At 39.6% G+C, this 143,346-nt stretch overlaps 12 protein-coding genes and 1 non-coding gene across 14 annotated transcripts; 4 read left to right on the forward strand and 9 right to left on the reverse strand.

The window, feature by feature from the left end:
* Positions 1–531: 531 nt before the first annotated feature.
* LOC117785974 (SRSF protein kinase 1-like) lies at positions 532–2,351 on the reverse strand. Its single transcript, XM_034624275.1, has 3 exons — positions 2,033–2,351; positions 1,691–1,978; positions 532–1,635 (listed from the first exon to the last, which is right to left on the reverse strand). The coding sequence occupies exons 1-3, from the start codon at positions 2,349–2,351 to the stop codon at positions 686–688; spliced, it is 1,557 nt and encodes a 518-aa protein (XP_034480166.1). The 3' UTR covers positions 532–685.
* A 14,334-nt stretch (positions 2,352–16,685) lies between these two features.
* On the reverse strand, positions 16,686–19,150 carry LOC117785930. Its single transcript, XM_034624206.1, has one exon. It carries the CDS (start codon positions 19,139–19,141, stop codon positions 18,638–18,640), a length of 504 nt encoding a protein of 167 aa, XP_034480097.1. The 5' UTR covers positions 19,142–19,150; the 3' UTR covers positions 16,686–18,637.
* LOC117785929 (SRSF protein kinase 1-like) lies at positions 18,167–25,006 on the reverse strand. The gene is made up of 4 exons (XM_034624205.1): positions 24,735–25,006; positions 23,247–23,921; positions 21,138–21,977; positions 18,167–20,091 (listed from the first exon to the last, which is right to left on the reverse strand). The coding sequence occupies exons 2-4, from the start codon at positions 23,806–23,808 to the stop codon at positions 19,148–19,150; spliced, it is 2,346 nt and encodes a 781-aa protein (XP_034480096.1). The 5' UTR covers positions 23,809–23,921; positions 24,735–25,006; the 3' UTR covers positions 18,167–19,147.
* Positions 25,007–25,144: 138 nt separating this feature from the next.
* On the forward strand, positions 25,145–29,580 carry LOC117784830 (DNA replication factor Cdt1). The gene is made up of 3 exons (XM_034622660.1): positions 25,145–25,664; positions 25,920–26,560; positions 27,832–29,580. Exons 1-3 carry the CDS (start codon positions 25,584–25,586, stop codon positions 29,246–29,248), a joined length of 2,139 nt encoding a protein of 712 aa, XP_034478551.1. The 5' UTR covers positions 25,145–25,583; the 3' UTR covers positions 29,249–29,580.
* Positions 29,581–29,835: 255 nt separating this feature from the next.
* On the forward strand, positions 29,836–38,487 carry LOC117784364 (mismatch repair endonuclease PMS2). The gene is made up of 8 exons (XM_034622086.1): positions 29,836–30,032; positions 30,102–30,261; positions 30,318–30,461; positions 30,518–31,086; positions 31,147–31,762; positions 31,817–32,521; positions 32,579–32,832; positions 38,332–38,487. The coding sequence occupies exons 1-8, from the start codon at positions 29,925–29,927 to the stop codon at positions 38,425–38,427; spliced, it is 2,652 nt and encodes an 883-aa protein (XP_034477977.1). The 5' UTR covers positions 29,836–29,924; the 3' UTR covers positions 38,428–38,487.
* On the reverse strand, positions 36,292–38,223 carry LOC117784365 (solute carrier family 2, facilitated glucose transporter member 3). Of its 2 annotated transcripts, XM_034622089.1 has the most exons (6): positions 38,101–38,223; positions 37,933–38,046; positions 37,110–37,868; positions 36,841–37,053; positions 36,685–36,787; positions 36,292–36,627 (listed from the first exon to the last, which is right to left on the reverse strand). In XM_034622089.1, the coding sequence occupies exons 1-6, from the start codon at positions 38,191–38,193 to the stop codon at positions 36,368–36,370; spliced, it is 1,542 nt and encodes a 513-aa protein (XP_034477980.1). In that variant the 5' UTR covers positions 38,194–38,223; the 3' UTR covers positions 36,292–36,367. The 2 variants fall into 2 exon arrangements, with proteins under 2 accessions (XP_034477980.1, XP_034477978.1); XM_034622087.1 differs by having other exon boundaries at positions 37,933–38,223.
* An 816-nt stretch (positions 38,488–39,303) lies between the features above and the next one.
* Positions 39,304–40,891, reverse strand: LOC117785297 (glutamate-rich WD repeat-containing protein 1). The gene has a single exon (XM_034623239.1). The coding sequence runs from the start codon at positions 40,796–40,798 to the stop codon at positions 39,395–39,397; it is 1,404 nt and encodes a 467-aa protein (XP_034479130.1). The 5' UTR covers positions 40,799–40,891; the 3' UTR covers positions 39,304–39,394.
* A 395-nt stretch (positions 40,892–41,286) lies between these two features.
* Positions 41,287–41,727, forward strand: LOC117784580. Its single transcript, XM_034622344.1, has 2 exons — positions 41,287–41,443; positions 41,544–41,727. Exons 1-2 carry the CDS (start codon positions 41,382–41,384, stop codon positions 41,638–41,640), a joined length of 159 nt encoding a protein of 52 aa, XP_034478235.1. The 5' UTR covers positions 41,287–41,381; the 3' UTR covers positions 41,641–41,727.
* Positions 41,672–44,064, reverse strand: LOC117784579 (mitochondrial intermediate peptidase). Its single transcript, XM_034622343.1, has 3 exons — positions 43,842–44,064; positions 43,233–43,762; positions 41,672–43,179 (listed from the first exon to the last, which is right to left on the reverse strand). The coding sequence occupies exons 1-3, from the start codon at positions 43,980–43,982 to the stop codon at positions 41,745–41,747; spliced, it is 2,106 nt and encodes a 701-aa protein (XP_034478234.1). The 5' UTR covers positions 43,983–44,064; the 3' UTR covers positions 41,672–41,744.
* Positions 44,065–44,578: 514 nt separating this feature from the next.
* Positions 44,579–45,650, reverse strand: LOC117785975 (salivary plasminogen activator beta-like). Its single transcript, XM_034624276.1, has 3 exons — positions 45,382–45,650; positions 45,111–45,329; positions 44,579–44,735 (listed from the first exon to the last, which is right to left on the reverse strand). The coding sequence occupies exons 1-3, from the start codon at positions 45,648–45,650 to the stop codon at positions 44,579–44,581; spliced, it is 645 nt and encodes a 214-aa protein (XP_034480167.1).
* LOC117785976 lies at positions 45,226–76,376 on the reverse strand. The gene is made up of 14 exons (XM_034624277.1): positions 76,310–76,376; positions 51,465–51,724; positions 51,086–51,193; positions 49,869–49,966; positions 48,795–49,085; positions 48,495–48,731; positions 48,277–48,405; positions 47,849–47,978; positions 47,660–47,782; positions 47,529–47,618; positions 47,323–47,446; positions 46,253–46,563; positions 45,382–46,189; positions 45,226–45,329 (listed from the first exon to the last, which is right to left on the reverse strand). Exons 1-13 carry the CDS (start codon positions 76,374–76,376, stop codon positions 46,034–46,036), a joined length of 2,124 nt encoding a protein of 707 aa, XP_034480168.1. The 3' UTR covers positions 45,226–45,329; positions 45,382–46,033.
* On the reverse strand, positions 46,802–46,874 carry Trnak-cuu. Its single transcript has one exon. It is a non-coding gene; the product is annotated as a tRNA-Lys (tRNA).
* Positions 76,377–100,115: 23,739 nt separating the features above from the next.
* On the forward strand, positions 100,116–104,089 carry LOC117784305 (extracellular serine/threonine protein kinase four-jointed). The gene has a single exon (XM_034622003.1). It carries the CDS (start codon positions 101,617–101,619, stop codon positions 103,516–103,518), a length of 1,902 nt encoding a protein of 633 aa, XP_034477894.1. The 5' UTR covers positions 100,116–101,616; the 3' UTR covers positions 103,519–104,089.
* Positions 104,090–143,346: the final 39,257 nt, after the last annotated feature.

Consider the following 143,346-nt stretch of genomic DNA (forward strand, 5'->3'; position numbering starts at 1 on the left):
AAAATGTTTAAAATTATCAGATTACTGCATACACTGAGCTCCTTTGGCTGGTCTCTCAACGTATATAAGTTGTTTTTTTTATATATAAACACAACTGTTAACAGCTCTAGAATAATTAATAAAAAAAGCTAAATATAAGAATAAAAAGTATAAATAAATATTATACTCTTTAAGTACTTTTTAAAATATTTGAATATAATAAGCTAAATATAAGAATAAAAAGTATAAGTAAATATTATAGTCTTTTAGTACTTTTTAAAATATTTTAAGGGTATCTGAAATAATTAATAAATATAAGAAACAAAAAGTATAAGTAAATATTATACTCTTTTAGTACTTTTTAAAATACATAAAGGATATCTGAAATTCGTGAGCATTAATTAAAATTGGGTTAATTTATATGACGTGCCCATCTCCAACTAATGCCACACACCCACACACACCCACATTCTCTGCGTGTTTGTGTGTAGTTATTGTTCCTGCGGCAGTGAATTTTCGATTAGCCAGAGATAAGGCAACAATAACCGTATCCTTTGTTACAAATTCATTAAATTACACACAGAAGCGAATCAGAACTAAAGCCATAAGCTCTGCCTCGACTATAATTGGGTTTTCATTAGACATTGTATGCTTTTTGTTTTAGCTCATTTACATTAAATGCTGTGTTGTGTGGATTTCCATGATTTTAGTTAAGCCAAGGATGCTGAAGACACTCGGCAGCTTTCGGGCGATTGTCCGGATCCAGTTCCAGCATGTATTCGAGAAATGAAGCAAACGGCTGTGCATCGTCCAAAGACCAGGAGTAGCGATTCAGTAGCATATTCAATATGTTATTGGAATATATATTGTTCAGGTTGCGCAGCTGTCCGAACTCATCAAACATACTTGAAGATTTTCTGCCCCTCAATATTATATGATGCGGTAAGGGACCCAAATGTTCAATTATGGCAGCTAAGTGAAGCATATCCCGAATAACATAATTTTCATGTTTCACCTCAAACAGATAGTCTCCTGTGGCCAGTTCATAGATCACGCAAGCGGCGCTCCAGATGTCCGCGGAGGTGTCATAGCCAGCGTCCAGAATAGCCTCCAGGGAACGATAGGGAGGCGTTTGTATTTCCCAACTAATATGCCTGTGCTCATAACACGCATTCCCCAAGTCGGCAATTTTAATGCGCACATTATCAATAGAGTCCTTGCCATTTAAATACAATACATTCTCCGGCTTGATGTCCGTGTGAATTATTTTACAGCCGTGCAGATAGTCTAGGCCCTCCAGTAATTGTCGTGAAATGTTCTTGACTATCGCCAGAGGTAGACTATGATGTGCTGAGTCTTCGATGAGATCCAACACGGTTCCATCCATTGCCTCCAATACAGCGCAGGATACTGTACCATCGGAAAATCGAAGATTAAAATCTTCAAATATCTGAATAATCCTTTCCCGTCTTGGATCTGTGGGATGACAGTTATGTGCTGCGCGTAACATTTGAACTTCGTTGGCAACCATATCCACATCGTCTTCTTGTTCTTTGGGTATCTTAATAACAACATCCCGCTTCACTTGCAAATCCCAGCAAAGTAACACTTTTGCCATTAAGCCATTACAGAGTAGATTCAGCACAAAATAACGTTCTGAAAGTTTGTTTTTAAAGTATAGAATCTTATTATCTGTATCTTTTTAACCTACCCTGTAGCAATTCACCCAGATTGGTATTGAAGTTTCGCAGACATTCAGATAATCTTGAATGCATCTCAGACTCATTAGGTTTTTCTATTGCATTTACATTAACAATGCTTACTTCCTGCTGATCCATTAACTTATCGTTTCTTGGATCGGTGGAATTACAATCATCTCTTTTGTGCTCTTTTGGAGACTTATTAAGAACACTCCGCTTTACTTCCAAATCCCAAGAGAGCTTCTCTTTCTCTTTCACCATTTGGCCATTGTTTTCGGAAGCCAGCACATAACACCGTTCTGAAATTGATTATTAAACTACAGAATCTTACTAGAGATGATTATTTAACTTACTCAGAGTTAATTCACCCAAGTTGGTTTTGAAATTTTGAATACTTTTATCAATCACCAAAGTCCGTTCAGAACGGTTAACGTTCTCTAAACCAATTACAGGAACATTGCGATTTTCCTGCTGAATCACTAAACTTTCATTCAGGTTGGTTCTCGAATTTTGGAAGCAATCATTTGGTACCAAATTTGTCTCAGAAGAGTGAGGTTTTTCGATTACTTTAATAGTAACCTCACGTTTTTCCTGCAGATCCCAGCACAGCCAATAAATGTCGTTTTCCAAGTTCTTCAGCACGAAATATCTATCTGTAAATAAGCAAAACATATCGTCAATTTACTACAACACTGTCATAACACAAAAAACGGCAGAGTAGAAAAATATTTCTGCATCATCAGCTTAAAATTCATCTATTTTGAGTTATGTCTGTCTTGTATGTAACTTCATATTTTTAACACTTTGTACAAGTTTTTTGTTACCTTTTATCAGGTGACCGAGGGGCACTTCAGGAAGCACCCAGCAAACCTCAACTACATTCAACCACTTGAAGCTTTCCTTTTCATTTTTAAGTTTAGTATAAATCATATGTTTATGATTTTTTGATTTACTTTTATTTTTCATATTTTCTTATTTCACGCGTGCTTAAGTTTTCAATACAGAGTTGTATTCTGGTTGTATTTGAGTGTTGATAAACGCACAATAAGCCTCAATAAGTTTATAAGCACTAACGCGCATTGTCAAACGGATAGATTCGAAAAGTTGTGCAATTAGTTATCCACAGATGTTGCAAGCAGCCAAAAGTCAAACTAATTGCAACACATGCAACAACTTGACATTGCCACATTGCCACTACTCAAAAGTTAAATCATGATGAATGTGGAAAACACATTGTTCTTTGCCACATCCTTGTCTGTTCCCATTGTGTCTTCTATCTTGTTACTGCAACTGTCTCCGTGCGGCACGTGCCGTCATCTGCACAACACTTATCAAAAGGTATGAGTTCATTATACCCTTACATTGGATAACCCTAAACCAACCTATGAAACATTACAATCCGTTATATAAAAATAAGAAATATAAGCTTTTGGCAAAACTTAAAGCAAGGTTTCTCAATACTATCTTACAGTGTTGCAAAGCCATAAATTGATTTTTTTCTTTAATCCGTTATCAATATTATCGATAAAGACATTGAATGCAATCACAAAACTCAAGGATCCATAACCAAAAGTACATCAGAGATTTAATTTTAATTATATAATCAATTTTTAATTTATATATCCTCTATTTTGCTTTTCATTTCTTAATGTTTTCATATTATATAGAGCAATATAACTTCGGTATTGCGTAGAGAAATGCTTCCTGCTTTTCGTGCTCTTCAATCCCTTGCAAAGTACGCAGCAGAGGGAGAGAGTGTAAGTAATGTGTTGAAAATCCCGCTTAATGAACTGAAAATAGAAATACACGAGTACAAAATGCTCGAGAAATGTTGTATGCAGCATGTGGCAGGTTCAAGGTTAAAGTTGACTTAAGTAGTCTTTTTCAACTCAAATTGAATGCTGGAATGGTAAGAATTACGGATGCCGGGAGTATAAAGTTTCAAAAGCATGCCAGGCGAAAAGAAAATGGGGAAAAACAAAGGCATAAAACACGCGAATGCGTGTCTAAAGCAAAACTGAAAATGGCGCCCAAAACTTAAATGAAAGCACGTCAAAAGAAAGTACGTGGACTCTGGGGACTTGGGCCGGGTCAACAACAGTGGCAGCTTAAATCGAAACTTTTAGATTTAAAGTGCTCTAGAATGTGGCAAAAGAGAATAATCCAAGCTTTAATTGAATGGTTTCATAAAACATACATATATTGCATATGAAATGGTAGTAAATGAATTTAAATTTGAACACATTTTGTTTAACAGACTGATTCATTGGGATATTCATAAGCTGGCAATTTGCATGCTGATGAAACTGTGTCCTAATTATATTTGCAACAATTGTTGTTGCCCCACTAATCAATTCGGGACGACAACAGCAACCCAACAATACGTATATACATACATAAGTAGACATACAAATTCGTATGCAATATTCAGTTCACATTCATTTGCGATACATGCAGATTGACGCATTTCGATGCCAACTCATTTACAGTGGAGTCTGACTGAAAGGGACGTTAGTTTGGAAAAGCGGGATTGCTCCATCTCTCTGTTATCCATGGTATTCGATCAGTATTCTTTTTTAAAATCTCATCTCTTCTATTTGTCAGTTTGACAGTTGATTGCGATATTCGATTGTGTGCTTACCTTCACTTTTGGCATTTGATATTTTTGGAACTTTGGAGGCCAATTAAGTGAATTATTCAACAGACAACAGTCGATACGAAGTCATAATGCCACTCGTTCAACACTCTGGCGTAATCCCTAAATTGTCTAAGCTGCATTGCAGCTCACAGTTAAGCCCATAACCCCAAGAACTTTATCCTCTACTCTATCTTACGCCAGCCTCTAGCTCAGCACTCAACTGTCGAATTCGCTGCGAAGGCGAGTCGGGCATACATGACTAAGAGTTGCTCTGTTAACTGTTGATTATAAAGTAAGAAAGCTCATTCATTTGTGTGAATATGTAGGCCTTGCCTTTGTATGTAATTTTTCTAGGGTATCAGTATAAATGCTGCAAAGTCACGTTCTTCGTTTTGTTAAACATTTCGATACCATTCACGTTTCATCAAAATTGAATATGCTTATTTATTTATGCGACTGTTTTAATATGCAGCACAGCCATTTCAATGGAATTGAATAGCGCAAACAGATAGCTGGAAGAGGAGGACTCCGAATACAGGATCGTTGACAGACAGACCGGATTACATAAACATTATGCATACGACAGTGGCAAAGCATGTTAAGTTGTTGGTTCAATTAACAAATAACCAGATAGTAAAATGGGCTCGTTGTCAAACTGTTTCGTGTTTCATATCATTACCAGCTTATTTCCTAAATATGACACATAATCATATTTCTGGTAATGTTTCCTGTTTCAAAATCGCTTGAATTGCACCAAACGGAATTACAATATGCCAAACTATTAGAGAGTGCATATGAATGAAATAGTTTAAAGTATTGGACAATGAGAGTGGAATGGATTGGTAAGAATTAGAATAGAAATCGATCGGTAAATTTTTGAGGAAGTTATGAGAGATCAAAGTTTTTGAAAAAATATCAAAGGGTAGGTATAGAAAATTAAAATCGAAAAAATATCAAATTTTCTAGATGGTACGAATTTAAATGCAGAATTAATTTAGAGACCAAACCATGATCAAAATGACATTCCGCTTGAGAATCGGTTAATTTTTGATGAAGTTATGAGAGATCAAAGTTTTTGAAAAAATGTCAAGGGGTAGGTATGGAAAATTGGATGTTAGATGGCTTAGAATCGAAAAAATATCAAATTTTCTAGATGATAAAAATTTAAATGCAGAATAATTTTAGAGGCCAAACCATGATCAAAATGACATTCCGCTTGAGAATCGGTTAATTTTTGATGAAGTTATGAGAGATCAAAGTTTTTTAAAAAATGTCAAGGGGTAGGTATGGAAAATTGGATGTTAGATGGCTTAGAATCGAAAAAATATCAAATTTTCTAGATGATAAAAATTTAAATGCAGAATAATTTTAGAGACTAAACCATGATCAAAATTGCATTCCGCTTGAAAATTGGTAAATTTTTGATGAAGTTATGAGAGATCAAAGTTTTTGAAAAAATGTCAAGGGGTAGGTATGGAAATTTGGATGTTAGATGGCTTGGAATCATAAAAATATCAAATTTTCTATATAATAAAAATTTAAATGCAGAGTTAATTAAGAGACCAAATCATGATCAAAATGACATTCCGCTTGAAAATTGGTAAATTTTTGATGAAGTTATGAGAGATTAAAGTTTTTGAAAAAATGTCAAGGGGTAGGTATGGAAAATTGGATGTTAGATAACTTAGAATCATAAAAATATCAAATTTTCTATATAAGAAAAATTTAAATGCAGAGTTAATTAAGAGACCAAATCATGATCAAAATGACATTCCGCTTGAAAATCGGTTAATTTTTGATGAAGTTATGAAAGATCAAAGTTTTTGAAAAAATGTCAAGGGATAAGTACAGGGTGTATTAAAGGAATTAAAAAAATTGAATAGGAGCTTACAAAAATAACAAAATTTAAGAAAGATATTACATTTCGTTAATTATATTTTCTAGCTTTTCAAAATGATAAATATAAAAAAATTCTTTACAGATTGAGTTCAAACTCAAGACAACCTAAAATAAATCTAAGTAGGTGTCCAGAGCGGAATTCTGGCGAATGTAAACTCTGGAATGCGCTTTTTAACCACGTTTCGTGTTTGGTGAGTTACATATTAACAATACAAACACACTTGATATGTATGTCTGTGTGCTGTACTTGCTGTTGTACATGTGTTACCTGTACAGGTAGCTTGAGCTACATATAGTGTATATGGCAATACATTTTATCTATTCGGGTAGTTACGTCACGCTATATATCGCCTTTGTAGCTGCAGTTGAAATGTAAATCGAACCACCATTCGGCAAGGACAAGCGTCAGTACAGCCAGGAGCAGTACCAAATAGAGAGAGAGAGCGATAGAGATAGAAAGAGAGGGAGATAAAGAGAGATGGCTGACAGCAATCAAGTGGAAAGCTTACAGCGTGTACATTTTAGAATGGGTTGTTTTGGGAATGGTTTGGTTTGGGTAGGATGGGTTGGTTTGGTTTGGGCTTGGTTTGGTTATATTTAATTCATTGACGCTCTACTTCAACGTCATTGCTCCCCCGACTTTTCCGTATCCCCCGCAGAGCATACTATCTACTTCCTAGACATGGCACGGCAACGACAACGACAACAACGACAACGGCAACGACAACGTCGAGCTGTCTACAAAGTTAACTTGGGCTTCGACTTGGTCTTGGGTTGGCTTGAGGTTCTTGCAAATGTCTTGGAATATTACATATTTACATTTTTGATGGCTTCTTCGCAACGCTGCGGTTGGCAAATGTTTTTTATTTTTTACTTCTCATTTTTTTTTTTTTTTTGGTGTATTCCATGTCTCTGCTTCTTTGCAGTTGAATTGAGTGTTGGGGGTTGAAACGCGGGGGGTGCGAAGTGCGGGCATTTCCGGCAGCACTTTGCTATCTCAATTAGTCGGCTGACAGGACAGAGAACGGAAATTGTTGCTATTTGCATGGTAAATAGAAAAGAGTCAACTTAATTGCCGCTGCTTTCAGGCAGCGAGGTGCCGACAAAGTTGCAAGGTTGCAAGAGAAACAAGGGTGCAACAAGTGCAGAACAAAAACACAATCAAAATGAAAGGAAAGGAAAGGAGAGGAAAGGAAAGAAAAGCATTGTCATCTTGCCGGCACGAAAAGTGCAACTTGCTGGGCAAAAGAGCTATAATCGTGCCAGGAGCATTTGAAAATTTTACCATAAATCCACTTGACTTGTATAGAAAATATATGTGTGTAAAAGCACATACAAAGCACGCGACACACAAACAAAAAGCAAACCCCTTCACAGCTCCCCTTCACTCTAAAGGAGGTTGGAATTGAGGCTTTCCTCGAGTTGAGCTGAGCTTCGTTTGGCACAATGGGAATCGATTGAGCACAGCAAAAGGAATTTATAATGGTGCAATGACTTATGGCGTAGTTGCTGCAGTGCAAATAAAATCTAATAAAATTTTATGACACTCACACAATCACACTCACAAACACACACACATACATACTATACACACACTTATATTAAAGCCAGCTAAAGTAAAAGCCTCTGCACATTTGTCAAATAATCGGCATACATACAACATGCGATTTGGTAGGGTTGCCAGGGTCTAAGTTAGGGATTGTCGTCGAAAGCCGTAGATATGGTAACATATGCTAAGTAATTTAATGTTGTATAAATCACTTGAAATCTGAATAACAATGTGAAATTCAAGCATTCACTCAAAGGCTGGCATTTCCTGCCTGGCAACAGGTGAGAAAAAGGGCTACAAATGTCAGACAAAGATGCTTGAAAATAAACTGAAATGGTGCGAAGTGCTTGTGAAAGTATAATACTTTATGCACATTTGAAATTGACAATTTAATTTGACAGAGTTACAATCATGGATGCCATCTGAAAACATAACAAAAATTTGCAGAAAAAACAAGCGAGCTAATACATACATGTATACATTTGACCAAATAATGTACCATTTTTGGTACCCTTTGGATCCCCCTTTATAATTTGTATCTTTGTTTGGCGAATTAATTTTGCTCATTTGGTAAATTTAAATTTATTTAAAAAATTTTATGATTTTTTTTATACTTAACCCTGTATACTTTTTCGATTGCTTTGGACTTCCATGACTTTATCCATGACAGGTTTCCTTATGGAATATAAAATTACTCATTGCTTAGCTTCTAAATTAATTCAGCATTTAATTATTGTTTATTATTTATATTTAAAGTTTTACAAAATAATCTGTGATTATTTTCATACTTACCTTTTCATATATTTGCTACCTTTTTTCAAGTTAATGATACGTAATCATTGTCCAAAATGTATTGATTATTTATATTTAAATTTGGAAAATTTTAACTTTTTTTCGTAATATATATGCAATGCTGATACTAAATACATATATTCTTTAACAACAACAACAAGCGAGTCTGTGTTTTGTTCGCAGAAAATATCATTTTATTTTAGCAAATATTTCTTGCAATTTGCTTTATCCTCCAGAGTATCGAATGACTTTCTTCACTTAAAAGTTTAACAAAAACTTTGCAAAAATTCGTGTACTTAACAAGTTTATTTTAATACGAACGGTATCTGTTGTTGATTTTATTTTGCACTTTGCTCTGCTCAGTGAGCGATTTCAATTATTTATGACCTTGTTCGTATCAATTTTCAAGCCAATTTTAGCCATAAACAGAGCCTAGCAGAGCCGCCACTTTGCCGCCGCTGCAGTAATAAATAATTGGAAAAACTTGCTAAAACCCACACAACCTGGCTAGTACTTATATAGAGTTACATTTATGGCTATAATTGTCAGGTGTAACTGCTCAGTTCCGGCAATTTCCGGCCATTGCGGCCTTATTTACCAACAAAAAAAAAGTGGCCATAAAAGCTGTTAGCAGACAAAATACAATAAATAAAAGAATATATATGTAACGTTACTGATACCCCTGCAAAGCGTGAAAAAAACACGCTTCTTCCATTAAGAGCTTAAACTATCAATTCAGCAAAGCAGCTCAAAAAGTTTTCCAAAAGATTTAAAAATTTAAAGTCTGAACAATAAATTGAATTAAAAACCGCCGAAATAAACACAAATAAGATTTCTAGGGGCTGCGAGATAAGAGGAGAACTTCTCCCCAATTAGCTAGAATTGACAAAGTTGATGGAACTCAAGGCTTGAATTTAGTTTGCGTGTTTTTAAGTGCGCAACGTCGGCTGTAAGAATATTTTAAGGACATTTTGTTTGATTAGCTTAATTAGACAAGTTTTTCCGCCCACTCCTTGGGGCAGTAATTAGACATCAGTTCGACATGCGTTCCCAGATCTTTCAATGCATACCAAAAGGATACTTCGTCCACACAGACTACGTGACCATCTGAATGGAGCACTCCGTCTGTATATAGAGCGATGCCATGCAAATTGAAAATGTCAAATGCAAACAGTCAATTTGGCAGACAGACAGACATTGAGAGGGTGGGAAGGGGGGGATGGGGGGATGGGCAGACAGATAGACAGTTGAACTGGCAGATGGTTGTCAAACATACAAAACCCACTCGCAGAGCACAAAACACACAGACAGACGACGCATTGAACCGTTGTGTGTTGAGCTATCTACATATAAACTACAGTTTGAAGGTCACTCGGGGATTAGGCACACGTAGCAAAGTGCAGGAGATAAACAGAAATCAAGGACACGTCTGTGTTGCAAGTATCGCTCTCTCTATCAACCTCTCCCACTCAGTCTCTCTCTATCTCTCTCCGTACTCTCTATCTTTCTCTATCTGTCAGTCTGTGCATTGAGTGTGTGGGCGTTTGTTATGTGTGTGGGTGTGTGGGTGTCATTTAAAACTTCTAACTGTAAATAATGTGCAAGTATAAACAGTCATACACATACATGTATAGTGTGTATTATGTATGTATGTTTAAATGGGTTACATATTTCGAAACTTCATGCAATTAAAAGGCAATTTTCCATTTCCGGATAGAGGTTGTGTGACTGAGGGCGATTACTTTAAAAACTAAATGCGTATGCTCTCATTGTTGCTCAGCTACGAAATATCCTATACAGTCCAAAAAAAACCTCAAACTCGAGTTCCTTTATGTAAAGCTTAATTTCGTTAAGGTCGAATAGTTAAGTTAATTTCTAACTGAGAGATATTTTTGAATTTAAATTTGCTTTCTATACATTCTAAGCTAAAATATTTCTCAGTAAGCTTACTGTAAATTTTAATTCAATATATATATTCTTTATAAAAAAAAAATAAATAAAATAAAATAAAAATATAAAGTAAGCTTACTGAGATCTGAAGTAGACATTGGAAATATATTCCGCAGTTTAACTTTAATATTAAATTTTGCAGCTCAAACTTCTCGATTTCAAACTTTGATAAGTCGCAGGAAATCTTCTCTTAGTATTACTTTTGCAGGTTTCAATTTCTCGGTCTTAAATTTCCTTATGTCCAAGATCTTTAAGTCGAATCTTATATTAAACAAAGATTTTCTAAAACAGAATTTGAATTTTTAGTACAAAAATAATAATAATCACTGGAAAAATCAATAGAAATTTTAAGTTATTAAAAAAAAAAAAAATTTAATTAAAAATGAAAATGAAAATGAAAGATATACCTTTTAAATGTATATTTTACCAATATTTGCTTTAATTTGTTAACATTTTCTGAAACAAGATTTGAATTTTTAGTACAAAAATAATAATAATCACTGGAAAAATCCACAGAAATTTTAAGTTATTAAAAAAACAAGAAAATTTTCATTAAAAATTAAAATGAAAGATATACCTTTTAAATGTATATTTTACCCACAATTGATTTAATTTGTTAACATTTAAATATATGTTATAATCATACACTATTATACATTATGCTACAGGGTATAAGCATTCTTTATGCACAGCTCCCTGTGGCCATTTTATTTGTTTAGGACCATGCCCTTGCTTAGCTTTCGGAGCTGCCGTCGCGTGGCCTCTTTGTGGTCGCTTTCAAGTGTAAATGTTGAGTTCTGGGCTTGGGCTTGGGCTTATGCTTGTGTTTAGAATTGGTTGTGGGTTTCGTGGGTTCGGTTATGGGTTTATGGGTTTACTTTTGGGTTTGGCTGCAAATTAAAGCTAGTTGAACGTTTCAATTTGTACACAAAAAGCAGTCAAGTGCAATGTGTTTTTGACAGTTTTTGAGTGTTGTTAGCTAACACTGGTGTTCAGTTCAGTCAATAACACTGCTGTGGCATTAATCTAATCAAGTGGAGCTGGTCAGTTCTCGACGTTTATTTGCTTTTCATAGCTACAAATTCAATTGAGAGTAAATTTTATTATGCGACTTTCGATTTGATTCGATGTTGTTGTTGCTGCTGCTCTACAATTATTACACGCCGTATAAATATATATATATATATATATATATTGCGCAATTTACGATGGCACATTTCCTAAGGGATTGTCATAAAAAGTAATAAATATGGATCACCACTCATTCATATGTGTGTGTCCCTCTGTGCATGTGTTTCTTTGGTTTTCTTTTCGATTGAGTTTTCCTTTTTGTGTCCTGTGCTTTGCTCTGTTTGTATGTGTATTGCAAATACGAGAGTATTTCATCTTTTTCGCATTGCTCGCATACCTTTTATCCGCTTTTGTCTTTCTCAAAGTGGAATTTCTATGGCATTTCATTGTTTGCCCTGCCCTCACTTTTCCACCTTTTTACCAATTGCCGATGAGCTTTATTTAAGTTTCCAGTTTATTAGAACACGCTCGGGGAAATTCCAGCAAAAACACAATCACATACACATAGCAAAAGTGTTAAAGTTAAACATTGCGGCTGCTTTGGGCAATAGCCAACAACAAGAACAGCAACAGCAACAACAACAATTGAGTGAAAACATGGGGCATACATTTTAATTAAGTTGGTTTTTCATATTTAATATTTACATAGATGGTGTTAAGCAACAAAACTTTGTCCCTCTTGCCATCTTTTTGTGTGTCCCTATTCAAAGTTAAAGTACTGAATAAAGTTTCAGCTACTTGAAAATTGTTTGTTTTGCTTTGCTTTAGTCTCAGAGAGGGGCCTACTTACTTGGCATTAAAATAACACCAAAGTCGCAACAACTTTAGACCTTGTTTCAAAACGAAAACAACTTGGCCAACTTAAGAGAGCCACTCTCTTTTGGCCCATATTTCGGAGTGGCCCCAGACCAGCTGAGCTGACTCCGAAAGCGCATTCAAAAATCCTTGTTAGCCCACAAGTGGTTGACAAGTAGCAGAGAGAAAGGGGGAGAGATAAAGAGAGAGAGAGAGAGAGGGACAGAGATATATATATATATAGAGGGAGAAAAAGAACTGCAACTGCAGTTAACAAACATATTTGAATAGAAAACTGGCAAAGCATACCAAAAGTTTTGTTGCGTTCTCGACATAACAAAAATGCAATTCAGTTTGGTTTTCACAAACACATGTAAAAATTTAGCTCTGGTGCTGACGAACTTTTCAATTAAAAACACTCAACATTTTTAAGTTAATTTACAGCTTCAAAAGGATGCAAACACTTGTAGATATTAAAGAAAAACCCAAAAACGTTATGAAAAATTGTTAAATGCGCCCTTGTTGAATGCTTAACTTCCGATACCCTGCTGTCACAACAGTGAATTTTTACCCTGTAGTCAAAAAAATATTAGCAAGTTCTTTTTGAGTTTTAGAGTTGTTTAGAGTTTTGAATAGTTTAATACACAAGTTGAAAAAGGTTATAAATATGTACATTTTGCTGAGGGTTTTTCGAAAATAATAGAAAATAGATAATTCCGAACGGCACCAAATAGAATGACTATTTAATGCCCTGCATTTCAAAAAAGATTATGGAAAGCTTATAGTGGAAGTTTTAAATTGAAGTTTTCGCTTAATGGTATTCAAAAATAGTTTCCCATTAAAGTTTTTTAAGCTGCTTTCTAAAATACTCTGAAATATATGCTACAAATATTTAAGACAAATTTTTTCTAACATTTTAAGTTATAAATTTCTCATTTGCCAAGACCTGAGAAATTTTCCTAAGAAATAATTGTCTTATCAATGTTTGGCCCCTGAATTGATTTAAATTAAATAAGTGATGTCTGTGCTGCTTTGAGCTACTCAATCTTAAAAATCTGCTTTCCAGCTGCTCCAAACAGAAGGACAGCAATTCACAACCCTTTTTAAAAATCATGATAAAAGAGGTGAAAGGTCAAGGCTCGCATGCATAATTAGTATTAAGCGGCGAGTGTAATAATTTATTTTGCTACAATCAAAGGCAATCCCTAATTAATTTGCAATTTCAATATGCTTTTAATAAGTCTAAAAACTTCTCAAGTTTTAGAAAACTTGTGCATTAAGATGAGCTCCAAACGAACTCAACTTGGCGAAAAGGTGAAAGCGAAAAGGAAATCGAAAGTAAAAGGGAAAATGGAAAATGAAAGCATCGCGAATAGATTAAGTTAAATGATTAAAATGCCGACATGCACTCTGGCAACGGATGTGCGGTTGACAAAAGCTAACAAATACACTCAAATCCAGACGCCGAGAAATAGAGACAGAGTGAGAGAGAGAGAGGGAGAGAGAGAGAGGGAGAGAGAGAGAGAGATAAGATAAGATTGTCTAATGGCAACAACAAGAATGACGGAGGCTGAGACAAAGGCTGAAACCGCTTTTGTTTATCTACTTTAAACTAACATCAGGCACTTTTGCTATCTAATCCTGGGCAACCCGACAGCTACTTAATGTCATCAGTGGCACTCGCTGGCATTTTGAGCGTTGACAAGGACACGATGACAAGGACTACAACTAGGACGAGCTTTAAAGTGCACAACACTGTGAAGTGTTCCCCTCTCTCTCTCTCTCTCTCTCTATCTATCTTTTTGTCTGCCTGTCTGACGATTGGTTGGGCTTTGACCCTAACTTACGGGTCGGGCTCAACGTTTAACGTGCTGTCGTTTCACTCTCAGCTCAGACTGCAAATTGAATAATCGTTTGCGCTTGGTCGCATTTAAAAGGACCTCTTAAAAGTTTCATTGTGTGTTGTGCTTGGAACACACAACAAATGTGAGTAATATCGATCATTTCCTCTAGACGAAAGGACAGACAGACAGACAGACAGACGGACGGACAGACGGACAGACAGACGGACAGACGGACAGTCAGACGAAGCTGGACACACTTTCCTCACTTTAGTCTACTCTATCACATGCAACTTTTCACCCAGTTTGTCTGTTTCCCAAACATTTCTTTTGGAGCATGCAAAAAAAAACTTGGTCCTTTTATGAGTTTGTAAGTTTCTTTTCTTCTTGTTGTCATTTGTTAGACATTTATAAGCAAATCCGGGTCTTGTTAGCATACGTTCAAGCTGTTTCGTATTTGTTGTTAAACTTTTAGGCAAATCAAAATGAATGAATGAGCTCAAGGAACCGAATTCAACTGAAAAAGCTTTCAAAGTATTAACAAGTTCATAAATTTCAGGACCTCTGGCCAAGAAATTTTAAATTGATTCAACAACCATTTTAAATTTGTTGAAGCAGCCAAACGAACTGGACTTAGATACAGTTAACTCAAGTGGAATAAATAAAGAAAGAGTCAAAGGAACAGAGAATACTGAAAGGTAAGGTTGTTTTTTGTCTCATTTAATTAATTTTCACTTTTAATTGAACCTTAATGAACTCTAGTAAAGTGTAGAAATGTAAAAAATTAAATATTCTTTAATTTCACTTTTCACTTTTAATTGAACCTTAATGAACTCTAGTAAAGTATAGAATATAAAAAATTAACTTTCTACTTTCAAGTATAGATAGATCGAGTATCTCAAACTGAATCAGACCTACAGATAATACTTGATAAACATTCTCGAAATATATTCCTATCCGATTACCTGCTGTGCTGTTTTTCTTTTAGAAACTTTTCTGTTTGCAATACGACCACTTGGCATTTGGCCAAGTTATTCACGCGTCAATTTCCTTTGCGTTTGTCTTGGCCAAGTGCACCTTCAGTTGTTGACATTAGAGCCACGAACCGAATGACACGTTTGTTTAACTTTTGTTCGATTCTCATTTAGAGTTCTTGGTACTGAGCATATAGAGACTAGTTTGCGTATCCTGTTAAGTCAGGAAAATTCCAGCCAAGTGTAGCCAGCAGAAAACCACAACAAATTAATCTTTGCGGAAAGCGAGGTTGGAAATTTCTGTAATAGAATGTAGAGAATCCTTTAAGAAAAATCAGTTAAATAACATATACATATATTAAAACAACTCTGATTATTTATTTTTCTCAAACAATTATTTAACATTCAAAATATAAAATTTAAAATATTACATTTTGCATTAAGAAAAATGTACAGATTTTAATTAAAATATTATAAAAAATTAAATTAAATTCTAAACGATAGAAAAGGAAAATACTCTTTAATACATAATAATTTTTGAAACTGCCCTCGCACTTGATGAGACAGGACATTTATACACGGCAAGGGGACATAAAATTCAATTTCCAGTTTAGCCATATCCAAACAGACGTGATATATTCCAAGGGTGATTCCGAAAACTTCATGTACCGTGTCGAAGGTCGTCTTCCGACTCTTCCCCTTCGCACACCTTAAAGTACAGGGCAGACATGTGGCCAAGGTCCGGCGTAGAGCAAATGTCCTGAGCCCATTTTCAATTTTGAGCTGGCAACATCTCAACTTGGCTGCTTTTGTGATTTTTATGTGGTCATAAATTCCCGACACGAGCATCTCATCGTATCTCCACCAGCTTCCGGGGGCCAATATGTAATTGCATACAATTCGCAACGAGAATGGGTTACAAATGAATGCCAATGTGTCTCGTCTCAACAGTCGTCCGTGGCGACGGAAATGCAACACATGATGTAAAAGAAATGGAAAATTTATATGCTACACGTTGAATAAGACATACAATACGAGTACCACATTCGTATTCACATTGAAGGCAATAAAAGATATATTTGTCGTTTTTCCAATTTGTGTAATTTTTTTTGTTGTTGTTTATTTATGCATTTTTTGTTTTGCTTGTTTGTTTATTTGTTTATAACTACATCAATAAATTATGTATCGTATAATTCATACTTCATATACTCTTTGAAAGGAAATTGGATATTATTGGAATTGTGGTTCTCTGATAGATTATCATTGTGTTGCATAGTTTCATTAAACATTTTTTTAATTTGTTGCATTTTGGAATTGTTTTTTTTTTTTTTTTGAGGAGGGGGAACAACACTTGAAGCTCTAAACACAAGTCAACTTTTCTAGGGTTAATTTGTAAAGCTATAAAGTTGTTATACATCGTCATATAATATAATAGCCCCATTTTCTGATATCTACGTAATCCATTTGATAATTAGTTGCTTCAAAGAGTATTCTATATTTTTTTATTTTCTTGTTGTCTGTTGTTAACTTCGGCCAGCCGAAGACAGGAGGAGAACTTGTGTGCTCGTTACAGTTTAAGGTAAGAATTGAACTTTGTCCTCAATGTGACATCATAATTCCATAGGGTTCTAAGTGTCTGTTTGTGTGTGTGTGAGTATGAGAGTTTGTGTGTGTGTGGTTGCTTTCAATCAACTTTATTTGCTTTCAGTGTTCTCTTTATAAGTATTAATCGTGAATGTCTATGCTTGATATCGTTTAATCGTTTAGCTAATGCTTTTGTTTTTGTTTTATTATTGGACACATGCAATGCATTTTTCAGTTAAGTATATTATCTTATAGGTTTGGGTGTGTTGTAAATTGCATTTGTATTTGGTTGTGTGTGTGAGGAGTGTGTTTAGGAGGTGCAGAGAATCGAATTAATAAGGCCACTTATCATAGTAAATGTTCAATAATGCACACAAACATACACACAACAACGACGTATGTAAGCGTAGCGTACTTTTATATTATAATATTTATTATTCTTGTTTTTTGTATTGTATTGTTTATAATGCCATCAATAACTGCACACAATAACTGTTAACCTGCCGCTTAACTTAGCCTTAACTTAAGTGGCCTTTTTCATCTGGATTGGGTGCCATTTAACGGATAAGAGTGTGTGTGGTGTGTGTGCGAGTGTGTGTGGTGTGTGTGCGAGTGTGTGTGGTGTGTGTCTTGGTTGTTGGTGTTGCCTTTGCATCTGCTACTAATTAAATACAAATATTACTACCACAATTGTAATTTTATAGCATTTATCGCTTGCTTTCTCTGCATTTCTTAATATTGTTTATTTATTAATATTGAACAATAAGTGACAATATTTCATAGATTTTCTTTCATTTTCGTTTAGCTGTTTGCACAATATTCGTGATATTAGTTTTAGTAATTACTATGGTTGTTGTTGTTGTTGTTATTGTTACTAAAACGAAGGGATAAACTAATTAACTACTCTCATTATTGTTATGTTCAGCTCAAGAATACATTTTCGACAAATTTGTATTCATATATTTATGTTCGTATGCTAAAAACCATTGGGTCACAGTACCATATAGATATATATATATATATCTGTATATGTATGTCATACGATATTTAACTATATACGCTAGTTGCTAAGTATGTTTATGTTTATGTAAGCTGCATGTATCTCGCCACTTGATAATAAATGTACAATAACAAATTCTATTATGAACTGGCTGTTCGATTTATATATGACGCTTGATCGATTGGTTGATTAACTGAATGATCGGCTGATAACATAAGCATATTTCTCTTGGAGATCGTTTAAAACAAATTTAATAAGCCGTACAATTTTTTTTTTTTTTGCCCTATTTACAGAGTCAAAACTGGTGTTTGTGTTTGTGGGTTTAAAAAAACAGCAACCAAATTGAATAATATTATTAATAAAAAAAATGCCAATAATAATAATAATAATCGTACAAGTGTAGAGCATAAGCTAGTTAAGACATTTTAATGCTTATAATTCCAAATTGTATTTAGGAGAATTGTCTAATCGGTGTAAAACACAGGAAATAAATTAACTTGGATTTAACAACTAAATCAGATCTCGCATAAACATTTTTAGATTAACATTGTAGATGTGTTTGTGTGTGTGTGTATAAATGGGAATATGTGTGTGTGTGTGTGGGTGTGTGTTTGGGCCTATGCAAAGCAGAGCAGAGCAAATCGTTTTGCAGTTAATGATTACTAAAGTGAAAATTGTTGTTGCGTATATTGCCACGTGTCCGCCAACGGATACAACTGAGAAGCGCAACACGCGCCGTACGTAACAGCACTTGGCCGTAGGCACAGCAAGCGCAGATGCGACGTAAGCGTTCCGCCAATGTGCGCCGCCGGCAGCGACGTGGACGCCAACGGGGCAAATCTTGCCGTCGACGGCGAAGCTGACGTCACTTCCGGCGTTGGAAAACCCGTCGCAATGCCTTGCGCCAAAAGAATCGCTGCGATTTGGGCTTGCAGTAATGCGGCTCATCCAAGGCAACGGCAAGTCCCAATTCCTGTACATCATCAACCTCTTCATGTTGTGTATAGTATTTCTTAGCATCCGGGTCACTTGTGCGGTCTTCTCGTCGTCTCGTTGGCGTTGCGGGCGCTGTACGTGCACTGGACATTGGGTTGACAGCAACAGCATGTGGCTGTGGCGTGGGCGGTGCTGAGGCAGTGGCCACGTATGGGGCAACCAAATAGGGACGTGCGCGCAGCGCTGCCATAGCTGACGCCGATGTGGATGCAATGGATGAAATGGAGGCCAATGTGGCCACTGATGCCGTTGATTGCATATAATCAGATGATGCTGCTGCTCCTACTCCTGCTCCTTCTGTTAATCCTACTACTGCTGCTGCTGCTTCTGCTCCTGCTGGCTGGCTGGCTTGCAGCCAACAACCAGGCGGCATCGTATCTTATCTAAGCCACGGATGCTGCAGACACTGTGCAGCGGTGGCTCGCTTGGCCGGATCAAATTCCAGCATCGGTTTCAAGAACGCTGCAAACGCTTCTGCATCGCGTTTCGACCATTCGTACTTCTCCATCAACACATCCATTAAGCCCCAGGGCTTCAGCCCGGTTATGTTGCGCAGTTCTCCATTCAAATAGAACGTCTGCTGTGCATACGTGCCACGGAACACAATTTGACGTGGTATCGGTCCAAGCAGTTCGATAATGTGAGCTATGTGATCCTCATCCCGCGTATATGTATCACCTGAATGCGGCTCAAACAGATAATCGCCTGTGGCCAGCTCAAAGACCATGCATGCGGTGCTCCAAATGTCCGCGGAAGTATCATAGCCAGCGCCCAGTATAACCTCCAGCGAGCGATATTGACGCGTCTGGATGTCCTCGGTGAAATGGCGATCCACCCAACATGCGTTGCCCAGATCGGCAATCTTCACCTGGACATTGCATGTCTCCAGCGCTGGATCTCGCTTATTGGGTCGATGCTTGGCCATTGGCGGCGGCGGTGGTGGCGGCAGTAATGGCTCCGAGTATGGACCACCGTTGGTTGAATTGCCCGACGAGGATCGCTCAGCGGAGATGTTTGAGATTTTCGAAGTGCTATTCGAGTTTTGCTTCGCATTGGAGTTGTTGTTGTTCTGTTGTTGCTTATCCTGTTTGGGACGCGGTGGCTTCTTGCTGCCGGCGGAACCATTTGATTGTCCTTTAAGCGTGCTCGTTGAGTTGCTGGTGTTGCTGTGACTGTTGCTGTTGCTGTTGCTGCCATTGGTGTTCGTGTTGGAGCTCTTCAATGCCGCACTGCTGCTATCTCCGCTGCTCGAGTTTTCCACCTGCTGTTCCTGCTGCTGGTGATCTTCCTGCTGCGACTGAGATTGCTGCTGATTGGATTTGTCTAATGGAAAAGATTTTTATTTAATATTGTTAAATACGACTGTTATCTTAAGCACATTGAAGATTTGATACCCTTGCAGCGATTTGTTTACAATTTTCAACTTATCGTTCCCATAACTCAGGTTTTAGCCAAATTTAGTAAAGATTTATAAGACAATTCCAAATAAAAATTCTATAAGATTGACTGCGATTCATTCTGCATTTAAATTTAATTAATTTAATAATATCCTTACATCGTAATTAGTATAAAAAGAAATATTTGGACTTGTAAAGTTGCTAGATCAGAGGTTTGAGCAACTTCAAACTGTCATAACTTTGGCAAAAATGTACCGATTTTCAAGCGGAATGTCATTTTCATCATTATTTGGCAATTAAATTGATTCTGCATTTAAATTTTTAACATCTAGAAAATTTGATATTTTTTCGATTCTAAGCCATCTATTATCCAATTTTCCATACCTACCCCTTGACATTTTTTCAAAAACTTTGATCTCTCATAACTTCATCAAAAATTAACCGGTTTTCAAGTGGAATGTCATTTTGTTCATGATTTGGTCTCTAAATTGATTCTGCATTTAAATTTGTATCATCTAAAACATTTGATATTTTTTCGATTCTAAGCCATCTATTATCCAATTTTCCATACCTTGACATTTTTTTAAAAACTTTGATCTCTCATAACTTCATCAAAAATTAACCAATTTTTAAGTGGAATGTCATTTTGTTCATGATTTGATCTCTTAATTAATTCTGCATTTAAATTTGTATCATCTAGAAAATTTGATATTTTTTCGATTCTAAGCCATCTATTATCCAATTTTCCATACCTACCCCTTGGCATTTTTTCAAAAACTTTGATCTCTCATAACTTCATCAAAAATTAACCGATTTTCAAGCGTAATGTCATTTTGATCATGATTTGACCTCTTAATTCATTCTGCACTTAAATTTAATTCATATATACATGAAAACTTTATAGAAAGTGTAACAAAATTATAATTCTCTCTGCAAGGGTATAGAATAGTTATATTGTCGTCTGTCACTTACTCTTGTTCTTCTTTTTCTTCTTCTTCTTGGCCTTCTCAGTGCCCTCAACAGCAGTTGCAGGTTGGCTAGCATCAACAGCATTCGTATCATTAGCAACATCGGGCAGTTGTTGTGGCTTTTTTTTAGGCTGCTGTGGCTCCTCCTTGGACTGCTCCTCTGTGGGCTGCTGTGGCTGATCCTCGCCACCAGTTTGCTCCAAATAATCATGCTGCTTCTTAAACAGTTCCATGCGCTTTTTGGCCTTGCGCTTCAACTTCTTCTTCTTGTTGCGGCTCATTTTACCGGTGATGATGGGTTCGCGATATTTCTTGGGCGCACGACTGACCAGAGATGGATACATCTTGGAGTTCATGCAGTACAGTTGGGTGGCCTCAACGGCCAGGGAACGGACATGCGGTTCATCCACACACAATAGCACATTCTCTGGCTTGATGTCTGTGTGAATGATTTTACAGCAGCTGTGCAGATAGTCGAGACCCTCAAGAATCTGGCGTGTAATGCTCTTGACATTCTCTAGAGGAATGCCACGATAATTGGACTTGCGGATGAGCTTCAATAGATTATCGCCAAGCACCTCAAAGACCATGCAAATGTGTATGCCATTAACACCCGTGATTTTAAAGTCATCATACATTTGAACAGTTTTCTGGCGACGTGGATTCAACGGATCCGTTTCACGTACTGTTCTGAGTATCTTGATTTCATCCTTGGCCGTTTCAGCGAAATGTTGTGCTGACTTCACAATCTTGATGGCCACATAACGCTTCTCCTGCAGATCCCAGCAGAGCCACACAGTCGAAAAGTGTCCCCAGCCCAATTTGCGGATGACATGATAACGACCTGTCAATACAAAAGTCATTTATTATCAAACAATCGTATAGTCAAAAGAGTTAAAAGTTAAAGGTCAAAATGTGCACCATCATCCAGAAATAAGAAATCACAAATGTTTGCCTTTGATGGCAATAAATCCATTTAAAATAGCTTTCAGCAACTGTCGCCCTCAACCACGACGCTGGACTCTGGGCAAGTAACTGACACGATGAGCTCTTGGGGAAATATTCAATTAAACGCGACGACTGTGACTGCAATGTCAGCTGGTCATTCTCACAGCAAATTGCCATTGTGCAATTAGTTTAGTATACAAATACATACATATACTAGTCTAGGTTAGTTAATAAGCAAATAGCAGTTTGCAATGTCTGTTCGACTATTATCATGGGGCTTTTCCTTATCACAGCAAAAGGTTAGCGGCATTTCCTTTGATTAAATACCCAAAATGAACACTTTATGCACATCATTTGGTACAACAAAAGCATTTGCCACCCACCTCCAGCTGTGGGCTTTGCAGGCAGGTGGGGATCGCCATGAGGTGGATGCCATGTCGCCACCAGCAACCACAAACCAGCCAAATCCGTTACTGCCCCTCCCCTCCTTCTACCATTACCACATAAACAACCCTTGCGCGCAGGAAAATCCAACACGGACACATAATTCTGTATCTATGTGGCATGTGGCAGAAGGGGGCGTTCCACATTGACAACCTGTTGTTGTGTTGTGTTGTTGTGTGCCCCACAAAGCCAACAACCGAACAAAATCATGTCCACAAACATTTTCGGGGTCGATTGCAAAAGGGAATGCGCCGGGGTTTGTTTCCTGCAACACGAAATGGATCTTGTTGTGCCCCAAAAGCAATTACACAATGTCAGATGAATAATCAAAGCTCTGAATTGATTTCGATGCAGCGAACTTGAAATGTTCTAACGAAAACAATCTATAACAGATTATATTATTATTATTTATACAGTATGTCAAATAATTCTTTCGACAAAATACAATATAAACACATTTGTTATTTATTTAAAAAAAAAATAGATCAATTCTAACCTATTATAAAATAAGGCATTTTCGATCTGGTTTTAATAAAAGTCCTTATGTATAAAACTCTTTGTCTTGACTGACTGAATCTTGTAAAAAATGATAAGCCCACTTTATACCTTTAAAAGGGTATACAATAAACAAATGGCGTGCTGAAAATCGGTTCTGTTTTTTTCCCTGCCTAGTGTGGTATGAGGTGCAAACAGGTGACATCGCCATGGCATTGATACTTACCCTGAAACAAGTCACCAATATTGACCGGATGATATCCACCCTTGCAGTAATCCTCCTTGAGTTCCTGCTCCTCATTCTCGCTGTTCATTTCCGATTCATCCGATTCGTTGGATGAACTGCGTGGAGGCTGTTGATTGTAAATGTTGTTCTTCATCTTTGACTGCGATTGCGATTGGGATTGGGCATCGGATGTATTGCCCGAACCGCTGGATGTCGATGCAGTGGCATTACTCAAGGATCCAGCTACTTTAGAGTTTCCGGCTGCATCCCCAGCGCTGCTGGCGTGCAATTGGAGCTTGTTGGTGCCCTCTATATGGCTATTATTAGCAATTTCTGGTGCTGCTGGCATCGTGCAGTTGTCACCGATTCTATGTTGTTGTTGTTGTTGTTGCTGCGCTTGTTGTTGCGGCTGCTGCTGCTGCTGCGGTTGTTGTTGCTGCTGATTCTCTTGGACGGGAGCAGCAGCTCCATTTTGCTTGCCGCGTTTCTTGTTGTTCTTATGACGCTTCTTCTTTGCCTGAATCGCTAGAACGCGGCGGTTGACGTCAGCTTTTGAATTCATGTTGCTGCTGCTGCGATTACTATTCGCTTATTTTGTTAATCGCTTATTTTTTATAGTATTCTTTTGTTGCTTGCCTCGCTTTCGCCTCCGCTAATTTTCACCAAGTGTAACAGCTGTTAAAGAAACAACAACAAAAAATATTCTCAAATCTCAATAAGGTAATGCACAAAAAAACGTTTACGTTTGTATTGAATGTATTCTATTGTTGTTGTTGCTATTCTATCGCTTTTGCTGTTATTCTTCTTCGTATTTCTTTTGCTGTTGTTGTTGTTAGTATGCGCACGCCTTGTCTATGCTGGGGCTTCGTCAACCTCAACCCCTCTCGCACTCTCGTCTACCTGCCTCGGGCTCCCACTTGTTCCAATTGGCACTGCAGCTGCTGCTGTCACTTTCCTTTGAATTGCTGTTTCAAATATCCGAGCGATTATAACTTAAAAACTTTTAGCAAAACGTGCACACAACTCGCTGGTCGATTAATCACAGAAAATTGGCTTTTTTATTCGCAGAAAATCTCAAACAAATGTTGGGCGAGCAAAAATATGCCAAATGGGACTGCCAACTTAAACGTTTTTGTTGTATTGCAAATACCACTAAACACATGAGTATTGTAATTAATGGCTTAAGCTTTTCATATTTAAAATAAACTAATATCACACTGCAATTGAAAACATTGTCTAATAAGTTAGTATTTTGGAAAAAGTGTGCAAATATGATGTCTAACTGAAACCAAGTTGGCAGCAATTGTCGCCAGTTTTATCTTTGCGTGTGCTCACTCACACACTCTCTCTCAGACACACACATTTGCACACGCAACCCTATTGCTTGCTCGCTTACACAGTGGCAGTAGCACACATTTGATTTCGCACATTTTAAGCGGTCCTTGTTTACTAACTAACTGACGAGTTTCATTTATTAAGTCAACTTACATGACTTTTAACGATTCAGCATGCTAATCCAAAGACATTTCGTCGCGGAAACGTATGGACATAGAGCCAAAACGTTGCTGCGCACCTAAGATTCGCGAGTGGAAAAATCTACTGCCCAAAATGCAACACTGCAGACCAGAGTTGATAATCGTTATTGCAGATCCTTAATCAGCTGATTTGCACGACATTATAGATACTCGTTTCACAATTTGCGGATCAAAAACTTAAATGAGAAACCCTACTTAACTCAACGAAAAATATATATTTAAGTAATTTCCATGGCACACTGATAAGGAATGCAACAGAATCGATATTTAACAAATCGAGGTATCGATGCTTTGTCTACTGTCTGATATTTGATATCGTGATATCGTTGCTGATTGTCGGGAGTAAAACAGCTGTTTGTGCATATTATGTGTAAATATCGTCGAAGTATTGCTTATTAAATCGTGTAAAGTGTTATTATTATATTAAGTGTCCATAATATATGATTGATGAGTTGTCGTTTTCATTACCAAACTGTGCTAAAATTCTACTACGGAAAATGCTACCCAACCGAACAGTGCTAGTAAACGTCAAAGTGCTCGACAGCTGATCAACGTCACTTTGCAACACACACGAGCAATGGAAATGGCGCGAAAGTAATTTGGCGCGTCGATGAACATTTGGAGGGAAACTGCAACGTCGTGGCCCAGTTGTAATTTGAGCAGTGACAGTGGCTAGACGTATATGTATGAAATAATAAGAAAAAACTGAGATCATATACAGCCATTAACCAGACGTGCCGCAGAGTGAATTTTGTTAAGCAATACAAACTGATAAGCATAGCATTTAATTCAAATTGCAATCATGGCCCAGCCATCGGTAGCTGCATTTTTTAGCAATCGTAAACGCGCCGCTGTAGATGATGCCACCACAATTAAGACCAGGGTAAGTCTGCATAACCATGTGGGTGTTGGATTAATATGTGATAATGTGCTTAAAACGTGTCCCAAGTGAAAAAGATATTCACAAGTCTAAGTGCAACAACATTTTACAGATACTTTTGTATCTGCGTGTGTGAATGTGTGCAAGCGTGCGTGCTTGTGTGTGTGTGTGTGAAGTGGCATGCAGCGTCCTGCGGCCATTTTCTATTGACAAAAAGGAAATAGAAATTAAATTCCTTTAATTTGCTTGTACTTGCAGCGTCTTGCCGAACCCACTGAGGTTGCTGCCCCACAAAACATAGCGCTCCCAGGCGCAGCCACCGATCAGGATGTGGACATTGATGCCCTTAAGGGTGGCATACGCACCCGTTCGGGACGCACCGTCAAGCTTATTGGCGTACAGCCAGCCACACCGTCTCAGGATACCAAAAAGAAGCCCAGCGTCAAGCAACCCAAGCTCGTACAGTTCATACGCAAGGGTACACTATCGCCCCGGAAGCAAGCACCAATTAATGCTATTACTGCGGGCGACGATGCACAGGCCATCAATGAGCAGACGCCCAAGGGGCACATTACATTTGCCGCCCAGCAAAATGCGGTGAATGTGCAACGTGGAATGCGCACGCCAACCAAACAAATCTTCAAGGATGCCTCGCCCCTTAAGCACACGGAGATGGCCAAGCGTGGCCTGACCTTTGATGAGGTCAAGACCAAGATATCGCGCAGTGCCAAGATGCAGGAACTGAAGGCTGTGCTCGCCCGCAAAGCGAAATTGGAACAGGAACGCAAGGCGCAGGAGGAGCGCAATCGTCGTCTACGTGAAGCGGGTCCATCTCCGGTCAAGGCAAAGACCGTGCAGCTGAAGGAGTTCGATACCATTGAGCTGGAGGTGCTGACTAGGTAAGATACGTTATAATTGCCATGAGTTAGTTGCGCCTGCCACAATAATTTTGGCCTAGAAACGTAATTGTCAACAAAAAACCGGGTAACATCATTAACAGACCCAACTTTTTTTTATGCAGTTGCTATCGAGGTCGTTTTGGGGCTGGGAATGTTCTCTCTCTCACTCTCTCTCTGTCTAACTATCTCTACCTATCTCTCTCGCTCTCTTTCTGTTGCTGAGACGATATTCGGCAATTGTGGTCGCTCTGAAGTTTTTATTATTATTATTATTTAAGCGACCAATTGCTGAAATTGCATTTCTTTGGCCAAGTTGCTGTTGTTGTTATTGTTATGGTGGTGGTTGTTGTTGTTGCAGCGTGACGTTGTGATCTATGAAACGTAAAACGCGCGCTGGGTCAGTCCATGTATGTACTTGAATTTATGCTGCAGTTGCTCATACACCATACCCATGTTGTTGTTGTTGTTGTGTGTGCAGCTATGTGTGTGTGTGTGTGTGTGTGTAGCTATGTTTACCCTTCGCTTCACAAACGTTACATTCTTGCCTGACCTTTCTCATACTCTCGGGGGTTGTTCTGTATCTTTATCTGTACATGTATCTGTATCTGTATCTGCATTTAACTAGTTTGCCTGCATGGGAATGTTTGACTCTTGAACTCAGGTAGCATTTGGTTGCCTGTAACGGTTTTTCGCATTTTGAGGGTTGTTAGATCCTTAAAATGAAATCCAACTGCCATGGCATTTTTATTATATTTATTAACAGTGGTTCGAGTTTTCTGATAGGAATTTGAGTGCATCTGGGCTATTTTGGGGGTTGTGTCTAGACTTGTTTCTTTAAGTTTAGCTGATCTTAAGAAATATGTATAATATTTATTTATTAAGGGATAGAACTCAAATTAAATTGAATTTAGTGAGTAAAATGTTAGATAGTACAGCTTTGAAATTTAAAAAAAATTATAAATTTGACTATTTAAAAAAAAAGGTTAGATTACAATTGAAATAATTTTCCACAAGTAGAATAATATAATGAAAATTATAATATAATAGTAGTAATATATTATAAAAAATATATTTTAAATAAATTTCAAAAGAGACTATAAATTTGACTATTAAAATTAAAAACTATATTACAATTTAATACATTTTCCACAAGTGGAATAATATAATGCCAATAATAATATAATAGTAATCATATAATAGTAATATAATGTATTTTAATAGATTCGGAATTTATATTAATCATATTTTTGTATTTCTTAAATCTTTTACAGCCCTCTAAAGACGTTCAAGACGCCAACAAAACTGCCGCCTCCAACCCCGGATAAGAATGAGTTGATGTCACCACGGCACACGGACGTATCGAAGCGTCTGCTCTTTAGTCCGGCCAAGAATGGATCACCAGTTAAGCTGCTGGAGCTGCCAGCGTATAAACGCTATGCCAGCCTCATTGAGACGAGCAAAGCGGGTCAGCTGCCCTTGCCGTACAAGTATCGACATTTGCTGGACGTATTCAAGGGTCTGGACTCGGTGGTGGCCATGTTCCACAATCGCAAGGAGTGCATTACCTTCAAGAAGCTGAAGCCGGCGGTGCAGCGCATGTTGCGCAAGAACTTTACGGAAACGCATCTGGCGCAGATAAAGCACGTGTATCCGGAGGCATTTATCTTCAGCCAGATGAAGATGCGAAACTTTGGTTCAGTGTCGAAGGCAGATTACTTCCAGCTGGTCATCAGTCCCAATGTGGAGCAGGTGCCGGAACAGCAGCGCCTCAACAAGATTGATGAGAACGATGTGCTCGCGTCGGCACAGTCGACGTCCATGAATCCACACGTGATGACGGCACGCATGCAGAAGTTCCAGAATCTCTTGCTGCAACGTGTCATGCAGGAGCATGATAAGTTCGTACGCTCCTTGGATCCACCTATCATCATTAATAAGATGCTAACGCGCTGGCATCCCGAGTTCGATCTGGAAAGCTGTGCCGAGGTTGAGCTGGCGGCGTTGCCTCAACCGCCCAATGTGGAGAAGTACTCCTCGGCCAAGGATATTCTCTCAACGGCGCGCAATCTGTTTAATTGCGCCACGCCCATGGAACGTGCAATGGATCGGTATGAGGCCAAGTTGGAGGCGGACAGAAACCAAGCAGAGATCCCGGAAGATGTGACGCAACCCAAGGAGATTCCCAGCACCTCAACTGCAATAAAAGACACCAAATTGTTAACAGAAACAACAACTGCCAAGCCCACGGTTAAAGAATGTACGACAGCCAGTTCGGATGCAGCATCCAATCTACTAAAGGGTTTGCCCAAATCCTTGATTGAGAAGATTCGGGCTAAGCAGGCGGCCAAAGCACTGGATGCCATGACGCGTCGTCCATCACAGGATCAGGAGGCCACCAAGTACTCGCGCCTGCCGGAATTGGCGCGTCATCTGCGCAACGTGTACGTTACGGAACGCAAGAGCGTGCTAACCCTCGAGATCATCATCAAGAAGATACAAAACAGTTTTCGGGCAAATCTAACACCACAGGATATTGAAGCGCATCTGAAACTACTGGCCAAGGAGCTGCCATGGTGGGCATCATTCCATGAAGTGCGGAAAACAATGTATATTAAGATCGCCAAGGATATGGATATGAATAAGATTATTGAAAAACTGGAGGAAATCGCAAATGAGAAGAGCAAATAACTGGAGATTGAGATATAGCAAACTTTTGCAAATCCTAGACCCTGTGGCTACATCCAGCTATATGTATGATTAAGTAAACGCTTACCTAGGCTCAATTAAACTAGGGAAATTATATTGTTATTCAAACTACACTGACATAATTATTAAATATTTGACAAATTACGCATCCCACATCAATATTCATCACATTTCATATAAACACTATCTATTACTTTTGTAGACCTTAATTTTTCACAATTTATTAATTTACAGCAGACATTTATAGTTTAGTTTATTAAGATCATTTTCATGTTGTATTACGTTGATTAAATAAATGTTTTTCTGGAAAATAATTCAATATCTTCGATATTTCGTAGCTAATTCTGGATGTTTTCACTGCGAGATGAAAAAAATTCAAAATTGCCGTAAATTCCAACCGTCATTAAAATGTTTTCCTTAGTTTTATCTAATTTCAAATATAAAATTTTAAATTATTGCATTTCGAAATTTGCATTACCTAAAATTAAAATTAAATAAAATACTAGAAGCCGTTACTGTGCTTTTGGTATTTTTATAACTTATTTCGATGTTAGCGCAACACTGTTCATTAAGTGCGTTTCGTATTTGTAGATGTGGTTACACTGGCAATGCAGCTGCGCGGGCTTTATATTTGTTGTGATAATTTGTGGCCTAAAAGATGAATGAAAATGAAGCAGATACGGATATTCCAGAGCCTACAAGTGCTGCTTCCGGTCAAATCAAGGCCATAGCCAAGGATACTGTGCACAAAATCTGTTCGGGACAGGTAAACTGCTATTTAAACCGGAGTTACCGCTAGAAGTTGCAATCTATTTTGTTGCTCCAACGTGTTTAGGTGGTGCTCAGTTTGGCGGTTGCTGTGAAAGAGCTGGTGGAGAATGCCATTGATGCGGGTGCCACGCTCATCGAGATTAAACTCAAGGATCAGGGATTGCAGGGCGTCGAAGTCTCCGACAATGGTTCTGGCGTGGAGGAGGCCAATTTGGAGGGCATGAGTAGGTTAAAAGTTGCAGATCCAGACTCCAATCTTAATTCTGTTTTACATTGGCAGCTGCCAAGTATCATACCTCGAAAATACGTGAATTTGTTGATCTGTTGGGTGTGGAGACCTTTGGATTTCGTGGCGAGGCGCTGAGTTCCCTTTGTGCACTCTCTGACATGGCAATACAGACACGGCACAAGTCCACGGATGTGGGTAAGTTGCTGCCCATATAAGTGGAAGTCTTTATAAACTGACAACATCTTTTAAAGCGCTGAAAATTGAGCTGGACCATGAGGGCAGGATAAAGAAGCGTTCTCCCTGCGCTCGAGGTGTGGGCACCACCGTCTCCCTGAGCAATCTCTTTGTGACGCTGCCCGTGCGTCGTCGGGATTTTACGCGCAACATCAAGAAGGAATTCACCAAGATGTGCCAGATACTGCAGGCCTATTGTCTGGTCACCAAAGGCGTCCGCATCATTTGTAGTAATCAGTCGCCCAAGGGTGTCAAATCCGTGGTTGTGCAAACCCACGGTGCTCAGGATGAGCTGGCCAATATTTCGGCTGTGTTTGGAGCACGACAAGTGGCGGACTTGGTGCCACTCAAGTCACCCTTCGCGGCTGGTCAACTCAGCGAGGAGAGCCTGCGTGCCGAGCTGCAATCCTCCAGCGATGTGGCTGACACCACCTGCACACAGTTTAACGCCGAGGATGTGGAGCGTCTGAATCAAGCGGACTTTCAACTGGAGGGCTACATATCTAGCTGTCGTCATGGTGCAGGCAGATCCACAAAGGATCGTCAGTTCTTCTATGTCAATTCTCGCCCCTGTGATCCGAAGAATGTGAGTTGTAATCTTCAGATATAAACGATTATTGTTAATCTCAAATAATGTTATTCTCAGATTGCCAAGGTTATGAACGATATATACCATCGATATAATGTGCAGCAACAGCCCTTTATCTATCTGAATATTGTCACTGCTCGTGCGGATGTGGACGTGAATCTGACGCCGGACAAGCGCCAGTTGCTGCTCAACAATGAGAAGATTCTGCTGCTGGCACTGAAGAAGTCACTGCTGGACACCTTTGGCAGCTTACCCTCGACCTTTCAGATGCACAACACTTCCATAGCCAGCATGCTGCAACCCAAAGTGACCAAGGAGGCAACCACGGACAATGAAAGTGCCGCCAAAGCAGCAGAAATCGAAGAGGATGTGCCCGAGAGCTCTTCGCAGCGTTTCATGGATGTGCTCACGCAATGGCGTCGCACGGGGGACACCAAAGGAGTGGCTCCAGCAGCGCCAGTTAAACGACGTTGCGGGGAAACCGAAGAGATTACAGCACGTGCCATGAAAATGCAAAAGATACAGGATTTCCTTAGCCAGGAGTCACCACCAGAACGTAGCTTCAAAGGCGAGTCGGAAACGGATGAAGATGAAGCTCCAAAACGGAAGAAAGACGAGACTAGCCTGGATAACAGCTTTGTGAGTTTAAAGCAGCTTCAAGAGGATTCACTCGGTAAGTACTGCAGGCATTATCAGGTCTATGATTCTAAACCTTGCTCTTTTCTAGCCTACGATGCGTTGACTCAGCCCACAAAAGAAACTCGCATTGTTTGCAAAACGTTAACGCCATTAAAACCACTTCAGATCATGGCAGAGATAAAGCCAAAGATTTCCAGTATTAAAAAGAAGATAGAGGAGGATGTAGGGGAGGATCTGCCGGAATCTATGCAGACAGCCACCGAGTACAGCGATGATGAAATTGAAATGCCAACACGCATTGAATTCGATGGCAACGAACACGATTCAGAGACAGATCCACCCAGCAACATTACAAGCGGAGAAATGCGCACCACGCTGGAGGAGATTGCGGCCAGTCTGCAGGCCCAGGAGCAGCAGCAAGCGGAGCGCAAGCGTTGCGCCAAGCTGCAACGTTTACGGTTCAAAAGCGAAATAAATCCCAATCACAATCAGAACGCGGAAGCGGAGCTGCAAAAGGAAATAACTAAAGCGGATTTTGTACGCATGCAAATAATTGGCCAATTTAATCTGGGCTTCATCATAGTCAAGCTGGAGGATGATCTCTTCATTGTGGACCAGCATGCAGCTGATGAGAAATACAATTTCGAGACGCTGCAACGCTCCACACAGTTGGAGCATCAACGTCTGACGGTGCCACAAACTCTGGAGCTGACGGCGGTCAATGAGATGATATTATTAGATCATTTGCCCGTCTTTGAAAAGAATGGCTTCAAATTCGAGATTAATGAGCAGGGTGAGCGTCTCCAGCTATTCCTGAGAACATAATTTAATTATTAGAATTCATTTTTAGCGCCTGCGACGAAGAAAGTGCGCCTGCTGGGCAAACCATTCAGCAAGAACTGGGAGTTTGGCAAGGAGGACATCGACGAGCTCATCTTTATGCTGCAGGATGCACCCGAGGGCACCATCTGTCGTCCCTCCCGCATACGTTCCATGTTCGCCTCCCGCGCCTGCCGCAAATCCGTCATGATTGGCAGAGCACTGAACAGAGGCACCACCATGCGCAGGCTCATCACCCAAATGGGGGAGATCGAACAGCCCTGGGTAAGTGGAAAAACTCTGTGCTGGGCATAGAAATATCCCTGAAGTAGATAATTCAACTGAAATTGAAATCGGCTAAGATTTGACAATGTTTTGACAGTTTGAAGTTTGTGGAAAAGTGTCAAGGAAAGAGTATGGAGAAAATGTACAGTAAATGAAGAAAAATTAAGTTTTCCAATTTTGATGTAGAATGAAAATATAGGCGAAATAATAATAAAATTGATATTCCGGAAGGAAATCGGTTAAGATTTGACAAAGTTATGACACTTTGAAGTTTGTGAAAAAGTGTCAAGGGAAGAGTATGGAGAAAATGAACAGTGATCGAAAGTAAGGAAAAAATGTGCAGTAAATGAAGAAAAATTAAGTTTTCCAATTTTGATGTAGAATGAAAATATAGGCGAAATAATAATAAAATTGATCTTCCGGAAGGAAATCGGTTAAGATTTGACAAAGTTATGACAATTTGAAATTTGTGAAAAAGTGTCATGGGAAGAGTATGGAGAAAATGGACAGCGATCGAAAGTAAGGAAAAAAAATGGACAGTAAATGAAAAAAAATTAAGTTTTCCAATTTTGATGTAGAATGAAAATTGAGGCGAAATATTGAATAAAGTGATATTGCGGAAGGAAATCGGTTAAGATTTAGCAAAGTTATGATAATTTGAAATTTGTGAAGGTGTCAAGGGAAGAAAATGGACTTTGATCGAAGGTAAGGAAAAAAAATGGACAGTAAATGAAAAAAAATTAAGTTTTCCAATTTTGATGTAGAATGAAAATAGAGGCGAAATATTGAATAAAGTGATATTGCGGAAGGAAATCGGTTAAGATTTAGCAAAGTTATGATAATTTGAAATTTGTGAAAAAGTGTCAAGGGAAGAAAATGGATTTTGATCGAAGGTAAGGAAAAAATGGTCTGTGAAGGAAGAAAAATTTAGTTTTCCAATTTCAATGCAGAATGAAAATAGAGGCGAAATAATGAATAAATTGATATTGCGGAAGGAAATCGGTTAAGATTTAACAAAGTTAAGATAATTTGAAATTTGTGAAAAAGTGTCAAGGGAAGAAAATGGACTTTGATCGAAGGTAAGGAAAAAATGGTCAGTGAAGGAAGAAAAATTGAGTTTTCCAATTTCAATGCAGAACGAAAATAGAGGCGAAATAATGATAAAATTGATATTTCCGAAGGAAATCGGCTAAGTTTTGACAAAGTTATGATAATTTAAAATTTGTGAAAAAGTGTCAAGGGAAGAAAATGGACTTTGATCGAAGGTAAGGAAAAAATGGACAGTAAATAAAGAAAAAATGAGTTTTCCAATTTTGATGCAGAATTAAAATAGAGGCTAAATAATAATAATATTGACACTCGGCAAAGAAATCGGTTAAGATTTGAAAAGTTATGGCAGTTTGAAGTAGTTGAAGCTGCGTAAAAGTAGTGAAAAAATGGACAGTGATGGAAAAAATTGAATATTCCAAATTTATTGTAAACTTTCTAAAATAACTTTGGAATTTTACCTTTTAAAGTGATCTGCTCTAATAAAGACCGACAAACCTCTCATGATGAAAAACGCGTGATAGACAGCTTCACTTTATAATTTAATCAGATGAAGAGATTCCCTCAGCTATTTGCAAAGTGAAATACAATTTGTTTACCATAGCTCTAAAATAATGTATACTTAAGATTAAGTAAGCAACTGAAACGGAATTTCGTAACGATTGCGATTACGGCGGAACATCTAAACTACTTTGCTGCGGAAACCTCGAGAAACGAGTTCGACCACAAGGGAAACCTCACGATTTCGTGTCTCGGGCAGATAAAACTTGGTGAGCAGAAAAAGCAGACAGCTAAACATGGAAAAGATAATAAAGATCCAGAAGCCAAGCAAGGAATGCATGGTGGGAAACAGAAATCCGACCAGAAAATTGCAGCCCCAACCAACTTGATTGCCCATGGAAAGGGCCACAGAGCGGGAGGGCACCTCGAAGAGCTCTAAATGGGAAATAAAGCAATGTATGTATTAGATCTATTGATCAATCAATCAATCAGTGGCATACCTGCGCCAATAAAGGACGGCATGGGACCCAGAGCCAGTTGAAAGGCAAAGAGATACAGGAAAACGCTGGCAATGGTGCCAAAGGATAACCAGGGAATCATTACCTGAATGAGGAAGAGATTTCAGATGTTAAGCAAAGATTGATTGGAATTTAAGGCATAACTTACGCTGTATTCCACCAGCCAGCCAAAGGCGAACATGAGGAGTCCACAGAAGGAGGTGGAGAGCAGCATCAGAGTGCGTCTATTGAACTTGGCCATAAGCAAAGGACCCAAAAGGGATGTGGCAAGATTAATATTGCCTGCAGCAAGGTTCAACAATTCGGCAGTACGAGGGGAAAGTCCGCTGCCTCTGAATATGGAGACAGAGTAGTAGAAGATCTGGGAGAAGAAAAGAATTCACTTAGAGGTCCTACTTAATCTTCTTCAGCAACAACTAACCGAGGAGCAGCCCGAGAGCTGTTGTCCTCCCTGATAGGCGCACAGCAGGATCAGTGGCAGCAACATTTTGGAATCTCTGAGCACTTCAAGCAGACCACGAGAGCGACATTTGCTGTCTGTTTCCTGTTCCATGGCGAGTATCTCCTGCTCCAGGCCAAGATCAGTTCCTCTCAAGCGGATTAACGTGCGGATCGCCTCCTCGCGACGTTGCTTCACAATGTACAACCACTTGGGACTCTCCGCATAGTAAGGAAAGGCGGCATAGCAAATGGCCATGAAAACCAAATAGAATCCCAGTGCAATGTGCCAATGCTGCTCGCCGCCAAAGAGCGACTCCAGCGTCAATATCTGTGCCACAACCATGCCAACGGAGAAGCCCACGGAGCAGCCTACTCCCAAGGTGCCACGCTGCGGCAAGGCGGCAATCTCGCTGTGATACATGGGCAGACAGGTGCTGATGAGGCCAGCGCCAAAGCCAACCACCAAGCGACTGAGGAGCAGCAGCTCCACAGACGCCAGCAAGCGGCAGCTGAGGAAGCCAATGCCCGCCAGGCACAGCAGAGATCCACTCAACAGAATGCAGCCACGTCGTCCAAAGCGATTCGCTGCCCAACCAGCGCAGGCGGAGCCCAAGACGCCGCCAATCAAGAAGATGGACACAATCAATGCCCAAATTGTGTCCAGCGCCGCAGGAGTTAAGCTGAGTCCATATTTGTTGAGCAAAGTGGATGCACACCAGGAGCGCATGTGCTGCAAGAGACAGGAGTGAGGCGGGAAGAGAGAGAGAGCCGGAGAGATTGGGCTTACCACGGCGGGACTGTTGATGACGCCCATGCAGTAACCACAGGGCATGGCGGCGCCAATGGTGCTGCCCAGAGTGCTCCACACAAGCACTCGCGTCCACTGTGGCTGACTCTTCCGTTCTCTGCTGAGCTCCATGGTGAAATGTTAGTCAAAATCAGAAGCGTCTGCACTTTTAATCAGTTTAAACAGCTAATCCCGCTGAAATTTATTATACTAGACTTAGTAGCTAAAGCTAGGGCAATAATTAGTGTGTGATGCGCTTTGATTTAAAGCCGTCGGCAACCAGAGGAGCCACATCGCTTGGATCTCGACCGCGAGTCTCCGGCAAGTAGCGTATGGTGAGCAGAAAGAGCAGCAGGCAGTTGATGGAGAAGGGCAGGAAGACGAGAGCACCCCAGGCATTCTGGAGAGTGGGAAAGGTCATGCCAATGCACAGATTGCACATCCAATAGACGACGCTGCCCAGCGACATGGCAGCTGGACGTGGAGCCACCTCAAAGAGCTCTGCAAGAGAGATCAATTAAAAACAAATGAGAAACAAATTATAAGCCGTAAACTCACCTGCGCCAATGAAGAAGGGCAAGGGACCCAGGCCAAATTGAAAGACAAAGATGTACAGAAAGATGCAGGTGACGCAGCCCATGGCAAACCAGCTGAAGCTTTCCTAGAAATGGCATAAAGGATTAGCTAAGCGAAAGAACAAGCTAATTGACTCACAATAAACTGCAGAAACATGGCAAAGAGAAACAAAAAGATGGAACAGAAGAGAGTGGAGAAAGCCATCAGCGGACGACGATTAAAGCGCTCCATTAACATGGGACCCAGCAACGAGGTGGCCAAGTTGAGAGATCCGGCGCCCAGATTAGCCCACTCCGCAACCTGAGCCGTGAAGCCCGCTTTGCGAAAGATGGACACGGAATAGTAGAAGATCTGCAAGGGAACACACATGAATCCAACTAGAATCCCAACTGGTGTCCACTACAAACCGCATTGATGCCGGACAGCTGTTGGCCGCCCAAATAGGCGCAGACAATGATCAGCGGGAGACGCAGCTGCGGATTGCGCAGCACTTGAAGAAATGTGCTCGGTTTGCTGTCCACCTTCACCTCCTGCTCCATGTCGTTGAGTTCCGCCTGGAGCGCTTCGCTGTCTGCCGCATAGCCACGAAGGAGCTGCAACTGCTGTGCCGCCTGCTGTTTGCGTCCCTTCACAATGTACAGCCACTTGGGACTCTCCGGATACCAGTTGAAGGGTGCATAACAAATCACCACGAATACGCCATAGAAGGCCAAGGCAATGTGCCAATTTGTTTCATTTCCCAGCACGGATTGCAGGCTGCACATCTGGGCAATGACGACGCCTGCACTGAGACCGATGGGACAGAGTGGCGATAACTTGCTCCGCTGTGACAAGGCCGCCAATTCACTGTGATACATGGGCAGGCAGGCGGTGATCAGGCCACCGGCGAGTCCCACCAGCAAGCGGCCAAGGAGCAACAGCTCCACGGAGCTTAACCAACGGCAGATGCCGAAACAGATGGATCCCAGCAGCAACAAGATGCCACAGATGTAGAAGCTGCCGCGGCGTCCAAATCTGTTGGCAATGGCGGCACCCGACAAGGAACCCACTGCACCGCCCACTAGAAAAATGGACACCACCATGGACCACAGCAGCTCCAAGGCGGATTCACTCAGCTGCAGATCATAGCGTGCCTCAAGCGTGGCATTACACCAGGCGCGTATGTGCTGCAAGGATTAAGGGAAATAAGAGTCATCGATAGCTGCTCTCGAGGCAGGAGCAGGCTCTTACCACGGCGGGACTGTTGACCACGCCAATGCAGTAGCCCACCGGCACAGCTGCTCCGATTGTGGCACCAAAGCCAGCCAGATTAAGGCTCCAGCTCCATTGGGGCTGCTCCCGATCCTGCAAAGGCAGTGTTGGAATTGTCTGATAGCTACGACCCTGGCCTTGTCTTACCAATCGCTTAACGCTTCCAGTCGCCATTAGCGGTGCCTCCAGAAATGTCAATAAGTTGACACCAAGTGCATCGTCTCCTTTTGATTGCTTCATGATTGCTTCCAAGCCAACTGTCAACTGTCCACTGGCAGGTTGTATTTCATTGGGAGGAAAGCCTGCCGCATTGAGATTAGCGCACGTTTATCAAGAGATAGCATTAGTTAAACAATACCTATTTATATTCCATTACAGAACTGCCCCCACGGTCGTCCTACCATGCGTCATCTAATCAATGTCACGATGCTGATGGATGAGGAGGCGGATAATGATGGGAATGTGGGCGAATGACATCCGTTCATACTCGTATTCAAACCAGGGATAGTTATTAATTTAATCGTAAACTCTTAAGCTGAATTAAATAATTGAATAATTCTTAATTTTAATATTTATAATAAAACAATTGAAATTGTTTTTTATAGCAGTTTTAATCTAGATCGTAAATTATAACTTACAATTTTTTTTACGATTTGCAGATAAATATTTCAGGAGACGGGTTTTTTTTTTTACCATAGATTACCTGTTACTTATTTCAATATACATATATTAAAGTACTTCATAAAAATAACTACTGCATACTTTTGGGTGCTTGTATTGCCTTAATTTGGTTAGCTATTACTGCCGTTTTACTTGTCCGATCTTGCTGCGGTTAACAGATAATATTAATAGACAGACAGGGCGTGTCAAAAATGTAATATATCGACACGGGTGTTGATGCTGATCAAGAATATTTCTACTCTACAGGGTCGGAGATGACTCCTTCAGGTAACGATTTTTTTTTTTGATTAGTTAAGGTTTTTAAAACAAAACGCGTTAAAAAGTAAATATCTTAAAAATTGTTTCTTACGATCATTTAGCAAAAAGGAGTCGCCTAAGTAACAATAATTTCGTAATTTTCATCATAAAAATGAGTTTTAACTATTTTATTTTTAAATCTGAATAATAATTTTATGAAAATAATAAAATTTCAGTTTTTATTAAATAGCCGTTACTTTTAATTTTTATTATAAATAATGGTTATTTAATTTTAGCGATAAAAATTGAAAGCTATAGTTGTTCTGTTTTTAGGATAATCCATTTAAAATAGCATATCTAAGAATTTTACATTCATCCAGATAATTTTTTTTCCCGATTTAAACAGAAGCCACAATAAAAAATGCCAAACAATTATAAATGATAATGTTTATTGTTGTCTAGTAGCTAGTGAATTATCTGGTTATCTGGTCATCGGGTTATCTGGTTTAAATCACGTGACAATTCACACGCTTATCGTGCGGAAGATGTTAAATCCGCTGTGCGCCGTTGACAGCATCACACCTGGCAGCTGGGGATGCCAGTGCAGTTCCTTGATCTCCTTCTGGCCCTGATGGATGAAGAGCAACTGAGGCGGCAGTTTGCTGAGCTCCTCTTCATTCTGGGCCGGCGCCTGCGCTTGATCCGCATCCTTCTCGACGGCCAAATCCCACAAGGCAATCTGATCATCATCGCCGCCTGAGGCGAGAACTGTTGCCTCATTGGGATTCCATTCGACAGTCGTTATGTGATCCGTATGATGCTTGAATGTGGCAATTGGCTTCTGCGTCTTAAACTGACGCAAGTCCCAGATGTGCAGGAATCCATCGTCACCGCCGCTGGCGATGAAGGGTTCCGTGTGGTTCCAGGAGATGACATTGATGTCGCTCTCGTGCGCATTCTCGCAGGTGAGCATGCAGGCCTTCTGTGGAGCTGCACGGCAGTCCCAAATGCGAATGGTTTTGTCCACGGAGCAGGAGGCCAGAACGCTGCGTTCGTTGGGACTCCACTGTAAATCCTCTACAGATGCGGTGTGACCTAGCAACGGACGTTGATCCACCTTCCAGGTGCCGTCTTCGAGCGGACTCCAAATGTGTATATCACGTCGACAATCCCCCGTAGCCAGCACACCTTCAGCACTGGCACTCCAGTCAATGGCGAATCCCTCCTGCTGATGGCCACTAAACGTGAAGGCGGGACGAGACATTGTGGAATCATTGCTGGCGCTTTGCTGCTCGTACTGCTTGAGCAGCTGGGCATCCTCGACAGCCTGCAGCTGCTGTGACAGATTCCAGATGTTCACGCGTCCCAATTCACTCCAGGAGGCTGCATAAACCGTATTCCCGAGGCGACGGGCACGCACACGGTTCACGCATCCCTGATGCTTGATAAGGGCACAGGTCATTTGTGGTTTCTTCAGCTCACTCTTGTCGGCCACCTCATCCTGGTCATCCTCCAGCTCCTCATCATCCTCGTCAGCATCGTCGTCGTCTTGGGTCTTGTGCAGATTACTCATCTTCATCACTATCAAGTTGTTGACATGTGTGCGAGCTGCCTGAGTTCCGGCCAGCAAATAGGCGGTCATCGGGAAGGTCTCCCGGCCCGTGCCCAGTTCATCGGGCAGTATATCAAAGCTCAGACAGGGCGCACCTGTGGAAGCCTGATGTAGCATGACGTAGGCACTCTCGTCGCACACCAGCTCCTCATCTTCGGCCAGCTGTTGGCCCGGCAAATAGACTTGCTTGGGCTCCTTTGGGGTCTCACCATCGTCATCAGCGTCTTCTTCGTTGTCGCTTCCGGACTCCATGTCGCTTTCCGCATCCTCTGGCTCCACGACCTCCATATCAATTTCATCGTTTGCGTTATCCATAACTATTTATTTAATTGATTCTAAATGTATTCGCAAAATCACTTGTTTTGGCGCTGCACGTGCAATTGGCTGCCAGTGTTGTATAGATACAAAAGCTGAGAGCAAATGGGAGTCTACAGCACTACAAAAAAATAACAGAAATCGGTCATATCTAAAAATGAATTTATTTTTAGTTAATTTGACAATAAAGTAGCAATAAATTATTAAAGTTGATAAACATTTTTAATACAAAATTAAATTAAATAACCCCTCGGGTTGAAAACTTTTACAACTTAATTTCATTTCATTTAATAGAAAGTTCGTCAAAAGATCAGCAAATATGTTGCTAACGTTTTCAAAATTCTACCCAATATGTAATTTTTTTGAAAAAGTATCTAAAATTTTTAAGTATCTTTTAAGAACTCATAGGTCTGGCAACTTTTAAATAAACGGCAACTTTTTATCAGCCAGGTGGCAACGTCTTTCAGTAAATCTAGTGTGCGTTTGTATATTTGTATGTATGTATTGCGACAGCAAAAACAGAAAAAAGCTAAACTGAACTCTTCCGTTGATTTAAGTAAAATACAAAAATTTTGTTATTAAAATGGCGAAAGCTGGAAATCCGTTTAATATTTTGCGTAATATATACCACAATGAGTTTCAGTGGTAAGTGTGGAAAATGCATTTAATTGAAGACTCGCCAAATTCGTTTCGAGTGCCGCACTTTCTGTTTACATAACCAAACTTCTTATATCTCTCTATATAGGATGTTGGTGAAAAGCTTCGGCATGTTCTTTCTGGGAGTTCGAATTGCCAAGGAGTTCGTGGGCGTGGAGTTGATGCCCAGCGTGATGCCGGCCTAGTATAATGAATAATAAAACCAAATTCGCCATGTACAAAAAATAGGGCAGTTAACTAATTATAATTTAAACGACAAATTATGTACAAAATTGTTTGTTATTGTTTACTAATTTCTGCTGACGATGAGCTGCTTGATCTTGGACTCGTCCATGTCGATCTCATGAATCAGACTGTCCGCCAGGATGCGAGGCGTCATCTCGCGTTGCAGGAAGTTGGCCACCAGTTTCCGGCCGGGAACTGCTCCGCCGTGTGCCAGGATCTCCGACCGATACTTTTCTCCCGCCTGGCGATTGAAGGGATTCGCCTCGAAGTACGTCTGCCATATCCAGGAGGCGATAGTCTTCGATATGAGATAGGCGTAGTACTTGGCGCCGTAACCCACCAGGTGGGAGAAGCGCAGCTGCCACGCCGTATTCTCCACATACGGCAATCCGTAGTAGCGGTTCTGTACGGCGCGCAGTGTTTCCGTGGTGCTGGCACCCTGCTGGGCCATGTCGCCGTGGTAGACCTGATCCAGGGCGGAGTAGAACACCTGCAGCTGCGTCTCGCTGGCCGCAAACAGATGCTTGGAGGCGCAGAGCCGCTGCAGCATGTCCTCCGAGATGGGCTTGTGGGTCTGGAAGTGGCGGGCGAAGGTGCGCAGCACGCGGGGATCGCTGGCAAAGTACTCCATGAGCACGCTGGGCACCTCGGCAAAGTCGGTGGCACAACGTGTGCCCGTCACATGCTGGTGCTCCGTCCGCGCCAGCATCGAGTGCATGGCATGGCCCATCTCATGGAACAGATTGTCGAGGCGAGCTGGCGACAACAGTGTTGGACCCGTCCAACGGGGCTGTGCCAATCCCAGCATGACCACCACAATGGGCAACTGATAGGATCCATCCGGCAACCGTTTGCCGCCCTGTATGGTGAAGTGGCAGTCCTGGTTTGGCTTCCCACTGCGCTCGAAGAAGTCACAGTAGATGTAGCCCAGTAATCCTTCGCTCTCGTGCACCACGGCCAGCTTGTAGATGTCACTGTGCCAGCTCTCGCCCGGCTCCATCTCCGCATTCTGCAGGCGCACGCCGTACAGCGAGTGGAGCAAGTTGTCCAGTCCCTCCATGCAGCCGCCAAGTGAGAAATAGGGCAGGAACTCATTGGCCTGCTCCTCCAGGGACTGACGCTTTAGTTGGGTGGTAAAGTAGGGCGTGTCCCAGATCTCGGCCAGCGATTTGGCCTGTCCGCTCTCCTTGCGCTTCATTTGGCTCATCAGCGCAAAGTCTGCCTCGGCACGTGGACGCAGCTGCTCCGACAGCTCGTCAATGAACTCCCGCACCAGCTCTGGTCGCTCCATGGTGCTGCCATTGAGTGCCCGATGTGCATAAGTCTCGAAGCCACAGCTGCGGGCCAGCTCATTGCGGCAGATGAGCAGATCCTTGAGCAGCTCCTCCTGGCTATCGGATGGCTGCAGGTACAAGCGATAGGCAGCCTCACGCATCTGGACATTGGACGCATTGGTGCACAGACCCGTAATGATAATGTTGTCGCCAGCTGTGGGAAAGCTATAGAGAAATCAGCTGAAGATTAGGCTTCATCATAAAGAATAACTGCTTACTAGTGACGTATGTGATCCGGAACAGCGCCACGTGGCAGCACCGTTGGCTGCACTGCACCATTCATGAACTTCTGGCCTAGCTGCAGTATATAATCATTAAGACGCACCACCCGCAGACGCTCCTGCTCCGGCAAATGAATCCCGCACTGCTCAAAGTCGAAGAGAAACAGTCTGGCCACATGGCGATCCACCTCGCTGGTGGGCATCAGGTCGCCATCCCGCACCACCTGGCTGAGAGCCTGATAAAGGGGTTTGTGAGTGTTCAGGCTCTCCACGACTCCACAAATACTAATGCACGCCTGCTCCGCCGCCTGCATGTATTTGTTCTTGGGATGGGCAATGCGCACGAACTCCGCCAGGTCGGCGACCTTGCACAGCGAGTCGGAGAGCTCATCGAAGATGTCCACCATCTTACGCTGCCTTTGGCTGGACGTGGCCTCCGCAATGAGATCCTGCGTGGAGTTCTCCACATTCTCGCGCAGCAAATAGAATCCGTCGGAGGAACGCAGCTCCTGCATTCGGAACAGACCCTGGCAATGGACAAACGTTACTCACATTTGGTTAACTTCAAGTGGATCCCATTTTGTGTAGTTGTTTCTCTCTACTGACCACATCATCACGCGTGAAATTCATCCGCTTTGCCGGCGGTGCATTGAAGGCGGTGGCCAGTGGCGACCAGGTGGAAACCAGTTTCCCCTGACGCCAACGTTGCAGCACAGCATTTGTTGCATTTCGGCTTATTTGTAGCATTGTTATTGTGTCTAAATTGTTTATTTCAGTTGTTACGCCGAATGTTACATAGTCGCAGTGCCCATCCAATCAGCTGTTTTGAAAAGAGAGAGTGTATAAATATGCAATTGCCTCTCTCTTTGCCAGTGTTGAACAGCAACAGAATTTGGCAACCAAAAGCACTGTTGCCAACTTAGCTATTTTATAGCTAGTGCAGGCTATTTTCAAAATTTGACTGCAAAATTGCAATTAACTAAATCTGGCTATTTTGAATATATATTCAGCTAGGTTTTCATATTATTTTCTTTTTGTATAAATATGTTTAGCAGATCAGTATGATAATAATTATATTAAAGTTATTAGTAAACAGCATACAATTGTTAACATAGCTTGTAGTGTTCTTTAACACTGGTCAAACAACGCACTAGAAATTTAAACTAAATGCAATTGACATAAAATTAAAAGAAATAATGAGAGCATGCATCGATTGCCGCTGAGACGGCGAACGGTTGTCTCAACCCAACCCTCGACATGCGTAAAATTTGTAAACTTTATCGATCTTTTGCCCTGGCATCCCTCTGAGCCACCAATAATGCCAGCCAGATAGTCCGAGCACATCAATGGGCCACCCAAATCGCCTGGACAAAGTTCTCCTTCTGCTTGCGGCTCCGCACAAATGTTGCTCTCCTTTGTGAAAAACTTGAGATCAGAACAGTGCTCAGGATGGCGAACAATAACGTCCAGGTACATGATCTCATTGGCATACGGACCGTGCTGAAGGAGCAGAGTAATTAAAATAACAAGTAAGAACGCTACAGTCGAGTGTGCTCGACTGTTGAAGACCCGGTACCCAGACCTTTTTAGATAGTTAGTTTATAACATAATCAATGCTAGATATTGTATATATTCAAATAAAATAAAAAATCATATGGAAGTTCTTTTGATAAAACAAACATTTAAATGAATCAATTACTTGACTAACTGTATATATTTTATAGGATCAGCTATTTCTTCGGCTATCTGTAAACTACACTGCCACTAACTTGGGTACCGGTCCAACAAAAACAGGATTGGCCAATGAGGACAATTACCGGATAGACTTGTCCCCAGCCAAGTGTGACACATTGCAGCCCTAACGTAACAATTAACCGCTTTCGTTTTACAACTGGCTTGACATTACGCAAATTTGAGGGAATGCGATGGGCCAGTTTAAGTATAGCGACATCGTACTTCTTAAATCGGCTATATTGTGGATGGACCACAATTTTTTCAACACGTCGGGTGTCACTTCTTTCGTACTTTCCGAGTCGGAACAAGTTCCCAAAGACAATCAGCAATCCACGTGGATGCATAACCGAATTGTGACTACTGCAAAAGGGAAAAATACAACGATAGTTGATGGACGATATTCCCAACTTACTCCGTAACACAATGAGCCGCCGTAAGAATTGTCTTACTGCTGATAATAACGCCTGTGCAGAAATGATTGTCACCAGCGTATTCAATGAATTCCATCGTCCGAATCGATACCAAATTCCTCACAAATTTGGCATTATCCGGTATTATGCCACCGGCAATCAACATCTGAAACTTATCATCAGTGGGTTTACCAAAGGTGCCCCGAGCTCCGTACACAATAGATACAAACTGAAGAAATAGCCAGAAACACAAAAACTTGCGACTATTCATGGTTAGCATACTTGGATTGAGTTTAACATTTATTAGAGCAACTAGCTCAGAAATTTTCTCGATTAAATTTAGCAAGATTAAAATTCGTCAGAGGTTTTTGGAACAGTTCGGGAGAGGGTTGTTATATATAGTTACAGATTCGTTAAGCAATGTATTTTTGTCCATGCAGCAGATTACATGGTTGGGCTAATTACGCCCACTGGGCGTGATCGAATAAGTGGAACACACAGACAATAATATATGTGGATAGAAATAGCACAAAGACACATACATAACATAGTCACATACACATACAAACGATTATTCATATACATCTAGAGTGGGAATAACAATAGTAATTTGCTCATTTGGAAATTGATGCTTGTAGTTTGAAGCTTTTGGCCCTATTTTCGTTTTGGCAGCTTGTAGTTTGTGGGTGGATGCAGCTTCAGATGATCCAAGAAAACAGGCTGCATGTCGGCACACCAGGATATCTCCTCACGCACACGGACCGGGCCATCTTTGCAGGTCAGCCAATAGGTGCTCATGAGTCCCTTGCCCTGTAAATATAAAAAAATAGATAAAATAAAACAACATTCATGGGATATTCCACAAGTACGCACCTTGACATCAATGAGGCCACGATGCTCGGTCTTAAATCCGCCCACCTGTTGCAACGCCTCGTGCATTTCCTCGGTGATATGTATCTTTAGTGCTTCGCCCGTGCTCTCCATGCGTGACGCAGTGTTTACCGTGTCACCAAATAGACAATAACGTGGCATTTTAGTGCCAACAATGCCGGCCACAACGGGTCCAGTGTGCACACCACAGCGTATCTGGATAAACTCGTCGCCGGCGCGGGGAATTCGGAATACGGTCGAGGCGTCCAACAAATCAAGGGCCATGGTTGCAATCTCGCTGATGTGCTTGTTGCCTAGGGCCAGAGAAGATAAACATATGTTTAAATATTCCACAGTTCAAACTAGGCGCAATGCTGCAAGCCTGGCTGTGCGAGACCCTGTACTTAGGATAAAATATCTGATACCCCTTGAGTTTGATTGAAATATCTACAACAAAACCAAAAAAATACTCTACCGATTGTTCCTATTTCAGCTATATGATCCATTTGACTGTTACAATATTAAAAAAGGAATAAAACAAAATATTAATTTCGCCCAACGTGGGGCTCGAACCCACGACCCTGAGATTAAGAGTCTCATGCTCTACCGACTGAGCTAGCCGGGCAGTTGAAGTTCGTTTAATTTTTTAGCTAAATGTTCGAAACAATTTAGAAAAAAAAGTTTTCAGTAAATGTTTAGTTGACATTTTTTTCATCGACTAAAATTTTAGTTGAGAATTTCAAAATCAGTATAATTTTAGCTTGGAATTTTCAACACTACTATATTTTTAGAAAACTTTTAGTTATTATTAGACTTATGTAAGTCTTGTGTTCTCTGAGAACTTCTTTTTTAAATTTTACTTATTTATTTTGACATTTCTAATAGACCCTTAATAGACCCTTTGTACTCTTAAAGCACAGGGTCTAATTAAGGCGCCTGGGCATCCAAAACTCAAATTAGCGTAAAAACTGCGAGGAGGAACATACATAGACAACGGGGAGACTGTAGGTCGTGTAATGAGGATGAGGAGGGTCAATGCCTGTTTGACTGACAGGGATATTTGCATAAATTACCGTTTTTCACTGGCAGGCCAGAGGCAACCATATAGGAGTCCCCAATGGTTTCCACCTTATACACATCGTAGCATTCGATGCGTTCGTCAAACACGCGATAGATTGAATTGAGAAAGGTCACCACCTGCCAAATATGTTTCAACATTTCAGTTAAAGTTAATGGGCCTTAATAGCCAACAGTCCCCGTCCCTTTCCACCATTCTTACCTCCAGCGGGGTGCACTCGGCCGCGATTTCGGTGAAGCCAACAATGTCGCTGAAATAAACGGTCACAGCCTCGTATAGCTCGGCGGGCACCTGACCCAAAGTAAGAGCGTTACGTGTGGTTAATTTGGCACCTGTTGAGTCTGCTTCAATTGCATTGCCACACAGGGTGGCAGCATCTGGAAGAGCAGCGAGTCACTTTTGCGCTTCTCACGCTTCAGTTCTTTCGCTTTCAGGGACAGATTCATGGCGTATAGCTGTGAGAAGATGAAGACAGTGTTTCTTTTTACAATAGTTTCTATAGTTGTGACGTCATTGCTTACCTGTATAGTTGCAGCGGCATTCTTGACTAGTATGATTATAATTGGAGACACTAAAAGTACAACAACAAGTATGGCTATGCCAATTGCCTCCTTGCGGTCTGCCTCAACGAGCGTTTTGTCCACGTACTCCCTGCAAGTGCAACGAAAACGAGTAAAAACGCTACAGTCAAGAGTACGACTAATACATAAAAATTATTGCATACTTTAAGGCGCTGTTGTTGCTTAAAACAACCATAACTACTCTGGTATCTAGCCGATATTGATACGATTAAGTTGGCTTACTAACAATAACTAAAGTATGTGTTTACCAGTAAAAAACTGTGGGATTGGTAATGACTACCTCTACATTTCGGAAATTCTCCAATGGCCCATCGAATAGTTCACGTAAATATTACAAAAAACGCTTGATTTTTGTTTTTTGAACTTACTTAATTAGACGTCTCAGTGCTTTTTGTAAAATTCTCAAGTCATCCGTGTAATTATGCATAAATTCATTATATTCAATGGCGCTACGTTCATCCGAAATATTGGGCTTGTTCTTAAGCACCATATTGCTCCTGCAGAAAGAGATGGTGAGCGAAAGAAAGAAAGAAAGAGATTTTAAGGTCAAATTTGAAATGCAGTTAAAAAACTCGTGAATTCTCACATGAGCTTAACACGATGAAACTTCTTGGTATTGGTGATGTTAGTGTACATAGGCTTTAGCATGGGGGCATAGTTCAATGTGGAGTTGATCATTTCGCGGGCCATGAACTCGTAACGCACATAGGACACAAAGTTCTCAGCAGTCAGAGGGCCGCGTCCATAGTATCGTATGCCAAAGGATGTGGCAATGTTTTGGCACTCAATGCTCTTCAGTAGATTCTTAAAACCAACCAGATAGCTGCAGATTAATTGTTAGTTAGAGATAAACAAAACAAATCAAATCAAATGACAGAACACAGACCGCCAGACACCGCTGTTGTCCGTTTCCTTAATCTGTTCATTCAGATGATGCAGCAGGCCGCGATTAATGGATGTATACCAATTCATGACTTCCGTTATGGAACTGTCCTCGGGCTCTAAGCGCACACGCTCTCTAAATTCATTTAGACGACTCTGAAACTCGTTGCGATTCAACATAACCTCTCTATCATCCTCATCCTCATCTGGCGCTGTCGGCACACTAATCTCGCTCCAAGTGGTCATGTTGTTCAGCGCATAATCCGTGTTGGCAAAGCGCTGTGTCAGATTGGCACTGAGGAAGACATAATGCATTTGCCCATTGTTATACTCTTGCAGAGGATATGATTAAATTGTCAGGAAGTGTGTAATATCTTAAACTCATAACATGGAGTATAACAATATGTATATTCTTGTTTAGGAGAATGAGTTGATTCGATGTAAAACTTATCTAAGCTCTTGTATTTTTTTTGTTCCATTAGATCTGTGAAATATCAATCTTAAGTAAGAGAAACTTTTATAATTGTTGATATATTACTATGGACGGTAGTCCACGCTAGTGAAAAAACTCTTAATCCAATCATTGAGATATTCTAATTGGTAGTATCTCATGAACCACAACTAAATTATATTAAAATCGGACTACTATTGGAAAGATCGTGAAAACATCAATCTTAAGTAAGAGAAACTTTTATATTTGTTGATATATTACTATGAACGGTAGTCCACGCTAGTGAAAAAATCTTAATACAATCATTGAGATATTCTAATTGGTAATATCTCATAAGCCACAAGTAAATTATATTAAAATCGGACTATTATTGGAAAGATCGGTCAATGGATTTATTTCTTTTTATGAAATTCTATTTCAATTTTAGCTAAATTTATATAAAATGTGTTTTGTATTAATTAGTTATTTATTGTTATATTAAATATAATTTTTTTTATAAATTTAAAGACTCTGGGTAAGGGTATAAAATCTTCGGCGTGCCGAACAGAACTTTTTCTTCTTGTTATTCATTGTGGTTGCTGCTCGACGTCGAGTCGAGTCAAGTGAAGTGCAGAGAAGTCAACTCACCGCTGCTTGCTGCCATTGGTAAAGATATAGAAGGCCACCTCGGAACGTTCTAGCTGCAGTCGTGTGACAACTTTGCCCAAGTCCGTTGCAATCGTCACCTGGCGTGGGTGAAATGCATAAGATTATCACAGTGTCAATGTGTATATAGTTTGTGTGTGTGTGTGTATATTTGTCCATTTTGCGCAGTTTTTCCATCAAGTTTTTCCTGGGTTAGGAGTGGTCTTGATTAGTTAGTCGTTTACTTTGGTAACGCATTGAATAATTCATCAAGCTTTTTTCATATGCTGGGTAAATACCGGCGGGAAATGAATCCATTGTTTATCATGTAATAAAATTCACTTAAGCACCGCTAAATACCCTGTGATACTGTGCTCCTTGAGGTTAATACTTTACTTAGCATAATTTTCTAAAAATTATATCTATAATAGTTAAAATTGGTATGTATATAAATAATTACAGAGTATTTGTTAGCTTTGATTCTCAATTATTATCAGTAGAATTTTATCATGACACTAACCTTTAAAATAAAACTAATAACAGCATTCCTTTTCATACTTTCTCACCCTAATTCCTGTTTATTTTGCTAGAGTATGCGGTTTTCGAGAAGCGCCAATGCGATTTGCAATGTTTTGCATTCTTAAGTACGTGACCCAGTTGAAGGGCCGCCCTTAAGTAAGCATTTCCTGTTTGCCACGCCCACAAAACAGTGCTGTAACTGTGTGCCATTGCATATTTTGCTTATCAATTCACTTTGGCATCAAGCAATATTTTCATTTTCATTTTCATTTGAATATTTCTATCTGTTATATTTTGCGTACGTCTTATTTATATTAAGCGTGGACAGGCATGGCCTTGAATAGGGGTTGTGGTGGGACGGTTGGGCGGTTGGGGGATTGGCAATGAAACGAGGGTTGAGAATTTGTCAGCGACAGAGTTTCTTGAGTGCGTTGTCGAGAGGCTTCTCACTGCGTTGTCCACTTACCTTGGCAAACAAATACATATTGGCAATCGCTTCCCGATCCCAATGCTCCAACCCACAAAACATTCCCAGGGCTACAACTGTTTGCTGGTCGGTCAAGTGAGCATTCAACATGGTAACTTGTGCCGTGTACTTGGCGTATGATTGAGTTTCAGCAATAAATTTTAATTACGCTTCAAAAGCGACATCGCACATTTGTGTGTTTGTTACTTGTTGTTTGTTCTGCTTTGTTACATACCTGCGTCTCAATGTCGGCCACATCGGCCCTGTACTCCAGTATCTCCTGCAGTGTTAGCGATGTTTGCACAATCAATGCCAATATTGGTATAAATGGTAGAATTATCATCTGCAAAATGTATACGCATTTTCAGCACTTGCACTTTATTTTCATTTGTCTGTGTGTGTGTGTATGTGTGTGTGTGTGTGTGTCGAATTGTGATTAGTCTTTATCGTGTTGGGTGCTCGCTAATCGCGACACTTCATTAAGAGACGCACGTGACACACGATTTCTCTTGCAACACAGATCGTGAGCTAATTAAGATGCATACGCTTTGTTAATTAATGCTTTGCTACGGTTGACACCATCACCACCACCTCTACTACCCCCACCTACTCACCTGCATTAGTTGCAAACGTCGTCCGGTTTTTATAGCCGGATTTCGTGCAGCGGCACTGCAGCATCTGCCGCTGCCGCCATTGGATATATCCTCGGAACTAATCGAGCGCACGGATATTTTATCGAGCTGCAGATTATGATGTGTGTGTGAGGGCACCAGGAGTAGTCCACTGTTGCCACTGCCACCGTTGCCACCGCTGCGAGCAGCCGGATGATTCGATTTGCAGTTGCTAATGTTTATCTTAATGCATGTGGATGCGGCTGCCGTGGCCGAGGCCGTGGCAGAGGCGGATGCGGATGCCGAGGCGGTTGCATCCATTGCCGATGACTCTTTGGTCCTTTGCATTGTGTGCTGTCTAAATGTTCTATTCAATTGGCGCGCTGCTCGACCATTTAGCATATTGAGCACATCGGGAACGCTTCATAAACTCAAACGTTTATGACTGCATAAAATGCGATACATAATTGTGTGGTTCGAGTGGCTCGGGTGACTTTGGGTGGCTCAATTCTGAGCAGTTTCAATTTGATGGGCACTTGTGACACTTGTGGAGTTTCCCGGGTCCCCGGTCCCTGCAGTAATGAGAAGGGCGCATAAAATAATTGCAAAAATGGATAAATAAACACATATGGGAAACCCCTCTACGCCCCCCCTCTGAACCACAGTCAGCGCGTCATGTCAGCACAACAAATTTGATGGATGAACAGCCGAAGCACTGGGCAGGGTTAGGGGTCATACGTAGTGAGAGGGGTGAGGGGGTTAAGGGGTTGCTGGTTGACGGCTGAGCTGCACTGTCCATGGATTTGCCATTGTGTTGTAATTGAAGGCACATGTGATGACTGCTTTGTCGCGGAAAACAATGTCAAGTAAATAAAGGATTATTCCACTAAGCACAAGTAACTCAACTGTTTCGGCCAGTGTAGCGTTGGGCAAACAATTTCCGCAATGTATCCTTTTTACTGGCATTTGCTCTTCTTGTTTACTTTTCACACTCTCATCGGGCACATTTATTGATTAAACTTTTAATTACGTTGACAAATTGTCATTAAGTGAGTGCGAATTATCAAATTAATGTCAAGAATCGTCAAAAAAAAAATTGTTAAAAATATGCTTTAATAGAATCGTAAGCTCAAATTCATTATAAAAGTCATATATGAGGCAATATGTGCTACTTTTTCGATCAACTTTAACTGCATAAGCAACATGAAAATTATTGTATCATTTGCCGCATCAGAAGCGTGCACATTAACAATAAATATTATTATTTTTATTACCACATTAAATGTCGAACAGAGCACAAATTCAATTATCTATTTTGGGCAAGCACTTAAATACCGTTAATACCGCCTCATGTGTCGCGTGCTCCGTTAGAAATATTGCACAAATTCCCGCGAGGAGCTCACAAAAGCAACTGAACTTAAACCTGTTGAGTTTCGTCCGTTTATAGTCGCTTTTCCATATGTCCTTTGGGGCGCTAGGTCAACTAACACCCAGTCCCCACCCACAAATGTTAGACTGCTGTTAACAGTAACAACTGTCTCGATATTAATGAGTTAAAGCTGTAATGTAGTTATATAGCTATATGAAGCATTTGCTTTGAGATGTACTATTTATTTAAAAAATTAAAAATTATCTTAAATATTAATTTATTCAATTAATTATGAATTGCGCTTAAATGTAACGGCTAGACGTTTAAAGTTAACAGTGTGAACTGCTTGCTCAACTAAGTGTTGCACATTGCTAACACTGTGAACTGCTTACTTGAACTGAACTTCTTGTTGAACTGCTTCGTTAACTGTTGCTGGCCGTTGTAAAGCTGCTTGCTATGCTTGCAATTCAGTTGTTTGCTTAAAGCTGTTTGCCATCACGAGGATTCTGTATGTTGTTATTGTTGGTAAACAATGCAAATTCCAATAGTTAACTTGATCAACGCGTCGTATGATTAATATCGGGCCATTAAATTGAGTTATTATAGAAAACGTACGACTTGGTCTATGTAATTCAAATCGACAACCATTGTCACGCCTTTTTTTTCTTGTTGTGGTCGGCATGAGATCATCGTGCGATAGACACACTCCATTGTCGCCTTTAAAGAGCGCCTAAAGCGAATAAGACTTTCCAAATCGGCCATTTGCATAACTAGCTGTAAAAGTGTTTAAGACATTAGCAGCAACAACAATCGGCAGCGATTGGCTGAATTCGAATCCGCAAAACGAAATGATATTCGAAACCAAAAGCAAACCAACAAAATTATATACAAAAAGATAATGCACAGAGCGTGGAGTGGTAACTAGAAACCAGTTCTAAACAGTAGAAAGAGCGAAAAAAGCTAAAACACACACACACACACACACAAATACATTAGCGACGCTGCTGTTGGTCGGGATGATTGGACGATGGGACGATGAGACCATCATTGGGACCACCTTGACGTCGCGCTGCTCACCTCGTCTTCCCTTCCAGCCATGGCAGACACACAATTGGATCGGGTAACTTTGAACTGGGCGGTTGGCTAGAGGTGTTCCTGCGAGTAGTAGTGTATGTAGTGTCCAAATTGATGTTTCAATAAAGACTATAAATTTATGACTAACGAATCAAGTGGACGCCAATGAAATTCCCGCAAGTCTTTAACTCTTTAAGGGGCCAAAGACGACAACGAGTAGGTGTCGCCAGCGGTGCCACAATGAATTAATTTGGACAATTTATGAGCCAATCTCGCGGCTGACAACTGCCCAGAAATAGCTGGCAATGGGAATGTTGCCTCAGCTGGGCTTTTCACACACACCGGTCCGCTCCGGTGGTCGATCGTTTTCTATTCGAGAAATTGAATTATAATTTGATGCCCGATGCCCGATGCCCAAACGCATCTGCATACATTAACGAATTGATCGGGCCACATAAATCTGGCAGCTGCGACACAATTAGCAGCACCGCCAACTGACCAAAGCCGCCACCCAAAATTGACAGCAACCAGGCGACCGGGCGACCAAGTAGTCAGTGAGCCAGTCAGTCTTTCAGCCAGTTTTAACAATATGTGTGTGTACATAAATAGTCGGCATTGCTCTCTTCTGGCCAACAGCTGAAAGATAAACATAAACGTAAGCCCAGAGATTAATCAAAGGCAATTCGAATCAGCAATACTCTTGCTCTGAAAATAAAGAAAAATGTCAACAGAATAATTTGGAAAGAAGGATGCAAATATTAAACATAAATATATTAAATATATCTATTCAATGCTGTTTTTGATTGTGACTTGTGCAATTATTTATAAGGATATTCTTGTAGCACTAGGAAATAAGATAAATAAATGAATTTTAAATATATATATTTTTCGGAAATTATTTTTTAATTTTCAGCACTAAGCAGAGTATCTTGTTCTTAAATATTAGTATTTTGTCATATGAATTAAATGTCATATGTATATGAATTAAAGTACCGAAATATAAACAAAAGTGTAAATTTTAAATACATATATTTTATGGAAAATTTTTTTAATTTGCAGCATTAAGCAGAGTATCTTGTTCTTAAATATTAGTATTTTACCATATGAATTAAATGTCATATGTAAATGAATTAAAGTACCGGAATATGAACAAAAGTGTAAATTTTAAATACATATATTTTATGGAAAATAGTTTTAAATTTACAGCATTATGCAGAGTATCTTGTTCTTAAATATTAGTACTTTGTCATATCTTGAGAATCTCTAAAAATTAAATTTATTTTCCTGATCAAAAGAATTTGATTCATTTAAGAATTTATTATCTTTTATTATTAAGATCTCCATATATGTATGTAAATTCATATTGATGCAATTGCAGTAAAATTCAAAAAATTCAAAAACATAAGAAACAGATACTATAAAAGTGAAATCAGAACTGAAACAGTGTAAATTTCTGGACATTTTTTTCGATGGAGGTAATCATAAAAAGCACAAATGTATCCAAAAAAAAACAAACTTTTAGGATTTCAGTATAGTATGTTGAATATATTTAGAATGTATATCATCAAATAAATAAAGAAGCAAAATTATAGCGAGAGTTAAAGTTTAGTGGCAAGTAAATATACCCTGTAAGTATACACTTTGACAGGCTACGCAAGAGCCGGAACCAAGAGCTGTCCACATTCTGTTGCCTCGCCATGGACTGACTCTTAAAATGTCTCATTTAAATAACTTGCATGCATTTAGTCATCCTTTTTGTCCCAACTTGGGCTCAGTCAGACGCAGTCGGAGACAGTCTCTTGTTGTTGTTGTTCTTATTGTTGTAGTCTTTGTTGTTGCAGTCATGCAGCAGGGAGACAGAGAGAGAGAGATAGCAACATTGGGTATTGCTGACGTCGCGACATCAACTTAAGTGGCCAGCCATGGACAACGTGTCCTCTCAAAGTGTCGAGAGTATGTAAATCTTTTGGCATTGCCAATGCCAATGCCAATGCCAATGTGAATGTGAATGCCATTGCCATTCTTAGGAGTATTTCTTTGCTTTTGTCTCTTGCCTGATCGATTTTGTGCACGTCAGTTGTTAGGCTGGACAAAAGGATACAACTGTGTATGCTGTACATGGATACATGTGTTTGGCGGCCCACAAAGATTTCCATCTGTGGACATAATGGAGACATTGTCCGTTGCACTCGATTGTTAAATGTCCACATTTATTTGACAAATTTTGTCATGATCATGGGATCAGTTGAAGCTGTCTTTCTTGCTGTCTCTTTTCTCTATGAGTAAGTGCAGCATTTTTAATTAATTCAAATGCAATTCAGCTGCGGATGCTGTTGCTCCTGCTGTTGAGGCGAGTGAAGACGCGCTGATTGAAGCTGAAAGCCAGCACGTGAGTGAACAGAAGACAGAAGACAGTAAAGCAGCCAGACAGCAGCCACTGTCACTTTTTTTCTTTTCTTGCCACAGCCAACATCTTCCGAGACAGTGGGACAGACAGATGGACGCTCATTCAGTAAACGTTTGTGATTTGTAACGATTGTGCAGTACATAAATCAGTCATGGATTTATTGCGAGAAATGAAATTTGCCGGCTGCGTCTCCAACTTGCAACTACAACTTGGCTTGGTGAAGGTGAAGCATCTTCTGTTGGCTTTGTTGGTTTTCTTGGTTTTGTTGGCTTTGTTGGGTTTCTTGGGTCGTGGTCGTGTGAGTGGCGCTGCGTGTGGGTCGCATAAATTTCACGCTTTGCGCAGGCGCTGCTACAAATCGATGTTCTCTTTTTTTTTCCTCTGCTTTTTGTGAGTGTGTGTTTTTTATACATATATACATATATTTTTTTTGTATTGTTTTTTAGCTAGTTTTTATGTAGCACGCGGGGACGTGCACTGCCTTTGGCTCAAATCGATAGTGACGTTCTCTCAAGATGAACCAGGAAGTTGTCAGAGTCTATACAAAATATTTGTAATAAAATCCAAATAAAACGCTGACCTGCAAAACGCGTTGCATTAGAAATGCACAAAGCCATAAGGGCAGATCACGAGTCGCTCATTCGACTGCAAGATGTGTCCCTGTTGCACGTTGCACGTTGCAACACGCAATGGCGCTGCTAATTGTTCAGCAACAACAAATGCCCAGTTGAAATGCAACTGCCAAACAACAAGAGGAAAGACATTCGCATCATATCTGATTGCATGACAGTTCTCAATTACTTTTTATTTATTTTTTTCTCTTCCGACATTTACAAAACTGCTGAAAATGCATTTTGTCCCCATTTGCCAAATTGAACGAAATATTAACAAATTTTGACATTTGCATGAAATATTCGTTTGTATCTTTTGATGTGGCGACAAATTACGCAAGTCAACTACAGATAATGTTGTAAATATTGCAGAATATCAAATCGATAAAAATATTAATTTCATTAAGGGTTTTGGTAAATATTTGTGTGTCGGTTACGAAATACCGATATGATTTCAGTTCACAAAATAAGCAAAATGTTTTATAAAAACTTTAAATATATGTTAACAACATAATTGAATTTACGACTTGATTGAACCGATATTAACAGATAAATATGAATCGGGTACTTTACGGTTATTTAAGTTAGAATAATTTTGGTTTTTCGGCTTCGCTCTAATAAAAAATATTCTGTTTCGTTTAGTGTTTCTGTAACGGTTACTTGATGGAATTGATATTAGCCGATAAATATGAATCGGGTACTGTACGGTTATTTGAGTAAGAATAATTTAAGTTTTCCGCCTTCGCTCTAATAAAAAAAATTCTGTTTCGTTTAGTGTTTCAGTTATCAATTTCAATCGATTATAACCGGTTAAAGATTTCTGTTTCGATTACGGCTTTTAATCCTGAAATACAGCGTTTTATTCTTTTGTAGATTAGGCGCTTGACTCCATTGGGTCTGTCTGGGTTTAATTAACATATCGAACTGTGAATTAACTACGGCTTAGGCTTCTTGCAACAAAGTAATTTCGAGAGTAATTGGCTCAGTTTATGAGTTGACTTATTAGTCTTATTAAAGGGAATGCGTCGACATCCTTAGCTAAGTTCAGTGCACCCATCAAATGTTTTGCGTTTCCCTTTTTTCTGGTTTAGCCGTTTGTCTAACTGTTTTTGGTTAGCCCGTGTGAATTCCCGTTAGCTTTTGCCCAAAAACTTATAATTTATGGCTGGTAAACTTTGCCTAATCCCTGGCCTAATCGTCTGGGCAGCTGAGCTGCTGCATGCCACAGAGAGTGGCACATATAGAGAGGAAAAGAGAGAGAGAGAAAGAGAGAGAGAGAGAGCGAGAGAGAGTGAGAGGGAAGTCAGTCACCTTCGCGAACAGCACGTTTCTCTGGTATTTTACTTTCTTGTGTTGTGCGCTTTTCGTTTTCGTTTCATTTCATTTTTTTGGCTTCATAATTTATTATCGCTTCAAAGGCATCTCAATTATGGCTCCTGGCAGACATGAAACCCAAAAGCCAACTCCAAATCCAACTCCAACGCCACAACAAATCTGTGGATTGTATCTTTGGCGTATCTTTGGCGAATATAAATGCGTTCGTTTTGTAAATCAGCAATCGAGCAATTACAAAAGTTTACAAAACTTTATTCAATTAACTTTTGTTCGACTATGTCGTAATGCTTTGCAACATAGTGTGCCAAGTTGTTGTGGTTGTTGTTGCTTTCGTTATGAACAGAGTTTATTGGTGTGAAAATGCGCAACAAACTGCGAGACGCCTCAGACTCGGCTTCGTTTCGGTTGCAGCTTCAATTTCAGCCACATTGCAATCGTGACGTGATTTTGATTGCCGCCAGCATTTGCCTTCCCCCCTTCCCCCTTTCCCTGCCCATATTGTTGCCAAGTTTTTGTTCTGGTTGCATGTTGCATGGCGCAGAGGCGGGGCAAGAGTTAAAACAACCAACCAAAAGCGCAGCCAAAGTCTTTTTTTTCTGCACACTTTTACTTTCAAGATCTTTGGCATTGTTTTCCCAATTGTCTCAAATTGCACTCCCTTTTCCCAACCCGGAACTATAAATCCATTGGCCATATCATTACTGTCTGGCAGCATAGATTAATCGTAGACAAATTGTCGTCATGTCTGTGTGTTGTCTCCTGCATTTCAATTGGCCCAAACGTAGAGATACACGTAAAAACCAAAGTATGGCAGGTGCCGGCAATGCGGCTCTCTAGAGTTTTTCTTTTTTCTCGCTTTTTACCTTTTTATTTGTGTCTCTGATTTATGCGACTATTCAAAAAGTCAAAATTCAACACTTCAATACTTGTCAGAAACCTAAACAAATGACAAATGTGTGAGTTGAGTGCGTTTAGTGTGATAGACATTATGTATATCCTGTAATTTTTTGTGTAGGAATATATATAAATATGTATATTCTTTTTGGCTAAGGTAATTTAAGAATTGATCAGTAGACTTTACATTTAAATTATGATAACTTTTCAATCAAATATTGCTATAAAATTTCTTAAAATTTAAAAGAATTCTGTTCCGAGTAATTGTATTAAATATTAGCTACAAATTTATCTAAGCAATTAATTTGGCGCACATTTCGAAAAGAAATCGACACAATTGTCTTTTCCTTAGGATTAAATATGTGTTCTTTTGATCTATTAAACTGGCTTACGTTATGAAGTGAAATTAATAAAAATAATATAATATAATAAATATACAGAGATCTCTTATAATTGCTGGCATTATATAACTCTTATGTAGATCTCTCTTATGAAAACTGCAGTCCAACTCAGACTCGGATATTTTTGGGAGCAATAAATATTTCAAGGGTCTAAATCTAGACATTTTAATGTAGTTTTCCATGTCTAACAAATAGTTTCATTTTAATATACCCTTTACAATTTGAAAAATATATAGGGCATACATTTACAAATTCCAAGCGCTTTCGTCCCAAGCACGCTTCGTTATTATTAGAAATTCCAGGCATAGAACTTGCCTACCCATTGAACCATTGACGTGAGTATTGACAACTTGCCCCTGCTGCCACACGGGGCCAGAGGAAGTGCCTTATACGAATGCACTACGACTGTTCGACTGTTGCAGTTGTTGTCGTTGTTATATATGACAAATGGCTTCCATTTCCTTTCAGTTGATCGATGCCGATATCAGTTGATATTTGCGATGACCAAAAAAAAAAAAAAAAGTGGAAAGAGTTGCGAGTCGTTGGGGATACTACACAGTTGTTGGGGTATGCGAAAATTGCAGGGATCGTGTATTTTGTTTCATTTTCGGTAAGGGCATATGGGAAAAATGCGCTAATTACACGGCGAGCTGCACAACGCACTCTGGTTAATTGAAGTTGTCAACGAGCATGTCGAAATATGCGATGTTTTGTCGGGTTTTTGGGGTACGGAGTAAATCAAAGAGTCGGTTCGCTCCGAACATGGACAATGTTTGACGCGCCCAATTATCTGTGAATTGAACTAAGAAAGAAATGCCTGAGAGAGTGGATGGCAATGGCGCCATTAATTATCACAAAAACGGATACATTTCTTAATAATTAAAGCGGTTGAATGACATGCGTACGTACCATGCAACAGATCCATGCCACATCCATGCCACAGATCCATGCAAAGGTGACCGTCTTAATGACAACATCGCTTCCGACTCGCTGCACAATTGCAGCTGCTCGGTTGCACGTTGCAAGTTCCAATTGCAGCTTCCAGTTGCCAGTTGCCAGCTTCAGCATCTCCAGCATCTCCATGGGCTCCATTAGCAGGAGTGATGCAGCGCCTAATAGAGAAGCATTACTCATGCTCAGCAGGACATCGTTATGGCCGCGTGTCTAGCCGGGATTCGCTTAGCTGTCCACTCTCCATTCTCCACTCTCTCCTCTCCCCTCTCGCTGTGTGTGTCTGCTCAGTGTGCGTTCGAGTTAAACATGCAATTGAGAAATTTATTAAAATTCATTTTCATTAATTTGGTTATTTATGCACAGGATCAAACATTCAATTAGGCTGATGTTATAAATCTCGCATTCATTTTTCACATGCTACAACCACGCGTTCCGTCTATAAATCAAACACAGTCACACACACACAATTACACACATACACCACTTCATAGTTGCAACTTCAACTTGCAACTTGCAACTGCCCACGGGACACTGGCAACTCATCTGCTGCTTCAATTGCTTTGCCGATATTTTTAATTGTCAATAAAATAATATAGGAAATCACAAATCGTTCGCTTTTTTGTTTTAATTTTATTATTACTATTTCTTTTAAAAGGTTAAAAGTGAAAGATCTCCTGCTGACTTGCAACAATGAGAAAAAAGCAGAGCTTGTTGTTGTTTTCATTGTTTGCCTTGTTTTTATTATTTATTTGTCATGTTCGGCACGAAAAATGAGAGTAATAAGATGCACAAAATAAGATAATAAATAGCAAAAACCTCAAAATAAATCGGTTATATTTGCAGACAATTGTATGCTCTTAATTGTCCGGTTTAAATAGTTGCTGAAAGACAGCTGAAAGTATGCGAAACTGTGGTTTATCAAATCAAATTCTTTAATATCTGCCTATAATTGAATTTTTGAAATTTTTTATATTTGGATTGTACAAAGTAAATTTTACTTAAATTAGAAATACATTCGTATAATTTGAAGAGGTAAAATTATTTATTTTATTTTATAAAAGAGACCTTAAATCTTTTTAAATTTTCATAAGTAATAAGATACTAAAATTTTTTTTGCAGACTGTAAATCAGCAAACTGTTGGAGCAACCCACGTCATGTTTTGATCGGCAAATCGCTGGCAATAAATTGACAAAGGCAAATCAGTTAACGAACAACAGCAACAAAAAAAAAACTGTTCAAATTTGGGACATTTGTTGAGGTGACCTTTGTGTGACCTTTTTTTTTTGGCCACGGCTAAAGTAAAGTAAATCTCAGCTGCAACATGGACTTAATAAGTCACAGCAGCTGAGCAGGAAGCTTGCCAGTTGCTTATCGCTTGCTCCAATCGAACTTGGGTGGATAACAGTCTCTCCCCTCAATTCCGCCCTCATCGTTCATCCTACTCATAGATACATATATGGGTCTAGCCTGCTGCTAGATCATAAAATAAACTTAATAAAAGCAAAATCAACTAGTTGGTTGTTTGACTGCCTGGCTGGCTGTTTGGCTGGCTGTCTGGCTGACTGTCTGGCAGTCTGGTTGCTTGGGCATCATCAAAAAGCCGACAAAAGGGGCGTGACGCGACTATCAGCACGGCCATGCCCCCTTTTGTGTGCTTGTGCATTGGTTGTGGGCCCACAATTTTGATATAATAAATTGCATAGAAACATAAATTTAATTTTTTAACGCCCCAGAACGACAGAGTCTAGCTTCCCTCTTAGCATAACAATTAAGACATCATTCCAGGCAGAGAGAAAGAAAGGCAAAGTACCTATGTAGGGAAAAAGAAGAGAGAGAGAGACACAACTTTCAGTTGGTTGACAAAATGGTGGCTTGTGGAGTTAAGATTCCATGTTCACAATAAATGGCGCTTTAGTTGGCGCTTTTCGCACTCTCACATTTTTCACACAAGTGGACACAAAAGGCGCGCCCTTGATCCGCCCCAGCTTGACAGTGTTTGCTGCATAGTCTTGGCCATAATCATAAGCCATAAGCAAAACTCATAACGTTCCGCGCATGCGCACTCTGCACTCATACTTAAACTTAAACTCGTATTTGTATTTGTATGTTTGTGTTTGCATTTGTCCCCCTTAACAGACCCTCGAACTCAAATGATGGCTCTGGTCGCGCTCTACGGCACCGCTGATTGATGACTTTCATTTGCCATTCGGACAGGGCTACATTAATATCAACAACAGCGTCCTACAGCTACAGTGAGCCCCTCCAGCCAGAGACGCCGCTGCTCATCAGCGTTTGCTCTCCCCAAAACCTGGAGCATCATCATCAGCGAAGGCGTCCTCTCGCTTTCGGGGCGTCACAATTGCGTTGAGAACACCCAGGAATTTGTGGCATTTTATGGCCAATGTTTGACTATTGCATTGCCGAGTGTTTGCACAACCATCCACAATCCACTGAGATTCGAGAGATCCACAAATCCACTTTCCATTAGGTACACATGCAAGCATAATCGTTCTGGGCCGTGTTAAATTTATGAGTTCTTCTATTTAGTTGTAGTCACTGTTTGTTTGTACTCTTACTTATCGGTGGTATATCTGCTGAGGCTTTAGGTGTGCCACAATTTAAAAATTAATTATTATTATTATTCCTATTGCCGTTTTTACATTGTCTTTATAATCGTTATATGTTAGAAAGATTGGCAATTTCTTGCCTCTATTTGACCGATAACATATTGGGCTTATTAAGGCATTGACAAGCGGACAGTCAGCAAAAAAATGGACAGTGAAGAAATAAAAATTAAGTTTTCCAATTTCCATGCAGAATGAAAATAATAATGATAAAATTGATATTTCGGAAGGAAATCGGTTAGGTTTTGACAAAGTTATGATAATTTAAAATTTGTGAAAAAGTGTCAAGGGAAAAAAATGGACAGTGATTGAAGGTAAGGAAAAAATGGTCAGTGAAGGAAGAAAAATTGAGTTTTCCAATTTGAATGCAGAATGAAAATAGAGGCGAAATAATGAATAAATTGATATTCCTGAAGGAAATCGGTTAAGATTTAACAAAGTTATGATAATTTGAAATTTGTGAAAAAGTGTCAAGGGAAGAAAATGGACTTTGATCGAAGGTAAGGAAAAAATGGTCAGTGAAGGAAGAAAAATTGAGTTTTCCAATTTGAATGCAGAATGAAAATAGAGGCGAAATAATGAATAAATTGATATTCCGGAAGGAAATCGGTTAAGATTTAACAAAGTTATGATAATTTGAAATTTGTGAAAAAGTGTCAAGGGAAGAAAATGGACAGTGATCGAAGGTAAGGAAAAAATGGTCAGTGAAGGAAGAAAAATTGAGTTTTCTATTTGCGATACAGAATGAATGTAGAAGCAAAATAATGAATAAATTGATATTCCGGAAAGAAATCGGTTAAGATTTGACAAAGTTATGATAGTTTGAAGTTTGTGAAAAAGTGTCAAGGGAAGAGTATGGAAGAAAATGAACAGTGATCGAATGTAAGGAAAAAATGGTCAGTGAAGGAAGAAAAATTGAGTTTTCCAATTTGAATGCAGAATGAAAATAGAGGCGAAATAATGAATAAATTGATATCCCGGAAAGAAATCGGTTAAGATTTAAGAAAGTTATGATAGTTTGAAGTTTGTGAAAAAGTGTCAAGGGAAGAGTATGGACGAAAATGGACAGTGATCGAAAGTAAGGAAAAAATGGTCAGTGAAGGAAGAAAAATTGAGTTTTCCAATTTGAATGCAGAATGAAAATAGAGGCAAAATAATGATAAAATTGATATTCCGGATGAAAATCGGTTAAGATTTGACAAAGTTATGATAGATTGAAGTTTTTGAAAAACTGTCAAGGGAAGTATTCGATTATTTGATGTATTTTAACCCACTAATATTAATATAATATAAATAAACTGTAGAGTATGCAGCATTTTATTAGCTTTTCTTGGGTGCAACTACAGCTCCATTTGGCCAGGCTTCCTGAGTAGTCACCAGTTGCGAGTTTGGCGCGTTGCAAGCTGCAAGTTGCGCGTTGCGAGTGGCATCGCAGCCAATGCAATCATTACTCACGCGTGCTAATCCCAGCGACTCCATTTGCCAGCTGGAAAGTTGAAGGCACAGCCAAAAGAAAAATCACATGCGCAGCATTTAAAGATTTGGGGCGCGAGCGGGAAAAGCAACAGCACGAAACGACAGAGCGTCGATAAGCAGCTCGGAAAAACTGACTGCAGAGGCAGTTGCAAGTTGCAAGTTGGCAGTAAGCAGTAAGCAGTAAGCCAGGCAATTGAGTTGTTCCCCTGGCCAACTGGTTGCTCCATTCCTGCTGCTGCTGTTGTTCTCTCCTCTAAGCATGTGCTGCACGTAATGGTGTTGCATTTATTAAAGGCTTTTGTGCGTGCGGCCCAGGCTCAGACTGAGACTCAAAGCATGGCTCCAACTTCAGCTACAGCTACAGCTTCAATTCCAGCTCCAACTCCGGCTCAGGCTCAGTCTCCACTCTCTCACTCTGTGTACGTCTCTCACATGCTTAATCCATAAATGGAAATTAATGGTTTAAATACGAATGTATTCGACGGCCATGTGTTACCTCCTGAGAGAGTACAGAGACGGTGACATAGGGGGTGTCTGGAGGAGGGAGACGCTGTTGGAGCCTGGACAGGCTAATGGCTCTGGCCCCGTAACGGTACCATTTGAGTGCCACTGCATTTGCAGAGGAGCTGGCAAAAATATTAAGACATAAATGTCGTCAACAATGATACGGATGCGGCACAGTGCGGCACAGTGTGTGCGTAGGCGGCACAGTGGTACAGCTGCATGATGTTTGTACTCAAAATGGGTTTTCAATTAAGGTCCGAGCATTATCCATACATCATCCGATTGGCTGTCCGTAATGAGCACAACAATGCTTTAAATGTCCCGCACACACACACACACACACACACACACACACACACACAGACGCAGATAATCAGTGTCTGAAATGGGCAGACAGATTAGCGCCCACCTTTATAGGGAGACCAGGGAGATCAGTTGTATTGTGGTGGGCATTGGCTTGTGGCCCTTTCTTGGGTCATTTGCTAGGTTAAGTCGCCACGAGGGTTGCCAGTTGCCAGTTGCTGGTTGCCACATGCAACATACATAAGTGCATATAAAAAATGATACCACAATTTATGGACGACATCTAATGGCGTTCACTTCATATGCCCATGCCACATTCACGGGCGAGGAGATGTTGCAACAGTGTTGGCGGATTTGTGGCTGGCAGCCAACGCAGCGAACGTTGCATGCAGCGGTGCAGCACATCTCATAAAACATAATCAAGTTCACATTCACCAGTCGCCTGGCGACAATGGCATTCGCATCCTGCCTAGACTCAAGTCTCCACTTCTCAGTTCGCAGTTCTCAGTTCGCAGTTCTCAGTTCGCAGTCCACAGTTCTCCTCCCGCTTGACTATGCAAGATTAATTTTCAACCATATTGTCATATTTTGCTGTCGCATGCGTCACTTTAGTTGTTGTTGTTGCTGTTGCAAGTTGCAAGTTCCATTTTTATAAGCGTTTTGATTCCATTAACTCACACAGCTGCAACATGAATGCATCGCATGCATCGCAAATGGGTATCAGTTCTTTGCAGCGCACTATCGAGTAATTTTCATAACTTTTGCTCCAAATTATTTGCCATTGCCGATGCCGATGCCGCAACGAATGCATTTATCATGTGGCACGTTCTGTCGACTGAGGTGTGTATTAATTGTTAACCATTTGGCATTTGGCAATCGCATCCATTGCATCTTCAGTAGGCGTGGGCGTATACGTGGGCGTGTGCACTAACACCACAACAGCTACAACAGCTACAACTGCTCCATCTCATGCTTCATCTGCCATAAGCATTTCAAGGAGCATTGCCTGCATTAATAATGCCAATTGGAATGTATTTAATGCATTCTCACAGCTCAATGGCAGCTGAAACCTGGCCGAGAGAAGCCTGAAAGTCGCCTGAAAGTAAAGTCTGGCTAATGAAGTTGAAACTCTTTTCAATTATTTGCTTTACAATTCAACAAAATATATAAAACAATTTGATTATAGATTGAAAACGTTGCAAGACGATAGTAAGTGTAATTATTAACTGCAGTTGTTACACTTTGAGACTTATTTAAATCGCAATTCAAGAAAGTAACACAACTCAACGAGAAAACTTTAGAGTATTAATTTTTAAAAGAATTTCGATTTAATGTTTAACATATTTGAAAGTAATTCTCGTAATTCGAGGTTTAATTATACGTTTAATAATTAATTTGTGTGTTTGTTTAATTTTACCATATACAACACTTTTAAGCATTTGTACTACAAAATGTTCTAAAATGTTTTAATAGGGACAGCAGATTACTTCAAAGCATTCTTAATTATAAAACACTTTTTGAAATTGTTTTGACCCAAATTGAACCAGATTCACAAGGTGAACTATTGAAAACACTTACAAATTTTATTTAATTTCTTGTTGTTGTGTTTTATGTAAATTAGGTGGCAAGTACATTATCATAAGTATTTCATTTGTTTGCTTTTGGCCAATAACAATAGTCACAAATTTGGAGTTTGGCTTTTGTTCATCTGCTTTTCACGCGAGTTCGTTGCCTAAGTCTTTTGTTTGCAGACCACACACAGACGCGCTAAGCAACTGAAAACGGGTCAGGGGGACGGCATAGGGGGTAGGCGGTTGGAGGGGGAATTGATTTCACTTATTTGAGCAAAACGAAACAAGCCCGTTAACAATTTGCGCAAAACATTTGCCCAGCCCCAAAAAAGTAAAAAAAAAAAGGGGAAGAAATATACAAAGCCAAGGTCCACGTTCTTGGGAGTTCCACGCAAGCAGAAGTAGAAGGAGGAGGTGAAGGTGAAGGAGGAGTGGGAGGGCGAAGGGTTGGAGGGGGCGGACGGATCGACAACGCACGCCTGTTCGCATTCAATAAATAAAATGTCAAAACAATAATGAAATGAATTATGAGCGCACATCAGCAGAGACGGCAGTCGGGGGCAGCAATTGAGGCAACTGAGGGAATTGGGGGGAATTGGGGGAATTGAGGGAACTGTGGCAGTTGGGGCTGCTGGGGCAGACCGGCGTGGGCTACCATTGCGATGCCTGCTCAATTTCTTGTTGCTTTTATTTATTGATTTCGTGCGTATGCACAATCAGCACACGGCGCAGACTAACTGCAGTTGCTGCTGCAGCAGTGGTGGTGCGGTGGTGCTGTGGTGCTGTGGTGCATCCGATTCCTTGGTCAGTGGCATCAACAGCGGACGTTGCAACGTGGTTACAATTGTCAGAATGCTCGTTTGGGCCAACGATTGGCTGACGGCCTCAGGCAGTCGCGTAATGAAATGCTGCACATGTATTAGTGCCTCTATGTGTGTGTGTGAGCTGGATTATGGTTATGTGTATGTCATACAATTCACTTGTGTATATTTGTGTGTGTGTACTGGCTGCTAACGCCACGCGAAACGCAATCAAAACTTTCGCTGCCAAACGAAAAAAGCAATTATTTCGATAAAAATGACCGTTTACTGTCGTTTTGTGGATATTGAGGCCCAATTTATGTGTACACGTATGTATGTGCATACCAACGGGCCACATCATGGCATGGCACAGAGCGAGGGAGTTAGCCGACGTTACCGTTGCGACTTAACTGGGCTTTAACTGGGTCAAGGGAATGTACGAAAAAACACAGAAATGAAAATAAATAAATAAATATGTTCGTTCTGTTTGTGTCAAGGTACTATCAACAGATATTCAAATTATTTTACGAGCTATAGTGGGAGACGAGTTTACTGCCTATCAAAATTGCAATCTAACAACTATTTTTTTTATTGAAAAGTAACAAACAAAATTTTTTTTAATAATTAATTTTTTTTTAATTTTTGAAATTAAACTTTTTTTTAGCTGTTTTAGATGTTTGCCTGAACCGAGTTTAAAATTCTTCCCGCTTTCTATATCATAATTTTTTAATTAACTAATATTGATAACAGTCCCTGCAAAAAATAATTACAACTTGAAATGAAATATATTTTAAAAATAAACTCAACATTTTTTAAGACAAAGCATATACATTCCTAATTTAATCAAACCTTTAATTTAAAAATAAATCAATATTTTAACGGATTATATTCTTGCTTTTTTCCATTTTGATAAGTTTCCAGTATTGTTATTGTCCGTTTCTATTTATAATTCTTTTGTTTTCGTATTTAGTTCTTGCTCTAAACATACGATAGTTGTTTTATATAGCCAAGTTAACATTAGGTTTTACAACTTGACACATTTGCTATAAATATACACCATAAATGTGCATGCTTTTATTATTAAAAAAAACTCATAAAGTTCGAACGAACTCGGAGGCTAATTCAAAGCCCATAATATATACCATATCATGCACATATTATCGCATATAAATATATATTGAATTTGTGATTTTGAGAGATTTATGCGCTCAGTTTTTTATGGTGCACTTAAGAGCTGGCCACTTAGCCATTTTTGGATCGAAAATTATTAGTCTCGGATTGGGGCGACAAATAAGGCGTGAGATTTGAAACGCCCAAAAGAAATCGATTTCAAAATATTTTGATATGCTTGTATATGGCGGAAACTCATTTGTTGCCCAACATATTTGTAATAAAATCAAAAAAAGAATAAAAGGAACATGAATACTTACGAATACTCAAGCTCACTCAGTCAAATATCTCAGCTGACCACGCATGCTTAAATATTTTAACGATCTCCAATGCAAGCTGGTTTCTTTGGCCCTAGGCCGAAGCCAGAGCTGAAGCCAAAACCGAAGCTGGAGTTGGAGTTGGAGCTGAAGTTTGTAAGCCTTATTTGGATCAAGATAAAAATTATGTATGATCAAAAATCAGTTTGACAACAAAATGCTTTATGTGCGCAATTCTTAACGCTGCAATTTAACAAAACGGCACATTAAGAATAAGAAGAAGACGACGACAAAGTGGCAGTGGAGGCAACAGAGGAAGTGGAAGTGTATGTAACATACTGTACGAAGAGGGGATAACCTAATTTCTGGGAGCCAAGGATGCGGCTGGAGGATTGCTGAAACGTTGCTGGCATGCTAATAAGGGCGACGGTGGCGGCGGCAACTTTTCACCCGGGCGAAAGTAGTCAAAGTTGAATGGCCCACCATCCTGGCCGACGCCCGCAATCATTCATCATAAACGCGGTAACCGATCGGCAGCCGCATCAAGACAGGCATATAAAGGCAGCAGGTAAGAGGCATGAGGCATGAGGCATTTGGCAGTTGCCTGCCACCATATCTTCAACGTCGATCAATGCAAATTTTTGCACCGATCAAAACTGGCCAACAACCTACGCAGCGCGCAGAAGGCTCAAGAATTATTATTAAATTCGATATAAATAATATTTTCAAGCGTGCCCCCCTTCAGCCCCAAATCGAAGAGTCGCTGCTGCTGCGGCTGCTGCTGATTAATAAAAGACGTTCTGCGGCTGCTGTGGCAGCAGCGCTCGATGGCCTGCGGTGCTTAAATTCTGAGGCATCTGTCAAACTGAGCGAAGGTGCACGTTTTGTATGCACAGCTTGGTGCCAGGCCAAGTCCATGGCATAGTCCTGGCCTGGTTGGGCTGGGCTTGGACTCATTGGCATTGGCATTGGCTGCAGACCCACCGAAGAGTGAATTGGTGTTCAAATATTTTAAAAATACTTTGCATATGTGACACTCGCATAATAACGCTTCAATTAAGCTCCACTCAACTCGACTTGACTCGGGTTCGGTTCAGTCCTTTGACACGATTTTCTTTTGTGCAACCAAAAATACAACAGCGAACAAAAACTGCTCTTCCAGATGCATATCAATAAGATCTGACGTCAATTTTGATAAGCGAACGCATATTATTATTGTTATTATTAGCAATATACTCACATGCTGCAGGTCCAGTCTCAGTCTCAGTCTCAGTCTCAGTCTCTGTCTCAGTTCCAGTGCCGGCCCAGTTCAGCTGCAGCTGCCCCTCCCCCCTGTCCAAGCAGGGGGCAAGCAGCACTTATAATAAGCAGCAAAGAGCGCAGAATCCCTTCGAGCATTTTGTTGCATCTCAACGTCCGCCACGGATATCAGGCAACAATCGACATATGCAAAAGGAACCAAAACAACAACTGAAAAAAAAAATATATATATAAAAATAAAAAGAAAAATGAAAATTCCTGAAGCAGCAGCAAGGAGAGCTGAATAAAACAAGAATTATGCAAAAATTATGCAAGGCGCAACAATTTACAAAGTGCCCGATCGGTTGCACAGTGGTACGAAGGTCAAATTAAGGCGCAACATTTAATTTGTTATAAAAAAAAAAATACGATTATTATAATTATACTTTTTGAATGTTCGAAAAGAGCAGTTTTGAATATCCTTAAAAATTCTTAATTATATTCTACATTTATAGTTGACATAAAAATGTTAAATAAAAATTAAAAGAGCATTTTTGAATATCTTTGAAAACTCTTAATTATATTCTACATTTATAGTTTACATAAAATTGTTAAATTAAAATTAAAAGAGCATTTTTAATATCCTTGAAAGTTCTTAATTATATTCTACATTTATAGTTGACATAAAATTGTTAAATAAAAATTAAAAGAGCATTTTTGAATATCCTTGAAAATTCTTAATTATATTCTACATTTATAGTTTACATAAAATTGGTAAATTAAAATTAAAAGAGCATTTTTGAATATCCTTGAAAATTCTTAATTATATTCTACATTTATAGTTTACATAAAATTGTTAAATTAAAATTAAAAAAAAAAGTAAAATAAACATTCAGATAATTTTAAGCTATTTGAATATTAAGTGTACATTTTTCTCAGCTCGACTGGAATATCGTAGATTTTCTTATCAATTATATTGCTTATTTAAATGAATATCTAAAAGCCTTTTTTGGTTTTACTTTAAATTAATTTGGATTGACAATTTACATATCTTTATAAAGAGTCTAGTTCGATATAAGTATGTCTTTACTGATCCAAATTTAAATGTTAATATTTATCTCTTTTTGTGCCACTTTAATTTCAACTGCAATTGAGTTAAGAATCTGTTGTGTAGTTCACACTGTGCGATCGATTTGGTGGAATAGATAAAAGTTGACGTTTTGATCGATATTTATTGTTGGTTCACATGGTATAGCTATGATGATGATGATGATGATGATGGCGACTGGCGACTGTTAACTGACCACTTGATCATTACAGTTGCTCCAGAATGTCCTGGAGTGTTGGCAATCGTTGATGATCTTAGACAGAAGCTTGGCCCAAAACGCAAAAGGGGCGGAACTGTGATTTAAGATTTCATTTGTTAGTTGGGGGCCAAAACAATTTGTTACTGTTGCATGACAAGCGCTTGTTGCTTGGCATGGCTTGCCCCTGCCCACTGCCCCCTGCCCCCGACCTGTCACCCACAGATCAAGTGGCAGCATGAGTGCGTCCTGGCTTGGATTGGACTGGGCATGGACTTGGACTGGGCATGGCCTGGTCGCTGCACTCTCGAATACATTTGTAGTAATCACGCGTTATCGTCGCATTTGGACATTTTAAAAGGTCATAACTTAAAACCTTATCGCCAGCGCCGGCAGACGGACACAGGCGACACAGCGAGTATTCCGGGCGACATGCGACACGAACACACGACATAGCACACACACGCACACACGCATACACACGCACAGACACACACACACACACAGAGCTAAGTAGTAAGGTCGTTGTTGCCCCCAAAAGTAGCCGAAATTGAGCACAAGAGCACAAGGATAACATGAAATGCCAAAGACGAGAATGGAAAATGCAGAATGCAGAATGGAGAATGGAGAGTCGAGAAACAGAACCTCTGCCAGTTTCAGAGACTCAACACGCAACTCCAGAGAGAGCAAGAACGATGTGTAATGGGCTCTGAAGATGTTACCATTGCATTCCATTGAGCGCGCTCTGATAATGAGCCAGACACACACACACACACACACACAGAACAGGACACACTTTGTGAGAGGTTGCGCTAAAAGCGAAATGATAAGCTGACAGCTCCGGAGTAGGCGACCGAATCTTCAGCGTCCACTTCCTTTGGCAAAACCAGCGCCGCCATCGCCATCGTCGTTTTTGTTTGGTTTTGTGTTTGTTTTTATGATAGCCACGGGGGGGCAGCATTGTGTCCGTGAGTCCGACTTGAACATGGCCACGAAATCGCTATGTGTTCTTTTGCCTATGACTCAGACACTGGACGCTCCCCAAAAAAAGATCTCTGCATTAGAGTGAACGCCAGACGCGAACGTAATTAAATCTTTTTTTATTCTCATTTAATATTTGGGTATCAAACACATAAAGCCGACATTTGATTTCCATTCATGATTCTTTGCAGTTCTCTAAAGCTGTCGAAGTGTTTATAGGTTTTAAATTTATATAAATTTATCATTAAAAAACTTCATTCACAAACATTAAGCTAAGGATTAAGCATTGGGAATTTCATCTTTGATATTTCGCAGAAATTTCCTAATTATGCTCAATTTTTATATGCAGCAATCAAAAATATCAATAATTAAAAATATTAATAAAATCATTTTATTAAAATGACTAAAAATTAAAACAACGTGAATTCCAGTGAGAGATGATAAAGTTATTATTTACGCGTTTATATCTAGTCAAAACTGAATTAATTTCGATATGAATAGATATTGATTATATTGTTTTTTTTTTGACTATAACTTTGAAAATAAATCGAGGTTTTTATTTTCAAATTTTAATTACTTTTAGAAAATATTTTGATTATGTTCCTTCGATTTTAGTAATGCTAATTTTGCTTATTTAAAAAAATAAGAATTTGGAAAATTAATTAAAAATGTTAAAAGGATGTAAGAATTGAAAAACTCTCGCAGCTGCTGCTTGGTGAAACTCTATGCCTTAGGACTTTCTTAGATTAGAATTTTGTAGATCCTTGAATCGAAGAAAGGAAGTTAATGAAGCGCATAAATGCGGCACGATTTCGTTTCAGAGTCGATAAGTTTTTAAATGCGTTTGGTTCTCGCATATCAACGTTATTATTGAACAGCCGGCAACAACAGCAACAACAACAATAGCATGGACAATAACAACAACGTTAGACATTTTTCTATTGTTACCATTTTCATTTGCGGCCTTTTATTTAGAAATGAGATACCCAATGGTTATATGCTCGGAGCAACGATCCGATTATCATCTAACTGTGTACATAGTTTTCTTCTTTCACTGCTTCTTCTTCCACTGCTTCTTTCTAGGTGTTTGTCTGTGTGTGTGTGTGTGTGTTGACATTCCTTATTTTTTAGTGACATTTTCTACGAAAACTCAATACAAACATATCGCAGTCGTCCCTAGATGATGCCCAGCACTCCCATTCAATGACAAGCCTTAAATTTACGACAATAGATGAAACAGGTAAGAAATGAAAGAAGTATGTATAGGTAGAGGTCGTTTGGGGTCGGGGTTCACTTATAGCCCTTCAACGATACGCAGATGACTATCGCAACTGGACGACGACAAAAGTCGGCACAGATGACTCATCAAATTAGCGTCTCCGGGCGCGGGCGATAAGCAGTAACCCGAAGGATTGGCGTTTGAGAAATTACCAAGTGCCATCAATGGGCACAGAGAGAGAGAGAGTGAAAGAGGGAGAGAGAGAGAGAGAGAGGAAGGCATATTGAGATTGTAAAATAAAAAGTGCTCATATCATTTTACAAACACAAGTCAGGCCACTCGAGAATTGACACTGACTGGACAGAGTTTTAGTTTTTATGAGCGCTTAAGGGGCAGGGGTAGGCACTGTGTCTGGGAAAGGTAAATGCAGCATTTCCCTGGGACCACCCTCGTAAAGAAAAAGTGATTGTCAAGCGATTATTAATTGCCGGGCATTTGTTATTAGTTAATTGGGTGCAGGTTCACAAACATTAACTGAATCTCAGTTCGAGTTCGAGCTAAAGCTGGAGTTGATGTTGAAGTCAAAGTGAAATTCTCTTAGCAGCGTGTTTTTACAGTTAGTCGCGCAATTATTCGTTCAATTTACACAGGAAGCTTTTGTCGCTGATGAACGCGGTACGGGCGATAATCCGACAGCAAAATATGCGAACGTTAATTACGCTTTTGAGAACGTTTTACCAACAGACAGGCAGACGGACAGACAGACAGACAGACAGACAGACGGACAGACAGACGGACAGACTGACTGAGAGGCGGATTCAAGGGGCTGAGAAGGGAGTGGGGAGACAAGAGTATTGGGATCCACATTGTTGGTAAGTTTGACTCCTTAAGCATCGGCTCTGATGCCTGACGGCAGATAATGTTGATCGCATGAATGATGGAATCGAACGCGGCTGCCACAACATGCGCCTGCCATACGGGTTTTGATCGATTAAGGCACAGAGTCTCTGCTCTCAGTCTTAGTCTCAATCTCTGTATGCCAGTCTCAGTCTCAGTCCCAGGCTTACTTGATTGAAAGCTTGCAAATTGTTTAAGAAAATGCTGCACTTACGCATCGTCAATGCTTGATAGGAATGTGTCATGTTTGGTGCAGAGATCTCCTGCTTAATGTCGCCTCGTAAATGTTAAGTTTGTCGTTTTCCATTTTTCTGTTTTCTAGAATCGATAGTTGGATAGTTTGGAAGCCCTCACACTGCGACAGAGATGCATTTATCTTGGTGCCTAAGTGCTGCATGTGGCGTTACTTTCGTTTCTGATTAATTTGGGCTAATTTGTTAAGTAATAAAAAGGCAAGAAAGGGTTGTCCAAAACGAAGTTGTAAAAATAATATAAAAACAGTTTGAAACAAATTCCCGTGATCTTCATTGGGCTACAGCGATTTATTAACACTTAACATGGTACCCAACGACCAGACCAGACCAGACCATACATTCTCTGCAACTCCAACTGCCGAAGCACAGTCCCCCGGCTTTGATTTCGATTCCAACTCATTCTCCTTCTCCTTTGGGCTGCGTAGGAGCAGCTCCGAAGTAGGGCGCCAAATTGTGCACGTTGCGGCCTGCGGGTTGCCCCGACGCATTAAGACGGGTTTAGTATTTCGATTATTGACTTCCATCCTTTCAAGCAACATGCAGCAGCGGGTGGTGTGGCATTGTCCAATATTTCTGCTGGTTGCCTCAATGGAAAACTCTTGCCTTAATTGAGGCCCCAAAGTACAAAGGCTAAAGCAGATGGGAAAGCGTTAATGCATCTACCAACTAAAAATTTCCGATACTCGTATACAAATAAATGAATAAAATTACATTTAAATTCGCTGTGATCTTTTATGGCCGTAGGGTAAGTGCTTGCCATAAACTTGAACAGTTTTTCAGTTACGATTCTGACCCAATATTTGGGCAATTATTTAAACTTAATCTGAATAAAGCATATAATAAATGTATGCATATTATGGTAGCTTAGATAATATTATTACTATAATAAATAACAATCAATAAATGAATGTTGAGAGAATTAAAAGATAAATGCCTGAAAAACTTACTTAAAGATGTTACTACTTATTATGTTGTATCTATGTATACGTATTCGACGAATTTGCTACCAAAGACTAAATACATTTATCAAAGAATTGGTTAAACACATGCTTAAGTAAAAAGAAGAAAAAACAGTTAACAAAATAGATTGAAAATATATATATATATATAGCCCAAGATCATGTCTAATGCCAGCACCACATTTGCGTCAATTAATTTATTAATAAAGCACGATAAAAGCATCGGGACAAAGTCGAGAGCCACCTGCTCTTTCCCGCACCCATTCCAGGTCCAGGTCCAAGTCCAAGTCGAGCTCCAGGTCCAACTCCATGTCGTCTTGCCTGCCTAATTCACATGTCACGTTCGGTTCTCTTGGCTGCGGTTTTCGGTTGCGACTAAGATTGCGATAAACTGCGAAACATGGTTACAAGCTGGAGAAGCTCTTCTCCACAACCTCAGCCAGAGCAGTGGCAATAACAGCAACAACAACGACAACAACAACGACAACAACAACGGCATTAAGAGCAGCAACAAAGACGAGTAGCTGCGTTCTGAGTGATCGGACCGACAGTTGTTGGAGTTGAATGAGAGTTGGGCCCGTTTTACACTCATAAAATTAAATCAACAACAATTTTATAATTTGGCGCATTAAATCAACTGTGGGCAGCGCCCAAAGCCATGCCCCCCCTAAAGCCATATACCAAGCTGCCCCCCCCCTTGTCAGCCGCCCCTTATTAACTGTGGCTAGGCTACCGTCTAAAGCCCAAAACGAGCCACGTAGCACACAATCAGGCGCGTGCAATCTTAATGGATAAATTATTGAGGCAAAACCAGCCTGGCATCCGTATCCAGACAGAGACTCAGCTAACAGCTAACAGCTCTCAGTTCTCAGTCAGCGACTAACAACAATTGCCTGTGTGTATGAGTGTGTGTGTGTGTGTGTGTGTGTGTGCTCGTTATGTCATAATCGCATTACTTAACGGCCTGCGTAATATAATAATCATTTATTAATTTGTTAGCAGACCACGCCAGTTGAAAACAGGTGCCAGTTGGTCCAAGTACGTGCCACAAATCAAAGCCACAAAGCAAAAAAGAGAAAGAGAGAGAGAGAGAGAGAGAGAAAGAGAGAGTCAGAGGGTAAAAGAGACATGCCCTCTATTTAATTCACTTGTTCTTCTCAATTATAAATTAAAAGTCGTGCTCATTGGTTTTTTTCTTGCCTCGTCAGTCTTAGTCTCAGTTTCTGTTCCACTTCCGATTATGATTATGATCGAGAACTCAATTATACCAAAAATTCGAGGCACATTTCAACAATTATTATGGCCCAATCAACGTTTCGGGCAATATCGTGAAATCATCAAATCGCTTCGACACGATTAATTATTAATAAATAGGTTCTGCCCTTTTTTTCTGCTATTTGGCATCATTAGAGACGACCAAATGAGCCTGGCTTTAAGTTAGTTGAGGCACGAAACTGATTTATTTCAATTAGAGTTCTCCACCAAGTTAACTAGTTTATTAATTGCCTTCAAATTGGCATTAAATTGTTGAGAATTCGGATGTTATATTTTAATAAAAATTAACAAAAATTTTAATATTATTTAGAGTTCAAATTATGATTAGTTTTGTTCATGTTATGTCAGTTGTTTTCTTTTTCAATACAATTAACACCCGCCCCCGCATTTGCCACAATTGTGAACAAGTGTCTGTCCCAACACGCCTTCAACTTTTATTTGCCAATGCTAACCTCTAATTTGTCGGCAGCGTATTTTTATTGCCAAGTCCAACTTCAACTGAAACTGGGAGGAGGCAGAAAAAGCCAAACACGCGCCTCAGTTAATGACACACATAAGAAAAGGTTTCTGTTTCTGCATCTGCTTTGCGATTTGTGAATTGCCTGAGTTTGGATTCGTATTGTTGTTGCTATTGTTGTTGTTGTGATTTGAGCTGCCGATTGTTTTGGAGCACGTGTTATTTTTTTTTATTATTGCCGTGAGTCGAAAATTGGCATTTCCATTTCACTTAAATGAGGCGTTTCAAATGAGCTGCTGCTGCTTGTTTTGGCCCAAAATGAATTGCTTGTTTAACCCTAATGACTGGGCATTTAAAAGCCATACACACAGCTCCAATTAGCTGCACGCCAGCTATATGATCTCAGCCTGCTTCCCAGGGTATTGTAAGTCTTAGTGTGTGATTTTCAATTGGAATATGTTGGCCATAAATATGTTGCTAAAATTACAGCTTCTACCATTATAAACAACTTGCTCTGATAATGACTTTTTGCGGACTTTCTTCTTTTATAAAACGTCAATGTCCCATTTGAGTTTTTTTTTAAGGACACCTCCTCTGTGTTCTTTTGTAGTGGTAGGTGCTGTAGCTTTCTACTATTAATAAAATATGCGTGGTTCAATATGACAAAAAATCACATTAATAATTTCTTAAAAATAAGTTTTTAAAATTTTTTTGAAATGGATTTTGCATTTGGATCTTAGCCCTAGAATGTATAACAGACTTAAAAGTACTTAGACTTCCTAAAAGATACTAAATATATTATATATGTATTTATTAATCATTCATACATACTTAAATTTAAATCAATCATTTTTTTTGCGATTCATTTATTTTAAAATTTGGAACATACGAAATATTGTTAATTTTCTCTACTCTGTAATTAGATTAAAATAAATAGGCATTGTTTATGATATTAATCATTAAAATGGACGGCTAATATATTACCCTTTCAGCAAACCTGCCCTGTGTTGAACTTTTTACTTTAGTCATAATAGTCATCAGTTTGAGAGCAGTCTTTTTGATAATATTAATAGCCTTTGAAGAACTTCTTGTCATCTGAAATTCCGTATTTATCAGAAGCAGTAGATTTTGCTAAACGCAATATACAATAATAAAACTTTAACTTCATTATCTAGAGAATTCAATCCATGCTCTATTGATCTATGCTCATTTTTGTATTATTTCTTAAGATATAATTCCATGCTCTCTAGATTCTAGAGTATTCAATCCATGCTCTATTGATGTGTGCTCATTTTTGCATTATATCTTAAGATATAATTCCATGCTCTCCGTCTCTCTCTGTTCAACTTTCTAAACTATCTATGTTACAGTATCAGCTGCAGATTCAGCTTCAGAGTCAGGAGCCGATCAAGCACATCAATATTTGCTTTCGGCACTTGAATTGAAGCTGAGATGTTGCAGGCGCTTAATTAATTGCTTCAACTTATTTGACAGCGTTGAGCTGAGGCAACTATAAATAATAAGAGCTTTCTATAAATCATTTGTGAGATGCCAGTGGCAGGACATGGATGTGCATGTGGATGTAAATGTGCATGTGGATGTGGATATGGACAGGGATTCTGTGCAGGGTGCATGCGTTTGATAAGCATTGGCATTGGCCAATGGCAAGGAAAATAGCTTAATATGCGCCAACAGCTGCTGCTGAAGCTGCTGTGGTTGTTGCAGCGATAACCATGCCACAGTCTGTTGCAATGCGGTTAGACTGTGTATATTTATAGTTAAAAGCGCCAAAGGCCGAAAAACTCGTACGCAAAAATAAATATCCATATGGCTGGGCACGCACGCGCCCTAGACAGGGTACTACATACTACACGTAATTACAAAACTAGTTGGAAAGGCTATAGTCGAGATGCCGACCATAGAATACCCGTTACTTATGTCAATATATATTAAAGTACTTCATAGAAATTTCTATATAATAAAAACTACTGCATACTTTTGCGTGCTTGTATTGCCTTAATTTTTAATAACTTTGGTGAACTATTACTGCCGTTCTACTTGTCAGATCTTGCTGCGTTTAAGTGAGATAACAGATAATAATAATATATTTAAAGCTGTGGGTGTGGTGGAGGAAGGAGGCGTGCAATTTAAAACAAATTTGGTTGCTCTATCTCTTAATGTCTCTGAGATCTAGGCAATCACACGGACGGACAGACGGACAGACAGACGGCTGTTGATGCTGATGAAGAATATATATACTTTATAGGGTCGGAGATGCCTGCTTCTTCCTGTTACATACATTCCAAAAAACACAATATACCCTTTTACTTATAAAAAATGCTATACTCGTACTCAAACGGAACCCAAGGGAAACTGAAGCTGATGCTAAAGCTGTAGCTGAAGTCGAGCTGAGAGCTCAGCGATATTGGAAAATCGCTTAACAAGCCAATAGGCTGAGTTATGACTGAGCTGCCGTCTTGGCCATGGTCAAGTTTGTTGTCGCTGTTGTTGTTATTGGTATTGTTGTTGTAGTTGTCGTTGCCGCTGTCGCTGTTGTCTTTGCAGAGCGGCAGCAATTTGTTCTTGTTGTCGACTTTGCATGTCGCTGACTTCCAACCCGATTGCCTCGCCTCCTCTGACTATAACTTTGACTCTTGCTCGGACTCTGACTCTGACTCGGAGTCGGACTCTGGCTGTCTGTCAGGTTGCTTGTTTTGCATGCCAGCCAATAAGAGTACATATTTCTTCCCGGAAACTCAGTCCAGCCGATGCCTGTGTACTCGTAGTAGACGTCGGCTGCTTTGGCATCCGCTGATTAGAGCAAAGCTTGCTCTACCATGTTCCACCATGTTAAATAGCTGACAAAACCAATGTAAGGCCAGATGTGACCACCCGGCCACCCTCCTGTTACTTCCGCATAACCGGACAGCGATAATTCCATAATCTGCCGAATGCTTAAACTACAGATTAAGCAATTAGTAATTTAGATAATGCTCTGCTTTGACTCTATAATTTAGTTAAGCAGCTTACGAAAGCCGCTTTGTAAAACTGAGTGAAAAATTGATTAGAAATTGGATTGAAAATGTTATTTGTAGCAGACGCAGCTTAAACAAAAGTAAAAGTTAATTTTATTGGAGCTTTGTATACTTTTTTTTCAGTAATACAAATGAATTGCTTCAATTCGAAGTTTTCTAACTTAAATTAGCTTTAAGTCCAAGTTAATTGGGTACCAATTATGTTTTCTTTATTGATTTCTTGTGCTGTGACTGTTGTGAAATTAAGTTAGAGATTTTCCTTATATATAATCTTCCATGCTCTCTATCTGTCCCAAAAATTTCTTTGCGATCTGTTTATCAATACATAAGTTGTACCTCTAAAATGATTCTGCATTTAAATTTTGATCATCTAGAAAATTTGATATTTTTTCGATTCTAAGCCATCTTACATCCAATTTTCTATAACCCTTGACATTTTTTCAAAAACTTTGATCTCTCATAACTTCATCAAAAATTAACCGATTTTCAAGCGGAATGTCATTTTGTTCATGATTTGGTCTCTAAATTGATTCTGCATTTAAATTTTTATCATCTAGAAAATTTGATATTTTTTCGATTCTAAGCCATAAATCATCAAATTTTCCATACTTACCCCTTGACATTTTTTCAAAAACTTTGACCTCTCATAACTTCATCAAAAATTAACCGATTTTCATGCGGAATGTCATTTTGTTCATGATTTGGTCTCTAAATTGATTCTGCATTTAAATTTTTATCATCTAAAAAATTTGTTTTTTTTTCGATTCTAAGATATAAATCATCCAAGTTTCCATACCTACCCCTTGACATTTTTCCAAAAACTTTGATCTCTCATAACTTCATCAAAAATTAACCGATTTTCAAGCGGAATGTCATTTTGTTCATGATTTGGTCTCTAAATTGATTCTGCATTTAAATTTTTATCATCTAGAAAATTTGATATTTTTCAATTCTAAGCCATAAATCATCAAATTTTCCATACTTACCCCTTGACATTTTTTCAAAAACTTTGACCTCTCATAACTTCATCAAAAATTAACCGATTTTCATGCGGAATGTCATTTTGTTCATGATTTGGTCTCTAAATTGATTCTGCATTTAAATTTTTATCATCTAGAAAATTTGATATTTTTTCGATTCTAAGCCATAAATCATCAAATTTTCCATACTTACCCCTTGACATTTTTTTCAAAACTTTGACCTCTCATAACTTCATCAAAATTAACCGATTTTCATGCGGAATGTCATTTTGTTCATGATTTGGTCTCTAAATTGATTCTGCATTTAAATTTTTATCATCTAGAAAATTTGATATTTTTTCAATTCGAAGCCATAAATTATCAAATTTTCCATACCTACCCCTTGACATTTTTTCAAAGACTTTGATGTCTCATAACTTCATCAAAAACTAACCGATTTTCAAGCGGAATGTCATTTTGTTCATGATTTAGCCTCCAAATTAATTCTGCATTTAACTTTTAAACATCTAGAAAATTTGATATTTTTTCGATTCTAAGCCATCTTCATCCAATTTCCCTTGAAATCTTTTTCGAACCGATAGAAAAAACTGATATAGAAGCTTTTACCAAAATAGTTGTTTCGGAACGTACCGGTTTCGAAGGCGTAACCAATGTTTGTTTCGGTTTGATGCCTAGGAATATAGTATTTAATGAGCTACTTTTCTATATTTTATTATATTCTAATCCAGTCCTTATACCTAGAGTTCATCTTAAAGTAGAACTTTTTAAAGTGCACTCCATTAATCAATCAATTTGTTGTAAAATTTGTTTGTTTTGACATATCTGGTATAATGAATACTATGAAATATTAAACAATTCAGAATGTGGCACAGATTTCAATTTCAGTGAGCATTGATTGACAGTGAATAAAGGGGGACGGCAGGGGATCACAAATTGCAACTGCCACATTAATCATACGCAGCGTGGTGCAAATTTTAACATGTGTACACGTTGTTGCTGCAAAATGGATACTAGAGTCTCGACATAATCACAGCAACAGGTGGCAGGCCAAGCAGCGAGTCATTTGTGTCGATTTCGTCAGCAGATTGCATATAAATGTGATTGAGAATGTGAATACTGAGTGTACAAGTCTGTGTGTGTCGCCAAAAAAATAAGAAAAAAAAAAAAAGATTGTCGGCATTTGATTCGTAAATGACATTCACTTTTTTCGCTATAATCAAAATGTATGCAATTATGACATTTTCAAAATGCTGGGGCAGACCTTGAGGCAACACCCTCGTTGCAAATATGATGAATAGGCGCGATATGTGAATACTTTTGTGGGCCTAATGAAGCCGTTTGCCTTTGCCAGATTCTGAAGTTAAGAGCTGACATTTCTGCTTATCTACTCACATGAATGTCTAATTAGAATATTGTGTAATTCATTTTTATTTTTTGCAATAATATATTTAAAGTCATTTATATGTGTTTTTTTCATTATGGCATGTTTACACTCCGACAAGCAATTGCGCCTGTGGCTTAAGCTCAACTTTCAGACCCACTCCGACCCCGATCCCGATCCCGAACCTCACTGAAATGACAGGCAGAGGCGTCGGCGGTGATGGCGACGTCGCCTCTCATTTCAAGATTGCGCCGATAAAACAAGGGATCTGCCGTTGACACAGCGGTGGTGGTGGTGTTGGTGGTGGTGTTGGCAACCACAACCGGTGGCACACACTGGTACACAACTGGGGCACACCTTTCAACCTTACAACCCGAGTGCTATTGTGATTTCCTGCTACTTCTGCGTCTTCGTTCTCTGCGCAAAAAGCAATCAAAACGAATGGCAACATTTTGAATTTCATTAAGAAAATTGAGCGAATGGTGACACAAAACGCAATCGCTTTTGTGGTTCTTTCATATTTACTGTGGTTTCTGCGGTGCAGCAAAAAACTTCCGCTTGGCCACAAAATATGTTTTAAATAAATGAAACTTTAAGTCAATTTCAAGACAGGAAACTCAGTGCACAAATTAAAAGAAGAGTATAATTTAGGGTATATGCTAGTCGTATAGATCACTTTATAGATTGGTTGTTGTTGTTGCAGCTGCAGTTGGAGCTTTGACAGCTTGCTGACAGTTGTATCTAAGTGCAGGCGAAGTCAAAGCTAAGACATAATCCGGCTACTGGAAATTACGCTACAATTAATTGAGCTACATTACGAGCGGGTTGGGATGAGGGCAGCTAGAAAGGAGGGGAAAGGGGTGTAGTGATAACAGAGACCAAGCCTCCGTTAAAGCTGTCACACCTTCGTCAGCGGGGTGAGGGAGTGGGAAGAGCTGCGACAATCTGAATTGAAATAATCAACGTGAAGCGCTTTCCGGCTGATTCATTGGGTTTTGGATTTCAACTCTTAAAGTGTGTGTGAGTGTAATTCCTGTGGGACTTATGAGTGATTGTGAGTCGATTTCAATTTCGATTTACAATTTTCGACTTGCGGCAGCTTCATTAATTTGCCTCAATGATTCTGCATTAGCGCTGGCTTAGGTTCAGTTCAGTTCAGTTCAGTTCAGTTCAGTTCAGTTCAATTCAGGGCAGGGCAAACTCAGCGTAAGATCTCATATTTTTTCAAGGGATTAACGCGACGCAGCTTCCAATGAATTCGATTTGAATCAATTAAACGCCTTCATTGCCTCATTCCAAGTGTCAGCTGAGCGCGACTTTTGTATTGTGTGTTGCCTGTTTCATTTGTTTTGGAAGAAGGCCAATAACTTGGCTAGCTTAAGCTTGTTCTTCTTGTTGTTGTTGTTTGACTTTCGAGCCAAGGCTGCTGCATGGCGACACGTTCCTAAAAAGTTCCTTAACCTGAGCACGGAACGGCGCAAGCTCTAAAATCACTAGATCGCTTAATAAGCAGCCTAGCTGTCTGTTGGCTGCACAGGTTTGTGTTGTTGTTGTTGTTGTGTTGCAGACGCTGTACAGGTCTGTGGCAAGTCCGTGTCTGTGTTTGTGTTTGTGGCAGCTCCTTTGACTTGGCACCGGCAACAGCATAAAAATCTACACCGTTTTAAGCATAAATCGCCGCTGGCCATGCGCCGATATGCGTTCAACTCACTGAACTTGCCACGACTCTCGTTCTTGACTCCCTCGGTAGAGAGATGTGGTTGCTGTTGCTGCTGTGGCTGTGGCTGCTGTGGCTGTAGCTGCTGCTCCACCTACTTCAACTCCGACATCGGCTGTTACAGTTTTCGCTTTGCCCGCCGACTGGCAAACATATATATTATTTAAATTTTTAAACGATTGATCGTCCTCCGCCCTGTGCATGCTTCCTGCCTCCTGTAGCTCCACCTTGCTGCCTTTGCCTTTGCCTTTCCCTTCGTTCATCTGCCAGCTTGCCCTCATCCATAGTCTCTCTCTCTCTCTCTCTCGTGATAGTTTGAGTTATTTAGTTGGCTGCTTTATTGCCCAGGCAAACTGCAGTCCAGGGCGTGTCTGAGACTCCAACTCCAACTCCAACTTGGACTCCGACTCCGACTCCGACTACGACTTCAACTTTAACTCGCACAACATTGTGCGTTCTCCTTGTGGTTCTTATAACAAAATGATTATGTTTTGCATATTGAGTGAAATTTGCATAAATGAGAAAGCTGCTAAGCCTAAGAAAACAACAACACTAGCCACGGATTTAAAAGTATAACAAAAGCAATCTCATATCAAAAAAAATCAAAAAAAAAAATATGTCGAAAGAAACACATTATCATAATGTTTGATTGCGTTAACTGCACAAATTATGGGCTCAGGCGGCGGCAGTGATTTCCTATTAAAGTGGGCGGATTCAGTTAGAAGATTCGCTCAGATTGAATAATATTGCCAAGGTCTCTGTCTCTGGCAGTAATCATCCGTGGAAAGTGAATAAACGGCCCTTCAAGCTAACATACAATAAGTAGGATTAAACTAAAATTAAATAAATATCTGTATTTTTTAAATCTTTCGAAAATTATGTGAAATATGAAATCATTTTAAACGAAATACATGTAAATATATTTATTTTTAAATAAATTCTTTGTACTATTGTATTTTTATTAAAAAGGAAGATGTAAGATATTCAATCTATTTATTTTTAAATATCTGTATTTTTTAATCTTTCGAAAAGTCTGTGAAATATGAAATCATTTTAAACGAAATACATGTAAATATATTTATTTTTAAATAAATTCTTTGTACTATTGTAGTTTTATTAAAAAGATGTAAGATATTCAATATATTTTTTGTCATATCATTTTGCGTCCGACTCATTCAGCAAAGATCTCCAATAAATTTAAAATGTTCTTCCATTGATTGCTCTTTCAATCAACACTCAGCTAGGAGCAATTCTCTTCAACTTCATGCATTCTATAGAACTCTCAGTTTAGTTTCGCTTTTGTAAATTGAAAATAAGAAAAATTTGTTGCATGTGTCAATTTTAGTTCAAAAAAAAAAGAAAAAAAAGTAAATGTTATTTTCAACATTTTTCTTAGGCTTTTATTTACCCACGCTCATTTAACGCTTAGAATAACAATCATTAACATAAGAACAGAGTCACTTCCTTGGAACGTTAGCGTAACGTTTTGGTTGCCCCTGCCCCTGCCCCTGACCCCCGCCCCTTTCTTTGGCCTATGCAACTGGCCGTGTCGCTGAACCCCTTTTCGAGCCACGATGCGCGCTAAAGAAATTAAAATTGAAAATTCCTTTATTTCAATATTTTGACAGTGACTTGGCAGCGCCTCGTTAAGAAAAAACAAAATAAACTCGAAACAAACTTAAGAACGGGCAACCAAACCGAACCAAACCAAACCGACCTAAACGAAACATTTTTCAGTTGTCTTTGTGGCCAGTTTGTGTCTTTCACTTGTTTGTTGTATCTGTGTGTGCGTGTGTGTCTGAACTGAACTCATTTGAGGGCAGGGGCAGGGTCTGAGGCTGTGAAATGGCCACAAAATGTGCCAAGTGCTTGTTGAGTTAGCCTGAACTTGTTACAATTTCCATCTATTCCCGCTTTCTACGCCTCTTTTCTCGTTGTTCTACTCATTCTTGTATTTGTTGTTGTTGTATTTGCTTTCATTTGGATACAAATTAATGAGGCGAGAATGTGTTGGATTGTGTTAATAGGCGCCTTTGCGACAATTGGCCCATAAATTAAAGCATTGCCATGCAAATTTCATATAAAAGCCACTTGAGCCGCAGATAAGTGCACTTAGCTTACATATAAATAAATATTAATTATGCACTGATTAGCCCAGCATTCCATAAGACAAATAAGCCCACAGCAGCTACAACAGATCAGCATTTGCTCTTAAACATTTGGCGTAAATCACTTACAATGCTTAAAGCAACCAATTGAATTTACGAGCAACTGAATCGAACCTCAAACAAACCAGAGAACAGACGGAACCACAGAGCTAAGATCATTCTTACATGAATCGAAGCCTTGATACCCTTTTTATATTAAATTTCATATTATAAATATTAAAAGAAAATTTATTGTAATTACTTAAATAATTTTAATAATAACTGAAGAAATGTATTTAATTACTGACAAAGTAATTACTCTAGAAATTAAAATTTTTATTTGTAATTCTTCCAATAATTATTATGAAATTGAAATTACGATGAAACTATTATTATTGACATGATTATTCCACAATTTAGCACTTACAAAAAATATAGCAACAAGAAAAAACAACTTAAATCTGATTAATTAAGTGCAGTAATTAAAATAATTTTATTTGGAGTTGCCACTGTTTCCTAAATTATTATATTATTCATAGTTATAAAATTATAATTACTTGATCGAATGCAAGAGTAATTGTAAGTAATTGTTTAAGTAATTAAAAATATATAGCGACTTCTACATTTGTTTTAAATTTTCATTTAACTTGTTTTGGCATATTTAATATCATGAAAACCCTTCATTTGGTCAGTTATTGAGGTAGTGAGGTATTGAGCCAAGTTAGCTTCAAATTGGCTTGTAAATTTACTTGTTTAACTAAATGCCTGAGTTACTGTTACTGTTGCTGTTGGTGCTGTGCTGTTTATGGCCGCGATCGAGTCGTTGTTGGCAGACCGCATTCATTCAATTGCATTTGACAGGCGTTTGCCATAAAAATGATGGCAACAACAACAGCAACAACAACAACGATTAGCTGCAACTGTGGTAAATGTGATTGCAAATTTACATGCACTCAACGGACATCGACTGAAAGTTATGACAAGTTATCGACTTGGCATTTGCCTTGGCCATTTCTCAAGCAGACGCTCGTAGGCGTTCAATGGCGACATTTCGCTTTCATTACCAATTAATATATAGAAACCTTATTAAATTCGATTTAGAAATGAATAAAGTTATAAATAGTTCATAGAAATGTGGCGCCATTTGTTTGAGCTTTGTTTGTTTTACTTTGTTTTGGCTTTCCAAAGTGCTGTGCACGACTGCACGAGTTCGGTTTCAGTTTCCCAGAGTCGAAAATTTGTCAAACGTAGATTTCAGGGGAATTTGTCAAAAAGCGGATGCAAGTGAAATTGATACGAGCGCCTTTTGTTATAGTCAAATAATAAGAGGAAGGTGTGAAAAGGTCGTCGTGAAGAGCCATCGCCATCGCCATCGCTGTAGACTAAGCACGAATCAAACCAACAATAACTTGAAAAATTGAAAACTTAAAAAATTCAAAAACTTTCAAGCCAGCACTTTTGCATTCCCAAGCAAAGCACAAGTGGACGGAGTCGCTGTTTCAATCGCTGCCACTGCTGTTCATCTAATCTGTTTGGTGTTAAGTCCAAAGAAGCATGTGTAATTCGATTGTTTACATGCGAATGGTTTCTGCAGCAAAATTCTTGCAAAATGACAGCAAAACGGGGCCACAAAAAATAAAAAGAAATAATGAAATCGAAGTGCTGCGACGCTGACTGTTGGCTGCTGGCAAGCGAATTAAATATATCAAAACGAAACCAAACTGGCAGATCTCTCAGATCACGATGGAGCTCATTGGAGCGCAGGTTACGCCTTGAAGCTCTTGGACACTAGCGCAGCAGGAGGCGCAATTTATTGGGTTCAGTCTGGAAGATGGTGTGGCTCTGTGGATCTGTGGCTCGACTGGGATCTGCGGTACGTATTGGGGGTGTCACTGCTTGCCAGCGCCGAGCTGTCTCCCGCACTGTCAGTCTATCATTTTATTAAATGCGTACCCGCCTGACGTTCCTCATACACACACACACACACACAAACACACACTGGTTTGTCAGTCTCATTGTTGGTTCTCAGTCCTCGCCATCATCATCGTCATCGTCTCGAATCTTCATCGTCGTCGTCGTCGTCTTCATCTTTGTGCCTGTCTTTGTGGTCTTCGTGTTTAGCTTGAATTGTGTCGCGACGCAGGCCAAGGCGAAGGCGAAGCAGAAGGCGAAGGCGTCGTCCTTTCGCGCCTGAGAGATGCGTTTCACTCATATCCGGTTAAATATTCACACCTCAGCCGTGCCCCAAGTACAACGACGCCACAGCTCAAGTCCAAAACCAACCGACGAGTTTTGCTAAATTGCATTTGCCGCTGTCTTTGCCTTTGCCGTTGCTGTTGTTGTTGTTGTTTTTGTTGTTGCTGCTGTTGCGGTATTAAATTTCAAACCGCACAGCCTGCTGAAAGGGGTCGACGGGGGTAAAAGAGAGTACGGCCGGTGCGGGCTGGCGTAAGTAATGCCCAGAAATCTTGCAGATTTGTGGCGTAAAATTATGAAAATTATGTCTGACACATCCTGCTGTCTGCTTAAGGTCTTTGTTTATCCTGGCAGCGCGGCAAAAGGGAAGCGCCTCCAACACTCCAAACGCGACAGCACCAACAACAACAACAACAACAACCATAACAGCAACAACAACAACAACGATCTTATTTGCATAAGCTTTTTTTTTTTTGCATCGTTTGGCTGCGACAAAGTTCGTTGCTTAAGTCTTTCGTTTTGTTTGCTTTACCTTGGCTGGTCTTGGCTCGGCTTTTGGACCAAAGGAAACGTCTGCACAGCTACGACAAAATAAAAGTGAAATCACTTATGACACTCGCTTAACAACTCATTACATTTATGTGCTCGGTTTTTGACTGAAAGAAGTTGAACGGGGGGAGATATATAGAGTAATAGAGAATTTAATTAAAATAGCATTGATTAATGCTTAAAATACACCAAACATGCAGTTAATTAAACAAATAATTTTTCGAAATTAGATAATATTGATAAAAAACATAAAATACATCAAACTTTAACTATATTTATATTTCGAACATTTAATATTGCATAAAATACATCAAACTTTAACTATATTTATATTTCGCAAATTTAATATTTATGAATTCTCCTTAACTCCTTGTTAATTTGTTTCCCATAATGGAGCTAAAATTTATTTGCGGATAATATTAATAAGGACAGAGAAATGTGCATTTTATTAAAAGAAATAAAAAGTTTTTTTATCTTAAAAATACTTTAAACACCTTATTCATATTTTTCTTATGAATTCTACTTTATTATCGTTGCTAATTCCCACAACGTGCTGAATTAGAATTAAATTAATCGTTGAGTTGAGGATGTATAAAGGAGAAAAATATAAATATAATAATAAAATATAAAATTAAGTAAATGAGATACTTATACTTTAACAAGCATTTTATTACTTGAGTTTCTTGATGTTTGCAGAGTTTGTTTTGGATCAATCGATGCTGTGCTGCTTAGTCACATGATCCAATGCCACGCCTTACACTCAGCTTCCCCCTCAGTAGTGTTGGCCCATCCAATGGCAATGGGCAGCCTGCTGGGTCAGCGCCTAATTGAGTCATAGCCGGCGTCGTCCGAGTCAGCAGGAACGACAAACACGAATTAAGCACAATAAAATTGTGTATCGCATTCGCATTAGCAAGCTGGTGCAAAGTGGTGCGGTGATGCGGTGGTGCGGAGCTGTGGCTTGGGTTCTAGCCTTGAGCCGCTCACAGATGCGCCGCTGATTTTGGGCGCAACAAAACGAAATGCCAAATGAAAAACAACAAAAAAAAAAGAGACACCAAATAACGAAATTAAATCAGAGGAACAGCACAAATAAAATCCATTAGGTGTAGGTACCACACGAATAGCGATAGCGAGGGACAGAGGGAGCAGGAGTAGAAGAGGGAGGACAACGACTGCGACTGCGACAACTGCGATGTCGTGAGAGCTGACTGTCTGCCTGGCTAGCATCATCATGGTCTGGGAATCTGTTGTGGTTCATTTTGGTTTTGTTTTTTTAGCTCTTTTTTGGTTGTTGGTTTGGCATGAAGATTTGTCATTGTTAGACGGGTTCTTAATTTCTCGAATGCTGCGCGATGCGGTTATTCAAACGAAGTGGCCATCAGATCGGCGCAAGTCTCATGTTTTGGCACCCACAATCCCAATGGGTTGGGTACTGTCTCTCTCTCTCTCTCTCTGTCTCTTTCTCTTTCTCTGTGTGCTTGTCTGTGTGGGTGATGCTGATTCCTGGAATAATAAAGAAACCAGTTTGGCGCGTCTCCATTCATAATTGCCAAAGCTGGCAACGGATCACATTTATGGCCGCAATGACAGCAATGGGCATCAAACAGACCGCCAGCCTTGGACCACCCACTGGCCAGATCAACAGCAGCAGCAGCAGCAGCAACATTGAGTGCAACATCGAGTGCAACAGCAGCAGCAGCAGCAATCGGCATCAAAAGTGTTGCAATGAGGCATTTACAATAGCAAACGAGTTAATTACCACGACGGCGGCTCAACACATGCCTCGACCTTATAGAGCCACTTGCAACAGCAACTGCAACAGCAACTGCAACGGACTCTGCCACAAGTGTGTCTCAGAGTCTGTGAGTCTGTCGTCTGTCTGGCAGTTGGACTGTGTGCAAGTTGGGCCAATCTGCTGCATTGATCGAGCAAACGATCTGCGATTGCGTTTGGCTTTCCCTGTTTCGAGTCTTGTTTTTGCGCCTGCGCGTGTTCAAATTGTCCAAAGCGTAACAATTTAATATCGATGCGACTGGCAGCCAAACAGCCAAACAGCCAGACAACGAGACAGACAGACAGACAAACAGACAGACGGACAAACAGACAGACACAGCAAGCATACAGGCAGAGGTTGCATCTGCATAGCTGTGGCAACTTCGTCTGCCAACGGTGGCAGCATGTGCCTGCGCCTGCAACTGCATCGGCGACTGTGGCAGAGTCTCTGTGCTGCCTTTTTTCAGATACCCTATAGTCATAAATTGATAAGAGTATACAAGTCTTATCAGTCTTTTTTTATTAAATCATATCTTTTATCTTTTCAATATTTAATTTGATTATAAACAATTATTTTATGTACAATATTGGTATTTAATTTTTTTTACACAAAATTTAGATACTATATATAATTGTGTTTTATTCTTTACCTGCTTTAGTCTCTTTCTAATCAAAGTAGTATTAAAAAATTGCTGCTTAAATTTTAAGCACCTCTGTTTACAGGGTATTTGTTAGTCAAGCACTCATAGTTCTTTGGTTTTTTATGCATGTTCTACGTTTCGCATTTTATTTAATTGATTTTTTTGCACCGCACTCGCACTGGCCATTAATTCATTTATTTATTTAGCGCTGCGCTGCCAACGACATCCACAGGGTGGGGGGTGAGAAATGGGGAGTTTAGGTGATGGGGTAATGGGGTAATGGGGGAGCTGGGACAGCTGGCAATGGGCATGAATTAATCGTGCTTAACACCATTCTTGGCATATTCTGGCAATGGTCGCAATAGACTCCAATTTGGATTTGAATACGAATTTAGAGCGGAAGCACTTAGCTTAGCTTCAGCCATAGCCATTGAGAATCCTTCGATTCATCTACTCGTTGGGATTTGGGCATGGCTCTCCTTGCGCGTATCTGGTATGCATGCGTCATTATCTCGGATCGCATCATTAATAAAGCCATACAAATAAAAATAAAACACAAAACGGGCCAAGAAAACGCAACGTTAAAATGAAACCGACAAAAATATGTATGTCTCCTTTTACAAAATGTTTATATGCACAGGCAACTTTGACTTGGACTTGGACTTGAATGTGGACTTGCGCAGGGGACTGGAACGGGAGGGGATGGCGAATAAGAGTGTGACTGGGTTTTGGGTTCGGCTAAAACGTTTTCAAGGTCAGTGCTTGTGTCGCCGACGACGACGACGACGACGACGCCGACGCCGAATGAACGTGATAAATGAAGTGTCTCCGCGCGAAATAGCCACAAATCAAAGGTAGGCCAGGACCAGGTAACATATTGTTGTTGTTGTTGCTGTTGTCGTAGTCGCTGTGAAGTTCAAGTTCGCCATGCCTGCAAAATATTGAATATCAGCTAAAAGCATTTCACAATATGCGAGAAAACATGCATTCGGAGTGCTAAAATGGCAAAAACAACGCATAATATATGAATCATATCGGAAAACGAATCAACTCTTTATAAGTATATATCTTCTGCTGAGAACTCGTTACAGTTTAATTCAAAAATGTCGCATTTTCGTATTTGTCAATTGCAATACAAATTATGCTTTAAATTTGGCAATTAATTACATGACTATGTTAATAAGATTTGTATGTTATACCTGGCAGCTTTGAAAAAAAGACTGAGGCTCTTAAAATAACATTGATAGTTCTTAAATAAAGTAATACTATTTTTAAGCTATATTCAGTAATTGTATGGTAATTTTGTGTCTCAAAAAAATTTCAATCTTATTTCACAATATCAAATTGCAAGTTTTAAAAAGCTTCTGAAACATTTCTCTAAAAGTTGTCAGCTATTTATGACATTCCCACTGTTTTGAATTTGTTTACTACACTAATTTAATTATAGATAGTAGAATATAATAAATATGAATTTAATATGAATTTTTCTTTTGTTTAATTAATTTGGACTTCTACTATATATGTGATAAGCATGTTCGAGTGTGAGAGATGTTGCTAATAGTATCTTTTCTAACAAATGTGAGAGGGTAATATCATTTCTGTGACCCATCTAACTTTTATAAGTTATGTTAAGGAACTGTCAGTTGATTTTATAATACATTTTCATTCCCAATGTATGTTTGCAATACGCAGAATATGCATGTAAGTGACATTCGCATTGTAATTCCAGCTGATGATACATATGCATGATATGATGATCCAATCGCAGTTGTTGATGCTTCTCGATTTCAGATCCCCATTCCCATTCATACGAGCGTGCACTTACAATGTTCCCTTAGCTATTCACTAATTAGTCAACTTCAAGGCAAACACAACAATCATATGATATAACAAACATGAGTTGTACAGAAAGAAATATATACTAAAAAAAAAAAGAAAAAAAACAGAAAACGCGCTCCAAAAAATTCCGACTTAAGTGCTTTTAATTATCCAAAAGAATTCAGTGGTATTCTGAGTTTGGTATCCTTGTTTGTCATCATCGTCATACTTGGGGCTGCGTCTTAAAATTACAGGCGCGTTTGTATGGCGGCAGCGATCTGACTTCTTCCTCTTTTTCCTCTCTCTTCTCTCTACTGCTGCTGATTTTTGTTGTAGTTCAGTTCTTGTTGTTGCTAGTGGTCTTTTGTCAGAGCTGTTTCAAAGTTTTAACGCATCATATGCAGGCTGGCTGTCTCTCCATCGCCCTTAAAAGGTGTGCAAGCAAACGCACCGATCTCTTTTTAAAGGCTCTGCAGCATATTATACCTGTATGACATACATATACATATCGCAAGAGTAATACCTACTCTCAGTTGTGCCAAAAGCATATTCATAATGCAATGAAAGCGAAAGCAGACTGACGATCAAGTTTAAACACGATTCAAAACATGATTTTATGAGGATCATTTAAGGTAGGGTCTTGAGATACAAGGATTTATCTCGATATTGGCAAAACTCACACTTGTATAGATTCAGTTGACACTAAGAAATAAATTGATTGAAAGTGAAATAAATTTATGATTTATGATTTATTTTACTTTCAATCAATTTATTTCTTATAAATAAATTATAAATTTGCTACCTAATATTCCCAACAGCAGAACAATTTTGAAATACTGTGCATACACTTGATAAAACTGAAAACTGGACTGATCCCAAGAGTAACTAATTGATTTTGCAAAAGATTTTTAAGCACACTCTGTTCGCTTGAAGTCTAAACTTTGCTTAGTTTTGCTGCAGTTTATGGTTGTTAAGTTGTTAAGAGCTAACAATAATTGGACATCAAATACTTGTTGGTTATGCGTGTTAGTTAGCGCATATTACAGGCGGTTCGGGCTTGGCAGTAGCAATGCGTCGCCAGCGACATCAACTGGCGGCATCAGTTTTTGGCCAGAGGCCCGACGGCAAACGCAGTGCGCATCACGTTTCCTGGAAACTTATCGCACACACACACACTAGCACACACACCCAGGCGTTAGAAGGCATCATTGGAAATGGAAGCCGAGAGTCGAGAGTCGACGAGAGAGCGGATTGCTTATCGGCTGGTAGCTTTCTCAGGAGAAATGCCAATGCGGCTGCTGAGAAGCTGGCGGCGTTGGCGATGTTGGCGATGATGGTGGCTGAAAGACTGAATCCCAGGCAGCTGCCAAGATCAAGTTGATTGAAGGGCCTTTCAAAATAGAATACAAATACAGAATTCAAGGCACTATTTGCCTTGGTATTGTAGGAAGTTAACTGCAGCGCAGTGCAAACAATGTGAAGGGACATGCAATAAAAATATTGTTATAATGCAGAGGTTGCCTGCCTCAGAAAGGTATCCTGCCAGCGGCTTAAGACTATGCAACCAGGCACTTCATTGGCCGCAGGGCACAAGGAGTATAAGTATGTGAGTGCGAATGCGAATGCGACTGCGAAGTTAGTATTGTGGCAAGTGGCAATGCTCGACGACGCCAGCGCAGCCGAAGGAGGACGGCAACAACAACAGCAACAACATCAGCTGCAGCGGCAGTTATGCCAAGTCAGCGTGATGCGCGCAAAGTGACGAGTTTTTAATGAATTTGTTTAACTCAGGTCAGGCCGTGGCAGCCAGAGAGACAGCCAAAGTCTGGAGTCTTGCAGTCTTGGAGTCTTGAAGAGCCACAGCCAAGCAGAAGCAACAGCAAGTGCCCCATACCCGTGCTGCCCTGTTGAAGTGCAGCCTGGCTAGGATGTGGATGTGTTATGAGTAGATGTCTGTAGACTTTTGTGGACTTGTGGATTTGTGGATGCAAGCGCTGACGGCCCGTGACGACGTCGAAGAGCTGCATGCAAGGAGTGAGTTCCTGCCTCTTCAGCCGCTTGTGGCACTTTCGTCCAAGTCGTCATCATCAACGACGCCAGCGTCTAGCATGAGTGGTCTGGAATCTAGCAATGCAAACAATGGCAGCTTCACTGCTTCTAAACCTCATGTCCAGCTCTTACTCTTGATCTAGCTATAACTATAACTATAACTCTACCTATAGCTAGCTCCAGTTCCACTTCCAGTTCCAGTTTCGCTTCAAGATGACCAGCCGCCTTCGTGTCACTTTGTGTGTCCTTCGCCGTTCACTTTCGTTGACCACGCGGCCAATACATTTACTTGTACTCGTATGTATTTTGTATTTTTTTCCCCCCTTTTCTTTCTCTGCTGTTTTTTTTTTGTTGTTGTTGTTGTTCATCTGTGTTTGCTCCTCTTGTGTTCAACAAAATGTTCCAAATTGTTGCGCACTGCAAACATTTCAAGAATTTGCGCTTAACAAACTTCGAAAAAATGCTTCCTTTCAAGTGTGTGTGCGTGTGTGTGTGTGCGTGTGTGTGTGTCAAGTTTTTTATTTCTTTGTTTGCTCACTGCACTGAAAGTTATACGCGGTCCAAGACTTTGGCAATAATTAAAACGCGACGGCGACAGCGACAGCGCAGCGAAAAACTGTTCCCACAAAACAAAAGACTTAGGCAACGAACTTGACAAGACCTGCGCACGTCCCGTCACAGTTATACAATCGATCTATCGTTAAACCTATGACATGGAAAACGGCCAAACATCATTTGTCAAATGCTGGTCAACTGTTAACTTCTCTTCATCTTTGTATATTTGTTTAATTCGATTAACTTTGGGCCGGGACATGGACCTCGCTGCTGGCTGTTAGCTTAAATATAACAAGTTTACTGCTACCACCAGCTTGCTTTCCCACCATATTGGCAATGTGAACAGCAACAACAGCCTATAAAAGGTTGCCATCGAGCGATAAGACCATGAAGACGCAGTACCAACTTCAATTCCAATTCCAATTCCAAAGTCGCAAACGTAACCAACCTGGTTACAATTTATCATTCACATTTACACGGCCGAAAAAGCCACCCGGCTGATTTTATGCCTCGCAACAAGCTACAAAAATTAATGTTAATTAATTTGACTTAAACTGACGATTTCAACGGCCACATTACTGCGGGGCATATGGCAAAATAAAAAAAAAATAAAAATATAGCAAAATAAACCAACAGAAAAACTGAAAGATATAAATATCAAAAGCGGAAACCTAAACAAAATCAAATCAAAATTCGAATGAACTGAGCTTTTATTATGGTTATCTGTGTGGCCAACAATTTGGAATAAAATGAATTTTGTGTTTAGCTGATGGGATGTCGCTCGATTTAAAGTCTGATACAGTTTCAGATTCCGATCGATTGATAATGAATAGCAGCTAAAGTGCCCAAGCGGACAGCTGACACTTTAAATTTGATTTTATTGAATTTTATGTATATTTATTGCAAATGTTTTTGTGTCATTTCCCAGTTTGATCTTTCACTCGTTATCTATGCATGATCATTCGAATCGATTTGATTTGATATTTAATGTTCATTCACTTGATTATTTGATTAACCGATATTAGCATTTAAATGCGGGGGAAACTGGCAATATTATTTAGATTTGGATTCCGAATTGTGATGGGGATTGGTAATTGTGTTAAGTTAACGCGATAACAGTAAAAATGAGTTGCTCATAAATTATGTTTATGCCTGTCATTCGATGCTGAGCAACTTTTAATTGTTAGTGCAAATTCAATTAGGCAAATCGTGAGTCTGACTCGCCAGTTCCCAAGTTCGAGAGTCCCCACAACACGGAGACGCTCACACAAGCACACATACATACACAGGCAGAGACAGAGGCACACTCAGCAGTAGCCTGGCCAAAAGAATGCGCCAGCTTTAGTCTCGTTGTTGTTGTTGTTGTTGTTATCGTTGTCGTCGTTGCCTTCGTTGCCTGTTCTACCTCTGTCTCTGAGTCTGGATCTGAGCAGCTCTCGAGCTCGACTCATTCCGTTTCCAACGCACATTCGCGCTCTGTCCTCGAGTAAAAATTCTCTAAACATGCTGTCAAGTTATGTCTACATTCCTTGATCATATTTTTTCCAACTTTTTTTTTTCCCCCTTTCCTTCCTTTAGCTGCCATCGCCATTGCGGCTCACAGCTCGCTCCCGCTCAGAGCGCACCGCAAGCACAAGCACCAGATACTAGTTTCTTAATGTGGCGCAGCAAATGTGCCGAGCTGAGCATAAAAATCAACAACACGAACGCTTCAAGAGCTTCAAATGGCCATTAAAATGTGCACAGTTTGTGTGTTTATTCTCAATTCAGAGAGAATTCTCTCAGTCGCTCTGCATCTCCCTCTCTCGCTTCATCTCTCGTGATTCATTGAGTGTAATGTGTGAGCTATGAGTGAGTGTGCTGTCTGCTCTTAAGAGCTGCTCTTTAATATGCATCTTGGAGCAAACAACTTAGATCTAATAATTTTTATCTTAAAGTAAATTGATTTGTTGCATTAAAATTATTAATTAAATATTAAACCCTTTTTTTACTAAATATTATATGATATTAATGTTCAAAATTATTTGAACTATTTTAAAAGATTTATGCAGTGGATAAGCATTTAATATTTGACGTTTTGCCGACGGCCTTTGTCAGGCTAACTGTTTCTCAATATTTTTTTAAATTTCCGGAATATTAGGAGAATAATCATACCAGAGATAAGAAAAAAATCTGGAGTTATTTAAATATCAATTATGATTATTTAACTATTTATTTAAAATTAAAATTGATATATAACTGTCACTTAATTCTCTACACTGATCAAAGTTTGTTCGAGTACATAGAAATTATAATTATTTTTGCATGATTCCGATTCACATATGCAGTTAGTTGCAATAATATTTTTCAGTTGTAATTTGATCATAACTTTAATATTTGTTGAACTTCATTTTGTTAATTGCTTGAAGTTTAAATTAATTCTGCGTCTATATTTGGCTAATTTAGAAAATTTAAATATGAATAATTATAATTTGTTCTATAATATCTGAATATTTGCGTATTTACTCCTTAACACTTATTCGATTAACTTACATAGCTTTATCAGGACTTCACATATTTTTATTTTTTTTGGTTTTGTTTAGCATGAAAATTAATTCTGAATTTAAATTTTGCCATTTGGGTAAATTAATTTTTTTTTTAAATAAAGTCTGGATATTTTTATATTTATTTCGATTACTTTGTTAATATTTAACCGATATTCATGTGGAATGTGAATTTTATTATTGTTTGTCATCCAAAAAAAAACAAAGTCGCATTAGTAAGTCTTAATCTAATGTAAAGTAAATAAATTTTAAGTGAAAAGAAACATACTTGATCAGAGAATAACAGCTATACCTTACCACACATGTAATTCGATGCGAAACGTATCTGTCGGATACTGGATATTTTCATATGAATCATTTTGTGGGAATCATTTTATCAAATCAATAAGAGCTGCAAGGACACAGGACCTTGCTGACAATTAAGCGACATGCATGAGCATGTTTAGCTCAGCTCCATAGACATATGTAAGTATAAAGAGCGTCAATCGCTAAGCTACTGATTCTCGCTCAAAAACCGGCATTCATTTCAGAGAGAGACAGTGAGAAAGAGAGAGAGAAAGAGAGAGATTGAGCGAAAGACAGTTATAGAGAGCGAGAGAGAGAGCGCATTGAGTATTTGTTGAGCAGAGCAGAGCAGAGCCGGGTCTGGTCAGGTCTGAATTGAGCTGCTTGTCCGGTCTTTAACTAAACCTGGCGATAGCTCTCCAGTCGTCAGTCTGCGATCCAAACTCGAACGAAGCGGTACGCATGCGCGCACGTTGTGCATCCGTCAGATAAAAAGATACAAGACTGCTGTCAAATCACAAATAACACAAAAGTGAACACGAAGAGTTGACGGAAAATCAAGTGAATTTATTGAAAAGAATATCTAGTTATAAACACTACAAAATATTAATACCTATGACTCTATATGAGAAGGACAACAACAACAACAACAGTGCAAACGCGCGAACGGCGAACGGCAAAAATAATAAAAATAAAGGAGAATAAAAAATAAAAAAGCATAAAAATTCCTCAGATCGTTCGGTGTGCGGCGAACGAACGAGCAACGTGAATCTTGTGGACGGGCAAAGCGGACAAAAAGCCCTAAAAATAAAATAAAAATAAAAATAAAATCAAGCAAAGGTGCGAGACAAGAAATTAAATTGATAAACCTAAAAGCAAAAGCAAACAACAACGACAACAACAACGACTACGAAACCCTTGACCGTGCCTAGTCTCAGAGCCTGGGCAGGACTTGGACTTGGACTTGGACCTGGACTTGGACTTGGACTTGTCGCGCTGCTGTGGCAATTATCAAGCGCACTGCATCAGGCTGGGAATGCCAAAACGACTGTAGACAAGTCAGCCTGCATGTGTGTATGTGTGTGTGTGTGTGTAAGTGTGTGTGTTGTTCTGTCCCAGTGTCTATGTGACTGTGCTTATGTGTGTGGTAAATAGCTCAAAGCCACGAAATTGCTTTTATCGGCGCACCAAAATCGCCAATTGCAAAAATTGAAAACAAAACAACAAACTGTTAAGCTAACTGCACAGCAACAGCATCCGCTAAGGGCCTGGCCTAAACTAAAACAAAAACAAAAAAATAAACTTAATAAAAAAAAATAGAAACAACAACAACAAGCGCATCGCGTGGAGGCCGCGATAAACGCCAAAAACTGCGGCAAGAGAACGAGGAAATTGCTAAAATATTACCCCGAAAGGCATATTCGCTATGTACATACGTGTGCAACGGCCACAGATACAGACAATAACAATAACAACAAAGAGTACGACAACAACAACGACAACAGCAACAACAACAACTGCTACAAGAGCGACAACAACAATAGCTAAAGCGACGGCTGAGCAAAATGTATAATAAAAAATTACAACAAGTGATCGTGCAGAAAATAGATCGATAAAACGACCAAATAATAAAAAAAAAAAACTACAAAAATAATACGAACTGAACGAGCAAAAAAAAAAAATAAATAAAGCGGCGTTGGGCACGTTTTTTTCTCCAGTTGTTGCTGTTTCAATTTCAATTGTGGAAATCGAAGAAAAATCGCCCAAACCCAAAAGCTTAAGCGTAATAAACGAACCGGTCAGCGAGAGAGAGAGAGCGAGCGAGGGAGACAGTTGGTGATAGAACTGGGAAACAGCATAAAGGAACCCGAAAACCTGATAAAAAAAAGAGCCCTGGATCAGGCGCAATATTTATTAAACAAAGCCAGAAATTAATTTCACGACTTTCGTCGACGACGACGACGAGTTGCATCTGAGTTTCATCTGGTTAACCCTGCCGCTAACCCCTGCGCTGCATTTGCCCCACCCTGGCCGGCTTCTTTATGCGCAGCTTGAACTTGCACTGCATTTGAGAGCGTGACAGCGAAAGAGTTGGAGAGAGAGATAGAGAGAGAGAGGGAGAGAAGTTCGGTGACTGCAGCAGCAAAATGTACGACATCAAGCGCCTAGAAGCCGTACAACAGCAGCAACAGCAACAACTACAACAACTGCCACAACCAATTGAAAAAAGTCTAAGCGAACGTCTGTGCGGCACAGCGGCGTTGCAACAGCTACAGCTCACCTGCAGCGTTATAACGCCCACGCCGTATAACAACAGCAACAACAACAACAACAGCACGCACATACCAGCGAGCAACTGCAGCGGGAAAGGCAGCGGGCACAGTCCCATAGAAGCCACACACATGACGCTACTGACGCTGCGTCGTCGCCGGGCATTCCAGCGTCGCGCCTGCCTGCTCAGCATTCTGGCCGCCTTTGTCTTTGGCATGGCACTGGGCGTCATTGTGCCCATGCTTGGTCTGCCCGATTACTTTGCCAGCAGCTCCAGCAGCAGCAGCGACAGCGCTGAGTCCGTTGTTAGCTCCTTGAATCTCAGCGAGGAGCCTTCTCCGTTGCCCTACAGCGTGGCCTTCATACGGGACGAGGCTGTGGAGCTGAGTGCGGAGCAAGTGTTTCGCAATGCCTTTCACTTGGAGCAGGACAAGAACTCACCGGACTCGATGGTGGTCAAGAAACTGGACACTAACGATGGCAGCATCAAAGAATTCCATGTGCAGCGCATTGCCAATGGACGTTATCGCAAGGGACCCGAGCGCCGGCTCTCCAAGTCCGTCCAGCTGGCTGGACGCAGCAAATCTCTGGCCAAGCCACAGCTAAAGCCGCGCGAGCAACAACTGGCGAGCGAGGGCATCATTGAGTCGAACATCTACTGGGGTGAGCTGGTGGAGCGTGCGCTGCCCAAGGGCTTTGCGGCCGAGGATCAGCACAGCTGGGAGCGCTATGTGGCGGGTCAGGGACAGGTGATGCGGCTGGAGCAGGGCTGTGGACGCATGCAGAATCGCCTCGTTGTCTTTGCGGATGGAACACGCGCCTGTGCACGCTATCGCCAGAACACGGATCAGATCCAGGGCGAGATCTTTAGCTATTACCTGGGCCAGTTGCTCAACATTAGCAATCTGGCGCCGAGTGCCGCCACAGTCATTGACACGACGATGCCCAGCTGGTCCGGTGCACTGGCGGACATCACGCAGGCGCAGTGGAAGGAACGCAGACCGGTGGTGCTAACTAGATGGCTGGCCGACCTGGAGCCAGCGGGTATACCGCAACCGTTTCAGCCACTGGAGCGACATCTGAACAAGTACGATGTCTGGAATATGACGCAGCAAATGCAACGGGAGGCGGCCACAACGGGGGGATTACTCAAGCGACTGGAGGCTGCCAGCAGCCAAACGGTGGATCATCAATCACGCATGCTTGAGGAGTCGCTTCCAACTGCATCCTCGACAATGTCCACCTCATCCTCATCCTCGTCGCCTTCAACCGCTCTGCTGCAGCGACTAATTGAATTGGCACAATGGTCCGATTTAATCGTCTTCGATTACCTGATCGCGAACCTCGATCGTGTCGTTAATAACTTGTACAACTTTCAATGGAATGCCGACATTATGGCTGCCCCTGCTCACAATCTCGCCCGCCAGAGGGATACGCAGCTGCTCGTGTTCCTTGACAACGAATCTGGCCTCTTGCATGGCTATCGCCTGCTCAAGAAGTATGAGGCCTATCACAGTCTGCTGCTGGACAATCTGTGCATCTTTCGTCGTCCCACCATCGAGGCGCTTCAACGTTTGCGTGCCGCGGACGGAGCAGGAGGAGGAGTTGGAGGTGGAGCGGGACAGCAACTGCGCCAACTCTTTGAGCGCACAACGAGCTCCAATGTGCGTGATGTGCTGCCCTCGCTGCCGGATAAATCAATCAAGATTCTGGCGGAACGCATCGATCGCGTGCTGGCCCAAGTCCAAAAGTGTAGCGACAGCAACAAGAGCAGCTAATGAAATGATACCAATCGGGATCGGGATCGGCATCGATATCGATATCGATATCGATATTTTTGTAGCGATCGTTTGGGAATTGTCGCCAGACATTGACTGATAAGCTGTAAATATTGTTAAAACAAAATACCTAAAGACAACATTGAAATGTTCGCTTTTGTTAAACATTACTTTTAAGTTGTATAATCTAATATTAATAATTAAAAAACTAAACTTAATCAAATGCCAAATGTTCACAACTGGCCCAACAGCTTCAACAGTCAATATATAGATCAACATAACATACATACATATATATATATATGTAACAATCGGGCCAAGTACGAGTATTAGCAGGTCAATATCGACATCAGATCATTATCATTATCATTATCATTATCAAAAGCGAGTATTAAGCAATGGTCTATATAGCTTAAGAGCTTAAGTCTAGCCTTACAAATTGTTCAATTCTGTACTGTATTGTATTAGCTAGTAGTTTGTAGTTTGAGATACTTTTTGTGATATTTTGTTTAAGCATTAGTGAAAAACTAATTTAAATCAATAAGTAGCTATCATTTTTTTATATAATTTATGGGCCATTTTTCTTAAGTGAAACAAATAAAAACACACACACAAAACAACAACCAAAACGAATCTCAACTGTTTACAGATACAGCTGCAAGTGTAGATACAAATGCAGATGCAGATACAGATACAGATGGAGATACAGATGGGAATGGAGATGGGAATGGAGATTGAGATGAGCACGCCTGCGCCCAGTGAGAACTTACATAGTCATGACAATAAATTGTCATTGATCTTTTTTGCAGGTGAAGCACAAGAGAGATGAGCAACAGGCAAACTGTGGCAACTGTGGCAGCAACTGTGGCAACTGTGGCAACTGTGGCAGCAGCTGTGCCAAGTACTCGCATACTCAGAGAGTTTGGATACTCGGCAACTACTCCCATGGCTGTCTGTCTGCTGCGCTGCATTTGTCAACTTGCCAGCAGCGTAGTAACTTGCCACAACCTGGTCTCTGCCTCAGTCTCTGCCTCTTGAGTGGCACTGTTGTCACGCAGGCTGCAGACTCGGCCTCAGACTCGGCAACAGTCTCAGCTTGCTTTTCATAATATCTTCATAAGCATTTGAAGTGTTGCACCCCTCTGTCTGTCTACATCTATCTCCCTCTCTCTTCTCTCTCTCTCACTCTCTGTGTCTGTTTGAAATTCAAGTGCAGCGACGTCGTTGAAGCCAGAAGAAAGATGAAGCTGAGCCGGAATGAGGCAAAGCGCAGTTCAAGATACTTTCGTCGCACACACATGCATACACACTCACACACACTCACTTACTCACATGTGTGCTCTGCCTCTGCCTCTGCTGAGATATCACTATGGCCAAGCCAGACCCAAAGACCGAAGCCCGCGTCCAAAGCATCTCAGTCGTCCGTCTGTGTGTCTGCTTTAAGATTTAAGATCGCTGCTCATTAAGTGCGTCCGCGTGTCTCAACGACAAGAGAGATGCTAAGAATGAGAATCTTTCGTGCTCTCTCACTCCTGCTCATTCAATATATATATATATATATGTGTCTTTCTCACTCTCTTGCAACTCTGTCTGCAGTTGGAGCTGGGAGTTTTGCATCTGATTTCGTTGCGTATATTTTATTGGACACCAGAGTAGTTCACGTAAATAAAATGAAATGAAATAAGGCAAGAGACGGCGTCTTCGTCTCCGTCTTCGTCTCTGTCTTCGAGTGCAACTGCAACGAGATTGAAATATATGTATATATGGCATACCGTATACTCGTATGTGCAACAAAGTTGGGTTGCTCTATCGAAACATGTGCCACAGTGCGGCTAACTTTCAGCCACAAATCTCATAATATATTCGTAAGGCTTTACAAACTGAAGAGCACACACAATGTTTAGATAACCCGTTTCGGCTCTCTCTCTCTCTCTCTGTTTGCAGCTCTCTGCGTGTATGTGTGTGCTTAATAAAAATCGTTATGCTAGTTTAATAAATATATCAAATAACCTAAAGACGTGTTAGGGAACTTGTGACTTTAACACGTTCAGAACTTGCTACAAACTCTTTAACTTGTTAAGCATATCATTTTACATTTGGGCAACAGCATTTTTACTCTCAAATCAAAGCTAAGCGACGGGAAACCATATAACAGTATAATAGAGATCATACTCTCTAGAGAAAATCGACATAAAAATACAAAATACAATTCGTTCAAATTGATGAAAAGTGGCGAACGAGGGAGGTTGACCCCACCAACGGTGCTATTGTTTACACACACACACACAGAAACAAATTGCAAACCAATCCACACATATGGTAAAAATTACCGTAACCAACAACAACAATCTGAACAAAAGTACACTTTTTATGAGAACTTTTTATGGGGTTATTAATAAAAGTTTATGGTCATGTGCCATAAGGTTTAACCAACAATAAAACATAATGTGTCTCTCTCGATGATATACACGAGAGTGGCTCAGTGAATACACCCAACCAAAAGAAGCAAATTCAGAGAAATTTTAGACAAACGAAATATTTTTAGGAAGAAAAAAGAAAAAAAATTTGAATAAACATAATAGGATCCCTATAAAGTACAATCTTAAAATATACTTAAATTTCTCGAATGATAGAGACATTATAGTAGAAAAATGAATAAAAATATTTTATTACTATATGTAGAATTGGATTATTGGGATTAATGCCTAAATTTAAAATGAAAATTAACAAATAAAGTTAAAGTTACAGAGCAAATTAAAAAGGTCCCTTTTATAGAAATCTGATCCATATGATATTATTTTAAAGACGTACAATCTCTAAAAAAATTTGGCTTAAAGAATATTTAAATTTTTTATAAGTCTTCAGGCTTACTTATTTTAATTCAAAACAATTACTAAAGTCTTCTGATACTTCTTATTAAATATATGATGAAAAGATGTAAGAGAAATTAATATCAAGCCAGCGTTTTTATATCATGGGAAATGTTAACTATTGTTGGGCTAATTATAATCTGTATGCCAGAGCATATTAATCTTTCTTAAACATGTATTATCGTATAATAATAATATTTAATCGTTTTTCATTCCCCATTCATTTGCAGCTTTCTCTGCTTAAAGATAATTTGGACCAGTGATTTTGTAAAGATATTTTTCCCACAGCCATAACTCTAAAACGGCCCTCGTATAGCCAGTTACTTGAGTTATTTTCGGTTAGTTAACATTGATTTGGCAAGTCTTTTAGTCGGGGCAATGAAGTTGCAAAGCAGTTGAAACGATTCCTTTAGCTGACAACGCGACTTTAAGTGTTTGGATACTACGTTTTTGTAGCTGTTGTTGCTGTTGTTGTGGCGTCGTCTCTGTGTGCACAATAATTTGCATACACACTCTCACACACAGACACACACACATACACAGAGACGCAGATCATTTGCCTTTTGGCGAGCTGTGCATGCAATATTTTCTCGTGTTGTGTGTTTACTCTTTTCGCTTTTATTTAATGTCCATGTTGCCCGGTCGAGGCTCTTGTATCACTTGCTGTTGTTGCTGTTGTTGTTATTGCTGTTGGTGTGGCAGCTTTTGCTTGTTGCGTTTACAGCAAAATTCTAAACAAATTGCTTCCGCACCTGCAGCTAAGAAAATCAATGCGGAATACAAAAATCCACAAGCAGAGACTCCGAGCTCAAAATGAACTCAGAACTACAGAAACTATAGTTGATCTCTTTGTATGGACATAATAAAATGCTTTGTGCCACATGGGGAAAGTTCAGCGTTCCTTGCACTCCACAAATCCCATCAAAATAAAACATTTTCCAGGCCAAAGAAAGTGGTTGAATAGAAGAATAGGTCAGCATATCATATCATATCATAATCCTGACAATAGCCCCCCCTTCGAAACTTGGCAATAACAATGCTCGACTAATATTTACAATAGAAAGGGTAAGTGCGACCAAATGAGCAACAACATGGAAAGAGACCATAACACACAAAGCAATATTATACACACCTATTTCTTAGCATTTTCCCCTCATTTGGTTTTCTATTTCTATTTTTCTTCTCAGTTTTTTAAGTGCTCGTCCCTTTGGGCGCTTACCAAATTTCTTGGAAGGGCAGCTCTGAAGGCTCAACAAGATATTTACGATCGGCATTTGGATTTGAATTTATGAAAAACCTTCTTTCTTTTTACACCTGAAAAGTTTTCCAGACAACCCGCGAGATGCTTAACTGCCGTTTCTCGGGAGGCCGCAACTCAAAGAGACGGGGCACTGGGCTGCTTGTTAACATATGCTCGGAAAAGAAGAAAGAGATAAAATGTTGATACGCCAAAAGACACCAAAATGCAGACGAAACAGATACAAAACCAAAAAAAAAAAGATTGAAATAAACAGAAGACTTAGGCAACGAACTAGCCGAAGCCTCAACAAAAAATTTTTGATAAGCACGCTGGGAACTGAAGGCCAGGCGAAATTTCCGAAAGAGCATATAGCTAGCGGCAGTATTATCAATTATTCATTTAACGATTTACTGATTAATTTAACAAACTGGTCAATGATTGTGACTCTAATTCTGATTCCGATTCCGATTCTCTGCTAAGACCGCGACACGTTGACATTGACGAAGTGCAGAACTTTTTGTTCGACCTCCGAGCATGGTATTAAAATACGCATGCTAGTATTACAAATTTCCCCCAAAAAAATATACCTCTTCACATATGTTTTCTTATTGCCAGTCTCAGCTTTTCTCAGCTGCCTAAGCTGAAGTCGAAACCGAACCTGTTCTGTTCTGTTCTGGCTGTCTATTCACATTGTTTGAAATCTTTTTGGCCGAATCAGGTGAAGTGAGTTGATTGATTGCGCTAATTTATAACGACAATGGGTCAGATCGCACATGGACCTTTGAGCTTGCCCTGTTGTTACTGTCTGCCTCTTTGGTTGACTGGCTGGCTGACTGGCTGACTGGGTGACTGACGGACAAACAGACTGCCTGACTTTGTTGTTGGCATCCATTAAACACCGCCTTTGCTGTGCCTTCTGCTTTAGCTGTAGCTCTGGCTCTGGCTGTTGCTGATGATGATGATGCGCGCACTGATGAATGAATCTTTTCAATTTTGAAATTTCTTAAACGAATTTGTCAAAACCCGCTGAAGAAAGAGAGTCAAGAGTTGCGTGTATAAAGGTACGCAGTGAGATACAATACCCTATGCAAAACTAATGAAATGCATGTTCGTTGCTTAAGTCTTTTGTTTCTCTGCATCGCTCTCACTCTTTCTTTTGTTGACCTTGCGCTGAGAGCAGCTGAGAGTTGCCCATGGCAGCTGCCTGGTTAATTGCTCATGATTGAATTATAAATACACCAGCATCAGCTGCAACTGTTGCCCTGCATCAACTAATGTGCCACATAATCAGCTGCCGGCTTACCAAAATCAGACATGCCCCAAGACGGCCCAAATCTGAATACAATCCACAGAGTGGACGTCTCTCTGAGGTCTATAGAAATCAACGTACAACGACGGATCGACGGAGATTCAAATAATAAATTATAAGCCTACAAGCTTAGCTAGTCCAAGTGCTTAGACAGAGATCACAAACACACACACACACACAGGGAAACTAGCGTATAGAAATAGTTTAAGAAGAGACCAAAACTTGACTCGGACAAGCTTTAACACCTTGGCACACCAAGTCAAACATTTGTTCAAGACAAGTTTCAGTCACTCTGTTACTTTCGTCTATATAAACAAAGGGGGCAACAACAACAACAATAGTCAGAGCAGCAACAAATTAACAAACACCTGAAACCCAACCGAATCAACTCACAACTCACAACTCTCATGCGGGCTGTCGAACCCATTTTCCAATAATTAAAAGCTGCAGCCATCAAATGAACAACAGCAATAACAACACGAAGAACAGAAAGGGCAACAGATTGACTTCAAAATCCAGCTCGAATTAGTTGTGGCAAGGCGTGGCCAAAGCCTGCCCATAGTGCACTGTGGTCGAATTCATTTAAAAGAAGAAGAGCATATCGAGAAAGGGTTCAAGAATAGATCATGTTGATTCAAAAGAGTTCCACAGCTCATGTAGGGCAAAAAAAAAAAATCATTAAAAAATGATAGTAATCTTAAATATGTTCAATCTTAAAACATTTTTTTATTTAGTTAATTTGAAGTTCGATTTTATTTAAAATTTAAGCAAAAAAAATAATTAAAGCCATTTTAATATACCTTAATCAAGTGTTTTTTATATTTTAATTTCTGTTCATATTTTTTCATAACGCTGTAATTATTTATATCAATTCAGAACTCATATGTCGGTGTTTGAGTCTTATTTATAAGTCGACAATGAACTGAACTTGCGTTGGAAGTTAAGACCCCCCGCAGGTGTTTAATGTAAGTGCTTTGCTATTGTAATCATTGATCATGGATCAGTATTAGCATCAGTTTAATTAGCTTACTTTGGGGTCGCACCCCAATCAATCGTACCTCAACCTGTTGACCTTCAAGTTGCTGAGTTCAAAACAAGCAAATTACACTTCAAAACCAAACTCAAGTGAACCCCGTATTCTGCATAATGAAAATTTATGATTGCTTATGATAGATTTTTACTTGAAACTAAATACAGTTTGCAATTGCGACAATTGTGCGATTTGAGCGGCGCCAGGGCGACAAATGCCATTTAATTGCATTATAGCCGCCGTCAGTTGCAGTTGGCCAAGTTTGCGTTCGTTTTCTAATGCCTGTTAGCGCTTGTTATTCAACAGCATATTTAAAACACTTTAAAATCGCGTTCTCACAGTTATGTAGATAAGTACGTGTACAAGCTGCGTTTTGCCCCGTTTACCGAACTCAAACGAACTCTGTTCAATGTCGTTTGGCGCCATTCTCAGCATACCCTGCATTTAGCCAATTGCTAGAACAGGGTATAATAGATTACAAAATATAGATTATTAGATGCAAGGCTGCAAACCGGTTCTGAACCGAACCTTTTAGAACCTGTTCGGTTCAGGTTCTTAATCAGCCTGAACCGGATCATGAACCGAACCCTTAAAATTATTTACTTTGCGAACCCGAACCTAAGCCAAACCGCTTTCTAAAATAAAAAGTTCAATTCAAAAAAAAAATATTACATAAATTTTATGTTTTTTTTACTATGCAATTATTTGAGACTTCGGATTAAAATAAGTCATATTCAAGTCTTCAAATAAGTTTAAATTATTATCAAAATTTGACTAACAAAAAAAAAATTTAATTAGTTTTAAATGTAGAGAGAAATGTATAACAATACAAATACTTTTTTCCATGAGATTGAACCAAGGCTCGAACCCAAACCTTTTGTTCAGGGGGTATATAAACCAATTCACGAACCGAACCGTTGTATTGCTCTATGGTTCGAACCGCCGAACCAAACCTTAAACAAAACTTTGGAGGTTTGCAGCCTTGATTAGATGACAGTCTGCATAAGTTGACTGAATAGGTTTTTATCCTACTGTAAGGAATCTCCTATTTTATTATAAGAAGAGTACTCTTGATATGTTACTCACTTTGACCAGCCTGTAGGGTATCTTGTTGTCGAGCATAGGCTAGTTTATTCTTGTTCTCAAATCATGTTCTCATACTTGCATTTGCGTGGGCGATGTTGCAGTTTGCTGTCGTCGTTGCATTTGTTACATAGACAATATATATTCTAATTGTTGTTCTTGTTAATCGCATTGTTGTTGTTGTCGTTGTTGCTGTAATATTGCATGCAAATGTCTAAAACTGTTGAATATAACAACCTTCAAACGATGTTTATAATTATCAACTGCCAGATCTAATGCTCGCAATGCCAACTACATCCAAAGCAATAACTTAAGGTGTATGTGTGTGTGAGTGTGTGTGTGAGTGTATCTCATTGTGGCTGTATCTATTTCTGGTTATTGGTAGGTTCTTTGAATGCAGCTCATTCTACGCGTATATTGAATAGACGCCTCCATGTGCTGATGGCTGATCTGTTGTCATTGTGTTAACTTTCATTAGCTTTCTAATGTTTGTTGTTGTTGTTGCTATCTTTGGGGACTCGCTGGATTGTCGATTTGGGGATGGGGGATGGGGGCCTCGCTGGGGCTTCGGTTTCGGGTTTGGTCTCTTGCCGCCTGCCAATCGTCATTTCATTTTACTGTCACTCAAATCTTTATAAGTTTTCTTTCTCTTTAATTTTCTCGCTTGGGCTTAGATGTCTAGCGTTCTGCTTACGGTTGTTTCTCGACTCCCTCTCCTGCTCGCACTCTCGCACTCCGCCACTCGCCCCTCTGGCCTCACAATGGCTATTGTAAATATTTTTCCATTATTTTCCATTAGTTTTCACTCGTTTGTTACATTCTCCGATTGCTGTTTGTTGTTGTTTTCCTTTGGTTGTTGTTTGTTGTTGGCGTGGTCGTTACACAGGTTGTTCTTCACGTTGTTGTTGCTGCTGTTGTTGTTGCTGTTGTTGTTGTTGCTGTTGTTCTTGACTGTGCTTCTTTGCTGTTTGGCATATATTGGTTATTATCTTTGAAGCGCATCGGCTTTGCTGCGTTTACCGATGCCTCCGTCCTCAAATGTTCCTGTTGTTGTTGCTCTTTCAGTTGCTGTTGCTGTTGTTGTTGTTGTTGTTGTTGTTGTTTTCATCGTCTTCGTTGTCGCCTGTGCGTATTTGGCCAGTTGACTGGGCGCGTGAGTGACGGAATGATGTTACCCAAAACCAGTTTCATTGACAATTATACACTTACACAGACACACACACACACACACACACACACACACAGACTGCAGTTTGGACTGCACACACATTCACATTCACATCCATGGCACTCATTATGCCAGTGCTGCGCTCGTTGATCAAACTTTTGCAGCAGCAACAACAACAACTGCAACTTTGACGTCGGCTTCTTCTCAGTGTGTATGCATGTGTGTGTGTGTGTGTGTGTGTATCTTTTTTTTGGTGTTTTTCTGTTGGTTTCGGTTTGATGGATGACTGACAAAGGCAGAGCAGAGCGTCCCCAACTCGCTTCGATCAAGCATACGCCATGTGAGTCTGTCCGTCTGTCTGTCTGTCTGTCCGTCCGTCTGTCTGTCTGTTTGTCGCTCGTCTGCCTGTTTATTTGTCTTGTTTGATTTGAGTGCACACACAACTGTCATTGTCGCTGTCAAATCGCATTAATATCACTGAGCTGTCAAATTACAGCCAAATGTTTGCCCATGCCCATGTCTCCATCTCCCTCTCCATCTCTCCCTCTCTTTCGCTCTCTTACACACTCACTGCCCACTTGGCAACTCAATTAAAATGTTATTCATGACGCTGACTGTGAACGTGGCTCAATTTCGGACAACTAAGAGCCATCATTAGGCCTGAGAGAGGCGCCAGGCGTTTGGGCCACATCCAATTACCAACAAATAAACAGCAAATTATTCGCTACTGACGACTCGCTCTCTTGTCTGTTGCCTCTGCCTCTTCCAAGGCTTGTTTAATGGTAATAAGCCCAAAATTACGCGACGCTGATTGGTCTATTTGACAAACGTGCTGAAACGTGTCTGGGCCTCTTCATTGTTATTGTTGTTGCTGTTGTATTTGCTTCTCATGTTGTTTCGCTGTGTTGTTGGTTTTGCTAATGGCTTTGGTAGCCATCTTTTTTTTTTTTGTATTTTCTGGCCAAATGGGAGGGCCAAAGTCGCGTTCGTGTCTTAAGTCTTTTGTTTATGCCTTGCCCAATTAGTTGTCTAATCTCTGCCGATTGCAATTGCAACCAATTGTGGGTGCGGCCCATTTAATTACTTAATTAATGCCGCGATAAAAATAACGCCATCACAATTGTTGATAATATCGAAAATGCAGTTAAGCCAACTATTAAAAAAAAGGAGAGCTTTGCGCACTCAACTCAACTGAACTCAGTTCAATTTATGAGGCCTAAGACAAGTGAGGAAAAACCAAACTGTCTGCTCTGAGTGAACATTCCAAAATGCGCTGTGAAGTCATAAAATTGCTAACTTTTGCTTAGCGTTGAGCAATTAAACACCACACACACACACACGCAAACACACACACACAACAGTAAGCTGGCATTTGCTCAGTGAATCTCACTCTCTCTCACCTGGCCAAAAGGTGTCGAAAGTTCAAAGCAACAACAGCTGCATTTTTGTATTCTGTATATTTTTATGGCCAAAGAGCGACCCCCAACAAAAAAGAATCACACAAAAACTAAAGAAAATGTATTCCAATCTCAGTTAACAGTGACTGCAATAAATCTTTTAACGACAGTTCATCCTATTTGGTGCCCCGCAACGTGTCGGTTCTTGCCACTTGATGCATTGACTTTGACTGGCAGTTCATTAGAATTGTAAAAGCAGAGCAGACGACGAGTGCAACGCGTGGCTAATCTTGCGCATCCAAATCACAAATCTTCCTTCGTCAACCTATGCCCAAAGCCAGACAGTTACCAAACCAGCTTCAACACCAACTCCAACTCCAACCCAAAAAAAAAAAAAAAAGAATCCCAAAAAAATATTGAAGCCAACAGTTTGTTCTTCATCAAATTATGCTAATCAGCTTTGGGTTTTGGGTTTAGTATTGCTTTTTTGGTTACTTTGATTAATTGCATCAGCAGGCTTCATATGTTGTTGTTGTTGTTGTTGTTGTTGTTGTGATTGTTGTTGTTGTTTCATCTGGCAAAGGCGTCAGAGCTGCATAGATAACGCTCTCTGTTCTATTTACTAAATTTATATCGTTGGCTTGTTAGCATTTTATTTAGGCGTGTGTGTGAGCGACAGCAAGAGAGAGAGAGAGAGTGAGATAGAGATGGAGAGTGTGAAGAGTAGAGTGTGTGTGTGTGCGTGTGTGCGATAAGCTAATTCTAATTCTTTTAGCGGCCTAATGTGTTTATAATTAACATGCGGGTCAACTGGCTAACAACTGCTAAAGCAACAACAACAACAACAACAGCAACAACACAAGCTTATTGCCCATGGGGCGTGGTCATACTAACAGCAACGCACGCCTCTTGCCACAACTCAGCAGCAGCAACAGCAACAGCAACAAATTGCAGCATCGACAACGTCTAGTCAAACAGTAGCTATACAAGGCTAGAGTTGTTGTTGTTGCTGCTGTTACTTGTACACTGCTATTTGTTGTTATTGTTGCTGCTGTTGTTGTTGTTGTTGTTGGTGTTTGATTACAATTTGCGCACTGATCGCAAAAATAAAATAAAATACAAAAATTTACCACCAATTTTGTCTGGCGTTTGGATCTTGTGGCGGTTCTTATGGTCACGTCGACTTGTCTTACACTTGCGTGAACATGCCCCGACACGAACCCCAGCCCCTCTCTCGCCTTCCACCACCCCCCTCCCTCTCCTCCCCCCCAGCCACGCCTCTCACTTCAACTACAGCGCCTGAGTCGCAACGCCAACTTTGACTCCGTTTCGTTTCGATCTTTTTTTTTTTTTTGTATTTTTTTTTGGACGCGTGTAAACGCAGTAGCAACATGTTTGCTACTCGATTAGCATTTGAAACGTGTAAAATGTTATCGATGGTCATAGGAATCTGCGGAGATTTGATCAGCATATATTCCCATTCTAAAAGCAGTAATATGGTAGAAGTAAATTGAAGACAGATTTGCATATTAATATAAACGTGAAAGTACACACTTTTTTCGCAATACGTTACATTACGTTGTTTGATTTGTGTTACTTATTTAATTAAATTTAAAGTTTTTCAATTCAAAATTTATTTTTTTAGCTTAAATAGAAAGAAATATTTTTAGAAATTTGAAACAGCTAATAGAATTATTTGTAACTATACAGAAATATTACTTACAAGAATAATACACAGCTCAACACCTGTAACTTTAATTGTTTCTTCTTTAACTTAAGGAACAGCAATTTTCCAAATATTTTTAATTAATAAATTTATTTTAAATTAGTTCACTTTATGCACTGCAGCTAGCTAATTTAATTTGCAACGACATTGAACCTTGCCCTAAACATAAAGATCACTTTACTGCAGCAGCTAAAAGACGGGCAAGCAAAATGAAGAAAAAACCTTTGAAAAATGCAGCAAAAGCGCTGAAATAGTCACGAATTTTGTGGCATTTTTTTTTCGGGTTTTTGAAGCCAAATGAAATAGATAAAAATAAAACATAATGTTGACCCGTTTGGCATTAGGACCAGACAATCCAGTTGCTGTTGCTGTTGTTATTGCTATTGCTGTTGCTGTTGCTGGAGTTATTACTGGCCAGGCTTAGAGCGCGCAGTAGCTGGCAAATAATAATGGCCAAAAAAAAGTACTGCAAGCGGGCGTCAATTTCAGCGACCTGGGCTTATTAAGCAATGAAATATAATGCCCTGACGCTGATTTATCACATGCATCGACGGGTTAACATCGATGGGGATGAGGAGAGGCGGGGAGGAGAGGGGAGGGCGGAGACAAAAGCGATTTTCTAGCTTGTCTGCGACCGTGTGATGCCCACGCAAAGATTGCGATATAGGTTATGGCAGGGTAATGGAAATGGAAATGGAAATGAAAATGGAAATCTAGTTGTAAGTGAGGCAGCCCGAAAAGCCGAAATGAAAAACGGCAACACACAAAAAACGTCGCCAGTTGACATTTGTGGCAGGCGCAATAATTGACGCCGCTTGTCGAATTGTTGTTTCTGTTGCTGTTGTTGTTGTTGTTGCAACCCGTTAACTCGCCTATCGTAAAATGGAAAACCTTAATCGAAAATTGAAAGAGAAAATGGCAAATGCATTACGAGGGCTGCTTTCCCACTTACTTGACACGCGCTGCATCCATGCAACCACTGCAGCATATTGAGATGTCTGCCACGTTCAAGTTGGCAATATGCAAATGTTGCTGTGGCAGCAACATCAACAGCAACAACAGCAGCAACAGCTGCAACACTATGAGCTAGGTATCTGGGCAAGTCATCAACGGTAGCCCGGCTAAGAGTATGACGATGGCGACTGGCGGGGATTGACAATGTCATAACCCGCCTCGCTCTCTAGACGCGCTTAACGGTTAATGCATTTAAGCTGAAATTATGAGCTGCGACAGGCAGCCAAAATCTTTGATTGTCAGCATAGGCCAAGAAACCAGCATTGTTGCTGTTGTTGTTGCTGCTGTTGCTGTTAACAAATGCGTAATACTTGTACGTCTCGGCATGATTTGCATTTGTTGCGAAAAGTGTACAAAAATAAACTGGAAGAAAACTGCATGCAGCACTCGACATGGAAAGTGACTCATGCGTCGCGTTTGTTGCCTAAGTCTTTTGTTTTGTTGCCGCATTGCCTGTGCCTGTGCCTGTGTCTATCGCCTGTGTGTCACTGTGACAGACAGCCAGCCAGCCACCCCCCTCGTCCAGGCAATGGCAAAACTTACGCACTTCATAATTCAATCAAGCTCAAACATTTCGCAATCCCACACAGAAGGAATTTATTGTTCGGCTCACAATTTTTCTTTCAATTGCTTTTTGGAGCCACAGCGCACACGACACACGTACCAGCTTGAACTGCTCGACAACTGTCTCAGTATTGTCTGTCTGTCTGTCTGTCTGTCCGTCTGTCTGTCTGTTGTGTCTGTTTGTCAGACTGTCCAACTGTCGCTTGTCTGTCTAGCCTTTTGAGCCAATTGTACATTTCCTCACTGTGGACCACAGCAAACAGTAACAAAAGCAACAACAACAGCAACAACAACAACAAGCGCCGCCCAGCGCCAGCTGCATTTTGTTGTGCTTTGCCAATGTTTCTATTTCATGCACAACTGTCAATGTTTGTTGCAGTTGTTGTTGCAGTTGTTGTTGTTGTTGTTGCCGTTGGCTGCTTGCCAGCATGAAATTGTTAACAACATTTGTAGCTGTTGCTCATTGCCGACCACACTGCGTGCCACCGCCTGCTGCCTGACTTCAGATCATATTGACAATGAAAGCCGTTGCTACTTCAAACGCCGGCATTTTGTTGTTATTGCAATTGCTCTGTTTGCTTGATAGTTGCCAGAGTCCATACTGACAGGTTACTGCAAAAAAAGTAACAAGAAATGAAAGTCAACTTTGCTAAGTCGAAGAGTTAATACTCTCCACAATAAGAATGATAAATTAATATAATATTTTTAATTTTATTAAATTAGACATTATATGGAATATTACATATAAAAGGATAATAAAATATACTTATGTATATTTATGTTTTTAATAAATGTCTTTATTTATTTACAGTTTATGTATTTATTCATTTCGTTACAATTTACAAAAATATTCATATTATGAAAGAACTTTAACTCCTAGATCCATAATTTTCTATATCAGCTGTTCTATTAATCTGTTCAAGATTATACATATTTGATTAATTGGAAATTTCACTCTCTCTTTAATGTGTTCTCAAGCTGCATCACATTGTTTAAATACCCTTAACGAAAGTGTATTACAAATAACGCGAATTCGATATTTGATTTGATTTAAAAATTCCATCGCAAAGGCAATAAACATTTTTAGTTCACTTTTCATTTTGTTGTTGCACTGCGGCTGTTGAAACTTTTTTGTAATTGATTTTTGTATTATTTTTATTTATTTTTTTTTTTTTTGGTTATTGTTGTTGTCATTTCTGTTTCTGGCAAGACTTTTTATGGCTTTAGTTAGTTTTTTAGACAAAATCCAAGCTAACATATGGCATTGATTTATGTGCATTTCTCGAATTTGTTGCTGCCTCGGCGTATTAAATGCATTTTTCCGCCATCCTATGAAAACTATAAAATAAATAAATAAATAAATAATTGCAACAACTACAACAATAGCAAAAGCACTGGAGTTGTCTTAATCTGGCATCCGAACTGTCTGAAGCGGCTTCTTTAAATTATTTCTTTATGCATAATTACAACTTGGGTTGTTGGCGGCTTTAGCGGTGTCTTTGGCTGGGGCATGCCCCCAAGGCACATTTGGCATGTCATGTTGCGACGGCTGCTGCCACTGTGGGAATTAACTTGAATATGCTAAGCACAAGTCGAGATTATTAATAATAATAACAGAATGAATAAAAGCACTTCTAAATGGAAAAGCACTTTAGCTGAAAGAAAATGCTAAAAAACCATTCCAAAAAGCCATTCCAAAAAATCGCTAAAATCACTTTTTATGCCAATAGCAACCACAAGTGAAGGCTGTCAAAACATTTGCATTTTCACGCTTTTTTGGGCACCACTTGCAACGCAATTGTGGCAATCAATCAACTTAAAAATACAACAGCGGCATGAACAACCATTAAATTGTTAACAATTTGGTAAAGAGAATTGTTCGAGTTGCAGATAGTTGAAATGTTATAACATAAAAATTAATGAAAACATAAAAACAACTGCTTGAAACTTGTTAAATATGCTCAAGAAAATAATATAAACATTGATATACTAGTACGTTCGGATAGTAAAAAAAATATTATAATATTTAAGTAATTATATTTAAAACACAAATTTAGTACGCATTAAAAAGAGATTTTTTTTTCCAAAAACTGAGAAATTATTTTATGATTTGCCTAAATATCTTATGAGTTGAAGAGGTTCAAGACTATTAGGATCTTGGCCTAGGCCAACTTTCACATTGCAAATAGCCAGTTATCTGGCATTTTAGAGTCGTTTAAAAGATCGTTTTCTATTCATCACATTGATTTGAGATTGGTTTGGTGCCCCAAAGCGATGACAATTCCCCAGTGGACACACACTGCAGCAAGTGGGTCATGCATATTCATTTCAGCTACAAATAAAACATAAAACTTTAACCTGACTGAGAGAGGAAAAAAGAGGGAGATGGTGAGGGAGAAAGAGAGGGAGAGAGAGAGAGTTTATGTGTGTGGAAATATTTTGGCATAGTTGACCACAAAATGCCCACAAAATGCCACTAATTTAATGGGTATTTTTGCGTGAGGCGGTATTTGGAAAGTGGGTTAACCTGTCACTTGGATTGTCTGACTGTCGGACTGTCTGACAGCCCAGTCTGACTCTGCGGCGAGTTTCTACGCATGTGTATGCGCGGGAATCGCCAAAAGGCCTTGACTTAGTTGGCAATGCTTAGTTGCAACTTGCAACTTGCAGCTTACAACTTGCCTCGCTGTCTGTGCCTGTAACTGTGACTGTGACTGTGACTGTGATTGTGCGCTTGCCTTGGGGCGGTGGCTCGGGCCTGGCTGGCCAAATTAAACCTAAAATGTCAGACGATTAGATAAGCGACGGCATTCTAAGATGAGCGCGCACAGCTCTTGGCGATAGCTCAGACTCCCAGTTGCTGCTCCGCACCGAAACTTGGCTATAACTGAAGCCGGTTTGAGACTTTGCGACTCTGTGACTCTGCGACTCACACGCACTGCTCTGCGACTGAGAGAGTGTGGACTGTGAGACTGTGAGACTGTGAGACGACTCCTACTAACTATAAATCTGAGCCAACTTGTGATTAGTGGCCAACACAAAAACGTCAATGCCTGGCAAACACACAAATTAGGTTAAGCCAATATTTTGCTAGACACACAAGTGGCCAAAGCAACAACAACAAAAACAGCAACAACAAGTTCAGTTTCAACTTGAAGTGCTGCAACGCCCACCCGGCGTTGACTTGCTTGTGGCATGCAACATGCGGCTGCCCAGTACCAGTACCAGTTCATCAAAAGCCTCAGAATTTTTTGAGCGGCGCGCAAATATTTTAAACACGAAATACTTATGGATACCTCAGTCTCAGCCAGGCCAAAAAAGACCTGGCTAAAAAGTTCAAAATCATAAATTTCAAACGATATTAGGTTAGCAGCAGCATCGACAGCAGCAGAATCGACAGCAGCAGCAACGGTGTTGATGATATTGCCCATGCCACAGTCTAAGTCTAAGTTAGAGTGGTAGTCAGTGCGTAGCTCAGTCTAATATAGAGATGACAGCGTCAAAGATTCTACCAGACTAGACCCGAATAGAGTATAGATTAGAAAATCTCAGAAAACAAATCAAGGCTTCCCTACTTAAACAGGCGATATTCAAGTACAAACGTTCTCAAAAGCTGTCTAAGTTCGGAAATTCTAAAACTGAATCTAATCTCATATCAAATCTAATATCAAGTTCGGTTTTCGCAAGTCCAAAAATCTTAAAATTCTATTTATCTTTTATACTTTTAGTACGTTTTGGGTTGAATTCAAGTCTGTCAAAATTTAAAGCATACCAGTTTATGTACACAAAAATCTTGAAGTAATCCTAAAATGTATTTGTTTTTAGTAAAAAACATTCTTATTTTAAAGTTTATTGCAATTTTTAAAAATTTCAATTTTAAAAACATAGAGTATAAATAACTTTATCGTTTCCGTAAATAACTTAACGAGACTCACAGATTTTGCTTTTACCATTGTCCTATATATTCTAACTAAGTTTGATTAAAATCGAACTATTATTTCAGATAGCTGCCATAGGAATGGACAGTCAGAATTCTAACTTAAAGATCGATTCATACTTAATTAAAAATTTTTAGTACACAGTAATCCAAAAATTTTAAGAACAAAACGGTATAAATTCAGTTATGGTCGTATGTAATTTTAGTATGCCATTTTTTCTGAGTGTAGATATTCTGTTTATAACACAAATTGAATAAAATGAATTAATATATTTTCTCTACTCTATTCGCTTTAAATTACGCTTACTCGTGTCACGACACGCTGTCAGCACTAGCCTGATAGCATAGCCTAAGTTCGACTTGAGGCGACTTTCGGTATTTTACTAGACGAAGCATGGAGCACATTTTCTTTTGTTGTGCGAATGCCGTGTGGATTTATTGATTTTGGTCAAAAGCCATGCTTAAGCTTAAATTATGTGTTGGCTTAAACGCAGCCAGATCCTTGTGGCAGTGGCAACCGGGCGAAGAAAGCCACTGATTTGTGGGACAGGCCCATGTCGTTGTCCGTCCGACCATAAATCCGGACCATTTCATAACCCACCACAACCACAAGCAGGCCATTTATCAACAGCCTTTGCATCTATCTAATTAAGCCGCTGCGACAAATTTGCCAAGTGTGAAAATCGCATAATCAAAAAAAAAAAATAAAGACTAAAAAATATAAAAAAATAAAAAAATAAAAAATAACTATAAAATTATTATTCAACGGAAAAAATGCAGCGAGTAGAAACTGTGTCAACTTGGCCAAGCTTGGTAAGCGGGCAACAAGGCAAAGCGAGCGACAAGTGGCTAAGATATCGCATAAAGCAACGATTTAATTAGACACTGATAATTATTGTACAAGTTTGCCGCCGCCAGTTGAAGTTGCAGTTTCTGGGGCAAGTGGCAAGTGGCAGGTGGCAAGTGCAGCGGTTGCAGTAGGCGCAACTGACGATAGATAGACTCGCCAGGCTGCTATCTCATATGTTAGATTTAGCTAATTTCCTAAATTGGTATGCCGTGATATTGCAACGCGCGAGGCGCCACATTATTTATTGGGAAAATATTTTGGAAAACAACATGAAATGTTGGCAAGTGACACGAGTTTCTACGTTGAACCAGTTGATGTGGCAAGGTTGTGCTATGTTGCATGTGCTCGCTAGGAATTGCAAACTGTAAGCATGATTAAGCAAGTCAAGTAGAAGCATTAATTATGGTTGGAAAACATAGAAAAATTTGAAGAAGTTATGAGAGATAAAAATGAAAGAGATATGTGGAAAGAATGTCGATCGCTTTTACTTTAATTGACATTGAACATGACATAACATCCATTAATAAAAGCAGACTTTAAAATGCATTGTTAACATTCTATAACCAAACTACTTTAATATATCATAACACATATTTCAACTTTCAACACAAAATATACTAAAAATGTTTTATGAACGCCACCTTAAATACTCAACAGTTATGTTTACAGGCACAGATCTGTTAACAGTAACTGAATGCTCTTTAAAATGTTATTCATATTGTTGTTTAAGCGCAAAAACATTGCTTAATGACTTTCACAGTATGAATGGATGTGATCTGACGAATTTTGCCAGCGGCAAATAACTACATTTATAGCGCAAAATATAAACCAGTATTTTACAAGTGAACATAAAGTTTTGTTGCTTATGGCAATTCTTCAAGCACAATAATAATAGATGAGATATATATATTTATTTATGACAACATAATGCAGTTGGTTCCCTATTAAAAATTCAACAAATATGTCTGGCTACCAGTGATCATGGCTCACGCCTCTCGTGTCCGGCAATTGATCTTACAAGTTGAATGCCATGTTAAACAGCCTAGACTCTTGTAATTTGTGTCCAAATGAAATAAATTTATGAACATCGATTGCAATGTTGATTAGACGAATGCCGACATGGAGCCAAAGACTCAAACACCGAACACCGAACACCAAAATACCCAAATCTTAATTCAAGCAGGGAAACCAGTTTTAGACGCTTTCGAATGGGAGTTTGACTTTGGTTGACTCTGCTTAGCAGCCACTTGTAATATTTTTTGGGCTTCTCCTAATTGCAATTTGATGTTTCGGTTCGCTTTTCCACGGAAATAAAGTTGTACGCACACACCAACACACACACACTGACAATTTGTGGCGCAGTGTGTGTTGCACTTAGCGGCGGCGTGTGAAAACCTAACGAACGTTGGCTCCTCTAAGCAACTACAGCTTCCCAAGACATCTCTTTTTCATCTCAAGGTGCGAACTTTGTCATGCTCTTCCTCTCACTCTCTGTCCATCTCTCTCTCTTCCGCTCTCTGCTGTGCGTGTGTGCATTAGAGGCGGCATTGCTTTTTTGCTTATTGTGCTAATTGATTGGTGCCAAAGTTGTATAAAAATTGGAACAGCAACTGAGAAGGGATCTCGATTCTCTAGATGAGAGCGACGGCTACGCCTTGATTGCGTTTTAAGAATCGTTTAAATTACTTTTGTTGTATTTGCGCATTCATTAGCATGCGGAACCGCTTTGTTGTTTGATTGCAGCCCAAACAAACTGGTGTAATAAAGTTAAAATGTTTAACTTGCAATTTTCCAAAACTAAATTTTGAATGCAGCTTGCAGCTTCAAGCTTCAACTCCAACACAACCACATCAAACAGCAAACGGCAAAACAGTAAAATGGCAAAACACATGCCAAAGTTTCGTGCCCCGAAAAGTCACGAAATCTCAGCACAAAAATAAAGAAAAAGCACCCAAAAAAAAAAGAAAAAGGCAAAAAAGTGATTGATGGAAATTGCTGAAACTGTCATGTTTATGAACGTCCGCAGGATACGAAGCCGACAGAGAGAGGATTGTGGCCAAAATGTGCACGCAATGCGACAGCAATTTGCAACACAAAGTGTAGGCAACAAACCGAACAACAAATACTCTTCACTTGTTGCTTGGCAAATAAAGTGGCAGGACATTGTGTGTGTGCGTGTGTGTGTGTGCGTGTGTGTGAGTGTATCTCTAGAGATTTTTTTGCTAATTCTCAGGCACTTTGCTTGCCAAGCAGTTGTCAAGTTCTGTTCTCGTTTGTTGCAGTCGCTTTAAGCCACACACAGCGCAAGGGAATTGAGTTCGGGATTGATTGTTGCCGTTGCGTGTTTGTGTCAAGGTGTTGCAACAGTTATCGAAATTGCTCTTATTGTTGTTGCTGTTGTTGTTGCCCTGAGCAAGATTTCGAAAATTCATTGAACAATGCATTGCCTGACATTTGATGCGCTCTGACGCTAACTGCGCCAAGTTTGTTGCCTAAGTCTTTCGTTACGAAAAAAGAAATTACACAAAAATTATAAAATAGCAAATAATTTACTTGCAACTGAAATGCGGCACAACAAGTGCAATGATCTATGAGCCAGGCTTAGTGGCCAGTTGCCAGTGGTTGTTGCTGCCACCAATCACGGCAGCCAATCGCCGTTTCAAGTGTACAAAATCGCGGCCATGCAAAACATGCTGACCAAGACTTAATTATGCGCTCACAGTGTTGCAGTTTGCTGCTGTTGTTGTTGCTGTGGCAGTGGCAGTTGCAGATGCACTTGCAGCAACAGCCGCCATACTTAGAACAGAACAGAACAGCAGCTGGTGGCAAGTTGGCAGCCAACCAACCAACGCTCAACATCAACAACTTTAATCCAACGTGCGGCCATTTTTATGTGCGCCATCATGTTGCCTCCCATAATTTTATGCCTCATCAATGACAGTGCGGTAACAGCAACAACAACGACAACAGCAACAACAAAAGCTGCAACAGATGTGTCTGATGTGTCTGTGGCAAGCTGCTGAGTAGCTAGACAACAAGCTAACAGAAGCCGCAGCCGCAGCGGTGGCAGCCACTGCAGTGGCAATCAGTTTGTGGCAATGTGGCAATGTGGCATCCTCTCTCTCTCTCTCTCTCTTATGGCTCTCATCCTTTGTGACGCATGCTTTCAACAGACTTTATCCTGGCAATCTGCTGCCATTTTTGTGCTCGAATGCACTTGCAACAAACAGCATGCAGCATGCAGCAAGGCTGAAATTGTTTTCGTGGTAATTTGCACCCGAGGCGATTTAAATTCCTTGTCTTGCCGCTTTGCTAGAGCTAAAGAGTCGCCGAGGACGTTGGACGAGGCAAGTTCGCTTCTTCTTCTTTCTCTCCCTCTTCTTCTTCCTCTTCTTCGCTTCTCCTGTTCTTGTAAGCTGCCTCAGTCGCTATCGCTGTCGCTGTCGCAGTTGTTCATCATCTTCATCTTTGGCTTTGACAGCTGTTGCAGTTACTTCGCCTGCTGCTCCTTCCACCCCATTATATTGCCTCATCCCTCTCGCCAACAATTCGACCATTATCCGGATGTGTCGTTTTTTATTATTTAGAACTTTTTTGCCCCTTATTTTTACAGAGTTTCTGGTCCCATCGACATCGACATCGTGTACTTGCAGCCTGATTATTATTATTAGCCCGTATAGATATTCATCCAGTGCCTGCTTATTTGGCTGCAAGCGTTTTGCTAATCTTGCATCAAAATCGATTGTGCAGCAGACTTGTTGCTGCTGCTGCTGCGTGCAACTTGCTGTCGAAGTGAACTGATATTCACAGCGACAAGACACTTGAAAATAATAAAAACAAAACGAGTCGCATGTGATTACATTTTGATGAAGCTTTGTTTCTAGACTCGTTTTTGCGGCACCATCAATGCATTAAAGCTCACAATTCTATACACAAAATACGCTGTCAAAAAAGCCATTAAGAGTTGTTGACCAATTTACATATGTTGATCTCTAAAATGGCTGCGATAACAGTTAGCTGTACCTTTTGTTGTTCTCTTTGTTTTTTTGGCTTTCACAGCTGCCACAAATAAAATGATGGAAGATTGATCTGGCTGCTCGACAGCTGCGTTGTGTCTGATTGGCCAAGCCAGTGTCCAATTTGGACTTTGGTGTTGTCCGGCTTGTTGCCCTTGCGGAAGTGAGGCCGCCCCTTTCATGCACCGCTCTGAGTGCAATTTCGCTCATCATCTTAATTTTATTATCGACATAAATATCAAACGAAAATTGTGGCATAAAATGCGATACAAATCGGGTTACAAGCGAGCTTGCAACAGCGTCTGCTGCATAGTTCACCACTTCATTCAGGGTACATGGACCTGCACCTGAGACAGAGAATGAGCCAAGAAGCTGCCCTCTGAAGGACATTATGGAAATGATGTCCGCGGGCGCTTGCTGGCCATTACTCAGTCGCAGCAACCCGGCAACGCCCAATTGATCAATGCGTGGTGATAGCCAGCAAGTGAGACAGCGCCTGAATTGGAGACAGAGACAGCGACAGCGACAGACCAGACCCAGTTACCGATACCAATTCCCTCTGCCTGTACTCCTCCTCTCTCTCTCACTCTCTTGCTCTCTACATCTATCGCAATTTATGCCTGACAGGGCGAAATTCAATTGCGCCGCATGAAGCTGCTCAGGTTAAGCAGCTCAAATAGTTGCCATCTCACATGTGCCACGCCCATTTCTTACACTATCAGTCATAAAAATGCGATATTTATGCAATTGCTGCAGCTGAAATGATTGCTGATCCCCGCATGGCGTGCTCAACAACAGCAACAGCAACAGCAACAACAACAGCAACAACAACAGCAACAACAACAGCAACAACAACAACAGCAACAACAACAACTGAACGTTTGGCGCACACCCACCGCGACTGTTGCACACTTAGCTGCCTCCTGCCACACAATACACTAGCTCACTCTCTTCCCCCACCCCCTACCCCCTCCCTCTCTCTTCTTGCCACCCACCAGCAAATCGGGCTGTGATATTGACGCTAGCAGCGCACGGGACACGCATGCGTTTTGCGCGTAAATTGGTCTCAGCTTTTTGGACTGCAGTCAAGCGTTAACCCCACCTCCCTCCCCTCAGCCCCTAAAGGCCTCAACAGTCGCGTCGCCAACTCGTTTACCGCCTCGACTTGTCTGCCAGCGATACACATTTCGTATACCCCGCATGCCAAGGCCCAGAGCGGGTATTACCAATTTAATAATGTCTTGAATGTAACAAAAACACTATTTTAATTTTGCTGCAGCTGCATTTTATTTATTCATTTTAAAGCTATGCAGTTAAGGTTCTTTCTTCTTTAATAACACTTCAAATGAAATTGACACATAATTTAAAATCAATATTTTGTTTTTATTTATATTTATTATATTTTATTTTATATTTATTCATTCCTTTCTAACGCTACAGTATTGCTACTTTTATAATAACGCGCTAGTCACAGTGTTCAGTAAGATCTATTATACAAATTGATAAACTTATGCTAAAAATAAGAACATATAATTAGTTTTATTATAAGTCTCACAATTATTATTTTAAATTTATTTTCTAAATATTCCATGCATTCAGTGAAACGATAGTGAAGTATTAGGATTTTAATAGAATCATAACGTAGTCACTTATAATCTTATACAGAATTGTGAGTTAAACGTATTTTAAGAGTTGGACAATAATCTCTTTTTTTTCGAAAAAATGATTCGATATATCTATCTATTTTTTAAATAAATGCAATCGAATATTTATAGATTATGTTAGGAAAATCTTTAATATGAAATCTTATTTTCAAAGTAATATCTATATACAATAAATTGGTGCCTTTACGTAATGCGATATTTTATGATAACTAAACTTATAGTTATTATAAGTATATAGTATATAATAAGTATATAATAAGTTACAAAATAACTAAATTATTAAGCATATAAAATTCGTTGTTTTTGTTGAATAATTATCTCAATGTAATTAAAGAAATCAAGTGTTAAATAAGCTAAAGAAACTAATAACATAATTGATGTAAAGTATTTTCTAGTAAATTAATATTTATATATAGATTGTCTAACTTTTTGAGTTGACTTAGATTCAATTCATGGATTTGATAGATGCTGTAAATTGATTCTAAAATTCAATGGTCAACTTATTAAGTATTTTCTTAAATTTTCTCTAAGCTTATCAGCTAAAATGGTCTAAAGAGTATCTGGCTAGTCGATCTGCTAGCGTTGCATGCTACACAAAAATGTCCGCATACAAATTGATTTCATTTCCTCTGTAATGTCGCCGCCGCGCGTGTGTGGCAATCGTAGATTGTTGGATTTCTTTGGTTTCTGTTTCTGTTTCGGTTTCTAAAACATTTATTTATGCCCCGTAATTGTTATACTTTGCCCCGATATCAGATGACCGGAGTGTGATCAGACCAGGCCACACATTTGCATTCCAAATGCGCTCAAAGTCTAATGACAAATAAATAAAATTGTTGTAAACGTTGACACGCAACTGAGCAGGGGGAGTGTTGGGGAGGGAGGTAGAGAGAGGGGGGAGGGGCCTGCCCACACGCAGGATTTGAAATGCAGCAAGTAGAGAAAATTGAATGATGCACTTGGAGCACACGGAGTGGTAACCAGATTGACAAGCTGCGGATGTTGCAAGTTGCGAGTGGCAGTTGCTGCTGCTGTCTGTCTGTCTCGCTCTCATCGTCATCGTCATCGTCATCATCAGTCAACCAATTTGTTTCGATGAATGACTGAATGAATTTGTTCACCCCTTGGTCATCTTGATAGGCTTGGAGTTGGACCAACCCAAGCCAACTCACTCAACTTGCAACCTGCAACTTGCCACAGCAGCCGTGAGGCAGCAGTGGCAACAGGTTCCTCTGCAGTCTGGTCGAAACGCAAACGCAGTTTGTTAAACTGCTGCAAGAACAAGAAGACAACAAGAAGAAGGAGAAGAAACAGTTGTTGCAGAAGCAGAAGATGAAGATGAAGGAGATGGAGGAGGAGGAGTAGGAGGAGGAGGCAACATGATCGAAGCGCGGCACTTTGCATAGAAGCGTTTTGGCAGCATTCGCGATTGCGATCAGCGTTCAATCCGCGCATTGCTATTGGTATTGCAGCTGGGGCAGTGAGAGGAGAAGGGGCAGCGGCAGAAGGGGCAGAAGGGGGGGTGAGGTAGGAGAGGCAATTGCTGCAAGCAACGCAAATGCCAAGCACCGAAAAACACAAAGTAGGCTGGACGAGGCCACCGATCGTGGCAAGCAGCAGGATGAACAGAGAGCGAGAGCGAGAAAAAGAGAGAGAGGGAGAGTGTAGAGAGAGGGGGGGGGAGTGAGTGTAGCCTGACAGAGATAACAGCAGCGACATTGTCAGCGCAGCGGAATCGCTCGTTAGTTGCAGACGGACAACTTTACTGGTAGCCCGATCCGTCATGTGGCGTAGTCAAGTAGAAAGTGCTGCCTGTTGTTGTTGTTGTTGTTGTTGCTTTTGCTGTTGCATCTGCCTCATCAGCTTTTGATTTTGCTTATTTGTTGCTTTGCCTTTTGCTAAATGACAATGTCGTTTTACCGACGGCAAAACACAGCAGAGATCTGGTCAACAAGGCAGCTGCCGCCATTTTGTCGGTGCTCCGCCTTAGTGAAGAGCAAAGATACTCATAAACAGGCACACACACACACACAGTCACACACACAGTCATACACACACACATTCACAAAACACTCAGCTCATTCGCATGTAATTGAAGTCGTTTATGGGAACAGCCGCTGCAGTAGCTGCCACAGCAGAGGGTTAACAGGTGCTGACGGAGAAGGGAAGGTGAAGGAAGGAGGGGGAGGCATGGCAAGTGTAGGGGAAATGGCAATGGGAACGCCAGAACCACACAGACGGCAGCCAGTCGGCCATCATCATTGAGGCCGCCAATGAAAAGCATGTGGCAACATCATTAACTCTTTTTTTTTTTACTTTTTTTTTTGCTGCTGCAGTTGCCACTTACCACAATTTTGGTTTTTTTTTTCTTTCTTATATATATATATTCTTAATTTTGTTGCTGTTGTTGTTTTTAGTTTTTAGCCAGAGAAAGTAATTGGCACAAAATGGCGCCAGGAGACAAGCGACCATTTTGCAGAGCAGCCACAAACAGTTGCTGTGGCCTAACTGTTCTCATGCTGGTGCTGGTGACTGTGCTGGTGCCATTATGACACATGACACTTGGGCAACGCTTTCAATTTGAGTGCAAGAAAGCAACAAAGGCGGAGACGTAGATGGATATGTAGCTGTGTGGAATTGAGGAGCCAGAGTCAAACTTCAACTCAGAGACTAGTCTCAAAGTCAGTCTCTGTCTCAGTCTCTGTCTCAGTCTCTGTCTCAGTTTCTGGCCCAACCCCTGCCGAGGCGACAGCGCGTTCAGCTCGGTTCTTTTCGCATAAATTCACAGCAGGAGTTCCCCCCTCATATGCGATTGAATTTATTTTTTATACAGTTTTTGGTTTCTGTTTTTCAGTCGTCTCGAAAAATTCAGTCATTTGTTGTGATGGCTTGAAGGAAAGAAACTTTCATGTCTGCATTTTATATCATTTGTTTAAAATAATCATATGAGAATTCAGATGTCTTAATCTGCGGCCATTAATATGCCCGATAAATAAACTGTATTAATTTATGCGCATTTTAGTACAAAGTCATCTTCATGTTGATCAAGTTGATGCCGCTGTCGATGCTGATGATGTTGTCTCTCGATTAAATATAAATGTTAATTTCTATACCCTAGCTTAGTCGGTGGGGGGCAAGGGGGCAAGGGGGCAGAAGACGACTTGCTGCTTGCTGCATTCTCAATGAAATTTGATGACTGCTTTGTAACCAAACACCTTCAAAAAAAATATGATAGAAAGAGGATGAGAACGTGCAAGACAAACTACCCAAAAAATACCAAGAAGTGCGCAGCACGGCAGCAAAAAAAGTAAAAAAAACTGTGCCTTAGTTGGCAAACATAGCGACAGACAGTGAGAGTTGAGAGTGAGAGACTTGCCACATACCCCTTCCTCAGCTGCACGGCATGTGGTGGCACTTCTGCTCAAGGTGTTGGCCCAAGCCTAAACCACAACCAACAACCAACAACCAGCCACATTAAATGCATTTGTCGCAACGCATCAACTTGCAAATGTTGCGACTTTAAACGCTTCTGACGCACGCGGCATCCACATGTGGCACGCATTCAAATTGAATTTCACTTCATTTCATTGCCTCACAATCGTTTTAATTAAATGCAGCACAGCACATTGTTTACTTTAACTTTAACTCTACCATTTTTAAAATTATTTTCTTGTTATTAAAATTGCCTCATCATATTTCGTTTGAATTGCAGTTGCCACTTGACTGCGATTGACTGCCACACACCTCGTTTTGGGGCTGCTCAAAATAATGTTCAACTGTCGTCGCTTGATCTATTTTTCTTTCCCCTTATTTTGTGGCATACACAAGCAACACTTGTGGCAGCCAGCGATCTGTACTTGATATTTGTCTAGCTTGAAAGGCGTTAAATTTGAATTGATTTGAAGTCTAGAGTTGGGGCCTTATGCTCATTACGACTCGACAGAGCTGAAAAGCGAGAGCATGCAACGTGCAACATGGCTGAGGGTGCATTATAAAATACATATAATGAGCTGAATCAGAAACTAACGTTGGTAACATGCCTTTAAGTCAAGTTCTCTATTTTAAATTAAAATTAAACTTAAAATTTTTATTCTGTTAAAAATTTAAAGAAAAGAAAGAATGCCTTAAATAAAATTAAGAAAATACTTGATAGGAAATCTGAGCATCTCAGATTAGAACTTATTCTCAACTACCAGGACAAATTCCTCTTCATAACTCTTTGAATTTAGATCATTTACGTTGTATGGTCAACAGTAGCTAACATCAGACCTCGTCGCTGACTGAGATAAGTAATCAAATTTATATCGAACTTGTGTTGGCCACAAAACTGTGCAGAGTCGTAAAAATGTAACATAACTGTGAGATTTGGAAGAGACTTTATGGCATTTACGGAGGCAGCTTTTTAATGGGCCAAAAGAACAGAATGTCTTTTATGTGGGCCGACAGAGGCTGGCGAGATTGGGCCCATATTTTAATGCCCATATCCATATCCATGTCGCATATCCAAATTACTATTACTATACTACACCTTATAGCATATGGCATATGGCATATGGCATTGGCCATTGGAAGCTTGGCTAAGATCCAAGTGCGCGCATTTTTCGACAAGTTTTACTGTCTTTTTATGACTTAATCCATACCGAAAGGCTACAATCAATACAACAACAGCAGCAACAATAGCAAATATGTGAGGCTTTTGGTCTGAAACATTGTTAGGGTGTCTCAGCGTCATAAACAATCATTTCGTAGAGTCATTCATATTTCTGTTAGCATAACAATGGCCAAATCGGACAACGGACAACGGACATCCACGACTCTCTTGAAATCAACGTGGAAAAAATCGTTTAAAATAAATAAACAATTTACATTTTTAATCAATTGTGGACACAGTCAAGATCTGCAGGCGTGATTAAGACAGCTGCCAGCTGCCTCAACTCGACTCTCTATCTATCTGTCTCCCTCTCTCCCTCTCTCATTTTCTGACAATAGACATTTGGGGAGTGTCCATAATCAAATTATTTAAAAAATGTGAAACGCAAATCAAATCAAATCAAACATAAACATTAAATTATAAAGCAATTTTGCAATTGAATTTCAAAATTCGTCAACTCATGCAGCAGCGACATCTATCGATCGGTTTGGCTAGTTTTGAAAGAAAAAGTTAAATTTTTGATAATTTGTTACCAGTTATACAAACATACATAGTTTATCTTATGTATGCTAAACAATTTTTAATTAAATTTATTTATTTAAATTAATTAAAAGTATAAAAATTCATTGTATCTATTCTTACTATTACTTTGAATTACTTTAAACTTTCCTTGTAAAATGTCAATCTAATCATTGATTCAGCATCAAAATTTTGCTCAATTGGAAAATTTATATTTTTTTAGACACTTTTTAAGCTATTAATGCAATAAAATAAAGTTGTACTATGTAAACTTAGTCTTTCATTCTTGTTTTCTTTATATTAGAAAAAAAATTTAAATTTCTTTCTCAGATTTAAATACAATTTCCGCTTCATCTTCATTTCTTTTATTCAGGAAACTTGTTCGAGCGCGTAACTTTAACACTTTTCCTTTGAATTTGTTTCTGTTTCAGTTTCAGTTTTTGTTTTTGTCTTATCTTAACAAATTACCAAGTGCTTATGAAGTGACACGCCGTAGAGACAGAAGAGTTAGAGCATTAACGGTCCGGTCAGATGTGCATAACTTTCATCCATATGGCTTTATGAATGTTTGAATATGGCATTGTCTTCGGGGCCATGAATAACATTCTTAGGCCTTTGTTTTGCTTAGACGTTTGGCTAGAAGCCATCACTGTAGTTGTAGCCAGAGTCAAAATCGGATTCAGAGTCAGAGTCAGAGCTGAAGCTGAAGCTGAAGCTGTCTGCAGCTACATGGAAATGTGGAACCATTTCCGCCTGCTGCCCTGTCTCGATTTCCATTTGGGCTTTAATCCAATAAATAATTCAATTGTGTCACAAAAATCAAATCAATTGCGTGGGCAGCAGCAGCAGCAGCACAAAACAATGTGTGTCTGAGCTTTGCTTTGCTTTGCTAACAGACAACCGTAAGATACATCATACAGAGCGAGTTTTATATAATCCTACAGATACAGATACCAAATAGCGATACGAGCTAGAGATGTGAGCGTGAGCGGGTCGATTAATGTGACATGGTAAGACACGAGTTGAGCTAGACACATGACATTCTCTCTCCTCCTTTTTTTTTAAGCCTCTTTCTTACTCTCACTCTAACTTGCATCTAATTTTCAATTAAACAGGACATCGTGTCATGAATATATATACTTTTCAAATTTCCTTCCCTATTTTCTTAACTTTCACCTAATGTCTCTCTCTCTTTCTTTCTTTCTTTTCTCTCTCCCTACCTGACACTTTTTCTTAGTTCCCAAAAATTCGTGTCTCTTCCTCTTTTTTCCTCTCTGTTTCTCTTTAACATTTTTTCTTTACCTTCCCTGATACTCTTACACTCTTTCCTCATCACCAAAAATTCGTGTCACGCACTCATCGCTAATGCAAAAATACACACAGTCCTCCTCTCTCTCTCCTTCTTTCTGTCTCTCTCTCTTTTCCTCCCATCGTACTGTCGACCCACTTATCAAATTTGCCCAAAGCACCCCGAAGTCTAAAGTCTGCCATTGTCTAGCCAAAATTTTGGTTTTGTGCGTCATCAGAAGTAAAGACAGAGAGACGAAGATATAGACAGATAGATAGATAGAGAGAGGCGAGTAGTGAAAGAGACAACAGTCCTTTTCGGGTTGTTGGCTGATTAAACTTGGCTGATATGCGCCTCGGCGTGAACCATTGGCAATTGCTGTTGTTGCTGTTGCTGTTGTTGCTGTTGCTGATGTTGCAAATGGACTAAGAACGACTGTGGCCAGAAATGGATTGACAGACAATTTATAATTCCGAATGTTAATCAAAGGCAAATCACGTTGAACCTGCGGCCTTTGTGGCAAATGGCTTCATTAGCAAAGAGACGTTGCCGCAGACGTTGCCGCAATGTTGCACAAAGGCGGCAATAAATTGCGCCGAGATTGCACAAATGGCTGCAAGGCTGACCAAGGCAAGGAATTAAATTATGAATTCATGGTTTCAATTGCAACAAAAGATTGCTGCCACCACACCCGCATCCGTGGCACAACATTTAGCTGCCAGCTAAAAAACATCTCGTTTCACATAATTAGACGGCCAATTCTCCAATGCATCAACTGGGCCCCGTTGTCTGTTGCCTGTGAGAAACTTGGCTCAATCCGACATCACAACGCTTCCACTCGTCGACTGTCAACAACAAAGCATTAGCTATCGTTAAAGTATCTGGGCCTTAACTACAACATTTACTGTTCCTCAGCTACGCACTTGGCCTAGACACGAGCACTAGGAAGTGAAGATTCAATTCCCAAGTTTGGTCTCTCTAATCGAACTGTCGCCAAACCAACAGTTGTTCGTCTTGTTGTTGTTGGTGTTGTTGCGGCCCCATTGGCCCCATTATGTGGTGCATCCTTTGACAGTGCATTGCACTTGCAACTGACTCTGCAACAAACGGCAACAATTGCTGACGCGTGAGCTTGCAACACGTCGCTAGTTTGTAGCAACAACTGCTGCAAGTGGCAAGCTTTTATACTCTACTCAATGCAGTGTCAACTACAGACCAACTTCAAATATTCATAACTTTGTCAAAACTAAATCAATTTTCAAGCGGAATACCATTTTGATCATTATTTGGCCTCCAAATTAATTCTGCATTTAAATTTTAAACATCTAGAAAATTTGATATTTTTTCGATTCTAAGCCATCTAACATCCAATTTTCCATACCTACCTACCCCTTGACAATTTTTCAAAAACTTTGATCTCTCATAACTTCATCAAAAATTCACCGATATTCAAGCGGAATGTCATTTTGTTCATGATTTGGTCTCTAAATTGATTCTGCATTTAAATTTTAAACATCTAGAAAATTTGATATTTTTTCGATTCTAAGCCATCTAACATCCAATTTTCCATACCTACCCCTTGACAATTTTTCAAAAACTTTGATCTCTCATAACTTCATCAAAAATTCACCGATATTCAAGCGGAATGTCATTTTGTTCATGATTTGGTCTCTAAATTGATTCTGCATTTAAATTTTAAACATCTAGAAAATTTGATATTTTTTCGATTCTAAGCCATCTAATATCCAATTTTCCATACCTACCCCTTGACAATTTTTCAAAAACTTTGATCTCTCATAACTTCATCAAAAATTAACCGATTTTCAAGCCCAATGTCATTTTGATCATTATTTGGCCTCTTTATTAACTCTGCATTTAAACTTTAAACATCTAGAAACATTTTTTCGATTCTAAGCCATCTAACATCCAATTTTCCATACTTACCCCTTGACATTTTTTCAAAAACTTTGATCTCTCATAACTTCATCAAAAATTAACCGATTTTCAAGCGGAATGTCATTTTGATCATGATTTGGCCTTCAAATTAATTCTGCATTTAAATTTTAAACATCTTGAAAATTTGATATTTTTTCGATTCTAAGCCATTTAACATCCAATTTTCCATTCTTACCCCTTGACATTTTTTCAAAAACTTTGATCTCTCATAACTTCATCAAAAATTAACCGATTTTCAAACGGAATGTCATTTTGATCATGATTTGGCCTCTAAATTAATTCTGCATTTAAATTTTAAACATCTAAAAAATTTGATATTTTTTCGATTCTAAGCCATCTAACATCCAATTTTCCATACCTACCCCTTGACAATTTTTTAAAAACTTTGATCTCTCATAACTTCAACAAAAATTAACCGATTTTCAAGCGGAATGTCATTTTGATCATGATTTGGCCTCCAAATTAATTCGGCATTTAAATTTTTAACATCTAGAAAATTTGATATTTTTTCGATTCTAAGCCATCTAACATCCAATTTTCCATACCTACCCCTTGACATTTTTTAAAAAACTTTGATCTCTCATAACTTCATCAAAAATTAACCGATTTTCAAGCGGAATATCATTTTGATCATGATTTGGCCTCCAAATTAATTCGGCTTTTAAATTTTTAACATCTAGAAAATTTGATATTTTTCGATTCTAAGCCATCTAACATCTAATTTTCCATACTTACCCCTTGACATTTTTTCAAAAACTTTGATCTCTCATAACTTCATCAAAAATTAACCGATTTTCAAGCCCAATGTCATTTTGATCATTATTTGGCCTCTTTATTAACTCTGCATTTAAACTTTAAACATCTAGAAACATTTTTTCGATTCTAAGCCATCTAACATCCAATTTTCCATACTTACCCCTTGACATTTTTTCAAAAACTTTGATCTCTCATAACTTCATCAAAAATTAACCGATTTTCAAACGGAATGTCATTTTGATCATTATTTGGCCTCAAAATTAATTCTGCATTTAAATTTTAAACATCTAAAAAATTTGATATTTTTTCGATTCTAAGCCATCTAACATCCAATTTTCCATACCTACCCCTTGACAATTTTTTAAAAACTTTGATCTCTCATAACTTCAACAAAAATTAACCGATTTTCAAGCGGAATATCATTTTGATCATGATTTGGCCTCCAAATTAATTCGGCTTTTAAATTTTTAACATCTAGAAAATTTGATATTTTTCGATTCTAAGCCATCTAACATCTAATTTTCCATACTTACCCCTTGACATTTTTTCAAAAACTTTGATCTCTCATAACTTCATCAAAAATTAACCGATTTTCAAGCCCAATGTCATTTTGATCATTATTTGGCCTCTTTATTAACTCTGCATTTAAACTTTAAACATCTAGAAACATTTTTTCGATTCTAAGCCATCTAACATCCAATTTTCCATACTTACCCCTTGACATTTTTCAAAAACTTTGATCTCATAACTTCATCAAAATTAACCGATTTTCAAGGAATTCATTTTGATCATTATTTGGCCTCCAAATTAATTCTGCATTTAAATTTTAAACATCTAGAAAATTTGATATTTTTCGATTCTAAGCCATCTAACATCTAATTTTCCATACTTACCCCTTGACATTTTTTCAAAAATTTTGATCTCTCATAATTTTGTCAAAAATTAACCGATTTTCAAGCGGAATGTCATTGTGATCGTGATTTGGCCTCTTAATTCATTCTGCATTTAAATTGAATTATTTTTTTGTGAAAAACATTTTTCACTATTTTAAGGCGCCAAAGCTACAAACAAATATAAATTTATTTATTAACATAATTGAGAATCATAAGTATTTCAACAATTGAACCTTCCGTAGAATATAAATTGTAAGTAGACAAGTAGAGTATCTGAAATGCTATTTGAGCGTAGCTGGGAAATCACATAATGTTTTATTGACAGCTTGTGATCATGATCAGTGCGTAATGAGTGTTCGCATTATCTCAGGCACTTGTTGGACTCGCCAATTGAGTTGGGTTTGGCGTCCAATCCCCCCCAGCAACGGTGTGGTGTGGCAGTTACTCTTTTGCCCCGTTTCAAGTGCCAAAAACGTGGCAGACGGCTGTCACAACAGGCGCTAAAACAAACAGGCCTGGGCTGAAGGCAACAAAAAAAAAGTATAAAACGCTAACCAGCTAACCAACTAACCAGGCTATAACCAGTGAACAGCCAGCTGAACGCTAACCAGACACAGTCTCAGTCAGAGACTCAGTCAGTGTCAGAGTCGCAGCCCTTTCTCATTTCACTGAGATCGGGAATGGGATTGGGATCGGGAACTGGAACTGGAAGTGTGCGTGGTACTGAAACTGAAACTGGGCTCTGTCAGTTGGCTGACAAGCGTGCATCATTGTTGCAAGTGCGGTCTTGTCATGATGCCAAATTGTTAAGTTTGGGCCGCAGTCCAGTCGCAATGTTGTCTGGGACAACAACATGCGTACAAGCTGAACTTGAAGTTGTACTTGGTCAAATCCTACATAAATAATGCATTTTGCCAACCAAGCAGAGAAGACCACATAGTGTGCTTGCCACGCTGAACAGGGCAAAAGAGAGAAGAAGAAGACACTGAGACTGAGACTGAGACTGAGACTGACACTCTGCGGTATTTGGGTCAGTGGTGGCTTCCGTTGGTTGCCACAACTCCATTGGCTGAGACTGTTGCTCCAAATTGAAATCGAGTCAAAGTTCTTGCGCTCTCTGTTTCTCTCGGGGATTGAGTGACAGGTCATTTAGACGCCTGATTGTGTTGTCAGCCAAATGGAACCAGCTTGAGATAACGGCTCGCACATTATTAAATAACAATAAACAATAAATTGCATTAGTTTTCATTAAAAGTCATGGCACACGGCAATGTCTTAATCATCTAGCATTCCATATCCGTTGTCTGCATCCTCTCGCATGCAAATGCTTGAAAACATGAGCCAGTTTTTAGGCGCTTGCAACTGCCACAGGCTCGATGCTGGAGACGCGTGCAGCGTGCAGCGAGGCGAGCATTAACTGCGCTTTGCTTAAAATTTATGTTAATCGCTTGTTTTACTTTTAATTTCGCACTTAAAATTGTCGCCATGCGCAGCTAGAGGACTATCACTATCTGCAGTCTACAGTCGAGAGACGAGAGACGATTGAGACTCTTGTCTGAGAACCAGTTCCCCCCTCAGAGTGTGTGTGTGTGTGTGTGTGTGTGTGTGCGTTGTCGTCTCTAGGCGACTGAGCAGACAGCATCGATAAATTTTATCGATTCCTTGCTGTGGGATTTTAAAACACATCAAAAGACAATAAAATATATCACAAATACGACGATGTTTTGGAACCTGTTTAAGCCAAGTGCAACAGAGCGACAAAACTTAACTGCACTCTGGATGCCAGCCAGCCAGCCAGTGTCAGGGATATGGCTAAAAAGATTCCGATTTCTCAGACGTATTCCCGTTGCATATGCTGGCCAGTTTGCCACTCTGCCAGCCTGTCTTTTTCCATGCCCCTTGCCGTCCGGCAACAACATGTATACATAGTTATTTTAGCATTTTATGTGTCGTCGATTGTTGTGGGGATTTGCTGCTGTTGTAGTTGTTGCTGTTGCTGTTGCCGGGACTAATTGGATAAGGTAATCCCAACAGCAAAATATGAAATCGCTGGTTCGATATGGCCAAGTTGGAAGTTAGAAGTGCGCGGATTTTATGACGCACTTCAGAGCGAGGAAAAAAAAAGAGTCAGAGATCAAAAATTAAGGCACAATGGAGACACACACACACACACACACATACTTACACACTTACTGACTTTGCTGGCCATTTATAATTAAACGTCAAATGTTGAAAGCCGGGCAAATAAATGTCAAGAGCGAACGAACTTTACATAAGCTCTACATGACAATTTTAGGTTCCAAGTGCGACTTGATTTGGCAGCTTAAAAATATCAAAACTATTCACATTCAAACTGAGTGTATGCGAGTGTACTCACACTATTCACATTCACACAGCCAAACAACTTAAATCCGAATTGAAATTGGAATTGTCAGTCATGTTGTGGACGCTAAGGCGTTGTCTCTTTGAGTGTGTGTATGTGTGTGTGTGTGTGTGTGTGTTGCGTGGGCGGATTAACACACACACATACACTCTTAGCGGGCAGCTCAATTCATTTTAATTGAAAATTGTCAACAGCTTGGAGCCGCAACTTCAAAATGCCGCAGTCTGCTCCAAACACTTCTAATCAAGATCCCAGATCAAGTCGCCACTTCCCTCTCCCCTTTCCCCTCACAGAGCTGCAAGTTTGATACGCTTTTTTGGTGGGTGTCGTCCGATTCCAAATGCCCATGATCAGAGCACAGCTGCAGCAGCAACAAATGCGGAAATGTTGCCAAGCAGTTTGGAACAATTCTTTTAGCTGCAACAACGTGTGGCAGATGGCGGTTGCTTGGTCTCTTGGCTCTGCGAATGCACACGTAAATTAGCATAAATAGATTTCAATCACTGGGCAATAATTTCATTATGAGAAAGGCACACACACACACACACAACACACACACACGCATGTGCCGCAGCAAGCGATCGTTTTATTGATTTTTCCCAAGTCAAATATGGCTTTGAACTTGGACTTTTGCGCCAATAATACACTCACACAGCAGGCAGGCAGCTTGCAACAACAACTTGCAACAACAAGAGAAAGAGCAGATAACAAACAAACGAAATATGCAAAAGTGCATGCGAGGCGAGATATGCTAACAAGACAAGGCGATCCAAAGGCTCACTTGCCAGCAAAACGTACTAACTCTGGCTAAAATATTAATCAGCCATGGCAGACGGACGCTGCATTGGTGCAAGGTGAGACGGTTGCCAGTTTGCCAGGTTGCCAGTTTGCCAGTTATGCTCTGGCACTAAAAACGATTAATTCGCAGCGGGATGGACACTACAATGACCTGTGCGCCGATTGAACGGTTGCCACGAACCCGAAACCATATAAATACAGACAGATATATGCACACAGATATATATACACACAGTTATACACATAGATATACATATACATATACATTTACGTATGCTAACTATGCACTTACGCATTCTCAGCTGAACTGCGTCTAAACGAGTGTCAAACTTTAATTGACTTTCATTCGAAATATGCTCAAATTAGTCGAAAATATTGACAGATAAATATATAAATACTTAAAGCTACGAGTTTATACGAATAGTTACGTAAATACATATATTTAGCAGTTAGAGCTGCAACTCGATTCGATTTTCAAACGATTAAATCGATTGAAAATAGTTTTTGAAATGGATTAATTTTGCTTAAAAATTAAAATTTCAATTTTAATTTTGACTTTTGATGTTCAAAATTTACACATATTTTCACTCAGTAAACCATGAACGTATATAACTTTTGAGTTAATAAAATGTATGGAAAAATAACAAATTTCGAGCAAAAATAATCAATTTCTTTAAGACAAAATAAATCTCAAGGAATAATCCTTATTTTATGAGAGTTATTTGTTTGCTCAAAATTAACTATCATTTTTCATTTTGTATAATATTGTAAGTATATCTATAATTTAAAATTTTCAAAATAATAATTTTATTGTAGTTTTGTTAATAATTTTATGCTAATACTATTTTGATATTTTTTGAAATGGATTATTTTTAATTAAAAATAAAAATATCAATTTTAATTTTGACTTTCATGTTCAAAATTTATACATATTCTTACTCAGTAAACCATGAATGTATATAATCACTTTTTAAGTTAATAAAATGTCTATAAAAATCGAAATAACAACATGATTTTTATTTCGAGCAAAAATAATCAATTTCTTTAAGACAAAATAAAACTCAAAAAATAATCCTTATTTTATGAGAGTTATTTTTTTGCTCAAAATTAATTATCACTTTTCATGTTGAAGAGAATAACGCAAAATTAATTGTTGTATAATATTGTAAGTAAATCTGTAATTAAAAATTTTCCAAATAATAATTATGTTATAGTTGTGTAAATAATTTTATTTTAATTAGGAATTTTAATAGTTGTGACGGCTGCTTAAAGCTAGACAATAAATAAATAAATATAAACATAATTTAAAATTTTCAAAATAATAATTATATTACAGTTGTGTTAATAATTTTATTATAATTTGGAATATAGACAATAAATAAATAAATATTAGTTATTGTGTCTTCATTTTTCCTGCCGCCAAGATTTATTTGTGATTGACTTGAATTCGAAATATGCGTAAATTAGTGGAAACTATAGAATGATAAAGATAGTCATAGATAGCTATAGATATTTATATAGATGTTTATATAGAAAATGTGAGCTGCAGATATGTGAGCATGTGTGTGTGTGTGCTGTGTTGTATGTATGTTGGCATTTGCTGCATTTGCTGCTGCAGCTCATCATTTCGACTGCTAAAGTCATTTCTCATGTTGCCAAGATTTATGGCTTCCACCTTCTCGTCGCATGTGGAAGCCAATGCCAGCAGCAGCCGCCGCACAAACGCCTGTGATGCGCTGCTGTACAGCAACAGCAACAACAACTCAAACAACAAGAACAACTCCAGCAACAACAACAACAACAACAATAAACTGCCATTCGCACTAAAATTGAATTCTGTGCTGCGTTGTGCGGGCCAAGGCGCTGCTCCCGCTATGATTGATCACTAAATTGCACAAGCTTAAGCGGCGCAAGTCCAAGACGCGTCTGCAGATGAGATGAGCATGAGAAGCATCTGGGCGAGAGTCGTGGCGCAGGGGCAGCGGTGGCAGGACACAGAGCGACAGTGGCAGTGGCAAGTTGCCTGAGCTGCGCCTTTGATGGTTTTGTGTTTTGTTATTTTGTATTTTGTGTTTGTGTTTGTGTTTTGGTTTTGGGTTTTGGGATTTTTGCGATTTCAGTTGTATGCAACGGCGTTGCGCATTTTTGTTGCATGCTTACAATCAGATCTGTCAGATCAGTTTCCTCTTTGGCTGCCTCGCATATTCTTCCTTTTTTTTTTTTTTTGACAGTTTTGTTTTGTTTTTCTCATTCGCGGCAGAGACTGGCATTTATTTAATCCGACTTTTGCAGCAGCTTCCATTCCGTTGTTGCAACAGGCAACCGGCAACTGGCAACTGGCAACAGTCAAGATTTCGGGGCGTTGCATGGGGCGTTTTATTGTTATATCGACACCAGTAGTTTGTGTGCAAGTTGCGCGTCATTTGCATTAGCGTAGAGAGACCTAAGCAGAAGAGACATTCCCACACTGAAAATAAAAAGACCAACTTCTAAAAACAAGTACATTCATCTTATATATTTTGTTATTAAAATAAGCACATTTTAAGACCATTTAACTAATGCTAAGAATATTAATCTAAACAACCAAAGGTCTTATTACAGGAATAATAATCTTAAATTGTTAGGAAAGAATTCCCACTTGTAAGAAATTAAAATAACATTTAAAAAATTAGCAAGATAGAATAAAATGTATATAAATCAAAATTTAAAAAAAAAA

This window comes from Drosophila innubila (genome assembly GCF_004354385.1).
Source record: "Drosophila innubila isolate TH190305 chromosome 2R unlocalized genomic scaffold, UK_Dinn_1.0 1_C_2R, whole genome shotgun sequence".
In the NCBI taxonomy this organism is placed as follows: Eukaryota; Metazoa; Arthropoda; class Insecta; order Diptera; family Drosophilidae; genus Drosophila; species Drosophila innubila.

Coding starts and splice junctions, on each gene's coding strand:
- LOC117784305 (XM_034622003.1), top strand. CDS start 101,617: ATGTACGACATCAAGCGCCTAGAAGCCGTACAACAGCAGCAACAGCAA.
- LOC117785976 (XM_034624277.1), bottom strand. CDS start 76,376: ATGGAGTTGGACCTGGAGCTCGACTTGGACTTGGACCTGGACCTGGAA. Junction 48,406..48,494: donor TTTCATCGTGTTAAGCTCAT/GTGAGAATTCAC, acceptor CTCTTTCTGCAG/GAGCAATATGGTGCTTAAGA. Junction 46,564..47,322: donor TGGCCTGCCAGTGAAAAACG/GTAATTTATGCA, acceptor CTCTGGCCCTAG/GCAACAAGCACATCAGCGAG.
- LOC117784830 (XM_034622660.1), top strand. CDS start 25,584: ATGGCCCAGCCATCGGTAGCTGCATTTTTTAGCAATCGTAAACGCGCC. Junction 25,665..25,919: donor CCACCACAATTAAGACCAGG/GTAAGTCTGCAT, acceptor TTGTACTTGCAG/CGTCTTGCCGAACCCACTGA. Junction 26,561..27,831: donor GAGCTGGAGGTGCTGACTAG/GTAAGATACGTT, acceptor AATCTTTTACAG/CCCTCTAAAGACGTTCAAGA.
- LOC117785974 (XM_034624275.1), bottom strand. CDS start 2,351: ATGTTTTGCTTATTTACAGATAGATATTTCGTGCTGAAGAACTTGGAA. Junction 1,979..2,032: donor CTTGGGTGAATTAACTCTGA/GTAAGTTAAATA, acceptor AATCAATTTCAG/AACGGTGTTATGTGCTGGCT. Junction 1,636..1,690: donor TCTGGGTGAATTGCTACAGG/GTAGGTTAAAAA, acceptor ACAAACTTTCAG/AACGTTATTTTGTGCTGAAT.
- LOC117785930 (XM_034624206.1), bottom strand. CDS start 19,141: ATGCCGCCTGGTTGTTGGCTGCAAGCCAGCCAGCCAGCAGGAGCAGAA.
- LOC117785929 (XM_034624205.1), bottom strand. CDS start 23,808: ATGAATTCAAAAGCTGACGTCAACCGCCGCGTTCTAGCGATTCAGGCA. Junction 21,978..23,246: donor TATTGGTGACTTGTTTCAGG/GTAAGTATCAAT, acceptor TTGTATTGACAG/GTCGTTATCATGTCATCCGC. Junction 20,092..21,137: donor GAAGAAAAAGAAGAACAAGA/GTAAGTGACAGA, acceptor CTTTTCCATTAG/ACAAATCCAATCAGCAGCAA.
- LOC117784365 (XM_034622087.1), bottom strand. CDS start 38,193: ATGAAGCAATCAAAAGGAGACGATGCACTTGGTGTCAACTTATTGACA. Junction 37,869..37,932: donor TGGTCAACAGTCCCGCCGTG/GTAAGAGCCTGC, acceptor TAATCCTTGCAG/CACATACGCGCCTGGTGTAA. Junction 36,788..36,840: donor CCATGTTTCTGCAGTTTATT/GTGAGTCAATTA, acceptor TGCCATTTCTAG/GAAAGCTTCAGCTGGTTTGC.
- LOC117784364 (XM_034622086.1), top strand. CDS start 29,925: ATGAATGAAAATGAAGCAGATACGGATATTCCAGAGCCTACAAGTGCT. Junction 30,262..30,317: donor GGCCAATTTGGAGGGCATGA/GTAGGTTAAAAG, acceptor TTACATTGGCAG/CTGCCAAGTATCATACCTCG. Junction 31,763..31,816: donor GCTTCAAGAGGATTCACTCG/GTAAGTACTGCA, acceptor GCTCTTTTCTAG/CCTACGATGCGTTGACTCAG.
- LOC117784580 (XM_034622344.1), top strand. CDS start 41,382: ATGGCGAAAGCTGGAAATCCGTTTAATATTTTGCGTAATATATACCAC. Junction 41,444..41,543: donor TACCACAATGAGTTTCAGTG/GTAAGTGTGGAA, acceptor CTCTCTATATAG/GATGTTGGTGAAAAGCTTCG.
- LOC117785297 (XM_034623239.1), bottom strand. CDS start 40,798: ATGGATAACGCAAACGATGAAATTGATATGGAGGTCGTGGAGCCAGAG.
- LOC117784579 (XM_034622343.1), bottom strand. CDS start 43,982: ATGCTACAAATAAGCCGAAATGCAACAAATGCTGTGCTGCAACGTTGG. Junction 43,763..43,841: donor ATTTCACGCGTGATGATGTG/GTCAGTAGAGAG, acceptor GTCCATTGCCAG/GGTCTGTTCCGAATGCAGGA. Junction 43,180..43,232: donor CCGGATCACATACGTCACTA/GTAAGCAGTTAT, acceptor ATTTCTCTATAG/CTTTCCCACAGCTGGCGACA.
- LOC117785975 (XM_034624276.1), bottom strand. CDS start 45,650: ATGAATAGTCGCAAGTTTTTGTGTTTCTGGCTATTTCTTCAGTTTGTA. Junction 45,330..45,381: donor GCGGCTCATTGTGTTACGGA/GTAAGTTGGGAA, acceptor TCCCTTTTGCAG/TAGTCACAATTCGGTTATGC. Junction 44,736..45,110: donor CCAGTTGTAAAACGAAAGCG/GTTAATTGTTAC, acceptor CTGCTCCTTCAG/CACGGTCCGTATGCCAATGA.